The sequence below is a fragment of the Hirundo rustica genome, chromosome 2 (assembly GCF_015227805.2).
Source record: "Hirundo rustica isolate bHirRus1 chromosome 2, bHirRus1.pri.v3, whole genome shotgun sequence".
Lineage (NCBI taxonomy): Eukaryota > Metazoa > Chordata > Aves > Passeriformes > Hirundinidae > Hirundo > Hirundo rustica.
In genome coordinates this window covers 88,918,299-89,058,400 of record NC_053451.1, presented here as the reverse complement: position 1 = coordinate 89,058,400, position 140,102 = coordinate 88,918,299, and the positions used below count along the sequence as shown (strand labels likewise).

General features: G+C 39.5%; 4 protein-coding genes across 9 annotated transcripts; all 4 read right to left on the bottom strand.

The window, feature by feature from the left end:
• Window positions 1-9,589: 9,589 nt before the first annotated feature.
• IL18R1 (interleukin 18 receptor 1) lies at window positions 9,590-28,008 on the bottom strand. Its single transcript, XM_040055747.2, has 10 exons — window positions 27,949-28,008; window positions 26,701-26,935; window positions 20,852-21,029; window positions 19,783-19,936; window positions 19,208-19,270; window positions 16,896-17,052; window positions 16,582-16,715; window positions 15,637-15,798; window positions 13,913-14,071; window positions 9,590-12,309 (listed from the first exon to the last, which is right to left on the bottom strand). Exons 1-10 carry the CDS (start codon window positions 27,995-27,997, stop codon window positions 11,909-11,911), a joined length of 1,692 nt encoding a protein of 563 aa, XP_039911681.1. The 5' UTR covers window positions 27,998-28,008; the 3' UTR covers window positions 9,590-11,908.
• A 10,969-nt stretch (window positions 28,009-38,977) lies between these two features.
• On the bottom strand, window positions 38,978-82,233 carry IL1RL1 (interleukin 1 receptor like 1). Of its 5 annotated transcripts, none has more exons than XM_040057052.2 (12): window positions 82,139-82,233; window positions 56,066-56,172; window positions 55,142-55,212; window positions 52,726-52,927; window positions 52,288-52,456; window positions 52,045-52,207; window positions 49,160-49,228; window positions 47,175-47,307; window positions 46,925-47,082; window positions 43,888-44,031; window positions 41,788-41,946; window positions 38,978-39,943 (listed from the first exon to the last, which is right to left on the bottom strand). In XM_040057052.2, exons 3-12 carry the CDS (start codon window positions 55,206-55,208, stop codon window positions 39,597-39,599), a joined length of 1,611 nt encoding a protein of 536 aa, XP_039912986.1. In that variant the 5' UTR covers window positions 55,209-55,212; window positions 56,066-56,172; window positions 82,139-82,233; the 3' UTR covers window positions 38,978-39,596. The 5 variants fall into 5 exon arrangements, 4 of the variants coding, with proteins under 4 accessions (XP_039912986.1, XP_039912985.1, XP_039912987.1 ...); XM_040057051.2 differs by lacking the exon at window positions 82,139-82,233 and adding an exon at window positions 58,997-59,113; XM_040057053.2 differs by lacking the exons at window positions 52,726-52,927; window positions 82,139-82,233 and adding an exon at window positions 58,997-59,113.
• Window positions 82,234-85,497: 3,264 nt separating this feature from the next.
• Window positions 85,498-100,286, bottom strand: LOC120749668 (interleukin-1 receptor-like 2). Its single transcript, XM_040057330.2, has 13 exons — window positions 100,268-100,286; window positions 99,292-99,457; window positions 98,905-99,092; window positions 96,750-96,822; window positions 93,942-94,185; window positions 93,444-93,630; window positions 92,515-92,677; window positions 92,142-92,207; window positions 91,481-91,601; window positions 89,814-89,962; window positions 89,377-89,520; window positions 87,832-87,993; window positions 85,498-87,343 (listed from the first exon to the last, which is right to left on the bottom strand). The coding sequence occupies exons 3-13, from the start codon at window positions 98,950-98,952 to the stop codon at window positions 86,952-86,954; spliced, it is 1,749 nt and encodes a 582-aa protein (XP_039913264.1). The 5' UTR covers window positions 98,953-99,092; window positions 99,292-99,457; window positions 100,268-100,286; the 3' UTR covers window positions 85,498-86,951.
• An 8,056-nt stretch (window positions 100,287-108,342) lies between these two features.
• LOC120749291 (interleukin-1 receptor type 1) lies at window positions 108,343-129,375 on the bottom strand. Of its 2 annotated transcripts, none has more exons than XM_040056558.2 (14): window positions 129,306-129,375; window positions 127,869-127,950; window positions 126,767-127,036; window positions 125,582-125,724; window positions 123,597-123,831; window positions 121,858-122,047; window positions 120,707-120,881; window positions 119,437-119,502; window positions 115,413-115,533; window positions 113,962-114,107; window positions 113,015-113,158; window positions 111,768-111,932; window positions 110,141-111,052; window positions 108,343-108,623 (listed from the first exon to the last, which is right to left on the bottom strand). In XM_040056558.2, the coding sequence occupies exons 4-13, from the start codon at window positions 125,670-125,672 to the stop codon at window positions 110,676-110,678; spliced, it is 1,710 nt and encodes a 569-aa protein (XP_039912492.1). In that variant the 5' UTR covers window positions 125,673-125,724; window positions 126,767-127,036; window positions 127,869-127,950; window positions 129,306-129,375; the 3' UTR covers window positions 108,343-108,623; window positions 110,141-110,675. The 2 variants fall into 2 exon arrangements, with proteins under 2 accessions (XP_039912492.1, XP_039912493.1); XM_040056559.2 differs by having other exon boundaries at window positions 129,033-129,320.
• Between the last annotated feature and the right edge of the window lie 10,727 nt (window positions 129,376-140,102).

Sequence of the window (140,102 nt, the reverse complement as noted above, 5' to 3'; positions counted from 1 at the left end):
TAAGCTGTTAAGCTACCAGCAGCTCTTTGAAGAGTGCCTGATCTGGTACAAGATAAGCAGTGGAAATATTTATTTCCCAGTTTCCCATTTGTGTGTAACTGGGGACATACAGGCCACATGTAGTGAAACTACATGAAGTGACTGCTCACAAAGTATTTAATAATGCCAGTGATGTATAATCTCTTTGTTCTTCAACTTGCTGCCGTACTAATGATTCCTTCTTTAAGCTCCAAGAGGTCACCACAAATGGGAAAAAAGTGTCAAAGGGAAGGTTGACTAGTGAATGTTACAGCTTTGTTCAGCAATCTTTTTAATTTTTCTGTTGTCTTTAGCTGGGCATAGGAAAATATACCACCGCTGTTTGGGGGATTTTTTGTTGGGTTTTGATGGTTTATTTGTTTTTGTGGGGTTTTGGGGGTTTTTTTTGGTTTTGTTTGTTTGTTTTTGGTTTTGATCTTTTGTTTTTGTTTTTGCTAACTGATAACATTTTTATTAGAGAATCTTGTAATTTTGCATTTTTATAGTGTTTAAAAAGTACGGTAGGATGTGAAACAAACAATTGTCATCTTGCAAGTGTGCTTGACAGCAACAGAGAAATCCACAGCAGAAGCAGACAACAATCACTATTCAGGTGTATTTGCACTTCAGGTGGACTCAGGTGATTTGGTGATGGTTTACTCAAGGACTCATTTCTCTTTATCAGTATCTACCAGAGAAAGAAAGGATTCTACTCCAGGCGACTAATTATCCAAAGTCTCTCTACCTTCTCCTGCCATGTACACAGCCATATTATCATATCCTTAGTCTGGGGATTTAGAGTGCCACTTCATTGGAAATATATACAAAGAAATTGATGTGGTCTTCACATAATTTCCTGTGTTAAAAAAATGCAAGTGAAAAATAGGATTTGTATTATATTGCCTATGTTTCAACTCCTAAAGGACAGTTGGAAGGGAAGAGTAAATTTCTATTTCATAGAGTTTTCACAGTATCACAAAATAAAGTGAGTTGGAAGGGACGCATAAGGATCATCAAGTCCAACTGCCAGCCCTTTTTTGAACTCTGTCATGTTTGGTGCTGTGACCACTTCCCTGGGGAGCCCATTTCAGTGCCCAGCCACCCTCTGGGTGAAAATGAAAAACCTTTTTTTTTAAGATCCAGCCCAAAACTCCGCTGACACAACTTCATTCCCCTGGGTCCTGTCACTGGTCAACACAGTGAAGAGATCAATTGTACATTGTGATAAGGTCTCCTTTCAGCCTCTTCTTCTTCAGATTTTAACATAAAATATAAGCAAAAAAAATGAAAATCAGTTTCTTGAGAGCTGTGCCAAGTTTCATGATATCTCTAGTAAAGTCTAGTAAAGAGTGGGATACCGCAATCGTATTATCATACAATTCTGATTCTGATGAAAATCACCATCAAAGCTATCAATTCCTGTGTCTTGTATTCAACTTATATCATTGAAAAGGCAAGCATAATCTGATTCTAGGACTAAGATTAGTAATAGCCACACAGGAGATGAAAAAAGCTTTGCCATGTCTACAAAATGGAAAAAGATATTTAATGAAGCTACTTACTAAGACACCACTGTTTGTCTGACCAAGCAGTTAAAGTCAATTTACTTTAAAATGCACATTCAAAGGCAATAAAATGAACTCACCTTCAAGCAGACAGGGTAGGGAGGGCTAAAATTTGAAGCTAAAACATATAATTAAAATAATTATCTCAAAATCTTACTTGCACATCCTACACCACTTGATAAGAATTGTGGTTAGTTCTAGCTGTGCACTGTGTTGAGTATGTTTCCTTTACAGGAATTTCCTCTACCTCACTGCCACCATCCCTTCCTTTCTCAGTTTAGCTGCATTAAGTTGAAAATTGCCAGGTTACTTTCTTGTAAAAAGGACAGGGGAAACACCTCTTAGTAAGAGATCAAAGCCTCTTGGGTTCTAAAATCTTCTATTTGCATTGTGTGCAAAAATGTGTTGGATTATTTAGTGTGTTTCATTTAAGAAGGGTAATGTTTCCTTTATTTTCTTTTTCCATATGCTGCTTTTAGACAGTTCACAAAAATCTGTAATATCTGAAATCGACAAGATTATTCCAATAGAGAATAATATTCACAGTAAAAATTGAGTTCTTACCATAAACGACCCAGCTACCTTCCACACCCACTGTAAGTGGGTGCTATAAAGGGGCACTGTTACCTCCTATCTGTCTCCTCCTAGCTCAGCGTCACTAGTTACCCAAACACAGCCCTGGCAGAGAGTGAAGAGAAGTCCTGATGAATCTGAGCTGTCTGTGACTTGTCTCCCTTGGACCTGCTAGGAAGGCAGAGCACTTCAGCATACACAGTCCAGCCCCTCTTTCAGGCTTCCTGCTTGGATGCAAAACCCATAAAAGACAGACTGCACAGTGACCCAAACTACATAAAAGCACATGCCATCAATTCAGATCACAGTGATCCCTATTCCAATAGAGGATATGTAAATATTTGTCCATCAGTTTGCACCAGACTTATTTCAAGAACAGTGGGACTTATTTTTCATTTCTAGTGTGAAGTTCTCTATCTTCACTGCATATTACTCTACTTCCACAAGAAGGTAAAAAGGGCTGTTTGTTGCATAACAGGGAGTTTCAGTGTTGCCTCTGTTTATGTACACATTCCTTTATGCAATGATCAGTGATAATGCTTGATTCTTTTGGGTTCTGAGCATTTGGAGATAAAGGATTTGTATTCTCAGCTTCTGCCACGTTTTTAGCTCTCTGCTTATTCCAGACCTGAGCCTGCTGGTGATCAATCTTGGTGATTGTCTCCTAAACTATAGTCAATGTTTTTCCCCATTGTAAAATACATATTTGACTTATAAATTACAAAAGGCTCCAATTTATCTCTAGAAATTTCAGCATAAAGAATTAAGCTTTTGAAGGTGTCCTGTCTGACTAGAAAAAACAAAACAAAGCAAAACAAAAAACAAAACAAAACAAAACAAACAAACAAACAAAACCAAAAAACAAAAACAAACAAAAAAAAAAAACCACAAAAAAAAAACAAAAAAAAAACCAAAAAAAAACCCACACCACTTTTGTTCTCTCTTCACTTAAAGGAATTACAGACTGCAACACAGTTGAAGCCAAAACCTTTCTTATTTCAAACTCAGATTATCAGGAGAAAATGGTTCTTTCACAGAGATGCATCTTAAAGACATAAAATATACTTCATTCATTTTAACTATAAATTGTCATAGTGTTCCAAGTAATAAGGCTTACCACAATCAAAAAATCAAGCAAAATAGTCCAACTATTTTATCAGAAATACATTTTAGAAATATAACAGAAGCACCAGTCACACAGAGTTTTGAAAGCCATGCTACCAGAAGTCTGAGTGGTATATCAATACTGGTTACCACACTGGATGAAAATCTTGTATATAATACGAAATATTTGGCTACGCCTCTGCTCCAATTCACCCTTTTTCTTCTGTAAAGGTAATATAAACACTAAAAAAGCAGCCTCAGACACTTGCACTTCCAAGATTCATATTTATCTTTGACTGCTAGGCAAAGTGCATAAAGAGGGTAAAGACCGCTCCAGAATATCCTCTCTGCTTCCTCTCTCCCCCCATCCTCTCCTCCCCTTTTCTCACTTACCCTCCCACATTGCTAAAATTGAACACATTTTATGCTATATCTCCAGAAAATTGTGTCTCCCCACCCCTGTGGAAAGTCAGGTTTGGGGGCTTTATCTTACCTTGTCCATGACACTTATGTTCAAATGGGAAAAATGTACCATCTCAGTGTGTATGTAGTGTAGTCTTATAGTCCTGAGAGGATTAAGTTTTTTTACTATTCTGGTACTATTCTGGCTCAACACATTTACACATCACCTCCTCCACTGCCCAGCTGTGGTTAACACCTAGTGGGTAAGAAATTTTCCACTCCAGTTATCTTCTACACTGAGTCAGCGCTGTTGCAGGAGGTGTCTGAACAATATCTAAACATGAACCTCTGTCCATTTTGTACTCATTTATGCACTCAGTGAAATAACACACAGTCACAGGTGGCTTCTGGAGCTTGTGGGTGATTCTCTGTGAAATAAAGGAAGGTGGTGTTACTCACCATCAATTTGCTGCACTACAGTGTATTCTGCCTTGGGCATCAGGGACACATGCCTAGAGCAACAGAGGTACTTTGAATATACTAATAACTGAATTGTCACAAACATGCCAACAGAGAAAAAGCAGAGCAAATTCTCACCATGCAAGCCTTTCAAACCTTTTAACTCTCATGATTCTTAGCAGTTAATTAGAAAAGACTGTCTAGCACCTCAAATTCCATGACAATTCCTTCTTGCCTTCCTTGATAGTCCAGCTTCTTACTGCAAGCCAAGAAACGTAAACCTGACAGGGGCGACCACTGCTGAATTTTTTGTTTTCTTTCAGAAACTTACTGTACTTCAGCTTAAAATAGGTCAGAGTAGTCTCTCCTTTACTCTCACAGGAGACCTTACTCTTATAATGGCTTTGATGCCCATTATATATTTATTCAAGGACACATCCTTATATGCATATCATTCCTTAGCTTGAACAGCTCTTCATTCTCGTGCTTTTCTTTTCATGTATGCATTTGGTGACAATGCTCCTATTCCTGTCCCTGGTCATTTTACCAGCCTAGCAATTAAACTCTTCTAGGATCCCTTTTCATGGCTCCTCTGCTGATCCTCATGGCTCCTCCTCACAGGAATCAAGGTCTTGTTTCACTGCAAGCAACTCCTTGGTATTTGCCTTTCCTTCATCATGCTGGAAGCTGGAGACACTCCTGAGATTGTCACAAGTTTTCATTTCCAGAGTATGAGTTCCTTCCTTGTAGATGAATTTTTGTTGCTAGTCCATAAAGGCAGTATCTTCCTGTAATGGTTTTAATTTAATAAAACCGGGCAAAAACACCAATAATGTAAGGGGTTTAGTATTTATTCTTTTTGTGGGAGGGAGAGATTAGGAGAAAAAAACCAAATCAGGCTTAAGTTTAAAAATTAACAAAAATAGTTTTATTATCACACACTAAAAAAAATGAAAGGAAAAAAAGTTAAGAAAAAGAAAACTTAAACTAAAACAGAATGACACGATAAAACACGTTTCTCTCCTCTTACAAACGATAAACTTTCTTGTTGAACAACACAGAAAGACACAACTTGAGATTTTCAGTCAGTTTCACTATTTAGACATAATTTCTCATTACTTTTAGGAGAAGAGTCTCTTTTAAGATTTTTTATTAAGATGTTTGCCACAAGACAAAATAGTCCAGTGGTCCCAATATCACACATCTGCCGTCGCCCAGAGTTTTCGCAGACTGTGATGTTCTACCAGCAAAGCTTCTCAGTGTATCTGGGGTACTATTTACAAATACTTCTCCTGAACTAAAATCATCTTTGTCTGAAAGGCTGAGACCTCCTTTTAACCCAGGAGTGGGGGCTTTAAAGTTCCTAAATAAATCTCAATTACATCAGTCCTCAATTTTGATGAGAATAGCATTATACCCAACAACACTTAAGATGCTGCAAAGAACAGTTCATTTCTTCATAATTTATCTTAGAGAAGTCCAGTTAAAAAATGTCCACTTCTTCAATCCTATTCCAATATTATTAGTTCTTTCACTTCTAATCTGACTGACTTCATTCAGTGTCTGTTCCACGTATCCTCTGTTTTCTTTCTTCTTTCTCTTAAGGAAGGGTTGTGCTTTAAAAGTTCCATATTGCTAGAAAAGGGTTAAATCCGCCTGGGCCTGCAAGGGCCACGTGCAAGCACCAAGGCTGCAGGGCTGAAGAAAATGCAAAGTTGTGCTGACAGAGGAAGCTGGTAGATGTCCTTTTTTCCACCCTCGGTCTCATCCAGGGTGGCTCAGCTCAGAGTTGTTATGAAGCTGCAGGCTTTCTTTCTCTCCTGCCAGCAGTGATTAAGCTGGGCCATGGCCTTGCCCCTTCTGCTGCCATCTGAGCACACGGCCCTGCCATGGCAGCAGGGGAAAGGGGCTCAGCCGGCCCAGGCTCTCCCTGTGCGGGCAGCGGCCCTCAGAGGCCCGGCTGAGCCCGGCCCGGCCGCACAGAGGGCCAGCAGGGCCTGACCCGGGCCAGCCGCCCACGATGTTACCTCATGGCTGATTCCAAAGCAAGAGAGGGCTGATCAGCAGCAGATCAGTTTTAAATGTCCCCTCCAAAGTCACATCGACATTTCCCATTGGTCAACTTAGCTGCCAATATCCCAGCCTGCTTTTTGATAGGTCCCTTCCTCCCCCCCCAAACCACTCCACGGTCATGGCAGGGAAAAAACATCTCACATTTCTCTATAACTAGAAAACAAAATTGTGCCAACCCATGATACTTCCTTATGAATTATAAAAATAAATATGCTTCATGTACTGCTTATCAAGCCAATGTGCACAAACAGATATATTGCTATCACAGCTGAAAGCCAAATATTTACTTTTAAGTCTCCAGAAAAGCCTGAATCCATAAATGAGGTCTCATAATGAAGTCCTCGAGAGATCTTTTTTGTTAGCGATATTCAGATAATTCCTAGTATATGCTGCCAGCTCTTCAAGACTAGACACAGTCACTTCTGAGTTGGCCCAGCTATTTCTAAAAATTGGATTTGGACAGCATTGCCATAGTTTTGGAACCTCTTATGGAACAGCGTTCCTTTACCATTGTCAAAACCCCTAGAAGAGCTAAATTTTTCCTGCAATTAATAGAAAACAGTTTGGTAGCCATATAGAATATATGAGACCTCATAGAATGAGGTCTCCAGCACACCACTGAAATTGGCTTAGTTCTGGTAGTGCTTGAAAGCAATAGAGCAGTAACCCATAAATCTATTTGATTATCTTTCAGAAGTACCTTAAGGCATTTTTGTATTTGATAGGTTACAAGCAACAAGTATATTACACTGGACTTTCTTGCTGATGTACACACTATTTCTCACCCATAGAGGCCAGATGAGAGATCAAACAATACCCTATGATGGCTTTTTAATCTATTTAGCTCACAAAACAAACAAAAAAATTACTATTGTGGCATATTTGCAGCTGCTTTCACTGAAATTCAGAAAATTTGGATTGCTGAACTACAGGAAGCTTTAAGTTGTGGACACTGCAGAAAACTTGGTAACTGCTGCTTCACCCAGACACCCCATCTATTCTTGTTCAGAAGATTATTTCCCAAAAACGCAATCAGATTTTCTTTTTCAAAATACTGAATGCCTTTCAAGTACATCACAAGAATCTCATTAGGAAAGGCAATGTTTCAAATGTTTCTTAAAGTCTGAAAGCCAGACCACAGTTATCTCTAAAAAGAAAACAACTTTTGATTTACTTTCTCTGAGAAATCAAGATCAAAAAAGACAACTTCAACATATAACTAGACTTCTAGAGTGACCTTCCAGGCCAGACACACACATCTATCTTCATAACTGTTAATCTCTATTTTCTAACCATTTTTAATTCCCTGAGGAATCAATCTACTGAATTCTGGATGAGACACAAAATTCTGTACCATTTTACATAAACCAGCTATGTACTCCCTTGAGGTCTGAGATGTCCAGTGAACACTAACCTTGCCCTGCACACACAGAAGTTGTGTACCCAGAATCTGTTGGAGCATCCTAATTGGTGCTCTCCTTTTTTTGTGGTTGCTGACTTTGTTGCTGAATGCAACTGCTATGTTTAACTTCCAGTTAAGTAACCACACTGGTAACAACTTGCTTCTGCAGGCATCATCAGTTGCTCTGCAACAGAACCAGCAAATCTTAAGGTTCCCTCTGTTCAGCCCTTCTGCAATTCTCCTGCTTTCATTACATTCTGGAGAGTGTTGGAATTGATAGGATTTGTCCTTATGCTTAGATTTGGAGTGACACAGCTGCTTAGGAGGGGGAATTTACTTCTGTTTCACAAGTCCTACCTCTCCAATGTCTCTAAAGAATGCAGATGGTCACGAAGGAACAGAAGTACTTATAGTAGGAAAAAAACCTCTAACTGACAAACTTTATGTAGTTATCAGCCCTCATACAGTACTAACCTACAGCAATGATACTATAGACAATAGTCCTAATCCTTCCTACATTTATGTTACAATTATCAATAGACAAGAAGAGCTCTTTGATGCTGTTTTGCTTCCAGCCTGTATTGTGTCTGGTAGAAAGCCGTCAACCAGCAACACTAGAAACATGCAGACACAGAACATGTTCTCACAACCAGTTACTGTGTTATAGTACATAGCAAGAGAGATCAAGACTGGTGGCTTGCAACAGCTGTCTCCTTACTGATTCCATCTGTGTCCTCCACAGGGAAATTACATATTTCAATAGCTTTTTTGGATTTGGCTTTGTTTTAATCTTCCTAAATTACAAATGAGACATTCATTGCTTGTGGTCTAACCACACTTGCTTTTCTTGCATTTTTTCTTCATACCCTAAGGTTGATTTTTGACACTTCCTTTGATGGTGCATCTCTCCCCCCGACCCCTCAGGTCTCACTATGAGCTGAGAAAAGTTCAGTAGGCCTCGGCCTTGAACAGCACTTGGGTTGAGCTCTCTTGAAGAAAGTTTCTAACCCAAATTGTGGCTAGAGTGGAAAATTACTATGACTAAAGCCCACTCTCTTGCAACCCTATAAACAGCAGTCCTAAGTAGGACCCTTCGAGCTCTCCAGGACCACAGTGAGCTGCAATCAGCAACCTCCCTCTCAAAGGCAGTGAACTCTCAAATTTGCCATACTTGGAGGATCACCGTATGACAACAGATCCTGTGCTGACACCTCCACTGCTCAAGGCTCAACCCTTTCTTCATTGAGAAGATGCAAAATCATCTGATGGGAGCACTTCCCTGAATTCGAGGGGCGTTTTACACAGGTATACCCGATATATACTCTAGGTCTGCATGCATGCGAGCGTAAATATGCTATATCAAATGTACTATGAATGTTGCTCTCCTAAAATACTTAAATTTGTAAGCTAGGTCTGGAAATGAGTTACTGTTGTGCTGTAGTAAATTCTATATTAATCCTTTGTTAAATTGTTTCACTTCAGCTATCAATTAAGTGCTGTTAAGTGCAGGTAAATCTTTACACCTAAACTGTTGGTCAAGACTGGCTCAGTTTAGCTGTGGCTCTGAACCTTGAGCCTAAATGGGAGGGTCTTCCTTATTCTGTTTTATCTTTATGTTTTCCTACCCTAATGCTTTTCTTCCCCCACTCCCCCTCCAGCCTCCTCATCAATAATTTTCGAGTTGATTTTGTGGTTAGATTGATTGACTTTAGGTTTAGTCTGATTTTTGTTTGTGTGCTTTAGCCATCTAGTAAGTAGTAGAGTGAGCCTTACCAATGAATTTTTTCTCCCTTTCACTTTTATATTAAATCTGCTTTTGTCAATATATATGTCAGTGATTTGATAAGCGACCTTAAAACATTCATTCATGATATTACTTCTGTCTAGCTGCAGCAAAAAGGGAAGACACAGATGTGGAAAAGGAGAAATATAGTTTTATTAAGTGCAAAAGTGAACAAAACTCACAGTATAAATCACTGAAATGACCCATTACCTCAAACCAACTATCATGTGAATTCACTTATGCATCAACATATACATGATCAGGAAAATCATCACAACTACAGTCTATAAATGCAATATTAGCAGTTCCTTTTCTATATGGACTGGCAAACAAAAAGCAGGCATTTCCAATGTCTGGTAAATGTCAGTAATTCAAGATACAAGAGCAATAAGAACAACATCTGGCATTAGCATGGGTACGCATATCCTTAATTTCCCTTGTCCCCCTTTGTATCACGGGCAGCGTGGATCATCTATAAAGTGACTGTGTCATAACACCTTTCTGTGCAAAAATACTTCCCCTTTTACAGATGTTGAGTCATTCAATGTGCATCTGCTTTGCTGGCATTCAAACAACTTGGGAGCTGATGCCATTTACCTTTCTACTTTCCTTATGTATAATCCTCTGTTATTCTGTAAAATCTCAGGGCAGTCAAATTCTGTATGGTGTCAAAGGCTTTAGAGTACACCTTCATGAGGTGTAGCCAGTAAAATCAGCCACTTTCAAGCTGAGATGAGGGGGCATCCATGTCAAATTCAATTTCAATTTATAGTAGCTGATTCTCATAGAGGGTTGGCTTCGTCCAAAACTATTAACAAATCACGTGCACTATCCATAGTCATATGTGTAGTAAAACACATTTGACCTTTAATTTGTTAGGCAGTACATTGATGATAGTATATGAAAAACTACATGGCTAAGGAGAAAATTTAATACTTCCAGTTAAGTATTAGGGAAGGCATTAACATTTCTGTAAGATGTTTGGCCAGAAAGTGGATGTGCCATGTCTGATGGCATTTCTGTGCTAACAGAGAATGTTAAAAATTATCTGTGATAGAAAACATGGGAAACACTGGTAGAAAAGAAATGAACATTGTGTAAGATTTGAGATTTGGGAATGTGAAGGCACACATCTGCAGAAGAGAAATCCTCTTCAGTAAAAGCTTCACCAGAGAATGGCTTTTGCCTATGAACCACATTTACATAGCTCTTAAGTTGTCCAAAAGAAAGGAGACCTCCTAGAGCTGCTCTGAAGGTCACTAGAGATGTTTGCCTTATTCCTGTGCTCCTTTCCATCTACCCATTAAACTGGAAACAGTGTTGTCTCCATTTTGGAAATCTATACTTAGCCTTTTCTTTTACCCAAACATCCTCCAGAAACTATGCATGATTAAAGGATATTTGACAAACAATGTTTCATTCTCATGAATCCTGAGACACCGTCATGACACCCAACACTCCCAACTATATTTTCAAGTGCACTGAGATGGTAATGGAGCACCTCCACCTGTGTGAATTAAGTGTCAGTGTGAAAGAGATGCCTCCTCAAAACCAGCAGTAATGGCATGCAAGACAATAGGAGTGGACAGAGCCTTGATGATCTCCTAGCAACCTGACAAAAGATCTTCCAAAATAATTCTACCTTGACTTCTCCCCACTGATGTTAGGAGGAAATACAGTTCCATTTTAACTAGAAATTTATGTCAGACTGGTATGTTCTATCAGGCAGCTAATAATAAGGGAGGATTAGCATAGTTTTGAATAGCACTACTGACTTTGTTTTAAAAAATAGTATTAAGACAAGAGTTCCAAAGGAACTGTATATACACACCAAAGATCTCATTTTCAACTAAATCTCCTACATGCAACAGCTGAAGACAGCTCAAGGTACAACAGAATCACAGAATGGGTCAGGTTGGAAAGGACCACAGCAGGACATCTTGTCCATCCTCCTGCTCAAGCAGGATTACCCCAGAGCACATGGCATAGGATTGTTCCTGAATATCTCCAGTGAGGCAGACTCCATAGCCTCTCAGGGCAATTGGTTCCAGTGTGTTATCAGCATCCATGAACAAAATACCATTACTTCTATCCCAACCCCCTCTTCTCCCTGTCAAAATGAACATTTACAATCTTCTTGGTGAAATGAGATGTAAACAGTCTTTACCATTCCTTCAGATGATTCCTAGTTGTAGACCATTTAGAACTTAGTAGTAAATACTGTTAAACCATCCAAAACTGCCTTACTCTTTCTAACCTCCCTTTTCTCTATTGGTTTTGGGTTTTTCCGTGTAGTAAATCCTAAGCAGAATTAATCTTCTGCTCCTTGTGCAGATTGCTGAAGAAGCCTTCTCTGGAATAGAGTTTAGCAATTGGGGTTAACAGCATCCTGCCCACTGCAGAAACTTCTGCATTCTTCTCTGATCTCAGAGTTGCCCTCTTAATCAAAGCTATTTCCCAAAACAGTAGTTTATTTAGTTCTATTAGTTAGCAAAACAGAAAGTTTTCTGTTATATCTGTCCAGAATTGTTAAAAGATTGCATTAAAGTTGCAGCCCTCAGTCCAGGGTCGAGCAGCTTCTGAGCCTAAGTCAAGATTATTATAGTGCCCTTTGGTCTTTATCTTGATAGGCTTTGCTGGCATCAGGTACCGAAGGTTCTTCCAAAATCTGGAATTCACAGGAAGAGATTTATCCTTTTTCCACTTCACCACCCTCTTTGCTGGTAAAAGTGACAATGATTCTGGCAAGAAGTTGTAGTCACTTATAGGCATATATTCAATTAATATGATCTTAGTTTTTCTTTCAACTAGAGCTTTATGCAATCCACTCTCAAGTTCATATATGGCTCTGTCAGAAACGTAGTTCTGGCTCAATATAATGATTAATCTTCTGCTTTTATCAATGAATGAATGGATATCATCAACAACCGCTGCAAATTAAAGATATATTTATTGTTATATTAAATTGAAAGGATAGGCGCCGAATCAACTTACCTTTTAAATTCACATATATACCAAAAATGTCCAGCTTATTAAGTGACAGCATGTAAGCATCCTGTCCTTATGAACAGATTATTATGTATTAAAGATTAAGAGTCTCTGAAAATTCACTCAGGTATGGTCAAAGTTCGTTCTTGAGCAGACATAAACCTACTTATAATCTCCATATATCCCAGACTGTTGTCTGGCAGTAGTCACATGGACAAAAGGTGACAACAAAATTAATTTTCCCCCTACCAGACATCTCTTTTCTCTTTCCTAATAGATACCACTGGAGTGATTCCACATAAAGGCACAAACAGCAACCTCTCTCCAAGTATTCTGTAAGCCTGGTGTTAGACCTTCCTTTATGACACCAAACACTCAAATCTATTTCTAGTACTCCAGGGCTGAGAAGACCAGTATATGATAGAAGGCGTTTCAACTGTATTTTAGATTGATGTCTTTTGGCATGAAAAATGATATATAAAAGTGAATGGTGATAGCCTTTAAATATAAAATTGAATTTTCATGCAAAGCTTCTAGTGCTTGTTTTAACACCATGGGACAAAGTTTACATAAACCAGAGATCTAGAAAACATGAGCTGTAGAGAAAGGCAAAACAAACTACAGAACTAACCTAATGAAGAGAAAACTGAGGATAAAAGGAGGCTGACAAGGGTATTACAACACCAAAGGTTCCTGTACGATGTTCGCAATGGATCAGACCAGAGACAGGGAAATAAGCTAAAACTACTGAAAGGATCAGACTGCACACTTCAGTAAACATTTTTTTTTTAATATTTAAAGAAGGAGAACAGGTAAGAAAAAAGGGCTTGGAAGAGCAGTGGCTCCTCTCAGGTTAGAAAAATTTGTCAGGAATGGATATAAAGAGACAAGATACTGCTTAATGAAGGAGGCTGACTGATTTTACTTCTCTGTGGTTTGAACATTGAAATTCTATTCCTCAGCTGGATGTTTGGACTAAATGGAAACTTACAGTACCTTTTATCCAAGCAAAAGGCAGATGCCAAATACATCCATAGGCCAAACAAAATTCCATTTCTTATTTGTATTTAGTTATGGCATCCATTTCATTCAGAAAATGGTTTCAATCACCACAAAGAAGATACAGCAAACATACAAGTTAACTAAGAATAACTAGTACCAGAGTCACCATGTGCAGTAAATGTGAATTCATTCACTGGCCCTCAGCAAAAGCAGAGCAAAAGCACTATTACTGTGAAATATCTGACAACTTCTGTGTCCTCACCTTAACCTTCTCTATGCTTGTCCTTCGACCTTTTCATCTTGGTTCTTCGTAATCAGTGATATATGTATGCATGCGTGTGCAAGTGTATATGAATTCATAAATGTAACTATAAAACATGTAAAATGTTTGCAACCAAACTTTGCATGCACAAAGTCCAGATTAAATGAAAAATGTATCTTTTCTATGCACAACATGTGACAGAATTCCTTCTAATTATAGACTTCTACCTTTGTGTGAAGACGATGAGCCTATTTAATGACAAGAATATTCACTACACTTACCTCCTCCGGGGAATACATCTCTCTCAAATATACATAACTTGTACCCAAATTTCTCTTCTAATATCATGGGCAGTATCTTCAAAGCAAATTCTCTCTCTTCTTCAATAGGAGAAACACAGTCTTTCAAGTAAGACACAAATGCATCATATTCTTTTCCATCTGAAAATAAATCAAGAGTTGTCTTGCTATCAACCATTTAGAAATCCAGTATCTGATTCACCATACTCTCTCAATAGTAAAGTATCTAGAAATCCCTGATCTTTTTTCTGAAGACTCTGAACAGTCTCCAAACGCTCTTCATCAGATTCAAAAAATGTCCTGAAGAAATTTAAGGTTGATACAAAAAATTCTGATTGCATTTGGAAAATACTTGAAAATATTTCCTTTTTACATTAAAGTGCTTTTTAAATAAAATTAGATTAATTTGACCAATTAATGTCACATCTGTGAAGACCAAGATATGAAGGGAAGAAAAATTGTGTCTGTAACCTGAAAAAATTGTTGTTTAAGTGATATTGCAGATTTCAACATTAATTGTACACTATGTCTAAGAGTATCAAGTGGACTGAATACTGGCAAAAAAGAGAACAAACCAGTTAATTATTTTTGTTATGAGAGTATGCTATGTCTGTTAATGGTTTGGGCACTAATTTACAAATGTAAAGACCAATCCAGAGGCCAGGTCCACAACACTGCCACAGCAACTATCAGGATTGATACACCAGCACACATGGCTTTGCTTCTTAAGCTGGACTTCTTTGCTTCCCTTTCTGAATACTTTACTGTATTTAGTTCATAGGAGAGAGCACAAAGTAAACTCTACTAAACCCTACACTTTCAAGAGCTCTAGGAGTGGGAAATCCATTGCCTAGTATCCAACATGCAGCTCCTCCAGGGCACCATAGTCCAGGTCCTCAGAGATCCTCCCTGAGTCAGTGTACACTGTGGTAGCTGATATCAACAAGTACATAATAACTCTGGCAGGCTAAATTACATCCACCCATTAATGAAAAATCTGCAGCCATTGTAGTTCATTCAAGCTATATTCAAACTGATTTAGAGACCAAGGAAGACCAAGAAGAGCAGACCCATATATACAGCAAGTTTTGTCACCACAATTCTCAGAAAGATAATTCCTAAAACTGAGTAATTGTCAGGTTTGTTGTGAAAGCCACAGAGCTGCTGCCCAGTAAGAAATGTAAGTAATGTGCACCCCTGCCCTCCTTAAGTGCACTTAGTGACAAACCTATGGACACGCAATGGTCTCTACAGTCAAGGAAACCTTTCAAGCTCCACCTTACCGAAGGACATCAGTGAGATGGAAACAAGTTTGTGTCAGTCTGCCCATCTGACAACTCCAGAGTGTTCATCCTCTTTGTGAATAGACAACTGCAAACCTCTCTCCACCCCTATCAAATTTTCTGGTGAAGAATATGGCACAGCAAAGCTCATCTGAACAGCGTCCAACCACATCCCTTCCATTGCTTGCTCCAGAGGCAGATTCTTCACAGTGTTTATCCACTGTCATTGCCACACATATGTAACAAACACGTTACCACCTAACCATCAAGTTCTCTTTTATATATTCTTTCTTTCTTCTCACACCACTCCTGGATTTAAGATAAATGTTTTACATTCCTCAAAGATTATTATTTCATAGAACCTGCCAGAAAATATTTTTCATCAATAAGCTTATTTCAATGTCAGCATTAGCAAAGTCATACCTCCAGCAGTATCATCTTTTCTGCATATATTTCTGTAAAATAGAACAAAGTCGACCCTAAATATCACCGACACAAATACCACAGCTACAGCTACAAATGGAAATAGCACAGCAAGGACCATTCCAGTGGTAAATATGTGCACATGCAGGTCTTGAGTCTTCCCTGTAAAAGAGAAACAATGCAAATTAGAGCCATAACAAAGTGTATTATATGACAATATTACTGTATCAAATACTGATGGCACCTAAAAACACCTCAAAAACATCACAGTGTTGATGGGAATCCTTTCCTGATAATGCTTCAAGCACATATGCATGCCACGGGTCCTGAGATAAACTACAAAACATGTTTTACTGTAAAAACAGGAGAAACAATCTTGTATGCAATCACATACAGTTCATTTACGTGTGTGCAGGGTATGTGGGATCAAGACTGACACTACAGATCCTCATAGATGTACAGCATCCCAAAATTATGGTCACTCACTTTTGTGATGAGTTTCCTTCAGGTTTTTTATAATTCTTCTTACTTTTTACCCCTCTCTCTGTCCTATCTTTAAGTCCTTAGTGTCCCCTTTAATCTCTTTGGCTGAGATATTTTTATATTTTTTGCTCTAGTCTCTTTCAGATTTTCTTCATTATTCTTAGTGTTACTATTATTATCTTTGGTTGGTTTTTAGTTCCAAATACAGATTTTGAACACTTTAAACTTTACAAAGTTCATATGAAGGCACTCTCAAGACACGCTCACTGTAGGCTGTATTTCTTTTGCTTTGCACCCCTTTTGCCACTGTCTGAGAGGAGGAGGAGTCACCCAGGGGTTGTTAGGTCCAGCACAGATGTCTGAGGGCATTCATAAGCAGACAGATGTATTTGGAGCAGTGTTTCGAAATGCCCTCAGGATTGAGAAGGCTGATTAATAAATTCTTTCTAAATTATGCCATACCTTTCTTCAGTTTTACTATTTTTATCTGCGTGCTTTCATCAGCTTGCAACATGCAGGTGAAATTATGAAGCATGTCCTCATCTCTTACTTTTTTTATCCACAGAAGCCTTGTGATATAGAACTTGTTTCCCAACCTGCAACAAGGAATGGTGTTAGCAATACTATCTGTACAGAGACCTACAACCACCTGAGAGGCAGATTATGAGGAAAAGGTTCTAGAAAAACACCTCAGACTGTGGGTTTTGCTGCATTTGCAGTTCCACAATGTGTAGGACATTATCACATATTAAATACAGCATTTTTAGGAAACCTACTGTAGTTTTTTGAGTTCTTCTTCACATATTGAAGGTTCATTCTCAGGAATACCTGTGCATTGTTCTGGAAATGTTTGGTTAATTAACCAGTAGAGGCTGGCATCTTCTTGCATATAATAACCCAAGAAACCTGTGCAATTGAGTATCTCTTCTTTACCTAAAAAAAGGCATAACATGGGAAGATTTAGTGAGAAGTAGTAGTATTCATGTACAGTGTGCAGTAAAGTGTCAGCTTTCCTATAAGTTGTGCTCCTTTCCGAATTTTGTAGTCTCTGCTCAATGTTTTATAGGTGTTACACCTGCACTGGTGGTGGCCTCAGCAATCACGCGCTGCTGCAGAGTGACAGTCATCCATTGCTTTCTTTCAGATAAATCATCACAGCCAGGTGGGTTTAAATAGACCTGAGAATTTCAGGCTTTAGAGAACTAAAGGGAATTGGACTTGATGATCCTTATGGATCCCTTCTACTTGAGATATTTTATGATTCTGTAAACTAGACGGTGTTCTACAGGCTGAGAACAGAAGGCTGAGAACTATCACCAGTGCTCCAGGGCCAGGTAAAAGTAAGCAACTGGTAAGGGGAATTACAACCAACAAATTATGATAGGGAAACTATATATAATTACTCAACAAAACCAAAGCCCCTGCTGAACATACACAGAATAATTTCTTATCTCAATATCACAACTGGAAATTCCTGAATACATGAACAAGTCATTTACTCAGTCAGCTACTTGTCCAGTTTCAAAGCACTAACTGTAACTGACAGGAACCACTCCCTAAAGTTCCAATAATTTTAAGAAATTGCAAAACTAAAAGGACAACTGTACACTTGGAAAAAATGAGGGCAGAAGATTGCAGCTCTGGAGTGTGAGATTTTTTTAACTCTGCCATGCAAAGCTTGACCTGAAGTTAGCTGCAACCATAGTTTCTAGGCTACTGCAGCATCATTCCCAGGGAACATGTCCAGAGTGTTCTTTATTAAGACAGGAAAAGCACATGCTAGTCCTTGTTCAGACAATCATGCACAAATACTTTCCAGTAAGCAAGGCCTACCCAGCAATTCTCTAAGAGCACACAAAGCTGACTTCTCAAGATTTATCAGATACTTCTAGAACCTTCAAAGCAAGATCCAACTGAAAAACTGGTCATCATAGATTCAGAACTTAGAAACCCAAATTACAGTTGCACAAACCTAACCTAGTATCACTGACCTTGCAACTCTAGCATTTTCACCATACACAACAGCTATTTTGAGGCAAATATCACAGAACACCATCCTAAGCAATGATTGATTTTAAAATCATAGACCTGGCTCATCCGAAATTCACTTCACTCTCCACCGTGCCATCTGTCTCATCACTCAACAGATAGTTCAACAATCTTTTCAAATTATTCTTCCAAGGCAGGTAAGGGATGGAAGACAGGTAGTTCATAAGCATTTGATGCCAAACCCTGCTAACTAAGGGCTGGGACAAGCACAGTACAGAGGAGGAAATGTCTATGAAGGGTGTATTGGGGGGTTGGAAGGCATGAGGCATCATAGGATTGGGGTACTACCACTGGAAAAAGGACTTACGAAGCCATATTGGTAGGTAGGAAGGAAAATTAGCATCTGAGATCCTAGATGAGTAAATGAGTTACAGGTATGAGCCACAGAGGAGGGTAAGACTTGGAAAGTAAGGATTAGGTAACCAGAAGATAGAAGCCCTCAGGGAGTGGCAAGGTGAAAGAAAGACAGGTAAATTTCTGGTTTTAAAAATTAATTACAGCCTCAGTCACAAAATCCTGGATCCTGTCCTAGACCATGTGAAGCCTGCAGATCATTTTAACTAACCTGCTTCCAGCAAGAAGCACAGGTAAGGTCTCTTGACAATACAGATGTTCATGCACACAGGACTGTAACACCTCACACTCCTCATTTCCCTGAAGAATAACATTCTCAACCACATCAGGAATCAGCGGGATTATTCATCACTGCTGTTCACTGAGTAAACCATACATCTTTTACACACTGCTTCATGAGGTTTGCTATCTACAAAAGAAAGCCATGGAGAGATGCTTTACCACCACCACCACTTTCTCTTGCAGATTGTAGCAGCAACCTCAGCTTCTGCCTCCGTGAAAGGGTACATTTAGTGTACTTGTGCATCAATCATGTAATACACTAGGCAAAACATTACCAGATGCGAGTACCAGATTACAGGATGATGCACAGAGAATTCTTAGTTTGATTGTATTTATCTAGACCATCAACCATAAAGAAATCAGAACAAAAGCATGTAGGCAGATTTTTGTATTAATTTCATACCTATTTCTGTTTCAATTTCTTCATGATGTCCAACTATCTCCAAAGTGACAGCCTCTGGTGCATCTAAAATAGAAGTATTGCTATTGAAGTAATTACCTTACATTCTTCCACAGCAAAAGTTACATATTTTCTCTATATAAAAAATTAATCACAAACATTCCATTTAATTAACAGAACAATATCTGCAATCTACCATTACTGAGTAGCTTAAAATCCAGTATGTCTTGTTGAATTTTTTCCACATATACATATATATATATACAGAGTACAATTTGCAGTGGTTGGAAAGGCTCTTCGGAAAAATTCTTAGTAAGTTTGTAGGACTTACTTAGAGCAGCTATTCTGAAAAAAAGGGAAAAAAAACCTGCAGGGAAAACATACTAAATACATTTTCCAAAATTGGTAATATTTCATCTTAACTTCTGCTTTTTTACTTCTCAAATTATTTTGAAGTAGTTCAGATTACCAGATTTGTTTCCTCTGGTATATATTTATCAAATGAGAACTGCAATTACAAATCCCCATAGTAAAGTCAATGAAAAAGTATGCTTCAAAATTTTAGAAAGCTTTCTTACCTTCTTCTACTACAAGTTTAATTGTATTTGTGCTGTAGTATACCATTCCTTCATGACTGATTGAAATTTTACAGGTATATATCCCAGAGTTCTGTACTGTTAAGGTTCTAAAACTTAGTTCCCTCTCCGTTTCATGTTCATAATTCTTACAGTCCTGCATCAATAAAATCAGAAAATACTATTCTGTAGCAAACATGCATTCAAAATATTAAAGAAATTATGATTTTTTTTTTTTTAAGCAAAGTGTCACCATCACCTTTTCATTCAGTCAGTGACATGTCTGACCCAAAAGAGGTGCAGGCCCAAATTTCACTCATGGTCACTTAAATGCAACATTTGAACATTTAACCCATTAGAAGCTGAGAACGCTGCAATTGAGGAAAACATAACAATCTATGGCCCTATCCATCAATGGTTTCCATCCTCCCAGGCCCCAAAAGAAAAGAGAACAGGGCTGTAGCTCATTCTTGCCAGGCTATTCCAGATGCCTGTACTAAACCAGAAAAAATCCCTTCCTGAAACTGGTTGATCTTGGAGTGAACAGGGTCTGTTACTCCAACCAGGAGACCTGAGAGGAATAAGGAGCACACCTCAAAGAGATGACTTGCCAAAAGTCTGGAAGTGGATCTGTTACACACTTAAAAAATGTTCAGAAACAGCAAAATTGAAAAGTTTGCAATTACTTTACAAGTACGTGCCAACTGTAAAATAAAAATCTTGGCATCGCATTTAGCATCAGTACAATATCTGTATCAGCTAAGTAGCAGCTGGCTAAAACAGCTGCTGCCTAAATCAGCAAATAGATCTTTTGTCACAGCAGATCTTTTATCATTCCAAACTGCTATTTTAATAACTTCTGAAACAGGTATATTTTTTAACAAATCTGAGAGCAGACAAAAGCTGTGTTTTGTGCATCTGTCTAAAGTCTTTTCCCCCTAATCTCATGAGAAATTAAAGCTTTACAATGCTTGTAGATGCCTCTAAAAATTTGTTTACAATTAATATTTCCTGCAATCAGATATTTTGTTTCTACAGCAAATTATTTGAGTGACACTGTTTCAGTAATTACCTTGTACCATGTTATGCTGTCATTTTCATAGACAGACAAATCACTGCATTTCAGTGAATGACCAGTTCCAGCACTTTTAATTTCTGTAATTAAATGATTTTCATTGAAACAGCTGCTTTTATTTCTTTCAAGTACATTCAAGGTCCACTTTTGAATTGTGAAATTTTGTTTTCCATTGCTAAGAAAAAAAAAATATAGCAAAATCAGTTTTAAGAGCTTTTTAAAATAATGCAGCTTGGTGAGTTACAAAACACAAATAAACTCTCAAATATATCTGTTAGGTAAAAAGTACATCTACAGTGACCCCATTATTTTTATTCCCCTTTATCACTTTCCCCCTCCCAAATAAGTAATTTCCTTTAACCAAACAGGTTACCTAAACTAAATGCATTATCACAAAACATTTGACAATACAATTATATCTATGGAACATGACAATATATGCTACATTGACCTGAACAAGGATGCAAAAATCTGTGATATCATCCATAGTTACATGAGAGCATTAAAGAATTTTAGACCTTGAATCAGCTAAAGATATTGCAGGTTTAATTTTCTATGTGTTGCTAAGGTTAAAAGCCATGACAGAAAAATATATTTGTAAAATTAGAAATAAGATAGGCAAGTCTGGCATTGTTCACAAATCAACCCTATCAATTATTAATTGTTTGATGCTCTGCAGGTATTTTGGAATATTTTGGAATATTCTGGAATACTTTTGAATTCAGTGGTATTTTCGAAATATTTCTAAACTCCATAAGTCTCATGAATTAGAGCATCATTTATGGATTATAGCATGTCTGCAAAAAAAGGGACTTTGGAAAGGATGCATCTCTTTGTCTTTGAGTCTGCACTGATCAGAGATTTATAGCAATTGAGCACCCCAGGCTGACTGAAAGAGTCAGGAATTATCACTTCTGCACCAGTCATCACATCCCATGCAGTGTCTATATCACACAAATATGCTCCAAAAATACCTCTTTTGAATATCTCGGAGCTGATTATTTTCATTTAGATATCTACTAGGTTCTATCCATATATTCTTTGAAAGAATCAGATTATAGCTGTTATTTCACTTTTTGATATATCCAAATACAAGACTACCAAGGGAAAGGAACCTGGAGGACTTTTATCTGTCTAAGTTAGAGCTTAGGAGAAAGCCATATGTTGCTGTCAGTTAGTGGGTGGGATTTTGCAATTAGTGCATAAAGCTCTCATTTGTTTTCTGAACAAGCAGGGCCTGACAAAGGAAAAGCAGCAATCACAGAGCACTTCCCTCCAATGTCAGTCATATCTTCCTAAATGTGTTTGAACCTTTCTGCCCCCAAGAAAAAAAAAAAAAAATTCTTCCAGAACTGCAACTCGTCAAGAATTGTTTCAATAAGAAAGGCCAAGAGGACAAAGCAGATCGAATGAAGAAGCATCCCTGACGAGTACTTCAGCTTAAACACCATTCTTGACATGCCTTTTGAGTGTACATGATTCAGAAGAACTATTAGGGCATCATTTTGTGATGAATTTAGACCAAGTCTTGGGTTGTTTCTTTTCTGCTTTTTAAGCTCCTCAAACAAATGTTTTTATGTATTCTGGTCACCCTCTTTGCATTGTAGCTCTTTCTCAAGCTACACAGGTTCTCCTTACTCACTTGAGATGTTCATTATTCCTAATTGTAATTGATTCTTTAAACCAAAACAGAGTGGGTTTGGTAAACCAGCTAACTATGCTGTTACAAACAGGAAAAGCCTTGCCAAAATTTTTCCATCAGAGACAAGCTCACGTGGATATTCACTGTGGGTGGAGCTCTTCTCACCTGTTCTTCAACATCTTATTTTAACATTTAAATCAGCGCTACTAACTGTCCCACTGCAGCACAGTCAGCAGTGGGACCACAGTCAGAAACCACCCTATTACAGTGCAGTTTATATGATTTATTTTATATGTTTGCTTAGGACAAGATAATCTATGACCCAGAAAGGCCTCTCTCTCTTCCTGACCAAAAATAAGTTCAGTGTAGATATAAACATTAATTCCAATTAATTCCACTGACTCTGTGTGTTTCTGTAGGCATCACTCTACTAATGTAAATACTGTCAGAGAATTAATTACAGAACTAGCCATGAAATGCAAATGGTTTTACTCTCTAGATTCAGCAGATGAAAGAAAAGGGTCCATAAAGCCACGTGTTCTCCCCAGCACTGTTACTCCACAGAGGCTTTCTTCTGTGATCCTATCTGGGGGAACCACTCAAAGTGGATCAAGATACTCTACTTAATGAGCCAAAATATGGCAAGGAGAATGTCCCTGGATGGTATTAAAGCCATACCTGTGCAAACAAAGTTGAATTTTTTGTACATAATTTCTAGTTGTCTGCCATATATCATGGTTTTCAACACACACACACACACACACACACACACACACACAAAATCATTTAGTTCTATTTTTTTAAACCGCTAATGTCTGAATTGTTATATGTTTTTATTCTGGTTTTCACTTGTTGAGAGTCTTCTGTGCTATTTCGTCAGGAACAAAATAATTTCTGGTTTAACAGCTTTTCAATCTTCCCCCAACAAGCCCACCAAGAAGGAACAACAAAATCTAGCTTGACTCAGAAGATGATATAGGGAAGTGAAAGCCCTTAGAGAATACAAACCAAACTTACTGGATACATAGCCAGTTCTAAGTAATCCTTTAGCTATTTTACTGCAACACGCCAGTGTTATCTCAATATTGCAATCTTCTACCGAAACTGTCATTCTGCTTTCTAAATTGCAGTATTAACTCTATATGTATGTTCCCACCACTTTCAATTGTTCTAAATATATTGTAAAATGGAGCAATATCAGGATCTTAAAATTTATCATGTGTTTATCATGGTTATCTGTAGTTTTTGGTTTTTTTCAGGAACATCTAAGTTCTCTCAGTTTCAAGGTCACCAAAATAGAGCAACCTGATGACCTGCTTTTTTGTATTCTGTTTTTCTCTGACAACCACAGGATGAAGACTATTTAAAAAAAAAAAAAAAAAAAAAAAAAAAAAAAAATTACAAGTTACAAATCTTTCCAAAGACCCGTGACCCAGTTTTTGCTGCTTACCACACCTACTACAAGTACACATGAAATTTTTATTTTCAAGAATGTTGCTGAAGTTGGACACATTCAGGCCTATAGGTGATGTCCATTGATTGCTAAATTCATATCCTAAGTCTGGTGTACTAACAAACACGTGAACACATCAACACACATAAGTGCACACTTCAGCTATGTCCAGCTATCCCAGCAGGACACTTCTGGTTTAACTGTAGAATTGACTCCTTTTTAAGCAAAAACAAGTGGTTAAAACACCATAAAAACATTGTTACATCGCTTTCACCTCTTGCTTCTTGTATATTGTCAGATGTAACACATCAGAAGAAAAAATCATACGTTTAATTAGTTTGCAAAATCAGTCAACATGTTGCCTTCTTTTCTTGAAAATCTACAGTATATGTGATTGTTACACTGTTCCCTAAAACTGCCTAAACAGTTTCAAGTATTCTGAAAATTATTTCCCATATAGCTTACAAATACCTATCCCTAAATTAAATAGTTGAAAATTAAAAAAATAAATAAAAATATACTTAGCATATATTCTTTTGAAAGTTAAACTTTTAACTTACTATAAATACTCTATAAAATTTAAGAATGACCAATTTCTTATTAAAACTTAAGTTCAGTAGTCCACAATAACCCACAATTTTTCCCTACAGAAACTTCTAAAAGTCCTGTGTCTGCAGAAAACAGTTTTTGCAATAATCTTCTGTACTTGCTGAAATGTAACTGATTTAATATGCCTGGCAATAGTGAGAACCGTCATATAAACTAAGCCAAGATCCCATTAAAATCCTATTTTAAAAATCCTCTTATGCCTATTGTTCCAGCAGTGAGACCTGTGAAGAGTTCCCACAGGAAAGATTCTGGCATCATTTTGATCCTAACAAAAAAATGGGTATTCATATGAGCCTAACAGAAAGAAAGAAAGAAAGAAAGAAAGAAAAAAAAAAAAAAAAAAAAACCACACCTTCAGAGTAAGAAAATTTTTCCTCAAAAATACTTTCTTTCAAAACTGATCTTTTGATTTTTAAAATGTAGCAGGTAACATAGTTCTAGAAGACAAGACAAAAAAGGAGAAAAATCAAAACTCTTAATTCCAAATGAATGCATTGATGTAATCAAAACTTTTTACTGAGTTTCTCTCTTAAGCGAATGAGTAAATCAAGAAATTTCAGAAAGGTTTCTGACATTTTTGTGTTTTCCAACAATTACTCATCTCAACAAACTTCATTGTAATAGTTTTACTTCTTTTCCTGACATCTCCTTCTGTATGTAAGGCTGTTTCCTTCAGTTTTGAGGGTTACACTTTTTCAAAATAATTTTACAGAATTCTTGTGATTTACTGTGTATTTACTGTCATTATCCCAAGTCCTTAAAGTAATCATAAAGCCACAATGATCATGAATTAAGGCTGGTGTTGGTTATCAAAGCTCTTTTCTCTTTTGTCCTGTATTTAGACCCCTTATGTCAGTCTCCTTCAGTGGCTTGGCAATTCAGGTATGATCTCCACCCATCTTTCCCCATGCCAAAATTAGTCGGTGTGCATTTTGTGCCACTCATTAGGTGGCTTTAGAGAGAGTTTTTATATTTTATAGCTTTTTTTGTGAAGTGACCACACAGAAAACTGATCAACATACCAAAAATGCACAACAAACAAGACAAACTACCATATTCATCCTCCCTAAAGAAAATCCTCTTGAATTTAACATGGAGGAATCATTTTTTCCTCAATATTTACCCTACAATAAAAAATATATTGTATTTTATATACTGTGAATCAGTACTTTTAAAAATAATATCAGTAAGGAGATAGCAGTAATGATACATGGAAAAATAATAATAAAAAAAGATGCTTTCAGCTTCCAAGTTGACTTGGAAGTTAACAATTGAAGTCTAGCTTAGAACTGTAAACTATCAAACTCGAGTCTGCAATATTTCTGGAAAACATAGAGAGTATTTTTCAGTCCCATATTCTTTACAAACCTGGCTAGAACCTTAAAAGTATTACTTGGAGAACAGCACAAATCATTACACACAAGGTAATCTGCTTCAAATGAATCATAGTTTCAGCTACAAATGCTGAATTATGGGTTTAGTGCAAGATAGTCATAAGAACTCTGAGCAGCAAACCTTTGATTTAGTCCCTTAGTCTTTCATGGTGATCCAATGAGGTCTGCAAACAAATAATGGAGGCCCATCCTTGTTTCTCCTTTTAACTAATGATGTTCTACAGCAGTAAAAAATCAAATGCAATTCTTTCCTTTGTTCTTTGAATGGCTCCACGGAGGCCAAAGTTTGCACAGAAAACAGAGTTCAGCTCTGCTATGTTTAATCTTTACTATACAGTTAGATGATTTGGCAAGCCTCATAGAATGAGATCCACTCAACACAGCAAGCAAGAACAAGTCTGGGGGAGAAGACAAGCAATTTTTTCATTTTTCTTGGCAGTGGACAGAAGGGTTGCCTGACACTCATTTTGCTTAGGTAATTAATCACAAGCCAGAAAAAATGCTACCTGCCTTATCAAAAGGTTTACAGAACATTTAAAAGGCTGAAACTCTTTATGGATATTTGTAAATATTATAGGTTCACCTTGATAGTTATTGTGAACTGAAGCAGGAAATGACACTGCAGTTAATGGAGTTCCTTAAGCCCTTTATATGGTTGCCACTAGCTATAGAAAACTAGACAAAGAAATTATCTTCATCATAGACATGTGTACAAGCAAGACATTTACCCATTGTGTTGTGTACCCACCTGTGAATCACAGAGTAATTCCCAGAGTCACTGAGTTCAGTTGGCCAAAACTCCAGAAAATTCATTTGTAAAACAATTCTGTGTGTTTCCTTTATCAGCTGCAGATTTCCAGCACTTTCTTTGTACCAGTTTATTGTGTCTTCCTGAAAATGTTCTTGCCTTGACTCAAGATAACAAAGGAAAAAATATTCCCCTTCTAGAACATCAATGGAGGCACGAAGGGGGCACAGTTTCTCTTCAGAGAAAGGGGAAAAAGGATATATTAGCAAGCTAAGTACTTACTTCAGAAAATTGCATTAGTCTGACCTTAAAGTGATTTCCTGTGCTGTTGGTATTTTATAAAAAGCTTTCAGCAAAAATTTTCTGGCAGTATTTATTTATTTATTCTTTCAATATTAACTAAAAAACTCAGTATTCCACGCCTTTAATCTATCTTACCAAAGCAACACCAGAGGGAAAAGGGGACTGAAAATAAAAGGACGTTTCCCTGTCTCTATGATTCTTTCACGTGAGTTCCATAGTATCAGAATCAAATTTGCTGAAAGGGTAGAATCTGGCCTCGCCCTACAGTAAAGCAGCTGCCTCAAATGGAAGAGAAAAGGAGAAATTCTTCACATAGACTAATATGCCTGAGACAAAAGTGCAGATCCTATAAATTAACATTTGCGTTTCCTTCTTAATTAAAACTGGATCATTATGTAGATATATTTCTGAAAAACTTCAGATATTTTTGGAAAGTTGCCTTGGAATGAGATTATGTGTGTAAAATTCAGTCTTTAAGTCTGCCTTTCCAAACGAATTTCCCAAATTTACTTTTGCATACAGAAGTTAATAAAAGTACAGAAAAGCATCCATGATCCAGGATTAAGATTCAAAAATAGAATCAGCCTTCAGTCTCTCTTTCTACTGAGGTTCTCAGGGATTATTGTTGTTTAGCAACTATTGTGACCACACTTCTGAATGGCACGAAAAGAAGCAGACTCTTTCTCTTGCTTGTTATGGCTCTTCATACGGTCATGGTCACATACAACATCATCAAGTTTCTCCAGGTAACATCCTTGCTTTTTCGTTTCATAATTTTAGTGTTTGGGACAAAATTTCCCAAGTCTGGAGCTGGGCTGAAATTGCCAAACCTTTAAGTTTCTGTTCTTGGCTGCAAAACACAAAACTTGTCCTACTCCAAGGAACTGTGAAGAAGCTGGCACATATTTTGAAGGTTCTATTACTGAATTGAAGACTTTTACTTACCAGTGGCAGATTCCATAATCAGTATTACAAAAAAAACCATCAGAGTCATTTTCTTGAAGTATTTCTCACTTCTTCTCCAAAGAAATGAAACTGAATTGTTCCTGCTTGTTCTGAAAGCCTAAGGTAAAAAACAGATTTGCAGCTCACTACAAGTGCAGTGAAATGGATTCTTTTGAACATGTGAGCAGTGTAACTATTGCCTGCTTCTGAAGAGGGCTTTCCAAATGGGAAGTTACATATTTTTATCATAACAGCTATTTTCATACATCAGGTAATGTATCTAGAATTTTCTTTGCAATTTAATTTCAAATTCAGAAAGTACTGCAGGATTTCCTTCTTCCATTTTCTTATTTAATAGATGCATTTTGTAATGTTACAAGAGCACTCAAATCCCAAGCCAGCAGATACCTACCACAGGACAGCGCTTTTTTTTCCTCCACAAAGAGAATAAAATTTGCAAGACTGGACCTTGTAGAAACAGCTAGTGGGAACTTCCTTGGCCTTCAATGAGAAGAGCACAATGTTGTAAATTGGATGTTGATGGCTAACTCTGAGCCTGTTGGAAAACAATGAGACATTTCACCATTTGGTCTGAGTGAATTTGGTCACACATTCTCCAGCTGAGAGTGCTAACATTTCCACTGAGAGGGAGGATTTGAAGCAGCCTATATTCAGCTGCTTCATGTGTAGTCAACTGATTTCAAAGGCAAGTAAAAAACACCACTAAGACCAGCTTGGAGCATCTTCTGAGGCTCCTCAGAACAGCAGGTTAACTGACAATCAAAGACAGAGCTACTCCTGACACTCTGCCTCGGTTTTGCGTACAAAACAGACAGGTGAGATACACAATCAACTCAGTTCAACCCCTGAATCCAAAACAGATAACCTTGCTCAGTATGACCCAAACATGGATGAACAAATGAGACACACACACGAGATGTATTTCAGAGGTCTGAGAGATCTGCCAAAAGAAATCTGATTAGTAGTCCATTTCATTTTTATTAAGTAAACCTGTGGCAATTTGAGAAAGTTCAAACTTTAAGAGAGTTCCCAAAGATTTAGTCAGAAAGTTCCTGTGACCAGAAGAGTCTGGAGGCAGGAGGATACTGCATTTCCAGCAGTATTCCAGGACACCAAACTGCATAGCTACTATCCCTCTCTTACCTTTCTTCTCCGTTCTTTACAAGTGTGCCATCATCCCTTAAGCACTGTAAGGAGATGAAGGAAGTGTTTCACATCCCTTTTTAAAGACAGCCTGGTAGGCAGATCCAGATATAGAAAGCTAGAAGAATCTGGATGCTGAGTACTGTAACAAGCAATTTCAGTTCCTTATTACGCATGGAGATTCAAACTCCTATACTTCATAAGGAAGCAAGGGCCCCTCTCTTTAATTTCTTGAATTTTGTTTTCCTTTTCTATCCTGTCACATTCAGAAGAAATACAGCTTTTAGAGACTACAAGACTATGATCCACTACATAAAGACAGAACCATTTAACACCAGATTTTTAATTATAAATCCGCTTCTTTTTTGGTATATCACATTAGCACATATTAGAAGGTTGGTTGAATGCACACAATATAATGGAAGCAACTTAGTAATGACCAGGTTTGAGATTCATGGCTACTAAAAATCAAGACACAGGACCTTAATCTTACTCTCTCACTGCTGTTGAACCTGATCAATTTTTCTGAAATTTCTTTACATTTGAGCCATACAGTTTGAGTACTCTTCAATGAAAAGTTAGGAAGGGGGAAAAAGGTGAAAACAAAAATTAAATTGCTTTTAGTGAAAGAGAATCTTTGAGAAACAGAATAAGATTTTTAATTTTCAGGAAAAAAAATGGAGAGTTATTTTAAAGTGAAAGCAGAGATTCTCTGCCTAGTAGAGAAGTAGAGAAATACTAATGGGCAAAATGCTAAGGCAATATAAGATAATGAAAGTTACTATGAAAATTGATTAAATTACAAGTTCTCTGTAAGGCTCAAAGTGACAATAGCTTTAAGCATTGTTCTAAATTTTATACATGTTTCAAACAACGGACGGAGTTTTAATAAAATATGGTTCTTAAAAATGCTTGTGCCACTGTGAAACCAACAAAAAACTTTAATCAAACCAAAAGTTTAAATTCTGTAAAGTGCATTACCAATGTCTCATTAATTAGAAAATTGTGCATTAAAATTATTTACAACTTTTCTAGAATCAACAGAAGATTTTGGAATTAAATGGGACTGATACATAGAAGTGATTGATCCTCAATTTTGGACAAGTAACTAATTTTGATCAATGCTTTTGGAAAACTCAATTTGGTCCTGAAGGATTGTGACTTCTTTTTTAAAAAAAAAAAAAAAAAAACAAAAACAAACAAACAAAAAAACCCACAACAGGTTCTTATGAACACGAGACTGTTCTAACAATCAACTTGGGGTCGAGGAAAGAAAGCACTAATCTTTCCTCTTTAAGAATGGCTTCTTGTAGAATTTAAGTATTTTTTAAAATATTACCACATAATGCCATATTTTGCACAGCACTGACGAAGAAAACAAAAATATTTAACAAACAGTTGTCTTAACCATACTTGATCCAAGTACCTTTCTGCCAGGATTGCAATTTCTTGGTAAAAATTAAAATCTGTCTTAATTTCAAAGAACATAAGTAAAGCTGTTTACTTACTATGCAAGTCTTGCCAGGTGGAAAGTGGATGGAGGGGGAGTCTTCCAAACTCCAGAGAGCTACAACTTGAACTTACAACTTTTCTGAATCTCATTCATCACTGTAGTGGTTTCACGTTCATTAAATTCTGGTCTTAGTACTCACTCTTATTTTGTGCGAGAGACTAGGAGAAAAGCAAAGCAGGCTCAACCTTAAAAATGAACAAATAGTTTTATTAACACACACTAAAAGAATAGAAAAAGAAAGCTGGGGAAAAACTAAAACAAAACAGAATAAAACTCCAAAAACCCTCTTCCTTCCCCTTACAAACTGTTCACTTTCCTACAAAACAACATAAAGAGACAAAGCTTGCAAATTTCAGTCAGTTTCACCATTTGAAAATAGTCTTTCACCAATCTTTAAGAAAAGAGTCTCTCTTAGAGTCATGGATCCCACTGACAACTTAGAACAGTTCTCTTGTGGGTTTTAAACTGTCACAAAAACAACTGCCCGGGGAAACCTGCCTTTGTGACCCTCCCAGGAGCAGTTTCCCAAGCTGCTTATGGGTCATGGGTCTTAGACTTTTGCATACTGGGGTGTCACCTTTTAAAGATTAATAACTCCAAAGCAAAGGATTCTTCATCTCAAGGTACAGAGATATCTTCTCACTTCTTCACTGGCGCAGGGGGCTTCTCATCTTTATCTTTGGTCAAGCATCTTATAGGATTAATATTACTTAGTCCATCACAAACACCTTTGCTCAAATCCACACACAAATCTAAATAATCGTCTCCCCAAATGCATATCTTTCCCATGATTTAAAGAGTTAATCTAAATATAAAGTTCATTTCCATGGCTCAATAAGAATGGAACAACCAACTCTTCAACCCTCTGTCCCAATAGTCTTTTCACTCTTGCTCTACTGACTTCATGCTGTTTTTCTTTATGTTCACTCTGTCTTTTCTTACTCTCTCAGAGAAGGGCCAAGCCCTGGAAGCTTCATGTTGCCAGGAAAAGATTAGTCTGCCCAGAGTTTCTTCTCTCCCTCGGTAGCTTGTGGTATTAGATGTTCAAGGCCACACCACACTGGTGAGGAGAGGAAGAACTCAGGCAGAAACATTAGAGATTGGAGCACTCAGGCAGTCCAGAATTACAAAAAAAAACAGGTAAGATCATAAATGCCTTCTCAGCCCACCCCTCAGTGTAAATCACGGTGGCCCCAGCCCAAATGGTGCCCATAGCTCTTATCAGGGGCCCAGCAGAGATCTCTCCCTGCTCCAGGGAAGTTTAAAGAAAGTAGCTGTTGTAAAGCAGCAGCCTCTCCTTCCCCCCCTTCACCCGGGAGCCGATGGAATCCGGCCAGGCCTCAGGCCAGATCCCTCCAAAGGGGGAGCAGCAGGCCCAGCTCGATGTTACCTGTCTCTCTCTGGATAAAGGAAAGAAGGAAAAGTCCGACCTGCAGGAAATTACGGGGTTTTACATGGTACTTCCCAAAGTCGTAGCGGACAATTTTCAGTGGTCAAAACAGATACCAATATTACAACTAACCCTCTGATAAGTCCCTGTCCTTTCTAAAGCAATTCCCAGGTCCTGATCTGGAAAATCATTCCACATTCCTCTATGACTAAAAAACTAAACTGTACTAACCCATGACAATCACTGAAACAGAGAGTTGTCTCTCTCAGCAAGTGAGCCAATACATAGATATTTTAGTCTGAAAAAAGGGAAAGAGAGCTGTTGATTGCAGGAAAGAAAACAGAAAAGGGAGATGTGAGAAATTAATTTCTGCTGGCATTAATGGAAAGCTAATAGCAAGTCTTTAATTCCCCCCACCCCCCAAATGAGGCATTTGAGAGCGTAATCTTTTGGTCCTGCTATTCACAACAGCGCTGCAGGAGCCCAACCTCCAAAGCCACACAGGCGTGAGGGAAAGAGCTGCGGACAGCGCAGAGACGGCGACAGGGACTGTATATTGAAATAAGCCTTTTTCAGGGCTAAACTGTTTATGACAGCGAGGTAATAGGGGAAAAGTACAGCACGGGCCCCGGACAGAGGTGTCCGAGCCGAGTGGCGCTGGGGACAGGCGAGCAGCGCCACGGCCGGGGAAGCGCGGCAGGGTGGGACAGAGACAGGGCTGGGGACGGGCAGGGTCGGGGACGGGCAGGGTGCCCCGGAGAGGTCCCCGGCCAGCGAGGGCGAACCCCCGCGCTCCCGCAGGGATACCCTGGCCGGAGCAGGCGCTCGGCTCCTCCGAGCGAGGGGGAAGGAGGTGTCCGGGCCCAGCTTTGCCTCCCCCGCCCCGCCCCGCCCTACCTGGCCCCGGCGTGGCGCGGAGACAGCGCTGCCCGGCGCAGAGCGGAGCCGTGGCGGTGCTGCCCGGCTCGGCCCGGGGGCTGCGCTGCCCCTCGGCCCCCGAAACCCAGAGGCGGCCCCCGCGAGCGCAGCGAGCGCAGATCGACTTTTTCAGGAGGCGGAGGGGGGTGGAGTGTGTGTGTCTCTTCCCTCTCACCACCTTTCAGGGGAAGAAAAGGCGTAAGGAGGTGATGTATTCCGTCTTTAGCCGAAACGCCTCTTCCTCTGCTTTTCCGCTGAACGTACACTGTAGGAGTCTTCTAGGGAGTGCGGTGGAGGTGGGACGGAGTGCTAGGAACGAATGTATTGGGCTGAGTATACCAGGTTTTATCTCTGTTACATCTTCCTCCCCACCTCGCTGCCCGGTTTAAGAATGAGGACGTGCATAGAGCTGGCGCTGAAAGGCTGATATCCTGCAAAGACCTCAAAAGACACACACACACACGTACACACATACACACACACACACACAAAAAAAATATTCCACCAAAAAGGATTACAAACAATAGTGTGAAGGAAAAGAGACAAGGCAAAACATAAGATCCTACACTGCTTTTATGAGAAATGTTCCCATTTCAGTGCAATTTTTCTCTGTGCTGCCATCTCCTTCAAGGGGAGAATAATGGAAACTTTCAAGACATGAAATGTTTTGTAGCTCCATTGCTGTAAAATGAGTGTATATATTCACTTCTAAACAAGCCATCATGCCATTAGTTGAGTTTGCTTGTTAGCCAAATGTTGGTATATTGGAACTGTGGTTCCACTAGGGATTTTTTGAATCTTGTTCCTAAGTAAATGAATGTATGCCATTGTTGATTCCGTGAATGTTTTAGCTGCTCATTACTGTGCAATGATTCACTAAATTCTAAATAAAGTTAGTTTGTTAACAGCAGGAAAAAATCATTCCCTAAGGAATCCTTTTATTTGGTAATCACACTTTTCATCTTCAGAAATTTTCTTGGTGACAGATACCTTTTGGGTTTTTTACCCAGGACAGCTGCTAATGCAAAAGTTCCCAATTGCAACAGGAGGGGACAGTCAAGAGGTAAAACAAGCGGGTTACACTTAAAAGGAGGTAGGGATTACACAGAGCTGGCTTTCTTGCATATTTTCATTGCAGAGGTGAAGCAAAGAAACGTTGGTGTGTTTTACTGTCTCACCTAATTTGTTTTCCTCATTAAAGAATGGAGCAATATGTCTATAACAGCAATTAGACCTTTGGATAATGTAAATCAGCACAGTTCCAGGAAAGTAAGCTAAGGATGTAACTAACTATAACTGCTTTAAAAATGTGGAGAAGATACTTTGCAGTGCTTTTGGTTTTATGACTTCGTACCTGATTTTAAAACCTAAAAGAAAGCAGATATAATAAAAATGGTAATGATTTTATATGACAGGCTGGAAACTATTTAGAAGCCAACAAATAAAATGGTAAAGTAAAATGTCATCAGCTTTTTACTTTCACAGACTGTCTTTGTAGTGACTGTTTGGAAAATTCTTTTTTTGACTCAGTCTTTTACAGCAATATTTTCCATGAGCTGTTCTCATATTTATTTGCTTTCATTTTCTTTTTAAATACTCTCAAGTTTTTGAATTTTAATCTTCATTGCAGAAAATGCTGTGTTCAATTGGTCCTTTCAGCTATTGTCATAGCTAGCTCTGTGATACATGAACATATGTGAAAGGAGAATAAATTTTACACTTTTTAGTTCTCAGACTAATACAATTTTCATGGACAATAGCCTGTTAATAGATAGGTAACTTGACTAAAAATAGCTACAGCTTAGATTTTAATTTTGAAAATTTCAGGATGAACATGAAATTTTGCACTAATACTGGAAAACAGATTTTTGAATAAAACTCTGAAAACCTGACCAGTTGAGAATCACTTAGAGAAGACCAGGTATTTCACAGTTTTTCACATCTTCCTTTCCATCCAACATAAACTCTAACGAGGTGCTAACTGAAAATCTGAAATTATTTCCGTCATAAATTGCGACACATCCAACTCCTACAATGACTGTTTAAACCTGTTTGCTGTTAGGTGGCAATAGTCCTTCTTAAGTTACATCTGTTATCTCTATATACAAGTTACATTAATTCTTAGCACATGTTAAGTCACATTCAATAGTTTTTCAGCATTATGTTCCTCTGATGTCAAAAAAGCAGGTTACAAACTGATAATGTGTCTGTTAAAGACTCATATGTTTCTCAGAAATTTTAAAATACAAAAGTTGGACACTTTCAGATTTTCTTCTGCATCACAGGATCACAGGATAATCCCAGAGGTTTGAAGGGACCTCTGGGAGTCCTCAGGTCCAGCCCCTCCTCAGGGTGCACACAAATGAGACCTGAACACTTACAAGGATGGGAATTCTAAAGCTTCTCTGGGCACATGCTCCAGCTTTGGATCATGCATATGGTGAAATTTTTTTCCAGACATGTAACATAAATTTCCTGTGTTCCCATTACTGGCAGTTACTTTTTTGTCCCATCTCTGGGCTCATTTGAGAAGAGTCTGGTTCCATCCATTCTCTCTGCCTTTTCATTACAGTATTGTAGGTAGAAACAGGGCCTCTTTTCCTCACCCTGTATGATCTGTGCTCTTGGTGGTCTTCCTTGGACTTCAATATATCAGTACCTTACTTGTACTGGGGAGCCCAAAACTTGACATAGTGCCCCTGAGATGATCTCACAACTGCTGCACTCGGGGGAATAATCACTTTCAAAGACTACATTCTCATTAGTAAGGTGCAGAGTGCCATTACTCACCTTAGTCACAAGGACATACTGCTGAATTGTGTCCACTTTAGTGTCAACCAGGACATCCAGTCTATTTCTGCAAAGCTATTTTGCATTAGGTTGACCTCCAGGCTGCATTGCTGAATGAGTTTATTCCATCTCAGACAGAGCACTTTGCACATGCCTTGACTTGAACTTTGTGAGTTTCCCATCAGTCCGTTTCTTCAGCCTGTTGCTGTCCAAAGCAGCAGCCCTGTGCTCCAGTGAGTCAACCATCCCTCCCCAGTTTGATTTTCTGTCTGAAAATTCATTGGTTGTGCAGCCTGTCCCATTGTCAAGGTCATCCATAAGGACGCTAAACATTCCTGGTACTGGTATCACTCTCTGAGGGATGCCTCTAGTGATCAGCTGTGAGCTGAGGTTGGTATGCTGGTCACAACGTGTTGGTCCCACTGGGACTTTGCTCCTGTTGTATTTCTGATCATTTTGGTGGATTTGTCTGTCTAGCAGAGATTGTGTCAAGGATCTTGCTCAATACAAGATATGCAGCATTCAGTGTCCTCCCAATGTCCAAAACACAGCTGAATATGCATGACTTGTGTCTAAAACAACAGCTGTAGTTTCAACCCTTGAAGAGTCAGGAACATACAGTTGTACATTCAATTTAATGTACTATCCGTTTTACACATCGTCTTCCAAACAGGCTTTGTCCAATGCTTTAAGATTTTAATGTTGAATACACTACAAATAATTGCTTGCTACGAAAACTCCCCAAAACCTATAAAAACTTCCTTTCAGTGGTCAGGTTCTCGGGCTTCACAACCATGTGAGCTGTAGGAACATCAAATCTCAACCCTACAGGATTTCTAGCTGGTCGGAATCTCTGAGTGCACGTTCACCCACGAGGGGGCGGGATGACTCTGCTCTACTAAGTGAAAGCAAATCTGCTTTCCAGAGTCCCTTGAGGTGACAAAACCACGGAAGCACAGGGCAGAAACTAAAGAACGTTAAAACTCTTTGTGGACAATGTAATTCGGCAATAAAATTGCCTTGGTGCTGTTTAGTTTAAGCTTAAATCATCCAATTTTCTATATTTTTAATGTTTATTCCTGTTATTTCTATGTTTATTTATTTCTATGTTGAAAGAATACCTCTTTTTTTTTTTTTCTTTTTTTTTTTTTTTTTTTTTTGGGGGGGGGGCGGTGGGGAAGGGGCCGGGGGGGGAGGCAAGGCAGACTGTCACTCTGTTATTCCATGAAGGTAGACTTTTTAGTGTAAAAAAAAAAAAATTTAATTTTAAAAAAAATGGTTTTGGAAATGAGGCTGTTTGTAAGTTGCATATCATAGAATGATTGAGGATGGAAGACACCTCTGGAAATTATCTAGTCAAACCCCTGCTCAAGACTGGCCAGAATCAAGTCCTAGAGGTTTTTTAGCATCTCCAAGGCTGAAGACTCACAGCTCCCCTGGGCAACCTGTGCCAGTGCTGGGTCACCCTCACCACAAAAAAAAGGCTTTCTGATGTTCAGAGGAAACCTCCTGTTTTCAAGTTTTCACCCACTGCCTCTGGTCCTGTCACTGGGCATAATTGAGATGAGCCTGACTGCCTCTTCTTTGTCCCCTCCCTTCAGATGAGGGACTTCACCAGGCTAAACAGTCCCAGCTCTTTCTGCTTCTCTTCATATGAAAGATGCTCCAACGCTTCCACCAACCTCGTGGCCCTTTGCTGTACTCACTCCAGAATGTCCACGTCTTTCTCCTACTGAGGAGCCCAGAGCTGAATGCAGGACTCCTGACGTGGCCTCAGTGCTGCTGATAACTTAATGATGCTGTAAAAGTATTCCACAGTTGTTTTTGTGCTTTGTCTCTAAAATTACAAATATGATAACATCTGTAGAAGGTATCCGTTTTAATGCATCTCTTATATTTCTTTATTAAACACTAAGGAATATCAAAAAACCTGTGACAACTGCAGCATTTTTTAGTCATTATTATAATCACGTACTCACCCTCTGGTACTGTAAGTGTTGTAGTGAGTTTGTTTTTCACCGTAACTACATGCCTGGCTAACAGAAGTCAGTGACACATCAGTATATTTCAGAGTAACTTGCATCATTGCTGAACCTGTGAGCTCCTTCATCGTACCTTCTGCTCATCGCTTTCCAGCTTCAAAAGTCATCCTAGACTTTTCATTTCCAAGATACTTGCTTATCATCCTTTCTTATTCATTGCAAGCCCAGGACTCAAACTGTACTAAAAACTTATCCTGTGATTATCTTGGAAGTGAATATTCTGTCTTTCTCAGTAGCTTATGTGAAAAATCTTTATACTTTATAGCAACAGGCTTTCTTTCTTTTACATATGCCTTAGAGTTAGCATGCTTTCTCTGGGAAGAAATGGTACTGTAGCACTGCATACAATCTAATGAGGTAATAACAAAATGCAATATTTGATGCTTTATAGTTGTGCTGAAATGAGCAATGAGTGACTGAACACTTGAAAATACAACTCATTAGTGAAAAACTGTCTAGTTTGCCATAGATCTTTTAACTGAATGCTGAAAAATATCTATACATATATTTTATGCACAGTTTTTCTACTCCAAATAGCTATCTATAAGTCTGAAGGTCCATATTCAATAAAAACTTACAGTAAAAGGAAAGAATGTGCCTGTTTGTAATCCTGGACTTAGTAACAATGAGTGTTCTGCATCTAATTTTCATTTTTAAAGTCCATTCTGTAGCAAGCCTAAAGTTGAAAACTAAGCCTTCTCTGAAAGTAAGAATTTCCTGGGTTTGAAAATCTAAGAAGATTAAAGTTTGCAGGGATACCTGTACTAGAATGCATCTTGTTCCTGTTCCCCTTAACTAGAAGGAGATTTAGCTCTGACCTTTGCATCTAAAATTATTTCCTGTCAGAAAGTATAACTACACATGAGGACAAAGCATGGAAAAAGGTGGATAATTCCTGTTATAAAAAAGCAGTCTATTTTTTCAGTAGCTTAAAGGAATCAGTGTATCAAAAAAAAAAAAAAAATCTAAATTTTAAAAATGATATTTCTATCTGGAGATAATAATTACAGTAAAAGCATGACTAATAGTATTTCCAAGGCTGCACCTGAAAGATTTTAAATTTCCCCTTTGTGTGAGATTCATTTTAATAGATATTAAAAAAAAATTTAAGTGCATGTAAAATTCCTTTTTATATATATATATATATATATCAGTGCATTTATTTCCTGTAACAATGCATATTATATTTATAATTACAGATATAGACATGTAGATATATAGATATATCAGTGCATTTATTTCCCTTAACACTGCTTTTATTTTTTTACTGCAGTATTCACATCAGTCTCAAAAGACCCTTTAGTAAGGCATCCAAGGAAGGAAAAAATAAAATGTCTTTTGGGTATCATTATTGAATCAAAAAGTAATAAGCGTCAGGGAAAAAACAAAAGCATGACATTATACTTTCTAGTTGCAAAATACACATTATACTTTCTAGTCAAACAATACAGTGTGCATTTATATTTTATCAACTGCATTAGAAAGATGAAGAAATCCTGCAAGTCATTCAGTTATTCACAATCATAACTTTCTGTTATATATACAGCTATGTATAGAAAGAGTATAGGTACATTTCGGCTTCTGCGACATGTAAAATTCTCCACACAATCTAGAATTATTTCTTTACAAAATTCTCATACCTATAAAATGTTCCCTCAGCTTCCTGGACCTCTCCCATCAATTTACCCCATCATAAGTCAACTGAAAGACTGAAAAAGTTCAAAAAACACAGCCAGATTTCCAGACTGCAGAGTCATGTACCTTCTGAAATGAAAAACAGCTATGGTCTTGTAGTCCATCCTGATAGTGCAGCACTGTTTTCCAGGACTGTTCACTTGGTGTTGGCCGAGTGTGAGGGCCAGCGTGTCAGTGGCATATGGTACCTCACCTGTTTCCAGAACTTAGAGTTGGGTGACTGTGGGTGCACTGTGTGCTCCTCTTTCCATTTGATGGTACCTTGCTGCTTAATAATAAACCTAAGAGATTCCTGAAGCTTCTCATAAGCCCCAATTGTCTCCATTTCCAGAAGGATCACCTTTGTGTCATTTTGAATGAGGGCATTGTATAAAGCAATGTGTTGATCATAAGCATCTTCTTTAGAATTAATCAGCTGGTGTGTTAGCAGGATGATCAACCGTCTGCTCTTCTGCATCCTCTTCTCAATTGCACTGGCGGCATCTAGCAGTGTACAAGAAAATGATGAGACATTGATATTTCTTCTAAAATTTTTTGAGGTTGGAAACTCCATTTTCATTGCTTTGAAACCAGACATAATTTCGATCTCACTTCAGTCTGATACAGGTTGTTTATTTATTAGAAAAAGCTTTATACCTTAAACTCCTCAAAAAGACAAAAAAACAACAACCAGCCAAAGGGGATGGGGCAGGGGTAGAGTAAAGCAAAAAGCCCAAAACACAAAGCTTTCATTTCAAATGGGGGGTTTTTTTGGTTGAAATATTAATATTTTCACTGCTTTTAAGTATTGTCAGGAATTTCTAGTCCAGTGACTTAGGGTCAAGTTCAGTAGATCTGACTGTATTAAAATTGTGTTTGATCAACAGTCCCCATATAAAGAATTATGTTGTACCAAGTTTAATTCCTTAGAGATGATCTTGCAATACTTACCAATGAAAACTAGTCATTAGGAGACTTTTGGGTGACTTGCTTCTAGGAGACTTATTTCCAGGTTGGGCTAGAGTTAATTACAGTTAATTTTCCTGAGTTACCATGTGCTAATTTATACGCTGATCTGTGCATTGTGTTGGCCTTCACTCTTGTGGGGTAGATCCAGACTCTCAGGGCATCTGTGTGTCAGCACAACTGAAAGTGTTTGAATTTCCCACTGCCATGTTAGGGAGAGCTGATCAATGCTACTGTCACTGTGATGCTGGGCCAAAAGAAAGGAAATGGGAGCCCAGCTGAGGAAATTCAACCCTATTATTTAACAACCAGCTGATCTGCAGATGCATCAGCCAGCTCCATATGTACCCTCTCTTCCTGTGCTGGGGGCTGCCGGACCACTGCAAGTGGTGTAAGTTTGTGCCATTGACAGTTTTGTGAGCTTCTGTAGCTCCTTGTGCTGGATCTGGATATGGTCTGGTTCAACAATTTGTGCAGCTTTTCTTTACCTTTGTTTTTCCCAAGGCCAGGCAGCCCTTTCACAACTTTCCAGAAGAGAAGGACATCAAAGATCTGAGCCTCAACTCAGGGCAGATGAATGACACCTGGCCCAATGCAGATGATTTCAGAAATGTGAAACAGAAAATGCATCAGCTTAGGCTTCATTCCTGCTCACTGACAGAGAGAGATCCAGTCTACAGGAAGAACCAGAGCACAAGACAGACAAGTCAGCTCTGGAGGAGAGCAGATAGCACCTAGGTGACAGCAATCATACATGATAGTATGGAGGGTGTCTATATTGAATTTAGCACAGATTAATTAACAGAATTTCATCCTGAAAGACAAGAAAGCAAGAATAAAGCATACCAATTCTCTCCTGAACTAAGGCTAGGAATTGTGTGAAGGGAAAATAGATCATGTCAGTGAAAAGAAGTTGAACTTCTTGTGACTCTAACACCCTGATAAAAGGCTGAAAACTCCTGAGTGATAACAGCAAAGGTGTTTCCTCAGCTGAGTTTGTGGGTTTCTCCTCTTCCTCTTCCTGTGCATCTCTCCTCTCCAATGGTTTGGTTGTGGCTTTGCCCAGATAACGGCTCCGCAGAGTTAGACTTTCCAAAGAGCAAGTGTATGATTAAAAGAGTCGCACTCAGGGTTATGTTTCCTGTGCATCTCAAGATGATAAGAAGTCTGTGCTTCTTCCTTGTAGCTTGCTTTTCCTAGCACACTGAAAAGCACAGAGTGCCCTTGTGACGCCTGGCCTGAAAGAGCAGGCAGATGGCTGCTGACGGGATGAGCCTCGAGGTCAGGAAAAAAGTGACTTCCTATAAACCTAAAAGGACCTAGAATCACAATTTTCTCAAGCTTGACAAGGAATTCAGTGCATTATCAGATCTGAAACTTACCTTCCCCAGGATATATATCTCTCCCATAAATACACAATTTATATCCACATTTATTTTCTAGAATATCTGGCATGATCTGGTAAACAAAATATTCCACAAAATTAGCTTCACTGGTGTGGTTTTTGGGGTAGATAACGTATGCATCGTATATCTTCCCATCTATAAGGCAAAACAAGAGGAAGGAGTATTGTGTTAGCATGAATTAGAGCTGTCTATTGCAAAAAAGTAAGAGAGAAATAAAAATATCAGTCACTGAAATAGATCTAAGAAAAAATTCTGGCCAATCTGAATAATGTATATCATCTGGTGCATGTTTGGAAACTAAAGACTGTGCATATTTGGTGTTTTCCATGCTCAATTGTTTTGTCTTGTGTGTTTGTATCGTTGGAGAGCCTGGCCTTTGTATTGTGAAAGCTGTAATTCAAAGTATATGTAGTAAGATTTCAACTGATCGATGCATATTGCATGATATAACAAGGAAGCTCAGCATTTGTTATTTCAGTGATACAATTTGTTATTAACAGGCTTTGTCTCTCAGCACAAGATATTCCATTTAAATTTTTTCATCTTGAAGATTTTATTCATCATTCCCACAACATATCATACTCCTGAGTGAAAATCCCATCTCTTAGGAAACAGTCTTACAATCAGAACCAAGTACAAAGTCAAGTATTTATTTAATTCTTTGCTTCATGTCTCTAAATTAAGTTTTCTATTACAGCATTTTTATTCTAATCCCAAAGGTTTCTTTCTTTCTGGTGGAAATGACCATATCCTTTCTTTTGTTGCTGAGGTTCATGCTCAAACCATTCCAACAATAGTTCCTGTGAGGAGCAGCGGAGAGAGCTGGGGTTACCTAGTCTGGAGAAGAAAAGGCTCATGTTTGACCCTACTGCTCTCCATAATGACCCAAAAGGAGGTTGTAGCCAGGTCGGGGTCAGCCTCTTCTCCCAGGCAACCAGTGACATGACAAGAGGACGCAGTGCTAGACTGGTAGGTTTAGGTTGGACACTAGGAAGAATTTCTTTGTAGAAAAGATGATTAGGCATTGGAATGGGCTGCCCAGGGTAGTGTTGGAGTCACCATCCCTGGAGGTGTTGAGGAAAGGCTGGACTATGGCACTGAATGCCATAGTCTAGCTGACATGGTGGTGTTTGCTCATAGCCTGGACTCGATGATTGCAGAGGTCCTCATCAATTCTGTGAATCTCTGATTTTGTGATGATAATGAAATGTCCATTACCAGAATCTGATTAATTTCATTATAAGATATACTTACATGGAAACTGTCCTAAAAAAGCATACTCCTTTCCTCTTAAATGAGAAGATAAGTAACTAGATCAGCTGTAGAGCTCTATCAAGAGTCACCTTCAGATTGAAAAATTGTCCATTTAGCTGGATTTGGTCTCTTAAAAACATGTACCTCATCACGTCATTAGCCACCGCCTGCTCTTCAGCTGCGCCCTGCAGAGGGGTTCGGGTCTCATTTAAGCCCCAAGGCAGCCCCGATAGCACCAACTGGTTAGACAGCTGGACCCAGCCACAGATCTCCAAGTTTCATGTCTAAGACAGAAACTTGCATGTGTGCACTTTCATTTCATACAATTAAGTGCAGATGTCTGAATCTTGAGCTGAAAGCAACCAATAAAGTTAGATGGGATGTATTCCTCCAGATATGTCCTCCACATTGATATCGGTATCTTTAGTTTTGGCCTACAAATCTGTGTTGCTCTAACATATGCTTTTAACACGTTGCCCATCAGGTTTGTTCCTTTGCATTAGAGAGCACATAACAAGTACAGTTAATAGCACTGTAAATCAGATTTTCAACATCATTCAGTATTTTATGGCAAATACTTTCATTAAAAATCTACAAAACCAGGACTGAATCTCTCTTTTATGTAATTCAGTGCTACAAAACCAAGGAAACAAGGGAATGTAAAGCACTTGGAGAGCTCTGTATGAATTTTTTTTACTAAAGGTGTAAGAAAGAGAAAAATCAGGCTCAGGTGTCATGAGTTAGCAACTATGAAATAAATTACTTTTTCTATGATTTGTCTTTTTTTTCTTTTTTTAACTTACTTTCTCAAATCTTACTTACCATCCTTGTCTGAGTAGGGCTGGAATATTTCCCGATAGAACAGGACGATATCAACTTGGAAAGACTGGTAAAGGATAACTGAGATTGCTATTGCACCTAGCAGAACTAGAGATCCTGTGATCAGGAGGGCTTTAGGAAGAACCTCTGCAAAGTAGAGGAATATATTGTTAGCCACACTGTGTGCTTTAGCCTCATATCCTTACTTCTCTTACAGCTTTCAGGAGCTCAAAACAGAGATGACAAAGCTTTTTCATTCCCCAGCTGGCAGAGCCAACACAAAGACCCCTGAACTAGAAGCATATGATGCAGTATATAATTAATAGTCACTTTGTTGAATCCAGACCTATTTATGCTAAAACCCACAATGATGTTTAAGTCTTTTGTGACTTTTAAAAACTGGTAATAACACAACTGTTTTGTGAGACATCTAAGCCTACGCATGAAAATCCACAACAGGACAAGCAGAGGCTTCTGGCATGATTGCACAAATAGGGTAAAATGTGCAAGTAATGAAATCTGCAAGATAAGAGCTAAGATAGCACTAGACAAGCAGGAAAACAAAACATGTCCCGGTCACAAAAATAAAATGAACTTTGCTAAAGTCAGATGATGTTCTCTCTTGCCTTTTCCTTTCAAGAAAATCAAGGAGCATGTAATAGCAACGACGAGTCAGAAAAATTGGGATAGAAAGGAGCCACCCTCTTTAGTTCTGGTTTCCCTCATGAAAGAGCTCTAGAATCTGTCTGCCTTTACCTCAGAGATGAAGACTTATCAAGGATAGATTAAGTCTAGATATGTGGAAGACATTTTTTTACATTGAGGATGATAAAACACTGGACCAGACTGCCCAGAAAAATTGTGGATGCCCCATCCCTGGAAGTGTTCCCAGAATAGCTTGGATGGGGTGCTGAGAGATTTGGTCTAGTGGAGGGTGTGCCTGAGGAATTCTGAAAAGGTATATAAATGAAGAGTTTACAAATACATTTTCCTTTTCCTCTGGTAGGATGTGAGGTAAATTTAACAAGATTTTGACACGCTTCACATTTCTTTCTTTGGCATTTAAAAGGAAAAAGAAACGTTAGGCTCGTCACGAAGCTTACCTCACCACAACTAGATCAAGAGGAAACACCTTCCAATAAGACTGGGCAAGAAAACAACCAGTTCCTCCTAAAGTAAGTTTGGCCATACTTTTAACCGTGTCACATGATACGTATAAAGGAACTTCATCTTTGTTGACCCCTTCAAGTTTTAGTATTTGATCCATTCTCCTGGTCAACACACACACTCACACAAAGTCAGGAAACCCCTTTCACTACCCAGAGGGGCTGACCCAAGCATCAGAGGGTAATGTTGTTTCTTACTGATGCATTTGCTGACAGTGTGCTCATCAAAACATTACGATTACTGGTGTATTGCATTAAGTCTCTACAAACATCTAGAGAAGAAACAGGTTCTGACATCAACTTTTGCACTTATGATCCTGAAAAAACCTTTTTATATTTGGGTGTGCACTGATTAGACCAAGGCTGGAAAAGAAGCAATGTGCCCATGCAGTTTGTAATGTGTCAGACAAGAACTCCACAGAGGTGTCGTCCTGGATGAACAGGTTCAGTTCCCAGGAATGCTGGCTTAGCCTCTCATTTCTTTGGAGTAAACTAATGAATGTTCACTAATTTAATTCACTCGCGAACATTCAACACAACTGGGGGCAAGTGTCACAAGCCCCTGAATAAGGCTGAATAGATCCTGTTGTTCCGTTTGACTTCGCTGCATCATTTAGCAGCTGAGTTCATGAGTAAGCCATCATCTATTTATATTCAAGAGCAATGGGAATAGAGGACTATCACAAGGACTAATATCGGAAAGGCCAGAGAAAACATGTCAGAAAGTAACTTTTGAAGGAGTTCCAGACAAACTCCAGAAGAGCAGCAGTTTTTTCTATCTTCTCTGGCTTCTAAGGTGGATGCACTTCCAGACAGTGAAGGCAGAGATCTGGGTCTAGAGTTCCTATCCACATCAAGTCTACAAAATATGAGCCAAAAGCTTAGCTTTAGCTTTAAACATCTTTGAGGCAGAACAGAGCTGATGCTTTGGGCTGAACTTTATCTCTGGTTTGAATGACTGTGTAAAGAAAACATGAACAGGATAGTAGCTACCAGACACAAGTTGTGCTGTGGAAAAAACTAAGGAGAAATCACATATTTGGATTTTTTTTCCCCCTATTAAATACAAGTACACAAACCAAACACAAAAAAAGAAGGAGTGTGCACTTCTTTCTTGCACATTTACAAGATGAGAGGCACAAGCAAATCCCAGCCTTTTTATTATTCTGAGAAACAAGTGGCATTGTTTTAGCATAAATATTGCTGAGCTGTGTGGGGACTGAGTGAAGAAAACTAAAGGAGAGCACAGCCACTTCTGGACATAGCATTGCTGACACCAACAGCGCTGAGGAGCAGAAGCAGTCAGGTTGTCAACAGCAGCAACAAAGACAAGGGCACAGATCTCAATACAAAAAAAGCAGCAGTGAAAGCAGGGTCACAGTCAAGAGCTTTCATGAACATTTACTGAAGACCTATGAATAAAAAATAAAATAACAGAAATTATCTATAACAGAAGTTAGATTCAATTATTCATGGGATGGATATAGAATATGCTATATGCTCTCCTTCATCTAGTCTGTAATATGGGGCCAACAAGGGACTTGTATTGAAAAACCAGTGAGCAGAAACTGTTTGACTCAGTTTCCTTCCCTCTCATTGCAAGCACACTCAGGTACTTCAGTGCAGAGCTGGTGCGCTTCCAGCTTCCTGAGTGATGCTGCACTCAAACTCCCCTATCCAACTAAAACATCCTCCCCAAACCCAAGGACACAGCCACAAGAATTTTCCAACAGGCTTGAACATGTAGGGAAGAAGCAAGATGGTTTTGCTTCTTATTAACTGAAACTTTTTTACTACCTGAAACAAATAATAAATTAAACAACATATTGCAAACTCAGTGCAAAATATGAAGAATCAAAATGAAAAAATCTTACCCTCAGATTGCACTTTCAGTTGTAATGTCACCGTCACTCTTGTGTTGTGCATTGTGTTCAATGCTATACACGTGAAATTTGACTGTAGATCCTCCTTTTTTACTTCAGTAATATTCAAAGAGGTCTCTTCATAGTATACTTGCTCATGTCCATCAAAACTAATAGAAAGAGAAAGAGCTGGTGCCATTGGTTTCAATGGCTAGGCACAGTTTGCATAGAAGAAAGATTATTCTGTGTTATATGTACTTACAAATGAGTTTCTTCACGAAATCTTGATAAAACAAGGTTTTTCACTGGGAGGTTATCCACATCCCATCTGACAGCAGCCACTGGCTGTTTCTTAATCCCCAGGCGGGCCCGACATTTCAGAGACAAAGCAGCACCTAATCAAGATACAGAGAGAAAAACATTCCATGATGAAAAACATCATTTCTTTTTCCTCATAACATCACTTTCTACAAATCTTCATACAACTTGTGAGTTTTGTCATAACAATTTTGACATATTTTTCTGAACTACTGCTGAAAAAAATCGTACATAGAAGAGACAAAAAGAAATAGTAAAATTAATTTTTCAACAAATGAGCTAATAACACTCCAAGAGTTACAAAAGGAATTATTTATATTTATCGTGATGAAGGCAATATACCCTTTACTCGTGATGCTTGACACATGTAATCAGCTAGTGAGGAACGTAGAAAAGATATGGTGGTTGACACACAAATGTACACAGAAATAACCTTATTAAATTTCAGTATATACTATTTTGCATAATAATTGTGTGCAGGATTATCTTGGATTTTATTCAAGCTGAACAAAAGTAAAGTAAACTAGCCCAAGTAAAACTAAAACAGAAAATTACTTATTAAATATTTCCCATTAGGAAATACTTATTCCAAAGTAAGGGTCACCATTGCACCTAAATAAAATATAATTACAGCATGTTAAATTGTTTCCAAGCAGGTCTTAGATAAGATTATCAAATCTTATGGTTAGATCATGAATTGGTATTAGGGAGCATGGAGAAATCCCTCCATTTTTGCAAACAGGAGACAATAGAACCAGTACAGCAACTGGGTTTTAAATGTAAACTGAATTTGCTCTGTGTAAGCAGTGCCAGAGCGATAGGCAGAGCCCACAGAGCACTAGGCACTGACCACCTTACTAGAGAAAGCTTGTCCTTGAGCAGAGGCCACCTAATTTCTGAGCAACAGAAAAACTGGGGGAAGGAGGAAAAAAAGAATGGGAATCTGAGTCAACTGACAAGTCTCTGAGCCCCAGCGCATGGCACGGAGGGCTGTGGACCCCTGCAGGGTCTGCTACCAGAGCAGTCTTGCTGTAGGACCCAAAAAGGAGTGGTAGTTACAATCCCTTCTCCCACTGGCCCAGCTTCACCCCACTTGCCCTGGGAGACAGGCATCCTGGATTACCTATTTAGATTTCAGATGGGTTTAGTCTCAGGCTGGAGAGCTCCACCCTTCTCCACTGACTACAGAAAAACTCCAGACAACTCTCCCTCTTACCAGAAACAACTTGTCCTGATGGTGCAAGTTACCCAGAATGAATCTGTATCCCTGAGAACATCTATAGCCTTGAACAGAAGGGAGCCAGGAGCAAGCTCTACATCATGGGCTATCCAGCCACTATGCCTAAATTCTCTGCTTGGTCCTGTTCTTCAGTCCTCCCAGTATCTTCCAAGCAGACTGGTCTGATCACTGCTAGCCGACATGGGCATGAGACAGACAGTGCTCCTCAGCCTCAGGGCCAGCAACCAGTTCCTTGCTCTCCTTTATTCCTCAACAGAAACGCAGGCACTGTCTCCACATGGGGAATGAAAATAGCAAGGAGTAGCTCTAGCCACAAGAATAGTCCATCCTTTCCTCTTAGAGGTACCATCAAGCAGCTTCAAAGGATTTTGCCATAGCCCTCTTCGAAGTGGATGGAAGCTGTCACCTTTTAGCTGAGATGTAATGATTGACTCTGTGAATAAACCTAGTCTATCCCAGTGAGAGTAGGAAAAGTTATTTAAATCTTCTTAAACTTCATTTAATGCCTAAATAACCCATCAGTTATGCCTAACTTTGCATCCCCGCAGCTGGAGGGAGTTAAATCTGGTAAATATTATGGCGCAAAACTGTGATGAAAAATTCCATCATTACATCTTCTTGAAGATACCTGTGTTTGCTAAACCAGTACAAAATTCAAAATTCAAAAACAAATTAAAGTTTTTACTCACCAAGCTCTGCTTCTACTACATCTTTATTCTTTGGAAATATGATTTGAGGTGGTAGAGGTGAGTATTTCACTTTAGAAATTAAAGAAGAAAAGAGAGCATGCATTAGCAAGTTGTGAAAATGCATTTCGTAAGATAAGGTTTGTAATCTGTACAATTAATATTTTATGATCACAAAACAGAATTGCAGAGTTGTGTTTCACATACCTGTTATGACCATCTGATTTTATTCCTACAACCAAATATTTGTGGGGAGTATGTACATGTTAATATTTTCACTGTTTTCTCCAGATCTCTTTAATTTTTACCTTTGTACATAGAAAGTAAGGGAAAAAAATAGGTTTTGAAGTATTGTTTTAGCTGCTGAGTGAGGGGAAAAAGCAAATGCTGTTATAGGTTTGTGTGTTTTCTCAACTGTTTGGGGTTTTTTGTAAGAGACATTTGAGAAATTGCTCATATCCATTATACAAAATAGCTAATATGTACTTTTATGCAGTATCTGAACTCCAAACATACACTTTCTAACCCTTTTCTCATTAAGCTTTTCCATCTCAAAGCACCTCTGTGAAACCCATATTTCCAAAAAAAATCTGTAGGAACCCATTTCAGTCCCTGCTTCCCAGACTGACTGGATATAAAATAGAAGTCAGGTGAGAGCCACTAACTTCCCAGCTATCAGACAATACTAAGTTCTTAGCTTCCAGCATCAGAGGCAGAAAGTCCTCTGGATCAGCCCAGATCAGCAAGCCAAGAGGAACATATATCATAATTCTCTAATAGTAACAAAAACAGAGCAGCTCCACTCATCAGCATACTAATCTTAAGGTCTGATAAAACTTCAAAGAAGTTGTTATTAAGTGCTTTGAATTTAGCAAAACCTGGAGCAGACATGCCAGATGCAGCCCAGATTTCACATGTTATCTTGCAATCTCTTCTTTCTGCAAGGATTTGAAAAGAAAGTTAGAGGAACTTCAAGATCTGCCTGGATGTAACATAGGCTTTTGTAAATTTGAATGCCTTTGGGCCAAATAAAACCCAGAATTTTTTTGTTGTAATCCAGGAATAACAGTATTCCAGAACAGTTTGAGAAGTTTTGATGGAAATTCATTCAAACAAAAATTGTCAGGCAGAGAAGCATCATGTAAAGCATGATCATGTAGAGCGACAGGTAGAAAAGGAGGAAAGGTACTGAACTAGGTCTCTGTTTGAACCTGTCTTTTGTCCAGCTCAGAATTATCAGACTGAACTCTGCTACTGAGATCTGGGCACAGCAACAAAAACTGCATCCAAGGCCCCCGTGCTCCAAGTCTGTGTTGTGCCCACGAGCTGTGTGCCTCCCCAGAGCAAAAATGCCTGATGTTCCGTCTGCAAATGGACATTACTTTTTTTTAAAAATCAACCAAACAACAAAATGAAACAGCAACAAAACATGAGCCAAGCCCAAGCCCTCCACCACCCACCAAGGAAAGGGCTTTCTGACTGACTATTTTTCTACTGATCTGATTGCAGAACTGAAGATGCATTTTGAAGTTTTGCAAGCTGATGCAATCTGAAACTGCAAGTTGCTGTGCACCCTTTCCTGACCACCATCCAGATACAAAGCCTCCCCGAAGAGACTGCATCCAAGAGGCAACCTAAACTCCACACACCTCAGTCATATTGGCTATATTCAAAATCACAAAGACATAGTAATCACTGATATCCATACATTTTCTATTTCTATATAGATCTTGCTCATTTTGTCCCATTCAAGACAAATTTAAATTTTTTTTCAGTCCGACTATCAAATAAATGTTAGATGGTTGGGATGAACCAAGAGGCATTAAGCTGTAGGCCATCAACACATGACTGATCGAGTGATCACCAGATAATCCTCACTTGTTGGAGTCCAGGGCATTCCTTTGGTTGCCCTGGAGGGTCAGGGACCTGGGCAGGGGGGTCTGGGACCCCAGCCCAGAGCTCAGAGAGACACTGGCTTTGATTTCTGTCCATGGGAAAAACTTCCTACACTGAGAGAAGGTTTACATGCCACAAGAATGTGAGAAATAGTAGTTTAGCTTATCACAGAATGAGAAAATAATAGTTTTAAGTTTCTAGCATTGAAGTGAATGGGGACAAGATGGAGAATCTGGGGCGTTGTCTCCTTCTCCTTCTCCTTCTTCTTCCCTCACTCCATTGCTGCATTGACGTGGCACAAAGTAGTTAGTGAGGATTGAGTCAAAGTAAAGATGACCTTTTTAGTAATAGTGATAGACAGTGGTAAGAAATAGTAAATAAGAAATACGTAGTAATTAGTATAAAAGATAAGGACAGCCCAGCTCGGGGGGAGACGTGAGGAATCCATGCAGCTGCAAACATCTTGTCGGACTCCGAGAAAATTGTAAGATAAGAAACAATAAACGAAGTATGCAACCTTGAGAAATCTAAACCTGAGAACTCCGTCTCTTCCTTCGGCTCGGCTCGGAGCTGTGCAGGGGAGCAAAGGACCCTGAAACCACCTCAATGTTGGGGTAAGCCCCCGACACTCACTAGCCACAAATTCTGCTGCCCTCAAAAAATAGAAAGCAGAGCATTGTGGCATCCCACTGAGGAGATCCTTCATTTCAGAAAAGTGCTACCAGAGAACTCCACTAACAATAGCACCTAACCAGAGTCATCAGAATCTTTTAAACAAAAACCTGAATGGGACCAGGTCTGACTTTACCCCATCTTGTTCTATGTGGATGGCCATCCACAAAATTCATCTAATACAGCTGATCTAAATCTTAAATAAGATGATAAAACAAACCAACCAAAATTCTTTTTCTTTTTAATGTACAAAATAAGTTTCCTTTGCACTAAGTTGACATTAGTCTTTATCTTAGCAAGCTGCAGAATTACTGTCTTACCCTCACTTATGAAAATTCTTGTTGCTGATACATTAAACACATTTCCTTTATGGGTATAAATAAATTGACATGTATAATAACCATCATCCTCCCTTCCTGGATTCTCAATATAAATATATTTTTCTTTCTTGAAGTATCTCTGTCCTTGAAGAGGTTTGCAGTCCTGGAAAAGAAAAATGTATTTGGTTACAAAGAGCTTTTCAGTATTCCGACTTACACTGGCACTATCAGGGTTTTATTTACCTTATACCACTGAACAATAGTAGCATCCTTATAGTTATCAATGGTAGGACAAGCAATTTTTCCTCTTCCAGTCTCATTTGGGTAATGAATCCGACTTGGGAAACATTCTCCTGGCTTGTATGAATGAACTTGCACGCTCATGTTGTGTGACTTTGTGCGATTACTTGAGCTTTAAAAATGGAATAAGGTATGTCAGTGATTGCATTTTTATATGGAATATATTCATGTTTATAACAAAGGTGTGTCATTCTATAAACATGGATGATTACTGTATTTCAGTCACAGCTTGATTTTAATAATCTGTCATAAAAATAGTAGTTGCAGGGTAAAAACTTATGAAAAAAGTAATTATTTCCACAAATTATAATTAGAAGGATATATTATCAAAATATATATTCTTGCCAGTCTTACACCTTCCACTTTCAATGTGGCACTTACAAATGTGTTACACAAGTGTAGTTTCCAGAATCCTCTCTAGAAGTTGGCAGAAACCAAAGAAATCGTTCTATGGAAAATACTCGTGATCCCTCCTCTTCTGCAGGAATCATTTCATGAGTATCCATGCGATACCAGGTGATTTTCACAGATGGACTCCATTTGGGACATTTTATCACTAAAGCCTCACCTTCCATATGATCAACTGCAAATGAGCAAAAGTTTAAAATCTCACATAAATTAAACCTTTGTCCACTGAGACAGAGAACTTGGCATTCCTGGATCCGTAGGCCAGTCATCTCCCTCTACCTTCCCGCATCTTTCAGAGATGATACATAGCAAGCTTATTTTCACTAGACTGTTTTTCAATAAAAATTTTGTTTACCTTGAATTATGGAGCCATTTGTTTACAAAAGTGGTAACATGGGGGGGGGGGGGGGGGGGGGGTGGGCAGCAGATGGATGGACACAAATAAACAAACAAACAAATCCCTAGATTCTAAGCAGACACACAGTAAAAAACAAGAGGACTTAATTCAAAAAAGTAGTGATTTCTTACATTGAGCTTATTATATAAATCTTTGTCCAAAATGGTTTTTTTTTTATTCAAAACACAATCTAAAACACAAAGAAAAATATTTGCTTTAATGTAGTTATCTTTCCTTACTTCAGTATAATGAATATTCATTTATGCAATAGATTAGTGGTTTTTTCTGCCTTTTTAATACGGAGAAATGAAATTGATTTCTTTTTCCTGGAAGAAAAAAAATCACAGAAGAAGGAAGTCTGTAGAATAGATCCTTAGGAAAACTAAAATAAAATAAAACTACAAAAAAACAGCTTCTCTCTGGAGTTCATGAAAAAGGGATAGGAAAAAATGAAAGCAATGTGATAATGTGAGAGGAAGAACCTGACGAGAAGGTGGGAATGTGAAAAGATACCAGAAATAATTGAGACAAATAAGAAGCTTAGAAAAATAAACTGCATGTGGTCACACATTAGAAAATTTAGGAGTAAGACACTACTTTTTTTTTTTTTTTAACTTAATATACTTCTACTTTTGAATACTGAAAATGTTCCAGAGAAACTAGAATCAAGCAATTTTGACAAATACTTAAGTGATCAGGTACCTGAACAGAGTACTGTACTGAAAACAAACATTAATTGGAAAGTTAAACTGCATTCTGATAACAGAAAGATGGGAATATGAGCAAGGATGTTGACAGGACAAAGATTGAGATTGGCAAAGGAACTGCAGTAGATAAGGTAGCATGAAAATGAGAGTAGACAAACAAACAGCTAACCAAAACAGTGTTTATCAAAAATGACATTTTGCAGCGATGGCTTTAGACATGTATGTGCACAAATCAGGAGGTGAGAGTCTCTGCATGATGAACACTTCTGCTCTGGTTCTTTCTAAAGAAGTGGTCCATCTCCAGTGATATTGTCATCTCTCTTGTTAATTTGGGGCTCATAAATTAACCAGGTATGAGTAACCCCAACCCCATCATTTTAACAGGTTTCCCATTCACAAGCCTTGCAAAGACACTGGGATGTATCAAGGGGGTCAGGAAAGGCAGCATTGCCCTGCCAAAGGTGGAACACATTGGAAATACAGATTTCTTTGAGGAAAAATTGTGTGAGAGGGAAGACATTGAAAAAGGAAGGCCTCATCTAAACTCGATGACATCTCTGAAAATCATTTTTGCAAATTCTTCAACAGAATTTGGCACCTTGATAAATCTAATTTGCTTGAATCTTAGCATTCTCATTGCAAAATTGACAATATAGAGAAATATTTAGATATCATATCTTACAGAATTTTTCAGACAAATGGGCATCTCAGCTAGAGAATAGAAGTACATGAGTGCTGTGCAACACTGTGCCACTGGTCAGCATTATATAGCTGAGTCAGGAGAGCTGGCCCATCAGAAATAGTTTACTGTCCTGGACATCTCCCCAGTACAGGGAAACATTATTGTCACATTGCATTTTCCAATTAACAGCCCCAAATTCAGGACATTAAAGAGAATTTCTATGAAGGACAGCACCCATTTACACCCATGATTCAGCAGGGTGCAAATGCATATGCACTGCTCAGTGCAATTAAAGCATGCTCTTGGAGTTTGTGCCCAGCTGGGACCTGGAGCACCAGCTACTCTCAGATTCTTTCAAGAAGACCTTTTCTTTCTGTTTGCAAGAGGTGCCAAGTGGCAGTTGAACCTAGACTTGCGGTCATACAAATGGACGGTGTTTGGTGTGTTTTAAAATATATCAAAATCTAGATTTTAAGTTGTTATTTCTGGCTTGAGGTGAAGGCACTAACATTAGGCTTAAAAATAAAACCACCAATCTGGAAACCGCCTACGCATTTCTACAGAACAAACCTTATCAGAAAGTATTTTTAAAATGTGACTTACATATTTCAGATGCCATGGAAACCAAGAGGAAGGTAGATAGGAGGACCAAATCTATGTGCCCCATCATATTTCTAAAGAAGAAAAACATTGATATCTTAGAATATACTCTGACTGCATTAGTAACACTGTCTTGATGTACATCAGAAAATTGAACAGAAAATCATATCACACAGTGATAAACTGCTTCGTGTGAGCTTCTCTGTACAGTGTGTGTGTGTGTGTGTGTGCGTGTACATAGCGGCAGTTTTGCAGCTTTAAGGTGACATTATTTGTTCTGTCATCATTGAAACTACAGTTATGACTTAGTTTAGTGTGAGTCAGGGAATTACTTTGTCATGGTCGTCCTCGGGCAGAAGCCTCTTTTAACTTGCTTACTTTTTTTTTAAAGGAAGATAAATGTACATTGGCATTCTCTTCACAGACAACTGCAGAGAAACTGGACCTCAGCTTAGAAAAGGACAGATTCTGGGTTTGAAAATGTACACCCTGGTTTTGAATTAAGGTTACATCCAATCAATTGGTTAGGTGCACTACTTGTCTTTTTATGAAAGGGGACTTACCTTCAGTGAGAGCTTCTCTTGGTAAGTGTTTAGCAGTAAGATCAAAACCAGGTGAGTATCATAAACAGCACTAAGGTGAAGGGGAACTGAAGAAATGGACTGGAAAGGTAGGTAAAGGAGCATAATACTGTATTTAGCTAACAGCAGCAGGGCAGATCCTGCTCTCACTGATGTTTTCATTTGTGTCTCACTGATAGGTAATTCACGACTCAAGGTGTTGCTCAAGAACTCTCAAGCAAGTCACTTTATTTAAGAAACCTGAGCATTGGATCATGGGCATTAAATTGACCGAATCCAGGAATATCTCAAGAGACAGCATGCATGCAATCCAGCTATACTACGTAGCTGTAAGCATTCTACTTACCATCAAAAAGCCTTGAATGCAGTTCTTCACTGCAGATCAAGAGCAGTGGGTTCTATTGCAATGTATGAATAAGGAGCAGTCACAGGGTCCTACAGACAGTAGACAAGCTGTTTTCAAGAGAAATCAAGTTAGAAAGGAAATACAATTTATCTTGCAGATAGTGAACACAAGGGGAGTAGTGAAAAACAGTCAAGAGATGTAAGTACTGTCGTCAAACTTACTGCAAGGAATTTTTTTTTCAGTGCCAAAAACTTCCAGACTAAATAAACATTGACAAGTCTTATCAAGTCCTATGTTTTTGCCAAGTCTGAAATTCAGAACAAACTAAGTTTTGAGTTTTCAGAAATATCATCAGCTTTGTATTGATATGGGAAGTTTCTTCTTTTAGAAGATTCAATAATATCCAGAGGATTATTCCTAAACTCCAAAGAATCAATAACAAAACTTAGTGTTTGAAAAGTGTGAGAATTTCACTGTAGGTATTGTGCAGGGATATTCACAAACCACAGGAAAGATGAGGTTTAGACCAAAAAAAAGCAGCATCTCAGCATTAATGTCATAGCAAAGCCAATGCCATGCCTTTTATAGGAAGTGAGTGACCAGTCAGGAGAGACATGATGTGTGAAGATCTACTTGCTTTCATTATTGCTGGAGAAAATCACCTCATACAAGTGCAAATGTATCGACTTTCTTAATTTTAAGGAAACTTTAGGCCAGTAGAATAGATTTTTCAAGGGTACTTTTCAACAATAACATCAAGAGTTTTGCCCTGGAAGGAATGAACAAGGTGGCCATACCCGGGACCAGACAGACCCTTAGGAGAAAAAGATATGCCACAAATCAACAAAATGAAATTCACAGCACCAGCACAGCAAAGCATTCATCTTTGTTCATCATTTAGAGCATGAGGCTTGTTTCTAAAAGTTATTTCTAACACTAGCAGGGAGCAAAAATATCTGGAATATTCCTTCTCTACTGGGAGCTTTTTCCACCAAATGTTTGGTTTTGTTCCAACAACTTATTTGTCCCCAACAAGATATGCCAGCAGTTATATTAACTGCCCTTCTATTTTTTAGAGCTATTTTGTTTAAGTGAGTGATATCCCAACAAGATGACAAAACCTAAGCTGATTGATTTTTAAAGAAAAATCATTTCAGAGACTAAGTTTGGAGTCTTTCTGAAATGTTGGGGGGGGGGGGGGGGGGGGGGGGGGTGTTTTTTGGGGTTTTTTTCTCATTTGATATTTTATTTTTAAGTGTTTATTAGGAATTTAGCCACAAGTAATACCACTGATGGAGACAATGGCAAGACCCTTCTTGCCAGTACTATTGCAGCCCTAGGAAAGAAAGGCTGGTGATTACCAGAAAGTTGCAAGGAGATGTGCTTTTGAGATACAGATTTGTCCAGGAAGGGAGACAGTCAATTACTTGCTCTCACCAACTTTTCTAACAAGTGCCAGAATGATTCAGGAGTAAAAAATTCAGAATTTCCTATCTTCATATTTGCCAGTTGTTGCAATTTACCTTCTGTTTACTGAAAAAAAAGTGTCTTTGAGAGACCTTACACATACTGGGCTACCAGCCTGCACTAAAAGAATGCAAAATATTTGAGCTGAGATGCTCCCCACCAAATTTGATGGTTGCTTTATTGGCTTTCCCTCCATTTTTAAGTTGCTGTGTACCAGCAGCCATTCAAGTAGGGTTTGGGAGTTGTGTGCATGAAAATGTACAATACAGAGTGCTCTAACAAAAGAGGAATGTTCCCTGAAAATTCAAAGAGCTCATGCAATTAAAAAAGCAATGTGATTCCTTTTACATTTTCCAAAGTCAGCAGTAAACACCAAATTGCCTCAATATGAACTGAAACAGAGGTTCCAGGTCTAGACAGAAAACACGGGAGAAAAGCTGGTTCTACAGTGCCTTACAGCTTCTTCCTATAGTTTAGAATGACTGCATGGTATGAGTGTAAGCCTAAGCTCTGTAAACAAAAAATTCACTGTGGTGCTGAAAAACCACTAGATTCAAAATTTGGGATAACTACCTGAGTCAAAACCTAGTTCCTAGCGATCCACTTCTAAAGGAAGGTGAGAGAGGGGGGAACCCACTGTGTACATTGCAGAAGCAGTGGTCTCTGGCACTTAATTCATTGCTTCTCTGAAGGCAACTGTGTTAGTAACATATTTCTGATTTTCTTTCCAAAATTCTATTTTCAAAAAACATGTTTATAATACTGTTTATATAAGTGACAAACCTTACCTTGCATACAAAAAAAAAAAAAACAACCTGGAAAAAGTATTGCAATTTCTATTCAAAAAAATGTAACGGATTTTACAATGTAAACATACCATGAAAAGAGCAGTTTTGTGGGATCGTTTTCACTGATACATACAACCCATACACTTTTTTGAAGTGATTTTCATTCTTCTATCAAACCAGAAAATCCATTCTGACTGAAAACATCCTATTAAAATTGCAACAGTAAAACTGAACTTTTTCCAGAACTAGCATTCACAGGGGTTAGCAATTACACTAGTCACCGGTGTAGGTGTAAAATTTAGGAATTTCAGTAAGAAAGCATGGAATTTCTAGAATTGATATACACATTATTCTTGAAAAATATTTTTAAACAAAAGAATATATAAATATGTTAACTCTGAAAAATCAATTGCAGAGTAAAGATTTTCTGTGTCTTTGACTAATTAGTAAAAATATATGCCTGGAAACTGACAGCAAAATCCATTTCTAAATACACTTCACTACAAGGTAAAGTTTTATGTTAGTTCCAGCACTATTTGCCTACTATGGAAGCATACCCACTATTTTAATCTAATATTTCTCAAGATAAAGAAGTACATAAGTAAACTGAAATAAACTTTCTTATCAAATGCTTCTATTATTTCTGGTTAAATGACAATATAAAAATTTAACCTACCATTTGAAAAATACAGAAAGCAGAGAAGTGGCTTGTTCTCTCTGGATGGGTTTTTTGCAGAGATTTCTCTGCTTAGCTTGTACCAGATATTATTGTGAGCTCTTTTTATCTGGCTTGGGCAGCTCAAATCTGTAGCAGCAAGACACACAGCCTCATTCTGAGACACCTCCCACTGAATAGAGCAGAACATGCAAATTATTGTAGCAATTTACTTTAAGTATCTATAAGAGATAACATCTCACAGTTCCAATTAATCAGATATCTTTCACCACTAGCATAGGCTTCCCTTTATTGCAAATTATTTCTTTTTAGTGCAATTATAGTGCAATAAATCTGCCGGCTGGGGAGCAGAGAGAGAGGACACTCAGAAGGCAGAAGACACTTTGAAACAGATTTTCCTTCAAAACAAGTAACAGCTTTGAATGGTCTAGTCAAGCAGCAGCTCCCTGAGAACAGCTTGAAAAGTCTCTGGAGAATCAGGAACAGTTTTTAATGAAGGAAACTGCTTCACTGAAGCTAAGTTGATCAAAGAAGGTACTGAAAAACCAGTTATCTGCACCAACAGCTAAAGTGTCTGAGGGAAAGAAGATTTTATCCTCTGGTAATTCAAACTTTTGCTTCCCTTCCCTGACAGAGTTGTGGATTCCATTTGTCCCTTCCAGTGTTCCTGGGACTGTACTGTCAGCATGCAACAACTCCACACTAACACACAAAGATGTATATGTCAGTCTGCAAAAATCTTACCTGTTACATCCATGGTCTCCCCAGTTCTTGGTATACTATTTCCTTTGTAGTGGTTAGGGGATTGCACTTCCCGTATGACAAAAGAAAAATGCAAAAGAGCTAAAAAAAGAAGCCAACCAACCCACCACAATGAAATCCCACAATGTTTTGGTCAAACAGTTCAGACTCCTACCTTCAAAAGCTCACAAATTACTCCCTGCTTGTGACGTTTCATCAGAATCAAGGTCTTCCTAATTTCCTGATGTGAGAGACTGGCAAAAATTCTGGAGTAACCACCTGGATTCAGTGGTGGGTTCAATATCCTCTAATCAAAACATGTCAGTTTCATCTAGGGAAAGGTTAAATATATTCAGGTAAAGCTAACTTCAATTTTCTGGACATATAAAAGGTTCTGTTATAAAGTCCACTGAAACTTAGATCAGAGATGCTTCCAGTGTTGCTCCATACCTCAGAAGAGCCCTTAATCCTGTAGTCTGTTCCCATGCTTAGGTTGCTCCCAGAACATGGTGCAGGTGGGATACTGAGCTCCTGGCTAAAGAGGGTAGTTGCCAGCTGAGCAAAAGCCATTCTGTAGCTTTCATAAGAAACTAAAATCAATGCTGAATGCCTCATAACTTTTGGCCCATCTTCTAAAACAAAATCCTACTGATAATTTTATGGAAAAAAAGAGTTTACAGAAATACCTCAAGAGATTTCTTTGAGGGGTTAATTGCTCCCTTGACAGTCTGTAAGCATAGCACTACAGCAAGCGAGGGAATCATCTGCTCTCGAAGCAAAGAGATAAGTAAGGGGTTTGAACTAAAGCACGGGATAATTAAGCAAGACAGAAAATTCTTTTAAAAGGTAAGGTAGTGAAACACTAGAAATTTGCTGGGAACCTAGTAGAGCCGCCAACTCAGTTTAAACAGCAATTTAGTATCCACTTGAATGCAGATGGCTCCAGTGGTCCTTACCAGCACTAGGAGTGTCAGTGTTCCAGAGATTCGACCATCAGTAATTCAATGACTGTTTTGGCACAGCACGAGTGTACGAACTTAATTCAAATGTGTTGGCAAAATTACTCCTAGGCTGTGAAATGTATGCAAGCTAAAACCACAAAAGATACAAAAAGTGAAAACCTAAATTGAATGGAAGTTACTGACATCTTAAGAGTTAGGAGTTCAAGCATGCAATGTTGTAGTGCACAGAATAGTTCATTTTTGTTATTATATGGCACTGGGTGGTTGCGAGGAAACCCGATAATGCAAGAAGAAAAACAATGTGATTGAAAAAGATTAAGTCCTGAGATAAAAAGCAGAGATAGGGAAACAGAAATTCAGCATCATCAGAGTTCACTTTGCCCCGAGAAACAGTGCTTAGCCTAGCAGCACATTAGCCCTGCTTGCCAAATACCTAATTCTGTTAGCCAGGAAACATTTGCTGCGTTCAATTTTTGCACCCTGTTTGCAGACTGTCAGTGGCCACAGCAGGGAAACATTCAGACACAAGCAACCCTACCAGGAAAGGTTTCACTATCTCTGTTTCTTAAGGCCAACCCTGAGAACTCTGGTGGAATGGCAAATGGTAGGATGGCAGGAGAAGCTGTTGTTGGGTGTGCCCACACCTGTGTCACGTCTAATGTTTTTTGGGTGGTGGGAATCCACACTGCTGAGGAGTGTTCTTCCTGTTCCTCTGTGTCATGGTGTCCTTCTTGTGACTAGAAAAGGCATCTCATGCTTTGTGTAAAAGGGAAATTAGAAGGACTTTTCGGGATTTATAGTATTCTAATAGAGACAGACTTTTTCCAAGGAGAAAGGTTTCCCCTGGCCTTTCTCATTGATCATGCAGCCCTAGTACCACCCACGTTGTGGGTGATGAAGGGACTGGTCCCCAAATAGTTCTGTTGCTTCCTCTAATTGTGAATTTTGAAACAGTTACAAGCAGACACGGCTGATGGATACATTCCTAACCAGCGTGTATTAGGGTTTGGCCAAACTTGGGATGTTAAGAGAGATGACTTCTTGGAGAAGACACCAGGAGCTGTCCCCATGTTGAACAGAGCCAGTTCCAGCCAGCTCCAAAAGAAACCCACACTGGCCACAGCTGAGCTTGCCTGCAACACTGGTAAATACTCCAAGGGAACATATTTAAGAAAAGGTAAAAACTTTGCTCCACAGCAACCGTGAGTGAGGGCTGAGACAACCCTGCAGTGAACAAGGAGAGGGAGGAGGTGCTCCAGGCGCTGGAGTAAAGATTCTCTTTCAGACCACGGGGAAAATCATGATGACACAATTTGTCCTCCTGCAGCCCATGGAGGATGCCACACAGGAGGATGTGACCTGAAGGAATCTGTAGTCCATGGAGAGTCCATGCTGGAGAAGGTTCCTTTTCTCACTATGTTACTCTGTTAATAACTGGCAAAATAATTTCCCGAGTCTGATTTGCCTTTGATGGTAATTGGCAAGTCATCCACCTGTCCTTTTCTCAACCCTTCTCAACTTTTCATAGTTTCCTCCCCTTGTCCTATTGAGAGGGTAATAGAGCAGCTTGGTGAAGCCATGATGGCCAGGCAGGGTCACCTGACATGGCAGGCTCCCACACGCAGTAAGTGAGGGCATGCATGTAAACAGCAAAGGATTAATAAGAATTTAAGTTTTACAAATACATCGCTATTTTTACCCTACTCATCTTCAGCCCACCAAGACAGAAATATTAAGCATAAGTTTTTCAAACCCACTGTAATTGCCAGATAGTATATTAAAGTTCAGAGAATGTAAAATAGAAGTGACTGTCTTGAAGGAAGTAATTGCCTAGAGTAACCAGAATGATATCTGTGCTTTTTGTTTATGTGAATGGCAAGTATTTCCTTTGGCTTGCACATTGATACATTATTTGGTATGCTATTTGATCACCAGCAGTTTATAAAAGATCTAACAATGATATTTGTGCTTAGATAGTTATAGCCAGGCCAAGGACAATATTCAAACAAAAAACGTAACATCATTAACAAAGCCTTTGTATCTTAAAACTAGTTTCCCTTTCTAAAGAAATTCTAAATTTCTCTGTTCCATGCCTTCCCCCAAAAGGAAATCAGCTGCACTGCCATTTCACAGGGTCTGGATACAGCCAGCCAGAATGAAAATAACAGCAGCTGTTCTGAATGTCACCAGGCCACCAGCAGGATCCCCATGGGGAGACCACAAAGACCACCAGAGAGAGGATCTGTGCAGCACATCTGTTGCTCTTATGGAAATTAAAACACTTTGCCGATTCTCCAGAATCTTCCATTCCCACAGGTGGTCCTGTCCTTAGATGCCAGAATGTCTTACACTACAGAGGTGAAGATGAGTCTGAACAGCCAATTATCTTTGGGCAAGAAGCCTATCCTAGGTTTATACACAAAAGAAACACTGAAGTAACTATCACTCTTGTGTCCAAATAACTTCAGGACAGAAACAAGATGCCCGTAAGTGAAGTCTTCCAGATTTTAAGTTAAAGAGGCCACTTCTTGGTGCAGCATCAGACTCATTCCAGACGTCCCAAGTGCCTACAACCAAAGCTCCCCGCACAGTGCATGGGAAGCTAACTTCTATCCATGCAGCACCCACTCTATTTTTCTTTACTGTGGAAACAATTATTTAGCACATCATTGTTGTTCCTATCTGACATCTTCCCTGAGAACAGAGAGGGTTTTTTTATACACCATTTCTTAGGAAGACACATCTACAAATACGTGACATTCTGGAAATCATTACTTGGATGCATAAGATGCAATTCTTATTAATTTACCCAACTAAAATAAATTTCAATTCTCTGGAAAGTCACTGAAGATAAATTGTTGACAAATTATATTGTTTATAAAGACTTCTTACTGAATAGTCTTGTTTGTTCCTTAATATATACAAATTAGTGGAAGTTAATGTCTTAGTGTTAAAGAGGGTCATGAAATACTGCCAGCATGCAAAAGCAGAGCTTTAGTTATTAAATATATATATACACACACACACACACACACACACACACACACACATATATATATATATGATACCACTACTTAGGAAAATGTTTTTGGGTTTGGGGTGTTTGTTTGTTTGGTTTGGGGGGGGGGGGAGGGGTTGGGGGGTTGGTGGGTTTTTTTTGTTGTTGTTATTTTGTTTTTCTTTTCTTTCTTTTCTTTTCTTTTCTTTTCTTTTCTTTTCTTTTCTTTTCTTTTCTTTTCTTTTCTTTTCTTTTCTTTTCTTTTCTTTTCTTTTCTTTTCTTTTCTTTTCTTTTCTTTTCTTCTCTCTAGGTCATGGACTGGGGTTTTGAAAGAACTTTTTTTCTCTTTAATATTATCTAATTGCATTTACTATGTCCTAGGTTACAATGTAAAATGTGCCCAAAGTATGTATTCTATCACCATCTACATGAAATGTTGAAACTAAGTTGTGCACCACTGTTTCCCGTGCCCCCTCCCTCCAGATTATCTTCTGTTAATGGCCCATCAATGCCGTCCTGCATGACTCATAGATAACTCCCTCCAGGAGCTATCTCTGTTTAATGGGCAATCAAGGACCCATTGCAAGACTGATAAAATGATATCAGCCCATTGTGAGATGCTCCGCCCAGGGGGAGGAGCCAAGCATTCCCACCTGGATATAATCTGGGATTTGGGACAGCACAGGCAGCCTTACCCACTGGATTCCCAGAGGACAAGAGCTACCAGACCTTTCTGCAAGAACACTGCTTCAACAAGACCACTTCATCTGGACTGCCACCACCACGGTTTCAGGTTGTATTCTGACTCTGTCAGTGATCTTTTGTACCATTGCATGTGTTTTATTTTATTTTACTTTTTTTTTTTCCTCTCCTATTAAATTGTTTTTTTCTGACTTGGAGTCTCTCACTGGTTTTGCCTTCAAGCCAGCACATATATTTTGTCGCCCAACGTGGGGCAGGAGGTACTGAGAAAAGTCAGAATTACAATTTTGTAGTGAGGAAAAAAGAAACAGCTGTCCGCTATGATGCTCAACATGCTTTCATATATCTTATACCTAGCTCTCTACATTTTCCCACACATGGGGCAGTATTTGCCGGTCTTAATGCTCATGTGTAGACCAGGGTATGGTACCAGAAATGCTGTATTGGTCTATTATGTTTATTGTATGATAACCTCTGAGGCAATGAGCATCATTCAGAATATATACTCTATTTTGTGTTCTTGTCCTGGTCCAGAATGCTACATCTGGGCTCTCAATAATCGCACCCAGCCCCTGTGGGGAGGGGTAAAGAATTATTTTTTCCAGTGTTTTAGGTATGGCACAGCAGTTTTCGAAAGTATTGAGTTCTCTCTAGGTGCCAAGGACAGCATAATATTGTTGTTAGTTCTGCTTTGCCTTCTCTGCATGGCCTGCACCATGTTTAGAAATCAAACACTACATGGGGTGGTGCAGCGTCTCCTTGAGGAGGAGGGAAAAAGAAACAAATGCAAAACAACAGCATCCGTGTCTACACAAACTGTCGTAGAGGAAACAGGAACCGCATCTATGCAGACTGTCGCAGAAGAGAAAAGAACCAAAAACAAAGCAACAGTTTCTGCATCTACTCAGACCATCACAGAGGAGAAAGGAACCAAAAACAAAGCAACAGTGTCAGTGTCTACACAAGCTGTCACAGAGGAGAAAGAAACCAAAGGTGCCATCAGCATCTCCACACAAACTGTCACCGAAGCAGAACAACCTAAACCAGTGGCAGTTGCCCCTGTTCAGAAGAAGAAATCAAAGAGCAAATCAGTCCGCATAATGACTGATGAGGATGTGGCAGGACCTTCACACTCAGCAGAAGAGACAGAGCCAGAGATCATCACCCGCTCTCTATCCCTGGGTGAACTGCGTGACCTGCGGAGGGAATTCACCCGCCAGACAAACGAGTCCATCCTGACCTGGCTGCTCCGCATCTGGGACGCTGCAGCCAATGACACCATTCTGGATGGAAGTGAGGCCAGGCAACTGGGATCGCTGTCTCGGGATGTGGTCATTGACCAGGGATCGGGAGAACCCAACAAACTCTCAGCCTCTGGTGGCGACTGCTAACAAGTGTGAGGGACAGATACCTTTGTAAAGAAGACCTCCAGGTGCACCAAGGAAAATGGAGCACAATGGAACAAGGTACCCGATGCCTGAGGGAATTGGCTGTGCTGGAGATCATTTTCTCAGAAGACGAGAGATTTCCTAAAAGCCCAGATGATGTCCAGTGCACATCGCAGATGTGGTTGAGATTTGCACGGCTTGGACCAGAGATGTACTCCCGTTACCTGGCAACGCTGCAATGGAGGGAAGGTGAGGACAAGGTGGGCGTCTTGGTCAATAAACTAAGAATTTACGAGGATACTGTCACCGCCCCATTTCGTACCCATGTCTCATCCGTGGAAACAAGGCTGGCTGAGCAAGTCCGGAGCTTGATTGAAGAGGGCCATCAGAAACTGAAAAAGGAACTTAAGGAAGAAATTTACCACATCTCGCCAGAACCAACAAGAGTCTCTGCCATTAGGAGCAGGTACCCACCAGCCAGGGAGAGAGGATACACTCCACGGGGTAACCTCTGGTCTTTTCTTCGGGAGCATGGAGAAGACATGAGGAATTGGGATGGAAAACCCACCTCCTCCTTAGCAGCCCGGGTACGTGAACTGAAGAGAGAGACACCTACCACAAAGAGCTCATCTAGAGCCAACACTGCTCCAGTCTCAAAGGCACAGAACTCCAGACAGTATAAGAAGAATGATATGACTGATCCACTTGAAGGGACCTCAGGAATATATGTACAGGAAGAAAGCAACGTGTACCATGACCAGGAATAGGGGGGCCCTGCCTCTAGCCAGGTAGAGGAAAGGGACAATCGGATCTATTGGACTGTGTGGATCCGATGGCCTGGCACATCTGACCCACAAAAATATACGGCTTTGGTTGACACTGGTGCCCAATGTACCCTGATGCCATCAAGGTATGTAGGAACAGAATCCATTTCTATTTCTGGAGTGACAGGAGGGTCCCAGCAGCTGACTGTATTGGAGGCCGAAGTGAGTTTAACAGGGAATGGGTGGCAAAAACACCCCATCGTGACTGGCCCAGAGGCCCCATGCATCCTTGGCATAGACTACCTCAGAAATGGATGCTTCAGAGATCCAAAAGGATATCGCTGGGCTTTTGGGATAGCTGCTGTAGAGACAGAAGACATCAGACAACTGAGTACCTTGCCTGGTCTCTCAGATGACTCCTGTGCTGTGGGACTACTAAGAGTTGAAGAACAACAGGTACCAATCGCCACAACAACAGTACACCGACGGCAATACCGCACCGACAGAGACTCTGTGACTCCTATCCATGAGATGATTCGGAAACTGGAGAGCCAAGGGGTGGTCAGCAAGGCTCGTTCACCTTTCAACAGCCCTATATGGCCAGTGCGTAAGTCCAGTGGAGAATGGAGACTGACTGTGGATTACCGTGCTCTGAATGAAGTCACCCCACCACTAAGTGCTGCTGTGCCAGACATGTTGGAGCTTCAGTACGAGCTAGAGTCCAAGGCAGCAAATTGGTATGCGACCATTGATATTGCCAATGCCTTCTTCTCCATTCCTTTGGCAGCAGAGTGCAGGGCCCAGTTTGCCTTCACCTGGAAGGGCGTACAGTACACCTGGAACCGACTGCCCCAGGGGTGGAAACACAGCCCCACCATCTGCCATGGACTGATCCAGACTACACTGGAAAAAGGTGAGGCTCCTGAACATTTACAGTACATTGATGACATCATTGTATGGGGGAACACAGCAGGGGAAGTCTTTGAGAAAGGAGAAAAGATCATCCAGATTCTGCTGAAAGCTGGTTTTGCCATTAAGCGAAGTAAAGTGAAGGGACCGGCCCAAGAGATCCAGTTCCTGGGAGTAAAGTGGCAAGATGGACGGCGGCAGATTCCCACTGAGGTCATCAATAAGATCACCGCCATGTCCCCACCGACCAGCAAGAAGGAGACACAAGCTTTCCTAGGCGCTATAGGTTTCTGGAGGATGCACATTCCTGAGTACAGCCAGATTGTGAGCCCTCTCTACCTGGTCACCCGCAAGAAGAACGATTTCCACTGGGGCCCTGAACAGCAGCAAGCCTTTGCCCAGATCAAGCAGGAGATCGCTCATGCAGTAGCCCTTGGCCCATTGAGGACGAGACCAGATGTGAAGAACGTGCTCTACTCAGCAGCCAGGAACAATGGCCTGTCTTGGAGTCTTTGGCAGAAGGTGCCTGGGGAGACTCGGGGCCGACCACTGGGATTCTGGAGCCGAAGCTACAGAGGATCTGAAGCCAACTACACTCCCACAGAGAAGGAAATCTTAGCCGCCTGTGAAGGACTTCAAGCTGCCTCAGAAGTAATTGGCACTGAAACGCAGCTGCTTTTGGCACCCCGACTACCAGTGCTGGGACGGATGTTCAAGGGAAAGGTTCCTTCCACGCATCATGCCACTGACACCACATGGAGCAAATGGATTGCCCTCATCACACAGCGTGCCCGTATTGGAAACCCGAATCGCCCTGGGATTCTGGAAATTATAACTAACTGGCCTGAAGGTGAGACTTTTGGATTATCTTCTGAAGAAGAAGAAGAACAAGTGACACATGCCGAAGAAGCCCCACCATATAACGAGCTACCGGAGACTGAAAGACAATATGCCCTTTTCACTGACGGTTCCTGTCGAATTGTAGGCGCTAACCGGAAATGGAAGGCTGCAGTATGGAGCCCCATACGACGAGTTGCACAAGCTACTGAAGGACAAGGTGGATCAAGTCAGGTTGCAGAACTTAAAGCCATCCAGCTAGCTTTAGATATTGCCGAACGAGAGAAGTGGCCAAGACTCTATCTCTACACCGACTCGTGGATGGTAGCTAATGCTCTGTGGGGATGGCTGAACCGCTGGAAAAAGGCCAATTGGCAGCGCAGAGGGAAACCCATCTGGGCTGCTGAGATTTGGCAAGACATCGCCGCCCGAGTAGAGAAGCTGACCGTGAAGGTTCGACACGTGGACGCACATGTGTCCAAGAGTCGGGCTAATGAAGAGCATCACAACAACGAGCAGGTGGACAAAGCTGCCAAGGTGAAAGTATCACAGGTGGATCTAGACTGGCAACACAAGGGAGAAGTATTCTTAGCCCGTTGGGCCCATGATGCGTCTGGTCATCAGGGGAGAGATGCAACATACCGATGGGCCCGTGACCGAGGCGTGGACCTTACTATGGACAACATCTCACAGGTCATCCACAACTGTGAGACCTGCGCTGCAATCAAACAGGCCAAGTGGGTAAAGCCTCTGTGGTACGGTGGACGATGGTTGAAGTACAGGTATGGGGAGGCCTGGCAGATTGACTACATCACCCTTCCCCAAACCCGCCAAGGCAAGCGCTATGTGCTAACTATGGTGGAAGCCACCACTGGATGGTTGGAGACCTACCCTGTGCCTCATGCTACTGCTCGGAATACTATCTTAGGCCTTGAAAAGCAGGTCTTGTGGAGACATGGCACTCCTGAGAGAATCGAGTCAGACAATGGGACCCATTTCAAGAATGGCCTTATAAACACCTGGGCTAGAGAACATGGCATTGAATGGATATATCACATCCCTTATCATGCACCAGCTGCCGGGAAAGTTGAACGGTGCAATGGGTTACTTAAGACTACCCTGAAGGCGCTTGGTGGGGGGACTTTCAAAAATTGGGAACTGAACTTAGCAAAGGCCACCTGGATGGTCAACACTCGAGGGTCAATCAATCGAGCTGGTCCTGCCCAGTCTGAACCCTTGCACACAGTGGATGGAGATAAAGTCCCTGTGGTACACATGAAAGGCATCTTAGGAAAAACTGTTTGGATTAATCCCACATCAAGCAAAGGCAGACCCATCCGTGGGATTGTTTTTGCTCAAGGATCTGGTTCCACTTGGTGGGTAATGCAGAAAGATGGGGAAACCCGTTGTGTACCACAGGGAGACCTAATTTTAAGTGAGAACTGGGTGTAGGGTTTCATTCTGTATATGTGTATATTTATCTATCTAGCTGTAAGAATGTATTAATTTAGGTATGATGTAGATGGTCATAGAAAAAGGGGTGGATTATGTCCTAGGTTACAATGTAAAATGTGCCCAAAGTATGTATTCTATCACCATCTACATGAAATGTTGAAACTAAGTTGTGCACCACTGTTTCCCGTGCCCCCTCCCTCCAGATTATCTTCTGTTAATGGCCCATCAATGCCGTCCTGCATGACTCATAGATAACTCTCCCCAGGAGCTATCTCTGTTTAATGGGCAATCAAGGACCCATTGCAAAACTGATAAAATGATATCAGTCCATTGTGAGATGCTCCGCCCAGGGGGAGGAGCCAAGCATTCCCACCTGGATATAATCTGGGCCTTGGGACAGCACAGGCAGCCTTACCCACTGGATTCCCAGAGGACAAGAGCTACCAGACCTTTCTGCAAGAACACTGCTTCAACAAGACCACTTCATCTGGACTGCTACCACCACGGTTTCAGGTTGTATTCTGACTCTGTCAGTGATCTTTTGTACCATTGCATGTGTTTTATTTTATTTTACTTTTTTTTTCCTCTCCTATTAAATTGTTTTTTTCTGACTTGGAGTCTCTCGCTGGTTTTGCCTTCAAGCCAGCACACTATCAGATCTGTCTTCAACTTGGAACTTGCATTTCCTGAAAGTTTAAAGTATTTTGGAAAGAAAAACAAGGCTTCGCATAAAAATGAAATATCATCCAAGTTATTTTTTTCTGTAATAAAAATATCAATGTATTCGTTCATTTTTCTACACTTGAAGCACCAGGCATCCAAACTCCAAGAGGTCCCCTACCAGAGTTCAGAATTTCTTAGACCTTAGACTTAATTCTTAGACCTTAGAGCACCTTTCAAAAAAAAGAGGGTTATGAACTTGAAAACTTTCTTTGGACCTGGCTCTTGAAAGGTATTCACAAGGAAATTAGGATATGACTGTGTCAGAAAATAGGCTGTTAATTGTACTCTATGTTCCCAGTTTGGCCAGCTTCAAGAAATTCTGACAATATAGACTGTTACCTACCTCTGTAGAGATCCCAAATGGCATGCAGAATGCCTTTTAGCACGTATTACCCCAGATTTCAGGCTTGTTTCTCCAAAATAGAAACTCAGTATAATCTGTTTTGCCTTCCCTCACTAACCAAGAATCCTTTCTTTATCAAAAGCCTTCTTACAGTTTTCCACAGGATTTCCTGCAAGTCTTCTTGGGAGATGAGCTGTTCCAGGAGAAAATCTTCTTTTCCCATCAGTATAAAATCAGCTATTTATTCTTATCCATAGCCACCATAGCTACTACCCCCACCTAACATGGTCTTGGTGTATGAATTACTGACTTTACCATTGTCAACCAGGCCAAAATCCTAATTTCTGTAGGTTTCTACATGGAAAAGAATCTATATGTAACTGGCCTTTTACAAACACAGGCAGTCCTTCACCAGAACTACTTCAGAGATCTGTGAGTCTTTGCTCACAAATCTGTCCTGTGAGGTGCCAGTAAGAAGCAGACATTGCAGGAAAGACACAGTAGAAACTCTACCCCATGTGCTTACCCCAGAGGATGTAGGCATTATAATACAGGCAATCCACAGTTGCACAGGAAAACAATGCTGAATGGTAGAGTCACTTAACATAAGACAAACATTGTTTGAAGTAATTTATTCTTCAGATTTTGGGTCCATGACTTCTGTGAGGCAGTTCTCTGAGGCAATGGAGCCCAAGCTCCTGCCTCCTCCGTGAGGTTAACCCACAGCTAATCAATGCCTACCCCAGAAATACAAGTCCTCAGTGTGCATTCAGCCAGATGTGGAGGTTAGTTCTTGTCTGTTTCATATCCAAAAATGTCAGTTGTAAGCACCTCTGTTCCACCTCATCTCCATAAGCCAGCAGCAGAGCCTGCAGGCTGCTAGCAGCTTCTGAGGACCTCAGTGCCTTCAAAGAGCTGAAGTTTCAAGCACTCCTGCCCCGTTGCTCTCAGGGTCCATGACCATAGGCCAAACTTCGTGAAGTTATCCTCTGCGGCTGACAGCCTGCAGAAACAAGCTTGTCTGAGACCTCCCACATCAGCAGTGAGGAGTGTGCTCTGCAGTGTGAGGCACGAGCAGGTGCACCTCTCTGTCCTCCTGCACCACATCTCAGCCTCACACGCCAGAACGCGACAGCTGTACCCTCTGCCTGTTTCTTCCAAACACACTGGTCCAGGAATGAGGCTCCAGGATGAGGTCCAAATATTGGAAATTTCCTAGATCCTGTGAAACTAACTGAAATGCCAGTCAGTTCTGTAGCAGAATAATTGCTTTGGGACAGCAATCCCAAAAAAAAATTCATGGGGAATGCCATGAGATCAGGTGCCCTCTAGCTTTATTTGGTTTCTTTCAGCTGTTGAACTACACAAAGCACTATTCTCAGAGAAATAATCCTACAAACACATACAAAGTGGTCATCTTTCGCTACATGGAAAGGACATCTTGAGGTCAATTTGGATTTTCTCTGAAAAAAGCCTGATGTTCAGAAGCTACCAAGAGGGCAAAGAGATTGTGAAGAGTTACTAGCAAAAGAACAGAGAACAAAACAGGAAATATTATCATACTGATGCAACACATCCTTATCTTGAGCACTGGGTGTGATTTTGGTCTCCACTGACAAAAGAGATATTGTAGCATGAAAAGAAGTTATTAAAAAGTGCAGTAAGAATATCATAGGCAAAGAGGGCTTTTGCTACAAGTATAAACCAAATTGTCTGTCACTCTGTGGCTGAGAAAGGAGAGGACTTTCAGCACCAGGAAAAATTACAATGGAAACTATTTTTCAGTACCTCTCATGAGAAAGGAAACAGAAAAATGATCAGACAAACAGAAAACCCTATTCTTTCACATAAGTAAAACCCAAAACTAATTACTGTGTGAAGTTGTTAGTAAACTAAATGCACAAGTGGTTTTAAGAGGCATGACTCAAGGAGGCACACTGATCACCATTTAAGGTGCTGTTGAAAAAGCTGCTTTAAACTGAGGGTGTCCATCCCCCATGGCTGACACTGGAAGAGTTTATCATTGTCTTCTTCACCCATTGTGAAGGCTTGTGCTTTTGGTTAGCAATAGGATAAAGACCTGGGGACGGTGAGTGGGGGAAGCTGTGCAAGCTGGTATGATAATTCTTATTTTCTTACACAAACAGGGAAACTGAAGAAATGCAAAAATGTAGGTAACTCTCACTTGAATTTAAATTCCTTTTTTGGTTGTGTCAGTTATTTAATTTCATCCCACAAGAAATGTGATTGCTAATTCTGCTAAGAGTCAAAAGATTTTTTTTTTTTTTTTTTTTTCCATGAAACCTGGAATTTCTGCAGAGTCTGGAGATTTGTTCCTGTAAGGTCTCAAGTTGTCCTTTTGGGAAAGTTTTGCTCCTTTCTGCCCCTTTGTTCTTACTTTGGAGCAGAAAAATCTTCTAGGGAAAAAAACAAAATATTCACAACAACAAATTCCCATTCTTTGTGACTCAGAAATATAGAGTAATGCAGTTGTATGCAAAAATGCTTCTCCAGAGAGGAGACAATTAAAGTGATGGATTTTGAGCACTAAGAATAAATGTAAAGTGGCAAGATTTTGCATTTCTAAACAAAGAAACCATATTTTATGCCAACAGTTTCCCATTCCAAATCCCAGTTTTAGTGCTGTGCCAAAGCTCTCTTGGGAAACAGGCTTTCTGGCAGTCTCTTCCTTGGTGTTTCTTACTACCTGCTTAAGTCCCACAGCACCACACAGCTCTGTTGAAACCTCAGCTCAGGTTTCAACTCCCCAAGGCTGGACTTTAGGGCCCGTGGGCATCCTGCTCAGCAGCACTTCTCTAGAGCCGTGGTCTTCTATCGCAGGCATTGCCTCACTGGTCACCGCTTCACTCTCTGGGGTTCGCTAACTGGTCGCTCTGCCCCCTGCAAGGGCAAAAGGAAATGAAGCCTGCCTTGTGCTCAAGTTGCCAGTGAGAAATGGAGGAGGGATTGTTCCACAGAGGCAATGTCTAGCAGATTCGGGCACTTCTGGGTCCCTCCACTGCTGTAGAAACTACACCTCAGCGTGAAGGAGAAACCATATTTCACCTCTTTTCTATTTACAAAAGAGCAGCTGAAACAAGTTTAAAAGAAAGAAAATTCAAGTATACTTTGTTTTATCACCTAATGTGGACATGTTGGTATCTCTCAGGGTACATAAACATCCCTAACGTAGAAGTAGAAGTAATTAATAGAAATTATTAAAGAAATACAAAACAACCTATGAGTTCAGTGAATATTCATTCTGCAAAGACTGACAAATCATGGCAGGTATGCCCTCACACACTCTTGATTCTGGATAAGAGTGCACTGTGTACAGGACTCCCAAGCAAGTGCAGGCAACCCTGCCTGTTTTGTTCAGGTAATTGCCCAAGTGAGGGCCACACCCTCTGTCTAAAGCACTGATTGGTCCAGGGAGGATCTTTAGGCTCTTGTATCGTAAACAAATTGCCTGACATCCTCGGGTGACATTAGAGTTGCACACTAGGAAACACATAGGCTAGGCCAAGCCGAAGGTGCTCCCTATTGCCTCGGCAACCTCAGTGCAGACACCCCCACACTGCTGCAGATGAGACAGGACAGGCGGGTGACACGGAGTTAATTGGGTCAGACACTGCACACCCTGAGAGTAACAAGATTCACAAGAGTAAAGTGACTTACAACTCAGATTGAGAACAATCCACAATACCCAGACAAGGCTTTCAGTCAGAAAACTAACCAGAAACCAGATGACCCAACTTCTAAGGTCTGTAAGGGCTTCTACATCTGAGGAAAAACAATCCATCCTGGATCCTGAAACTGGGATGCTACCTGTTTGGAACTTAGAAGTCATGAGGAAAACAGAACAGCCAAGAGTGAATTTGGCTCTAGCTATTTAGGGGATGGGCATTAAAAGAAGTTTATATTACGAGGCTCTGAATCCTTTTGAGTGGGTTGGGTTCTCACACATTTGCTTTCAACACGCAAAACTGCGCTTCCAGCTACAAGTTCACCCAGGTACCTCAGAAGAAGCAGAAAGTGCCCTAGGAGAAGCTGGGGGAGCATATCCTTCTTCAGGGCAAGAGAGGTCACCAGTTTCCTAGTGACTGCTCTAACCACAAGGCCAGGATGAGAACAAAAACTGAGCGGGGGCGCAGCATGCATTCAGATTTATTGTATCATCAGAGCTGTTTCTGCTCTGTTAACATCTATTCTCAGAAGACAGATGGCCAGCTTAGATCATGACTGGGGGTGGAAATAAGCATTTCCCATTAGTTACCTCTAAATTCAACGGTCAGAATTAATCAAGAACAGCCAAATAAGAAAGTAGAACTCTTTCTGAATTTCTTAAAGGTCCTCACCTTCTGCCACTCACCAGACTGGAACACCTTCGGGACTTGTGAGTGTGCCTAAATTCATGCAAAGAAATTGTCCACAGGCACTGACTTTTTTTACCTCTACAAGATATCAAAGAAGCAATACTGTATTCAAGCAAATTAAATTATACTAGTTTTTTCAGACAACCAGAAATTTTCTGAATCAGAGTGTTTTGTGGAGAATCTTTCCACAGACTCTCCTCCTGCTGTTATCACAAAGCTTATCAATACTGGTAAGTCAGCATAACATTTCTGTCAAGCTGGTTCTCTGCCCCAGCAAAACCTCAGGTATCAGATCTGACCTTTGGATAGCCACAGTTTGAATATTAAGAGCTCAGCAGAAATGGCAGTCTCTCATAAAAATATAACCAGAAAAATTATTTAATCTCTCTATATCACTAGCACCCTTTTTCTATGAATTCTTATGCTAAAGGCTGGAAAGACACAGGTTAAAAGTAGTCATAAGTAGAACAGCAACCCTCTGGCTGACAAACCAATGAAGAAAACATATCTGTAAAGCAATTGTATAATCAATAAAGCATTATATAATCTTAAAAAAATAGGTGGGAGATACTGAAGTCCTTGAGTTAGTCTTCTTATCAAAAATATTCTACCTATTTCTTCTGGTCGGATTATTTGAGTTGAACAATGTCTGGAAAGAAGGAGTTTACTTCTAGTGACTGAAATTCTGGGTAAATTAATGTGAAGGATGAAGAATCCAGAAGTTTAAGTCAAAATTTAAAGTCCAACAGGAAGGAGTAAAAGTATCATCTGCATCAAAATAAAATAAATATTTATGTTCCAAAGACTAAGACAATAGAATAGTGATGACAAAAATAAAACCAGTGTTTGCAAAATATTTCAAGGTGATTTTCACTGAGTCCCTTCAGATGGTCCATTAAATCTTGAAAAGACAAATAAATTTAGTGCAGTAAACAATGGAAATACAAGATATTGAAACAACAAACACCTAGCTGGAATTACTGAAATCATGACAAAATGTCAGATTTATAGAAGGATAAAAAGCTGTGGAGTTTCTTGAGGCAACATAATGGACAACGACAACAAATGTTGTAGACACAAAGAAATAGGCAGTGATAGACAAAAGTAGACATCACTGAATTTTGATGAGTCTAAAATTCAGACAATTATAAGATTATTCCTTCCAATACTTGCCATTTATAAATTAAGTTATCAATAAATGACACAAAAAAAAAAAAAAAAAAAGAATACTTGCCAACAGTGGCAGCAAATTTTGATGGAGTAGCTCCATCCTTGTATTGCTTTTCATAGTTCAAGTCATAGAAACATGACAACAGTTGTGCTGCTTCAGACCATCTAACTCAGTACTTCTTCTGAGGTACGGACTATTAAGAAAAACAAAGAGTAAGATCATATTCAACATGCACTGTAACCCTACCTCAGTACTGCCCTACTGCCTTCAAAGGCTCTCACCACCAGGAATATCCTGAGACTGTTAATGTTTTGTCTCTTTATTCCCATTCAAAGCCTGGTCTCTGCAGGAACCCATGTGGACTTCCTATGGTGCAGTGTCCTCTGTCAAGGAGTTACACAGTGCTGCTATCTCTTTTCTGAAGATAAAGAAAAGGCATAGTTTTCCCTCTAATGTCCTGGATGGCCACAACTGAGATAGGAATGGGCAAAAAAGCATGAGAAAAGTTGTGTTGATTGCATAAAATACCCCTCATCAGAAGCTGGTCTGTCAGACTATGCTGCTAAATGTGGGATACAACATTTTATTTGCCCCTTGACCAGGGGAACTCAAAGTCCATCAGATGCAATGCATAGAGAAAAATCCTTAAAACCCAAACTTGTGGCCACAGAAGAGAGATATTATCTCAACGCATTCCTGGCACGGCACTGCAATCTACAGAAGGGTCTCCAAAGGATGACACTTGAGTGCTGGGAATGTGTAGCCACAAGAGCACAGACCATCAAACAGCTGCTCAGCCCTGCCAAGTCTGTGCTTTAGGAGCAGTGCATCTCACACCATCCTAAACATCCACCCTTGCCTTCCCTGACTCTCCAGTCCTGGAAAAAAATATTGTGTGCTTTTAAATGGCAGAGAGTTCAGAAAACAAATCTGCTGAAGAACTAACTGGCCAAGAGGAGAAACAAAAGTACAGTAATTTTTCATCTGTTTTGGTTCTTGGGCAAGTTTCTTGGACAGGCAGCTCTGCTGGCACAATAGAAGGGACAGTCTTGAGTGGAAGTGGCAGACAGAGGGAGAAAGACAGTCCAAACTAGGGAGGACAGGGAATAAGCACCTGTCAAACCATATCAGAAGAACAGCAAAAAAGCATCACAAATGTCCTGATATCTGGCTGCACTGGATGGCTGTCCCAGCATGATGTCTAGTAAGTCCTATTGCATGAGTGTTTGCTAACTGAGAACCAACAAAGAATGATGTTTTCTTCAAAGGAAAGTTGCCTGTTTTAATAATCCCCAGGGTTGCAAGTAACCTTAATAAGGAAAGAGAGCTATGCTGTTTTTCTGTTGGGGATGTAGTTAGTTGTGTTATGCAATAACAACAAACCAATTAATTATTATATCTGGATGGAAATAAACTCTGCTCTGTGTTTACAGAACAGTGTTTGGGTTCTGATACTTCACCCCTGGGACTTTCTTTCCCACTAATAGCAATAGACTTTGCAGAAAGCACCAAAACCTCTTTTTCACCCTCCAGACAGAAAGTTAACAGCATGCCCAAGTCTAAATATTTGCTGGGTAAGCAGATAAAAGCACCTCATGTAAATACATCATTTCATTCAAGGCCTATAGCTACAGGCAGTGGCAAAAGGCCATGAAAGGCTGGAGCAACACAGGCCAAACAAGCTATGCAAAATCCAGCAGCCTTCACATGGGGCTCTGTTTGCTGCTACAGAGGGGTAGAGTAAGCAAAATAATAAAGAAACTTCAGGGTCCAGACACCAGAATGCTATCCTGTCCTGATCCCTGAGTTTCAGTGAAGCTTCAAATGTGAGAGCCAGCCCAGAAGCTTGGGGCAGCTGTTGATGTATCAGTCTGATTTTCAGCAACTCCTTTCATCACAGCTGGAGACAGAATGCCTGCTGGCCTGACTCTGCAGAACATTTCTCATGCTTTTCTCCAGTGTTTGTTGTTCCTCTGTTTTTCCCATCAGCCCTTGGAAGTAAACTGCATCCTTTGGCTGTGAGACAGCTCTTGGCCCGCGGGATAGGTCAGCTGGAGCTATTGCAGCTGGCACATCTCCCTCCAGCCCTTACATTGCCCTAGCTGGAGGAACATGGGGACTCGCAGCATCTGTAACCAAACTTCATTACACAGCAAAAGCCTTGGTTTCCTCACTTAGGGATTTATGATCACCTGCAGGTGGATATGTCCTGCACTCCTTTATGAAATACAGGCACAGCTCTTCAATGTAGGTCAAAAATAACTCCTGCCACAGCTCACCTCAAAAGACTCACCTCTGTACTCACTGCTGAAAAATACTTTGCTGACACCAAACCGGGAGCTTTTAGTGGAAGAAAAAAATCTGCTCCACATCTAAGGCAAGGGAATTTCCTCTACACTAGGGCTTGTAAAAGGAACATGGTGATCCAGGAGGTGGCCTTGTTCAGGAAATCTAAAGATCATCAGGCTGATTGATCTTCAAAGAAAAAAGCTAAGAGCAATGAATATGTCCATATTCAGTACATTTGTGGTTAGAGAGGGGTAGGTACAAAGATAAAATGGCACTTTCCTGCTTCATGTGTCCCACAAGTAGCTCAAAATGCAACATACGATCATAATCAGTAGTTATGTATGGTGCTGCTGTCTTGATTCCTCCTCACCTCCTCCCTTCTTCACCAGACCAGGCCACAAAGACTTCATAATGCTGCCAGGTCCAGGTCAAAATTTTGCAAAGCCATTACAAGACTTTTTTTTTTTTTTTTTTTTTTTCCCCCAATTAGCATCTTACTCAGTTGAGATGGTATTTAGCTACCAAAGAAGTGACATGGCTATTTTTCAAAATGACATATTTTCTTTTGCAAAATGCATATTTTGATTTAACTCCTGTTATGATGTGGCCAAGAATTCTCATTTCGTTTCCTATGGAAGACCATCTCATACTATCCACCTACTCTAGAAATGGAAATAGCCACCACCCTGTATTATTCACATCCTTGTGGGAAATGTCTCAAGTGTTCAAGCCCAATTCCAGCTAGGAGCTGTTGTAATTTACAAGTGCAGACATATGAGTAAGGTGGTTGTTTTTTTGAGAGACACAGACGTGCTGCAGAGCATGAGGACAGCTAGAGGCCTGCTTTTTTGGTGGGTTTCAAGGGAGAGAAATAAAATGAAGAAGGGAAACAAATGCATGGCCTCATTCAGATTCCTGAAGCCTCACCAAACCCATTAAGCCCTTCTCTTCCACAACTCTTAGCCTACCCCAACATACCAGTGACTGCTCACAGCCTCCCATAGCTGGGACAGAAAATTTTGGTCTTTGCAGCCCTGCATTTCTGAGGGTCTACACAAGGAGCACATGTGGGGCTGTTCTGGGACCCTTCAGTCATCAGGGAACCTTAATGCATATACTACTACAAAGCTTTAAGAATTACCATCTGAGTGCTCACTACAAAATCAACTACTTCTAAGAACTACTGAATTGATGCCTTAAGTCTTAGCTTTCATGTTTTTCAGATTCTGTGCTTCCTAGGAATGTAGTTCTGAACCTCATATTAAGTGTTGATGAGTTCTCTTCACAGAGTAGGTAGACAAAACAAATCCCTTTTCTGATGAAGACCAAGGACAAGGAGTCCAACTTTCAGGACCAAAAGGATAAACAACGGTGGACTGAAGAAGGAAAACAAGGATGATATGAACCACAGTGCCCCAGCCTTCTTGTGCTAATTGCTTCAGTCACTTTCCGCAGTGTCATCTTCACCATTAGTTCTGGAACTCAGAATCATTTTGCCTGAGCCATAACCTAGGCAGGATTTTTGATTTGGCTGCACTTATTATTGATATCAATATTAACAATAACAACAACCATAATAATAATATTTTAATAGACAAAGGTCCTAGATAGTCTTTGAAACATCCCGATGACTTCTGTTTTGCAAATTCTCTTCAATTTACAAACCCCGTGGCTGTAGATTATTAACTAGGGGGTAAAAAAAGAAAAGCACTACATACCATTAGGAAAAAAAGAGTTTGCAAGGTCCCTTGGGATCTGAGCACACTATCCAAGGCAAGAATTGGGGACTGAGGATTGGTCATTTCAGGCAGCCAGTGCTTTCTGCTCCTGAAAAGGGGACTCCAGGGGCCTACTGTCCATTTGCTGTCTGGTTTCCTATAAACAATTCAGCATCCAAGACTCCAAGATTTCCTCACCATGTAACAATTGGATCCATTTGTTCCCAGCTTAGGGGACTAGATCATTAAATTAGGCACAAATTCCTCATCTATCACTACGTCAAGTAAATTCTAGGACTTTCTGTTGCCTGGGTAGCACATGGTCAGTAATGATCCTCCAACCATCATGCACAGCAGATCTGCTGGAATGCAGATGCCAGATGAAGTGGTCTCCAATCATAGTTTTCTTGGAATAATCAATGGTAAGAGTTGCTCAATTAGATCTAATTGACATATGCTGAAGGCTGATTAAGAAATACAGCTCTACAGAGCTCTACTACTCCCTATTTCCCAATCAGCTCTGAGGCTCTGGATTAACAGTTCCACAGACTCAGAGGCCAAAACTCTCATTTTCTAATAAATTCCCTGCTAGTTCTCACAAAATACAGGAAAAGCACTAAAAATAATAATTATAGTATAATTCAGATCAGCAGTTGTCAAAGTATCTTCTTTTTTTTTACTCCCTCTTGGCCTGCTTTTTTTTTTTAATGCTATGGCTTGGCATTATTAGCAGTAGAACTTCATCGTGATCTCACGTAAACAGTGTGGCTTTTATTGGAAGGGGAGAGCTTCAGTCTCAGGCATCACTGGGTGGAGGCATTGCACGGCACAAGCCTGGTGTGCCTCAAGGCGCCAGGGGTTTCAGGATCCACACAGCCAGCTTCTATGGCTCACGAACCCTCACCCTGGAAAACCCAATCTCTTCCTATCATCAGCTGTCAGCTCTCTTGGACATGATCCTTTCCTTAATAATAAGCCAATTCATCTTCTAATTTAGGTACCCAAGTAACTTTATGGCCCAAGCCCCCAAAAATGTCAAAGATGCCAAAGTTAGCAGCTTTTTAAAAGTGACAGCAGACGGTGCTGGCACATCTTTAGCTCATTTAAATGCATACGTGTACCAAGCCATTCAGATCTAGGATGAGGAGACATATTTTTATGAAAAACTTGGCTTTTCTTTTAAAAGTCAGCATGTGGTCTATTCTCTTCAGTCTCCAAGGAGAATTAAGTCCCGTTTACTTTAAAAATACAGCAATCAGAGCCAGATATCAAGCAGAACCAGATGTCACGACCCAGAAGAGAGCATACACAGATGGAAGGGGGACATATGGCACACAAGTTTTTTTCCAACTGTGAGTGTCCCTCTCCAGACAGCTCTTCAGCTTTTCCCCTGTTTGTTCCTGGAGGCAATATGTAGGGGAGTTAACTGCCAAGGGTTTTTTTCTGTTTTAAAGGGACAGATGAAAGTTATTTTTTGTAACTCCCAAACACTCTGCTTATTTGCCATTTCAGGAAAATTTATAAACTCCTTTATCTCTCAGTAGGGTCTTTAAACAGAATCACAGAAAATTCTGAGTTGGAAGAGACCCCACAAGCATTATCAAGTACAACTCTAAAGTGAATGGCCCATATGGGGATAAGACAGGCAACCTTGGCTTTATCAGTGCCATGCTCTGATCAACTGAGCTGATCTCAGGGTCCTAAAGATGCATTTGTCCTGCCATTTCTGCTATGCTCCACTTGAAATTATGTAGTTGTTTCTCACCTTATCTAGAAAGTACAGATCTAGTTGATACAATCTGAGTGTGCTTCCCTAGGACTGAGAGGTCAGAAAAGAGTAGATTGCTTGAATTTCTTTCCAAGTCCAATGCTTGTCCAAGTCCCCCAGTTCCATGGCACAGAAGAAATAGTTATGCATATTTGGAAAGAAAAGAAAACACTAGAAAACAAACAAACAAAGTGGATATTATAAACAATGTGTTCAAAGAGAGAAAAAAAGCCTTCTTAAGGACTTGTTCCCTTCACATCTTCCAGGGGACATTAGATAAACAGAGAAAGAAAGTGCAAAATACCAACTCTCAAGGGGAGAAGAAGCAGCACTGGGGTGTGTTACCACAGACAATGCAGGAAAAAGCAGCACTCCACTGATACATACAGCCAGTGAGATAAGGGAGAGAGAGAATATGGGTTTTAATAATTGCCCAGAGAAATAAAGCCCATCAGGGAAAGTACTTAATCAAAAAGAAAGAAAAAGCTGAAGAGACTAAAGAGACAGTGTTCAAAATTCCCCTCCTCTTACAGCCATGGCTATGTTCAAGAAAAAAACATCAAACGAGGGCAAGATCAAATGAGTGGGTGGCAGCAGCAATGATCCAGAAATATTTACACATCTAAGTCACCTGATCTGGAGCAGCAATTCAAAATCAACTTTTTGGAGGAAAAAAATTCATCTTAATGACTTGGTGACCTTTCTACCTTTCTTCAGAGTGAGACACTAACCCCTGATAAACACTGCCAAGCAGGGCTCTAACTCCAGCTGCAGTGCCACAATGTCCCAGGTTCTCTCTCAGAGGAGTCACACAAGCTGTACATTTTAACTGTGCTCCTTGATGCCCAGCAGACATCAGACTCACTTTTTTCAATGAATTTTAACACGGGAAACAATCTTAGAGTGGGCTGAGGAAGCAAATGTTTCTACTGCTACTATTTCTAACTCCCTTTTAGTGACTAAGGTTCAGCTGGTCTCAAACACATCGAATACCAGTTAATATTATCCTAAATTAAAAGAGAATAAACATGCACATCAAGTGGCATGCTTTGCCTTTAACTCTTGACAATGAGTATAAAGATGAGAGGAGGAAATGCTATTGCTCCTGTGTTCATGAGTTGTAGCATCTCTGACTAAACCTGACACTTGGAAATACCCTGAAGGAAAGCTGCTAGCCACTGATTTTATTTACATGTATTCCAAAGCTCTACAACATAATACTTCCTTGGCACTTCTAGGAAAAAGTCTCTCCTTAGCACAGATGTCATAAATATTAACTCTATTCTTCCTGTTTCATCTTCAAGCTAATTGCAGCTATGAAAGGAAGTAGTCACTGAGCTACCACAGTGTCTGAACAGAAGGCAGGATGGGCTTACGTCTCAAGCAGAAGCTCAAGGCACCAAGGGAAAATGTAAAATTGCTTTTGCACTATTCTACTTTCTAGGATGCAAAACAGAGGTAATTTTTTTTTAAAAAAAAGCACCACCACCACTCCGAAGTCAGTCAGGGCTGTCCTGTCTGGGGCTACTGCATTAACTCTACCAGGTCCTAACAACTCATTCTGAGATCAGAGTACATTCCTCCCAATCACATGAACCTTATCCATGAATTAATAGAGTGATAGATGGTGTGCTGGTTTTGCATGGGAGGTTGGGAGGGGACACAGCTAGGACCAACCATTCTAGATCAGATGACATTGTGTTCAGTATATAAAGTCGGGGAAAGAAGGAAGAATAAGGGGACATTTGGAGTGATGGTGTTTGTCCTTCCAAGTAACCATTGCACATGATGAGACCCTGCTCTCCTGGAAAGGGCTGAACACCTGCCTGCCCATGGGAAGCAATTAATTAATTCCTTGGTTTTCTTTGCTCATGTGTGTGGCTTTTGCTTTACCTATTAAACTGTCTTCATTTGAACCCACAATTTTTCTGTCTTTTACCCTTCTGAGTCTCTTCCCGATCCCACTGGTGGAGAAATGAGTAGCTGTGTGGGATTTGGCTGCTGACTGGGGTTAAAGCACAGCAGATGTGTACATTAGAACATGAAACGGGCCACATCTCAGCAGTATTTACCACAGACGTAAGAATGCAGGGTATGATCATTAAAAAATCATGAAAGTAGTCTCACAGAAAGCACCAGTGTCACAGTATGGATGGAAAGATATAATGAAATTAGCCAATTCAGACAAGTTAAACACAAGGCAGGGAAAGGACAGTGAAATCTGGAGTACCAAATAAATAGACAAGAGCAAGCCAACAGAATAAATATGTAGTTGTGGTTAAAAAGCTAAAAATGGTGCAGAGAATGTTTTCAATGGTATCTTCTGCCACATACCATTTAGACTTCACCCTCTGTCAGTATAAACAATAAACTGGAATATATCTACTACAAAGTGGTGGACAAATACTCTTCCACTGATTACACTGTGTTTGCCTTTTCCTTCTGAATCTGCCAAGTTTTCAGGGGCAAACCTCTTGCCAACTAATCATTTGTGGAGTTGTTGGGATTTGATTTTTTTCTTTAAATAAAGACCAACCAGCACATCTGTCTCTATGGGACTTCTTTTATTGTACCACAAAAAAAAACCAAAATAGTGTGTTTTCCTAAGTAACTTGCGAAAAAAGAGTTTCCAAGGAGAGAAAATACAGACAAAAGGTTCAAAATTAAGCCCCCTGATAAAAGGATAAACCATCTCATGTCGTGCTGCATTGAAGCAGCTAGCTAACAATCAACCATGATAACCAAAACCTATCTCTCACACTCCCTTTTACACAGGGACACAAAAAAATCATACTAAACATGGTTGTTTGAAAGAAAGTATCAGGTAAATCAATGCTGACTCACAATCAACCATCTTCAGTGAAGAGTCATTAGCAGTCTCATTTAGTGAACAAATGGCAAAATTCTTATCTTGAATACTGTGGCAAACCTCCGAAGAGAACTATGAAAAAAAGCAGCCAGAAATCACAACAGCACATTCACAGGAGAAAAAAAATACCAGCACAAATTGTAAATCAATTTACTTTTATGTAGTACTGCAAGTCCTAGTCATTAGTTTGTTTGGGTTTTTTTTATTTCAAAGTATATGAAATAAGGACACTGAAAAAATCTACCACAGTTTCAACATCTTTTCCTTATTATTTTTCTCTTTCTATATGGAAAATAAGAAGGTTCTGTTTTTAAACGCAAGTTTAAAAAAGGAAAGAAGGAAACTAATTTTAAATACTTTTTTGAGCAAGCTAAGTCTAAACACAATGTAAAAATTTGACAATTATGATTATCTGAATATCTAAGTCCCAACATTTATGTATTAAAGGTTCCAGCCTAAATATTATGCATTTCCAAAGAACATGGATTCAACATCTACTAGGACAATAGTACCTCATCTGATGGATCTATAATGTTCCCAGTTTTCTTGATGACACCTCAGAACATGTCTCTAGCTAGTGAAGGCTGTGGAAAATTACACAGTTATGAACCCCACAGCCAGGAGAATGAGACACTGCTCCTAAGGAGTACCTACTACACCTTTACAAAGAAAGAAGTACCATGAAATGCTATTGGAAATCTTCCCCTTTGATTATGTATTTCTACTCCTAGATTTTGCTTTCTCTCCCATCAATACAGCCCAGTGAAGAATATATTCGAAATATACATACCTCTGAGAACCAACTGAAAGGAATTCCATGGCAGATGTTATTCTGGGAATAAACATGATGTTAGAACCTACGTAACTTCAGAAAATAATTTTTAAAAAGCAAGCAAAACTGTTATTTGTATTCAGATTATGTTCTTCAAGCCTGGAGAGTGAAAACTCCTGCTGCTTCAGACCACCTTGAAAAGGAAGCAGCATGTCATTTTCTCACAGTGATGCAGACAGAAAGTGGATTGGGGTCCAGAAATACCAAGCTACTCTCAAGCAGTTTGACATAGCCTCTAACTTTTTCTTCCACAAGTAGGTGAGACACCGTTTCTTGCCATTAGAATTTGGTCATGTTTCAGAACCGGCCACTTTCCACTCTCCTGGATACCCAGCCCAAGCACAGTTCTTCATTAGATTCTCAGTGAATGTCTGTGCACAGCTGAGACACATCATGAGAACATCTGGTTTCCAGAGTAGTAGCACAACCCGGAAAGCGTCCTGTGCTCAAGAAATATGAACTATTTTAAGTTTTCTAAGCATTACAAGAGACTAAGTTTAAAACATATACCAGATATCACAGAATTGTTCAACAGTCTAAAAATCCACCTATTTCATTCCCTTCCATTTGCTGAACACATTAGTGTTGTGATGAGTTTTAAATATACCTGCTATGTCATGTATTTCCCCAACCCTTTCAAGAAGCCAGAGTAAGGTTTGTTGCTCAGGAGACAAAGCTTGCACAGAGCAGATTCTTGCAGCAATAAGGAAATCAGACAATCATGATGATTTGGAACAGAATGACTGGGAAAATCCTGATGATAGAAATAGAATTTTAATTTATCAATTGCAATTTTGATTTTTAGAAAATGGACTTCACAGCTGTTTCTTCATACAACATTTATGTGGACCATGGCTACTTAAAAGCCTATCACCATCACCATGTTAACTTATAATATTTGATGGAGACTAACACAACAAACTGCGCCACCATCCAAAACCCGCAACAGAAATAAAGTTGCACAGAGTTTTTTCTTTCAGGGTGTAATTTATGGACGGGTTGAGCAGTTTCTACTCCTCGAAGAAAACATCTACTTTGTAGTATAAAGACTATGCAAGAAACATCCCAGTTCAGAATTATCTTCTTAGTATTATTTAAATAAGTGATTCTTAACTTTCCTTTGCTGCAGAACTGTTCAAAGTTAGGGGCAACAAATGCACTTCAGAATAAGGTACCTTCTTCCTGGATGGCATTTGATAGCGCACATTTTTCCAGAATCTTGTGTTTGCTGAACAAGATTTCTCTGAGAAGTCCCCTTTCCATTGAATAACTCCGTGTTTTTGCTTAATGTATCTGATTGATTCTGGCATGCTTGTGTAGTCCTGTATTTCACCCACTTCTATAAGAATCACTTGAATCCCATCACGGATGAGAGCATTATACATAGCTAGTTGTTGCTCAGAGGTGTCTTCTAACAGGCAGCACCTAGATGTTTCTGATCCCAAAATAATCATCAGTCTTCTGCTTTGCTTAAGGGCTTCGTCAGCAACACTGACCACAGCTGTAGGTGATGAATAAACAATCAAAGTCAGCAAAGAAACTTTACAACCTGTGTAAAACAGCTCTTTGTTTTAAAATTGCCAACGTGAAGCTGTGGCTAGCTCGGAGCAATTGTTGCTTTAAGATCCTCACACTGCCAGTCATGATTCATGATCCAGTGCATGACATAACTTATTAAAAAACTGTTTTCTTCAGCCCTTGGGAGAAGATACCATTCAAAAAAAGCATCTCAACAGTATTATTAATGCTATTAAGTCCTCATTTGTTCATTGCTAAGAAAGTGCAAACCCTCATAACATCAGAACATAATTTTCAGTTTAAAAAAAAAAAAAAAAAGAAAAAAAATTGCATTGGGCAAATTATCCATTAAAATTAAATAAATACAGTTTTCTTTTCAAAAAATGTGGGTTTTAATTGCATAGATGAACTTATATGTGTCAAAATAATGTGTCAAAAGGCAACCTGTTAACTCTGCTAATTAAATCATACCTTCTCCTGGTAAATCATCCCTTCCTAATATGAAAAGGTTATATCCACACTGTTTTTCTAAAACTTCTGGGAGTATCTTACGAACAAAGGTTTCCAGACAACAGATCCTTCTGCCTTCACTGCTTTTTGTGTACAGAACATATGCATCGTAGATTTTCCCATCTAAAACAAACACAAACATTTCTATTAAAAAACTAAAACTCAGAAAAAACCCTTTAATGCAAAGTTTCATTTTTGGACGGTTTGGAAATAGTTGTGGGGCTGATTTCCCCCATCTCACAGAAGTGAAACGCTCTATGAATCAAAACAAGGATGATCAGCCACAGGATCTGACTTCCTTTCCCATCCTGGGGATGGAGGAGTCACCAAATGAGCTGGATGCAGGACCTGGGACCTGCAGGAAGGAGCTGCCCATCGCAGAGGTGCCAGGACATTGAGGAAGTGCCCTCTCATAGGACTTTCTTCACCACCTCTCCTGAAAGAAACTCCATAGCTGTCATCTCCACTTCTGACTAACCACAAGAGAAGGTGGGAAAATGGCAATTCTTTCTTGTAATAATCCTGGGAGGGCTTTTCACAAGTAGAAGAAAAGGCCAGAAGGCTTCTGAGGTTTTGAGAGTTAAGGCTGCATAGCAAGCAGGACTGAAAGAACTAAGCCAAAATCAGATCTAACTCAACAAGTTAAAAACTTTGATTTCCCCCCGCCCCGCTTTTAATTAGAACTCTATTACAGAATTATAGTAAAACTGAATTTTTTACCAGGAGTTGAAATTACTTCTATGTTTCCATGAAAACCTTTAGGACAGACATGAGTAAACATTAACTATCTTAATGTACATAATTCACTCACTTTCAAGCCATTGGGAACTTCAGACAGTCTAATTCTGAGAACTGACTTGAAATATATCTATGATGTTGTGTTTATTTCAAATTTTTCACAACTGTCCAATATATTTGCCTACAGCGCATTAAATTAAAACACATTAGAAGAACCCCAGAATAGAGAACTAGCAGCAAACTTTCTCTTTGATATGTCAACATCATAACTGACAGGATTTAGAAGGAAAGCAAGGGTAACAGATAAATTCCAAAATGGGGGAAAAAAAAAAAAAAATTAATCTCTGACAAGTGAGTCTGATTTTTAAAATAAATATTTAATGCATGGCTTTAAACATCCAGTTTACAGGATGTAGCTCTGCTGACACCTATTGTTCATCATCAGAGTGACCATAAATCTACATGTACAGAAACTACAGGAAAGCAAAAAACAACATGCTCATTTTGGAATAACCTATAGTTTTTTTGGCCTGTTTCACTAAGATTGCCTTCAATATTACACAGGTTTTATTACTTCAAGCATATTTATATATTTTACCCATATGACTGAAAAAATCCTGCACAAAATGTCTTTCTGCCTATCTGAAAATTCCGTATGGAAGTTCTACGTACATTATACTAAGTAATCCCATTATTTCTCAGAAGTAATAGCAAGTGAAAAAAATCGGTAGGCTAATTACACTTACATACCTGGTCATGCTCACATACCTTTCTTACTTGTAAGGGCACAGACAGAATTACGGTACCAAAGCACCAAATCAATCTTGAAAATCTTGTAGATTATTAAGGAAATAAATGTTAAAATTAACAAAGAGACAAGCCCTGTAGTCAGCCATCTTCGTATGTCAGGAACTGCACAAAAATATAAGAATTTATTTTTCAAATGTCGAATTTGTCCAAATCTGATCTTTTACATAAATTCAATACAAATTTGAATAGTACTTTTTTCATTCCTATTTACCTTGTTTCTTAAATAATGATAAATACAATGCTACAATGATTTCTTCCCTATGTACAGGTACATGCATTCTGCAGACTGTAATACATCTGTTTTCTTTCAACATGATACATGAGAATTTGGTATCAAAACACCTTCTGGGGAAGTATAGATAATCATAGGCCTCAAAAATAATAGCATTTCTTACCTCTGTGTTTTAATATAATATAGGATGCAACTTGCCCAAAGGCATTAGAAGCTTGACAGACAAAAGGCTGTTCGTAATCTTCACTGCTCACTTCTGAAATTATTAGCTTCACAGAATGCATAGGGCGCCCATCATAAGAAGTTTCTCCCCTGTCCAAAAGGTGACAAATAGAGCCATAAAACTACAGCCCTTTCAGGAATGGCTTCGTCTCTAACATCTGCAGCACAACAGTGGTTATTTCCTTCTGCAAATGTCAACCACATTTTACAACAGATGAACAATTACACAATATGAAAGAAACCCAAACGGTCTCATCTCTCCTCGTACTGACATCTAGTGTATGCATTGGAAAGCATCAAGACATCAAGAGATCATCTTATCCAAAGGAATGTAAGGTTTCTATAGCTGGAAGTTCAAAATAACTTATGAACCTAAATAAACTCTCACTATGGGCTTCCCAATCCCTGCGAGAGTAGACAGACATAGATATTTTACAATAGGATATGGCATTCAGGGAATGAATGAACCAACATCACTAATGCAAGTGACCAAAGATGACCATGTAAGTGCTAGGAAGTACAAAAACTAACACTGCTTTTCCAATAACAATTTAGTGACCGTATGTTGCTGCGTTAGGGCTGAATTGTTTATGGCACTGCAATTCTTTATGACAGCATGATATATTACTTTTGCATAGGGTTTTCTCGTGGTAAGCACACAAATAAGTTAGCATTTTATTTCTTCCTTTGTTTTATGATGAAAACTTATTTCTTGCAACTATATTCTTACTTTGCAGACACCATTCTCTTTTCTTCACTGTTTTTTTGGTCCTAGATAGTGTTCCAGAACTTACAAAAATCATCACAGTGCCACCATAAGGGCTGACAATAAAACCTGAAAGTTTTAGTTCAAAACCTGAAATGCCTAAGAAAATTTCAGATTGCCTCTTGCTCCAATTTGAGTTGGCTTTTCCAGTCAGGTATAATTTCTCTTCTTCTAATTCCATTTAACCTGCTTTTCACCATCACCTTATCTCCCATTTGCTCTTCGCATGCTTTACTCAGTCCAAGTCCTCCCAAAATGGAGGTCATCACTGGAAATATGTCTCCCTTTTCTCTTCTAACCCCCAAGCTTCAGTGAAAATGCCCTGAATAAAGTCTTCCATTAGCTCCTCGGTTGATCAGTTAAATTTCTCTAACTTAACACTCTTAAACCTAGAGATCTCAATTTTTCCAGTATAGCACAGATTTGCCCTCTCACAACCTTTCAGAGGCAGATGTAGAACAGAGAAGAAAAAGACAGACTGAAGATCATGCACCTGAACATGCCTGATCCGACCAAAAGAGGTCTCTGCCAGGCCAGAGCTTGCTCAAAAGAAACTGTATTGCAATTATGGGACTGTAACAAAACACCTTTTCCCAACACTGGGAATTCAGACTGATCTTTAAAATGAGCAAGAAACACACAATCACATGTGAAGTCCATTTGCCTACTACATTAAAGTTTCCATTTCAAAGCAGGAAGTGAGTTGGAGAAGGCAAGCATTAGAGTTTTTAAGAATACTATTTAAAGCAAGGTGAAAATGTAGCTAAATATTTTCACGTCAAAGGGGAAAAGCTCCACTTTGGTTGCCAACACAGCATTTTCTATTCTGAAAATATACTTACTCATAGGGACTTGTAAAAATTCTGCTCATATAAAATATATCAATATCCACACCGTTGCCTGTCCAGTACACCTCATACCCATCAGCACCTGTTGTATTGCAATCCACAGTAACCTCTGAGCCTATAAAATTGTGTTACAAAAAGTTAATTTCATAACCTAATTAAAGTCTACACCATCCTGTTCACAGATTCACACACGCACGCCAGCTAAGGATGATACTACACACTTTCAGAAAAGTTACTCTGACAGAGGGTCTATATTGTCAGTGATCTGCAGGTCCAGAAAGAGAATGGGAGGACAAAAGAAGCTGAATCCAGGAAGATGCCCCCCATGGGGTATCACTTTGCCTGCAGGTTTGATATGAACCTGTTCCTAGAATCAGTTCCAGAGTGATGGAAAGCAAAAGGTGTGACAGATAATCACTTGAGTTCCTACAATTTTCCTTGCATCTGAGAGAGTTCTTTAGGATTTTGTAAACAAGCCTCTTTTCTTTCCTTCTCACCCCTCATTGCTCCTTTAAGAGATCAACAGAGAGAAACTGATATGGTCAATGAACGAGTTCTTTTTGAAAAATAAAAACAAGAACAGAATAGGACACTCCCTGAGAATACATTTTAACTAGGATAGAAGTTCATATCTTCTCTAGAGAAAGCTACTTACCAAGTTCCACTTCAATGGAGTTGTTTCTTGGATAAGTTATTTCTGGAGGCTTCTTTGGTGGGGTCACTAAGCAAAAGAAAGTGCTTTTCAGAAAACCAGGGGCAATTCCAGTCTGCTTTATGCTCTATAATGCAAGTACAACCTAAAAACACCCCTCCTGCTAAAGACAAGGTTGTTATCCACTTTATAACAAAATATCACTCAATATTGAAAACACCATATCTCAGGTAGTAATTACTGCATGTTTAGGTGAAAAACAGCAGTCCTAAGCATGTCCATCCACAAATTAGGTCTTCCCACTCTAGTCTTTAGAAATTTGCAACAAAAATTTGGAGTTGGTATGAACACAAACAGAGTGAAATTATTTACTTACCTTCTACAATCAGACTGACATCTCGTGAAATGTTATATTGTTTCCCATTGTAGGTATATATTGTTTCACACGTATAGTTTCCTCGATCATCTACAGTCACATTGAAAATTATAAGGTCACTGTTTGAAAGGGCAAACCTTTTTCCTTCCAGCAGCTGGCAGTCCTAAAAGTGTGTAAAGAATTCCATTAATTCATGTCTCTATATTTCCATGGTTTGTCTCTCTTACATACAATCTGAAGTTTCAATGGACCACAGGGTAAGGATGGACACCCTGCAGAGGCTGAGGAAGAGTGGGAGCAGCAGTGAGATATAAAGAAATGCATGCTTCACTTCAGCTGAGATTTTAATTTAAAGATACCCCAGTTAATTCCCTTTGGAAAATAACTTCCAGTATTAAAGGAATAAGAAAGTAAAATGTGGGTTGTCAGTATTTTCAAAAGTATTCATCAATGAAGCATCACCCAGTAATGAGACTTTATTTTTTAAGGAGCCTCAATAGTACTGGTACCATACGGACTGCATGAGCCTGAGGCAGCAATCTGGCAGAAAGCACTACATTCTTGTAACAGAAAAGCCTTTAAGGGACCGTGAACAACATGAAATAGAATAATGGAATAGAACAGTACTGACACGCCTAATGGATAGGCCATAGTAAATCTGTTTCCACACAAAGCCATGTTTCCCTGGCAGGTGAACAGATGCCACCTGGTGGGTACGAGGGTCAGCATCACTCCCACACCTCAGCTGAAATTGTGCCCCGATAATCAAGAACACCTTTAAGACAGAAATCCTCTTCAAATTTGTTTTAGAAGCAGTCTTCTCCAGTTTACAGTTCTTAGTTTCTCCAGTCTTTAGCTCTTCTGCTCCAATTCTCAAAAATCATTTATAATGGACAGCTATAAAACAGAACAAAACATTATGCTCTCACCTTATACCAACGAACAGGCTGAATACTCTCCTCTTTCCTGAAATAATCCAAGTGGGGACACACGATCTTTGCAGAAGATGATGTGAATATCACCTCTTCTACAGCAAATTTTTCATTTAAGCATAAACCATCAATCCTCTCAAAAACTGTTACTTTTGTACACATTTTTTTGCAGCTTGTCAAATTCCTGCAATTAACAGAACACAAATAAATTAACCTATTTAGCATATTTTGCAGGTCAGAAATGTATGGCATTCTTTTTGGAGAAGAAAGAGAAGAAAAAAAATGTTCACAGTTTCTTCAATAGATTTACTTTTGCCTACAAGGAAAAAAACCCCAAAACTAGACTTAATTTCCCCAAACCAAAGTTAGATTTTGTAGCTACACTCCCTCTTCCTCATTAGTTTTTCTCTTACCCTTAAAATTTTACTTGCTTTCTAAAGGGTACTCACTTTGCAACTCATTTCTGTAAAAATATAAATTTTCTTTAACTTTCACCTTATGACACATTCATAATCTCCAGAATCTTCTAATATTGCAGGAAGAAACCAAATTAAATTCTTCTGCTGATGAACTCTAGACAGTTTGTCTCTTGGCACAGCTGTCTGGTTGCCAACTTTATACCATGTTAAGTTGTAGTCTCCAATTTTCAAGCTCTTTTCCAGTGAACATTTAATAGCGAGAGGCTGCCCATCAGGCACAAGACTTTGCCTCAACATCACATCATAGGCTTCACATTTCTCTAAAGGAAAGAGATAAACATTACAGAAAAACTCAAACACTCTACAAGAATATACTGAACTCATCTCCTGATTATATTTACAAAGTTGATTGGAGTTTTCACCTCCATTCTCAACTACTAAAAATATAATTTTAATCCCTTATCTTTACAGTTGAGAGTACCACTTAGTAGTTTACAGATAGAGTTATGCCACTAAAATGAAATGCAATTTTGAATGCAATCTTCACACTCAGTAGACTGTCTTTGTTTGCAGTGACTTGTCATTTGAATGCTTTATTTCAGATGCAAATTACTGAAGTACTTGTGTTTCTCCAGTCTGTTTCAAGGGCATGTACATAGACATACTCATGCTCACAATTTTCACATTTAATGTCTTTATTTTTAACTTTTTAACTTCTCTTAACTGTAGTCAAAGTAAACCTTCAAGACAGACTATGCTTTTGATACCTAAATGTCGTAAGAGGACACTGAAGTTAAAGATTGTGTTGTACAAATACTAAGTTTGCTACTTCAACTCACCCTTCATTTTATGAACATTTAGAGAGGAACCACTGCAATCACCAATGAGCTCATTTTCTTTACTTCTGACACAGACTCATGCAGGAAAAGAGAAACACCAAGCGTTTGGGTTGGGTTGGGGTTTTTTTGTTTGTTTGTTTGGTGGTGTTTTTGTGTGATTGTTTGTTTGTTTGTTTTCTCTTTTTTTGCTTTTTTCTTTTTTCCATATGACAAAAAAGGCAACATGGTCACATTCCCAAGTCAGTAATATATTTATTGAAACTTCCTTGCTTTGTTATTATATAATCATTGTCACAGAGAATCATGCAAGTGTCTGTTTAGCCCTAAATCCTGTCTCTGATAACTATCAGTGCCAAATGTGCAGAAGAGAGGAGGACACAACAAATAAAATACTACTCTGATTTCAGTCCCTTTCTTTCCTCTTACATTCTGAATGAAAAAACATTCACTAGCTTTTATAAATTCTCTGAGTATCATGCATTTCTTGTTATGAGAAATTATAAACCTCCTCTCATCTGCCTATTCTATGGTATTTACATTTTTATGGACCTTCATCTCATCTTGCTTCTGTTGCTTTACCTCAGAGTTCTCCTTCATTTAGAGACTTCTCATGTGGAAGCCATCCCATATCGGACAACACTGTCACTCAACTCTCCACCTCTTCTGATACCATATTTCTGAGATGGAATGACCAGAACCGCAGAGTTCAACTGGCACACACTCACTGCGGGGTTAAAGAGTAGCAAAATGGGGCTTTCTGTTTTCTGCTCTGCCGCTTTCCAAAAATTCTGGTTTTCTGCTCACCACTAATGACAGAGTTAATGATTCCAGAGAGCATCCAGAGATATCAAAGCAGCATTTTCTCAAGTGGCTATTAATTAATGCACACATCACACATACTCAAGTGGCTAATTATTAGTTAACTTAATGCTCACCTACAGCATATTTGCTTCTGCTATATCTGCATGACCCTTTCATGCTCCTTCACATCCACCTGATTTTACTGACATTCTGTCACTAAACTACTTGATATCCAGACACCCTCTGCATAGCAAGCATCAGTTTTAAATTATTCGCCAAAGAATAATTTTGTGTCATCCACAGTTCTCATCGCCTCACCACAGATCTTTTCCAAATTACTTATCCAAACATTGAATTACTCAGGTATATGTGTGCCCCATAATAACTATGATGATTATGAAGTACTGTGGCCACAGGAACTGATAACCTTTTTTTGCCACTTAATGCTAATATTCTGAAACAGTGTAAGAGACACCAGCACATGCTAAAGACCACTCAGCTGAAAGGAGATCTGCAGAGAACACTGGGGTCCTGGTAGACCACAAACTGATCATGAGCCACCAATGCTGCCTCACGGCAGAAGAAGGCTAACAGCATTCTGGGATGCATTAGGACATGCCAGATTTGAATTTACTGGAGAGAGTCCAGCACATAGCCACAAACATGATTAAGGGAGTGGAGCACCTCTCACTTGAGTAGAGGATGAAAGAGCAGGAGCTGCTCAGCCTAGAGAAGAGAAGATCTGAAGAGTGTGTGGGTGGATCTTATCAATGTGTGTAAATACCTAATGGGAGGGAAAGAAGAAGAAAGAGACAGACTTCTGCCAGCATTGCCCCCTGACAGGACAAGAGGCAATGAGCATAAATTGAAACATAAAACATTCCATCTGAACACAAAAAAAAAAAGACTTTTTTGTATTGTAAGGGTGATCAAACAGTGGAACAAGACGCCCAAAGATGTTGTGGAGTTTTCATTTGCAGAGGTTTTCAAAATTGTGACTCTGTAAGGTTAGATGTCAAGAGCTCCTTTCCAGCCTAAATGATTCTGTTATAAGTTAGAACATAAAATACCACATGTTATGTTTTATGGTTCTTTCTCTTGTGACTATTTAAAATAACTCATTGGCAAGCATGTAAATTCCACTATTCATGTCATTTTTCATGGAAAGTTAGTATTACTTGTGTGAAAGAAAAGTTCCATTAAAAGTTCAGAATAAAACCTTCCATAGCCACCAACAGACTTACTTGCAATAATTAAAGACAGAAATGCTGTTGCAATGTTACATGAAAACAGTGTTTTTGCTGTCATGTTTCCCTGCTGAAATGGAAAGAAAAGTTTCAATTAGTGCTTTCCAATATAAACTTCCATAATTTAAAGTAAACATTTGCATTACACAATTAATACAAGAATTACACAGTTTAAGGAGGACACATGAAGTACAGGGGATTGTCTTTGACTTGTTTTGAGCCTGTTACCTACTCCTTATTATTATACTAGAAGAAAGAAACAAAATGAGTGAACATCTCCTACTTCAGCTTGTCAAGGACTTGATTTTTTTACATGTCTAGCACACTCCTTCCCACTTCTTGCTTTCTTAAGCTAAAGTCACAGATTCTCTCACTCTCCCTTAGATGGAATCTGATTTCATCATTCTGACTTTTTTTGCCACCCACTTCTGTACTGCATCCAGTTATGCTATAACCTGTCTGAGATGGGGAAGACAGGACAGAACTTGCATATTGTCTTCAAAACATAAGTGCACTATGGATTTATAACCGAAGACAATTTTTTTTCTGTATTTTTTCCCTAATTATTTCTAACTATATCTTTGCTCTTAGAGTACTACTGATACTCATCTGCTACTTCCATGTTCCTATGTGGTAAAATTTCAAGATTTCATCACTGGGTGCTAAGAATCAGGCAAACTCAGTCAGCTGTTGAGCACATGGTGTTAGGATTTTGGCCATATGTTTTCATTTTAGATTTTCTTTATATTTCTCTACAACAATTTTTTTCTGCTATTATTACCCAGGCATTTATTATTGTGACATCTTTGCGCTATTCTTTGCAATTTACATCTCCATGTTCTAGCCTGAATAGCTTTGTACAGTTCGCAAATTCTGCCACTGAAGCAGATTTCCTCTGTCTAGATCATCAAAATACATGCTGAGCAGAAAAGTTGTTTGGTGCTCCAGTAGTGATGTTTCTACACCGAAAATCTATGCAATTGTCTTTTACATGCTTATTTATATATTTGAGAATGTTTTTGAGGACTCTTTAGTGGTCCTCTGATCCCTAATATGTTTGGAGAAGGATCTCTTAGCCGAGTGCCTCTGGCAAGCTATTCCTTAATTTGATCCACTTTACTGTTTGGGTTGGGTTTTTTTTTCCTATTCAGCCTACCACATTGTTTTACAGCACAGTGAGAGTACAAATGCAACTAATCCAGCTGAAGTGTGAGCAGGAGAACCCCATCCTGTTGTGACAAACATCAAGCTGATGACCATTTTCTACAAGAGTCGAAGATGACATTTCCGGCTGCTGTGCCTTATTTCACCAGACTGACTCAGAAGTGTGCCATGTATTGAGTCATCCACACTGCTTCTTGCAGTGCCTGCTTCCCTTCTTCCCTTTCTCTTTCCTCCTCCCTCCTTGCAAATTTCCACTCAAATTACCAGGCAGGTCTTTTCTTGCCTAGCCCTAAGATGGGATGAGTCCCTGAAAGAATCCTGATAATAGAAATACAGAAAACATTAAAATCTCGGGAGGGAGGTTATATGTGCTTGTAGAAAAGCTACAACTTTTTCCATTATTCATGATGCACAATAACTCTTCAAAATCTATAATTTTTAATTTTAAAAAAGAGAAAAATATTGTAACAGATATAATTTAAGGATAAAATAGGATTGAATAGACTCCACTTATGAGCAGGTATTTTCTTTATGACTTCTCTGAATCACTGCTTTTTCACAAACTCATTTCTCTTACAACATTACCTTGCTCTAGTGTTCTCTCTCACAAGAGCCCTCTCAAGAAATTTTTTGCCCTGCCAGTAGATTCAGCAGATGCAGAAGTAGTATTTTACCACATCCTGAAAGAAAGTCTTCCAGGATCCTGCTTTTCTGTAATTTCAATATTCTTTCTATCTATTGAAATTTATAATTTGCCCTTTTGTCAACACAGAAGACTTGCAAACATATATACAGCCTTGTGTAAAACCATGCAGACTACTTTGAGGAGACCCCCTCATCTCTCAATTTCCACAATGAAAAATTTCTATTTCTACAGAAGGTAGATACAATAGCAAAATTAGGCTCTTCTCTGTGTGTGCATTCACATAAATAAGGATTAAAATAACATACATACAACTGCAGAACTAGTTGCAAATGGTTTTCCTACCACATTTTGCCATGATACACAGCTAAATTTGTCCCTTTTCCCAGCCATTCTGTCCGCATCTTGAGCACTCAATTGACCTGCGGAGCTTTATCATTCACAACAGACTTCAGCTTTAGTTATCTTTGCCCAGATTTTCCAAAGGGGAAAAAAATTTCAGGTATGCGAAGCCATGTCCATAAAGTTTCACCCTGAAAGGAAATATTTTTATCAATTTCAGTTTACAAAAAATTATTAAAACCAACCTCCCCCCCCCAAAAAAAAAAACCCCACATCAACTGTCTGAAAGAGGTCTTCAATTATACATGCACCTGAATTACAATTACAGCATTGATAACACCATGGAGGTATAATTTTCATTAAAATTTCTCATTAAATTGGCATAATCACCTTTTCATCTGCTTTTTAGTTCTTTCAAAGTTGATCTACTCAAATAAAAAGGAAGTCTCCTCAAAACTTCAAAGGATGACAGGTTTCACCGATTTTGGCAAACTCGTGGCAGGTTTATTTGAATCTCTTATTCAAAGGCACACACCAACTCAAACACGCAACAGTCCTCAGAACAGAGAGAACCAACAGAAAGTCAGAGTATCACACAATTTCTGGTATATAAGCCTAGCAACATCATAAAAAAATGCACGTATCATAAAAAAAATGCACGTATGTACGTATATATTACTTAAATGCTCCTATTAACTGCAAGGTACACCACGCCTCTTCTAGAGAGATTAATCAAGTGTTTCACTTTTGATCACGAAAAAAACGATGACAGCAAACACATGTATTCCTTCACTGGACATACCCAGTCGGCGTGGAAGAGCTGAGTTAGCCCTGTCAGGATGTAGTGACAGCACTGCGACTACGGCGATAGCCGTGTCTCGGTGAAACGCTGGCATCGCCCAGCGGGCACGGCAGGAAAACATTTTCCAATGCCCTTCGCTGAAATTGCGACGTATTCCTGGAAGCATTTCCTCGGAAGGGGCTGTGGCTCCCGGGCGGTGCAGGGCGACCCTCCCGTCAGGAAGCGAGTCACGGTCAGGGCTGACCCTTTACGAGCTCTCACCCCTGCTCCCGACCTGTCCGCAGCCCCAGTGTCCCCAGCAGACACTGCCTCGGTCCGAGCCCAAAAAGCGAGGCGTCGGAGCAAAGCGCGACCATGGGCGCAGCAGCTCTGGGGATCTCCTGCCCGGGTTATCCCGGCCCGCCTGCGGCCGGCCGCCCTGTCACAGGAGCCGCGCAGAGCAGCGCCGCCGGCCGCACCTGCCCGGCCCCGCTGCCGCCCCGGCTCCCCGGGCCGCCGGGACCCCGAGCCCCCGTCCCGCCGAGGGCTCTCTGGGGCCGGGCCAGGGCCCGGGGAATCCCCTACCTGCTCCTCGGGGGCGGGGGAGCCCCGCTGCCGCCTCCCAGACAGCCCCGGCAGCCGAGGGACCGCGGCGCCGCCGGCCCGGCACGGGCGGCTCCGCCCCGCGACGCCTCACCTTCCCCGCCCGCAAAGCTGCGAGTCCCCGGGACGGTGACGGGGTGACGGGGCCCCAGGGCAGGGCAGGGCAGGTAAGAGGTGCTGGTTAAACTCAAGCTCCGAAAACCAACCAACCCCTCGCTACTGCGGGCTGGGCTCAGCCTCCGCCCCAGGAAATCCTTCAAGTAAATATTGCGAGATCTGAGGTGGCTGACGTACATTTGTTTGTTTATTTGTTTGCTTGCTCGCTTGCTTGTTTTCAGAGTAGTGCGAACAGCTGCAAACCTCCCTAGTTGAAGAGACCGTGTTACTGGAAGAGAAGGAGCCCTTCAAGACTCCGTGCAGGCTTTTGGCAGGAGCATCTCGGGGACATCAGCTGATTAATTTGCTGATTCTGTGGGTTGTTTTGGCTGCTTGGTGTGACTTGCCCAGACTATCACTGAGATATCTGGAAACTTGAACATACAGTTTAGTCTCATTTAGTCCCTAGGTTTTTATCTACAAACTCAGCAGCTACTAAGTAGTCCTGATACTTTACAGAGATTACTGAACTTGTGGCTGTTTTGGGAACAGTATATTCTCTAGGTCCTGGTGATTCTTAGTTCTCAGTTTCACTGTCACACCACAGCTAGAGCAAAAGTTTTTCAAAGCAGAAGTTCTTCAATCTATTTTGTTAAACACCAAATCAAATGTGGGCAATTTTAATGCTGCGCTGCCACTTACTTGTTGACTAACTACTAAACTAGATATTAAGGCAGAGGAAAGCCCTTTCTTATGCTCCTTACAAAGCAGGCAGCAATGATAGGCTACAGAACTATCAAGGTAGATATTCTCATTATGGTTAAAAACTCATCGTAACATTTGCTAAGAAAATTACACGTATTCTGCAAAAACTGTGGAGAATAATCCACACGTCCTGTCCCTTCCACCCCTTTTCATCTGCTTCTGGTACTTCTTTTATTGCATGTTCTGGTGCTATTATATTTACCAAATGGAAACATCCTTCCCATTAGCTGCAGATAAGTTAAGATGAAAGATTATGCCCTGCTGTGCCTGCATAAACTCTATTCCATCAATACAAGGTATGTAGTGCTAGCTGGAGGCACATTGCAACACTTCCAGACCCAAAGCTGTTGGGAGGTAAACAAAAAATTAATTCATTCCTGACTTGGCAATACAGCAGGATTTTTGTAGTCAGCTTGTCTCTCTTTGGTCACCACTTTTATCCAGACTTAATTTTGGAAATGTTTCTCATTAACTCCTTATATTAGGTCATACAATGAAAGATTATGCAAGATTTTTAGTTTCTGTATTATTTTGCACCACCAAAAATCATCTGTGACTGGAATCTGATTGAGGTCTCTATTGCTCTAGAAGCACTGATTTAAAAAAAAAAAAATTACTTAATAAGAATTTTTTTTGAGGTACAGATGTTAGGGATTCTGTTATATGCAGTTGTGATGTGGCCTTTTCTCCTATATTCATTGTAATACTACTAATATTGAAAAAATATTTCCAGTAAAAAAAGTTTCTGGTGTAAAACACTTTGTTAAAATATTACCAAAACTAACAGGTAAACTCAGAACTATTCAATCATTTAACTATTCATTGAAAGTGAACCAGAATTCAAAAAGAGTGGGGAAAAAAAGGGGGGGAAAGGGGGGAAAAAAAGGGGGGGAAAGGGGGGAAAAAAAGGGGGGGGGAGTGTAGTAAAGTTGAAATGGCTGGATTTCATGAAATAGCAAACATACACAGACCATGGCAGTCATAAGACAAAAATTGCAGGGAAGAGCAGAGGAGTGGGTTGTCTGAGGAAGGTGGAGGTTAGTCTGCATGAACATTTGGTATGGTCACCAGTCACACTCCAAAGCTAACCAAGAATCAGCAGATCCACCAATGAAGTTGATGCTAAGCAAAATGTTACCCAAACATCCTCCAGATCAGATCTATGCAGAGGAATTTACTTTTTCTTTTTCTTTTTTTTTAAATCTATGCAAATATTCAGATGTATTTTGCCTCATAAAGCTCTAAGATAGAATAAGCAGTCATAATTACCATAAGGAGGGGTCCATCCGTTCACAAGTGCCATCTTTGAAAATTGATTGCAGCAGAGTGATCGTCTTTGAAAATGGATTGCAGCACAGTGATGACCATGGTATACCTTTCTGCAGCTGAGGAAAAGTTCAGATAATACTACTTCTTTGCAAATTAAGAGACTGGACTAGAGGATAGCATTTGGCGTATAGCATTTCTCCAAAGCGTGTGTGCTAAATAAGGTACCACTGAGAAGTCCTTTTTCCATCAGGTGGTGGCATCTACTTTCTTTATTTGCTAAACATTATATAGCCAATGAAGGGAGTACAGTGCCTGTGATAAATAATTCAATTCTTTTGAGTTAGAAGAAAATTGAAGTGGGAACATTCTCTTAGAGAGGGATGGGATGGGATGGGATGGGATGGGATGGGATGGGATGGGATGGGATGGGATGGGATGGGATGGGATGGGATGGGATGGGATGAAAGTTGCCTGAGACGTCATCCAGTAGTAGTTTTGTTCCAGCTTTCAAGATCACTTGTCTTTCTCAATTTACAGTATTGACAACTTTCTGTTTTCACATATATCATTTCCTTGTGCCGCTGCATTTGCATTTTTGTTTGGAACAAGAGAGCACTTGTGTCACAAAACAATCCTGGAGCCCATCAAACAGGTTCCTTTCAGATGAGGTAAAACTTGAAGATAAACTCCAACTAGCTGGGCAACCTATCAACAGTGCCTGACAACAGTTAGTCTGAAGTTATATCTTTTCAAACATGCCTTGTGTGATCACCAGGTCCTCCACACCAATGACTTGAACTGCAAAAATCAGGGCAAGTATTGCCCTGATTTTTTTAGGACAAGTGCCAATGACAAGCAAGTACTAGTTAGTTTTGGGTTTTTTAAGGCAGTTATAGAATCCAGTAAGTTCACGTTTTACCTGCGTTTGGTAAATCATCCCTTCTACATGAGAAGAGATTATAGTCATACCATGTCTCTTAGACAACCACAAGTATATTTAGGGCAAAACTGTGGTTTATAGCAACCATTATATTTTTTGGGTTTGGCTGCCATATGCATTTATCATATATCTTTCTCATCTGAAACTGAGCAGGACAAATCAAAACAACATAGTTTTAAAGCACTTTATGTAATTTTTTTACAACATTTCTATTTTAAGCTTTGCTTTACAAGGTAACTTTGATGATGACATTATCATTGTATATACAAATCTTTTAAAGCTACAAGAATAAAAAATATCAAGAAATATAATTGCAAGTAATTATTTAGATACAGTTAAAGCTGCATAATACATTACTTGGGAATAGAAAAATCTTTTATTGTGGAAGAAATATTCAAGGACACTATAATCTGCCGGGCATGCCAAAAATTTGTTTTAGAGAGGCTAAGCTAGGGCAGGAAAATTGGAAATTTAAAACATGAAAGTAATGTTGCAGTGTTTGGTTGCATCACATTAGTCTGTTGTTTTGTTTCAATATCCTTATTGACTTCATTGTGGTAACTAATTATCATGGTGAGCAGAGAAAGTTGAGCTCCATTACAAAGACAGAGTTGCACGGCTGACTGCCCAGGAAGCCACCTAGCAAAAGAGGGCAGCAGATGCTTGAAAAGCGAGAAGCCAAGGTGTGACAGTAGTTACTGCCATGGAGGGAGCTTGCCAGGGGTTAACCGTGGCCTTCATATCAATGTTTTCATTAGTCCTAGCAGTACATATCATTTACTAGTGGCACCATAGTTAGAAAAGAAGTATGTGACCCTACAGCTTGGCTCATACTGATTTTTACACATTTACTCCTCCTGCACTCAGAAATTACACCACTGTTTTATTCTCTTTGATTTTAAGCACAAAAATAACCATTTGCCAGTCAGAATCACAGACTAAGGAGAATTGTGGTCAAGATTCCTATGATTTACCAGGATAATATATCTTTTAACTTATATATATATATATACACACACACACACACATACACATACATACACACACACTTTTATATATATACATAATGTTGCCTTAAATCAGGTGAACTGTTTCCAGTAGAGTTAGAGAAGTAACAAAGACACCTGCAATGCACTGATGCAAGTGTTCATTATAGAGTCCAGTGAGAAAGGTGCTCAGAATCCATGGGATATTGATTAAAATTGGGGTTATTGGAGATGATCTGAGAAGGTAAAAGAAGATAGCACAGATAATCTTGTGTCTCTTCCAATGCTGGGAACCCAGAGCAGTGCAGCCTCAGCCAGACCTCTTGTCTGCACATGCCACATCACGCAAATCCCATCTGTGGGGACATTTGCCAACACTGAAGGTTTTAGGGTGTCCTCAGAAGTAGAAAACTCTGTTCATCATCTTAACTGTCATGAAAAAGGTTGGTGTGTGAAAACAGGCTGTTTCACTTCAAGTTAAGCCAAGACATCAGGTGGAGCCTTCGCCAGGTGCCAAGTGGGAGCTGCCTAAAGCTCTCGCACACAGGTACCTGCAGCACAGGGTACATCCAGCACAGCTCAGGCCTGCACCCACTTGCATCAGCTCTCCTATGGATCAGTAACTTCTGCATGCCCAGAACATGCCTGACAACACTCTGCAGGGTACTGGCCCACCTTCTTCCCTGTTAATATGTTCACAAATTCCAAGAGACTTCACTGAACTATGGGTATACTAGGGGAAGTAAGCTTACATTTCAGGAAAGTTTTAAGTTAATTTGGCTTGTCTAGGCCAAATTGAAGAGAGCTTACAACTTCTGCCTATAAACAATACATCCAGTATATACCAATGAACAACTCCTTTGTTAGGACAAAGCATGGTAACTCACAGAGAGAACAACATAACTGGGTATCTGAGAGAGGAATGAGCTAGCCGAAGGGCAGAGGCAGCCCCTCCCTTATCCTGTGTTTCCCAAGCTCAAGCCTTCTAGGTGCCATATATACACATTGCACAGGTATCTACAGCCAATTTTTTGGCCACATACAAGGGAAAAAAATGCATTTATAATCAAATACATGTGGCACTCACTGTCATAAAATTGTACCTAGGAGGTTTGAGATTGAATCCACTAAAAACTGGAAGGCAGCATTTGGGCTTACAGTTTAGGTGGTAAAAAGATTACATGGACATTACAAAAAAAATTCTCCATCAGGTTGTCTCCTGCAAGTCTCCACAATTACTTTGTTAAAATGTTCTTAGCAGCCCTAGCATGGCATACTGCACTCTTTCTGTGCAATTTCACAAGAGTAGCCCCTTTCTGCAGGCAGAGGACAGGGTTCAGTACCATCTCGTAACAGTTAAAAATGCTGGCGCAAGGAGTCCTACAACCAACTAACCACAAGAAGTCTGAGCTAAATGAGAAATGGGAAAGAAAGACATAATGAAAGTATTGCATCAATCACTGCAACTTTCAAGAAAATGCAAAACAAAGAAAGCAGAGTAGGTGGCCCAGGACTGCCCTCTAGAGACTCACAATCAGTCAGAACAAGATCCCTTCTCAATCTAAGAAAACCTTTGTCTTTAGGCAGATTAAATTTCTAAATGCAATAGCAAGTAATTATTAAAAGACAGACACCACAAATAATTCAAAATCTGTAACACTCCTTCAGGAATGCAGAAAATAATTATGCTGGTAACAATAGCAATCCTTTTCATGTTAAAACATCTCTGAAAACCTTTTTATTTTTCCACTTTGGATATCATAGGTAACTGCAGGTTTTGCCCACAATGTGCTGAGAAGCCTGCTACAAGTGCTGCAGAGCTGGAGCAGTCCATCAAGACAAGGTGTGTGGGAAAGTTACTGGGGCTCAGTGATGTTTTTCAGATGCACTGAGCCACCTTCGCTTCTAAAGCCATTCTAGCCAAGAGAACTACCACTTTGTCACCTACATTTGTGTGTTTATATGAACAAAAAATTAAGGTGTCCTTTTTAAATGCAATTTAGAAAGTGAAGAAGGGCAGAGAAAATAACCTAGCATATTTAAACAACCAAGAAATACAAGAGCTTGATATAAAAAGTCACTCTTACTTAAACTTAAGCAACACCTTTGCTTTTTTACAATAGGATGCATTTACTATTTAAGTAGAAGCTGAAAAGAAAATTGATATACTTTTAATTTAACCATAATGCATTTAGATGATTAAAATATTTTAGTTGCACTGTTTATTAAAAAGATCATATGAGTATTCATTTCCCCTTTTGCCTAAACATAATAAAATAAATCCCATAATTAAAAAGTAGGTAGAGTCAGTCAGATTAATGTCTTACACCCTGTATCAGTGAATGATCAATGCATTCTTTCTCATCCCTGAAACACTACTGATAAGGACACACAGTATTCAGGCTTGTCAGTCATAATTTAAAAAAAAAAAAAAAAAGTATATAATAAAAGCTAGCAGCATTTTTAAGTGCTAAGAGAGTTAAACATATTTTGTTACAGCTTGTCACATAATGAAGACAAAACCACTGAGTAAGCATTTTGGTGTGTCACATTTATATTATTTCATCCTTATTTCCTAAATACTATTTCATCATTAACTTCTAGTGAAATCAGTGCACAAGTTTAGGGAAGTGCATTCATTGCATTTAAAATCAAATTCCCTGCTGTCTGTACTAATACAAAACAAGCAACATTCTAAAAGGGAATAATTACCATTGCCTCCATCTTCCCCTCCCTCTCACACCTTCATTTTTCTGGTTTCACTACCTTTTTTTTTCTATCATGTAAGAAACTTCAGACGAAAAGAAAAATAAAAGATGAAGTATAACTTGGGACAAACCACTCATGCCTGCTGAAAACCTGAATCCTGCAGTGAAACCACTCTGCAGAGGAGGCAGGTGCATCACTCCCCTCTTCACTGCCCCACATCTATGCACTGGAGCCACTGTGCAATCAGCATGAGCCTGTGTGAGTCTTAAGCTGGTGGGAGGCAAGAACAAGTCAGCCAGGTTACTCAGACTCACAGAATCAGAGATGGTTTGGGTTGCAAGGGTATCTTGAAGACTGTCTAGTTTCAAACCCACCTTCAACTACACCAGGTTGCTCAAAGCTCCATCTAACCTGGCCTTGAACATCTCCAGGGATGGAATGCCACATCTTCCCCAGGAAATCTATTTCAGTGCCTCACCACCCTCAGAGTAAAGAATTTTTTCCTGATATCTGATCTAAACCTACAATCTTTCACTTTGAAGCCATTCCCCTTGACCTGTCACTACATGCTCTTGTAAAGTCTTGCCCCATCTTTTGTGTAAGTTCCCTTCAAGGCCCTGGAAGGCCACAATTTGGTCACCTCACAGCTTTCTCTTTTCCAGCCTGAACAATCCCAACTCTCTCAACCTTTCTTCACAGAAGTGCTTCATCTCTCTGACCAACTTGGTGGCCTCGTCTGGACTCGCTCCAGGTCAATGTTGGAGACCCCGGAGCTGGATGCAGCACTCCAGGTGAGGCGTCACCAGAGCAGAGGAGACTCGCCTCCCTCACCCTGCTGGCTGTGCTGATTTTGATGCAGCCTGGGATACAGGTCATTTCTGGGCTACACCAACCCCTACAGCACATGGCTCTGGCTTTCCTTGAGGAGAGAGTAAGCATTTGCCCCAGGGGCTGAGCAGAGAAGACTGCCTCTCCAGTACTGCTGCTCAGTATGGTACTGCTGAAGACCATGCTGGTCCCAGTGAGCAGTGCAGCAGCCTTGGGGCTGCTCTAGCTTCACCTTGCTGCAAGGAGGGTACCAGAGAGAGCAGAGCCAAGATCACGGCCTCTGTTTGCCCAGGCAGGGTGAGGTGATTCGTGCTAGTGTTGTACCGCAGCCAGACTGACTGGCAGCAGCCTGAATGAAGATCTATCATAGCAGTCTTGTTAAGCCACTGAGTCACAACTGCTGCTTGCCATTGTCCATTCTCAGCATGCTTTAGTGGAGAAATGAGAGCAAAAGAAACAGCAGTGCCGTATGAGAAAAATATGTAGTGCATTTATTAAATTTTAAAATGGACTCTTCTCAAAGTGCCTTGACATAACACACATGAAAACTTTAGTGTCATTTGTATAAATACATCAAAAGGAACAAATATTTCTTTAAAAACACTATTTTGGCTCAGTAAAATAACCTTCCACTCCTAAAGTTAGGGATAGCAAGTAGCAGTTCTTTCATTCTGTTCCAGTCAGCAGAAATAATGGGGAGGATTGAGGTCGCTGGTACACTGTTGGCTGGCCTGCATACTGTGAGCTGTCAAGGTGAAAGGACAAAGTCAGTGCTACATCCTAGTTCACAGAGTACAAATACCATAATCCCACTGTCTGGTCTCCACATTTGTTACAGGGATCTTCTTAGAGAGTTTTGTAACCAAACCTCCAAACCAAATGTGACATGACATGCATCAACAAAACACTTCAGTACCATAACAGGTTGAATTAGTCTGATATTTCAAATGCACTTTTCCCCCTTCCTCTTGAAATGAAGACATTTTTAGTCTATTCTGGCCAAACGCACACATAACTCACAAAGCTCAGAAGGCACTGTCTCTCAAAAACACTGTTTCAAGTACACACCGAGGAAATCAAAGTAATTTAGGTGGGAGAAGAACTTACTTCCACTGTTTTTGCCACTTATCAGCCAGAACAGTTTTGTTTCATTGAGTATGGGGACATAAGAAAACTGCTTGAGCCATGAAAGAAGAAAAGCCAACACTTTTTAAAATAAATAGATGAATTCTGAAGGTTGTAGAACTTATTTTTTCAGACAAACAAGTGGAGATACCAGAGGAAAAAATTCTGCCTAATACTGTCTTAGCAACAGCCTTCAAGCAGAGCTTGGGAAGCGATGGAGTTTGACACAAAAACAAGTTACTTGTTTCAAGATAAAGGAGCTGCAAGAGAAAATATATGTTGGAGTTTGAATGGGAGGAGAGCAAAAGGTGCTGCGAGAAAGAAACTGACAGGACACAGAAATTCAGAGTTGCAAGCAGCAGTAACAGTCAGTTCCTGAGGCTTCCCTATCCAACAAGATCTCACTACCTAAAAGCATCAGTATCAAGGACAGACTGAAATTACATGGGCAATTTGACTCTCAGCTCCTGTTTCTATAAAATTGATAGCTATAAACATAGCATTAAAGAGATCTGATGGATTTTTTTAATCAATCAAATCAATTCCCTGGCCCAAAAAAACAATTGATCCTTGCAAATTACATCACTGCCTACAAGTCAAACATAACTGTAGAGTTAACACTTGGGGCACACAAAACACTATTAAAAATATTTTTAAATTAAAGGATTCAACATTTTACACAACTTCCTTTCCCTTTCATTTGGAAAGCTGTGACTGCAGCCTTCACCACACAGTCATCTCAGATTGCTTACATATCAGAGCAGAGGGAAAGGAGAAAAGCAAGCAGCTGCAGGGGGTAACACAGGGCATATCTCTCTCTCTCTCTCTCTCTGTCCCTTGACATGGTCCTTAAGGTAAGGTGGATGAAGTTACTCATCCTGTACTCCCCATGACAGACTCTGTGTCATTAGCCAATTGTTCCACTTGGGTAAACAAATATAGTAAGCCATTTAACTGGAAAGAAAAAGATCTCTGGAGATTAATTTTTTGACTCGATACAGATTACAATGGTGTTTTTACATCTGCATGTGAAAAGTGACTAAAAATGGCATTGATCTTCCAAATATAAAAAAGATCAGGGAAGAGTATTTAAGCTTTGTTCAACAGCACTTTTGGAGGGCTGGGATTGTCTCTTACCTTTTCTCCTGGATGATAACACACTGATGCAGTAACACAAGGGGATTTATCTTTCTGCAGACTTCACAAGGCAGATAACAAACTTGTAACAAAGAAAAGGTTTGTGTCATTCCATTAAAAAAAAAAAAAAAGAAACATTTACGGGCACCAGCTATGCACCTTACGTAGTATCACAACCGTAATTAGTGTTAATTCCCTTCATATTGAAACTTGCAGGAAAAAAAAAGTCAAATTTTCTTCATTGGTTTCAATTTTTTGACAGTTTTTTGTCCTTTCATTTTTAATACAGGGGAATTCCACAGAATCGTTCTTGGAAAAGTACTTGGGTACCTCCTACATGTGCTGATGATGATATTTCAAGGTGTTCTGTTGATCCAGAAGTAAAAAAGATTCACATCTGTAGACAAAGCTGTAGTACCTTCACTCCAGTAAATCTGGATGAGATTGCACAAAACAGGTACATGTGACCTTTAGTCAATCCCTCACCAACTGTGTGAACTGAATCAGTTGTTAGGTGTCATTTCTCATTTGTTATTTAAGGCAAATTCAAGTCTTTTGGTAACAAATGCAATCCTGATAAAGAGCCACTTTTTCTGGATGGCATCTGGTAGCGCACTTTCTTCCAGAATCTGGTACTTGCTGAGTAGGACCTTTCTGAGAAGTCCCCTTTCCATCGGATAGCCCCATGCTTTTGCTTAATATATTGGATGGATTCTGGCATGGTTGCATAATCTTGTATTTTTTCAAGTTCAATGAGGATTACTTTAATACCATCTTGGATAAGAGCACTATGCATGGCTAGCTGCTTTTCAGATTCATCTTCCAGAATGCTGTAACAGGAGGGCTCTGGTACTAAAACAATTATCACTCTCCTACTTTGACGGATTTTTTCATCAGCAACGCTGATCACAGCTGTAGAGAAAAAGGTTGTGCAAAATTAAGGTTGTACATTTCTATTTTCTATTACCAGTATTCTGCAGCTAGTCCATTAGCTATTTGATATTTAAGCCAATACATTTTACATCAAAATAGGGAGAGGATGTGAGCATGCAAGCAGTTACCTTGGTTAGCCAGCCATAGAGATCTGGCCAATGCAACACAATCTGACTCCATCAGATTCTACGTCTATATCCTTGTTTTGCAGAAACAGAGAAGAGCTACCAATTATCTACTACTTATCTTGCTAATGCCATTTTATTACTGTCATAGGTACAAATGCAAAAAAACCCAAGTTTCAGAATCACAGGACCTTTTTACCTTAAACAGTCTGTTCTGATATGCTCAACTGGTTTTGTTACATGTAAGTGGAAGAGAAAAAATAGATTCCCCTCATCAATGGCATTCCAGTCAGTTAAGTCGCAAACAGTGAAATATGGTAAATACCATACAAAAACCCCATGGTTAAACCCTGAGAACAGACTACTGCGTTTTTTCAAGCTGGAAAATAAGCATTCTACTTCTCAGGGAGGCCTTGCTTCTCAAACCACTACCAAAATCCTTCAACTGGAAAAAAAGAAAGTTCATTTGATGATGAGAGATATTTAGAATCCCATCAGACTAACTTCCCATTTCTCAGTTATATTTGCAGGTCAACAAGAAAAGTAAAATTTGTCTTCAGCTTAATTACCTTCTCCTGGTAAATCATCTCTCCCAAGTATGAAGAGGTTATATCCACACTGTCTTTCTAAGACCTCTGGCAGTATCTTCAGAGCAAAAATATCTGATGAATACAAGCAGCTTTCTCTGTTCTTTGGATACAGAACATAAGCATCATAGATCTTCTCATCTGAAACTAAGGAATGAGCAATAGAACTTCCATGAAAATGAATTCTAAACATACAAGAGCAAGCAAGCAAGGAAACAAAATCTCTAAACTCTTTGGAAGGGGGTGAGGTGGTTTCCCTTAGCTGAATCATTTTTTTAGGCCCTAATCCTGCTATATTAGCTAAGCATGTATGACTATACAAAGCCTGAAATATTTGAAGGATCAGGCCTTCTAGAATTCAGGATGCTGAAGCTGAATAGGCAAAAGAGACCTGCAAAATGAAGTTGTAACTTCCTCTTTTGAACACAAAATAAAATATGTCATCACTGAATTATTTGAAAAACAGTGGACCCAGTGGTACAATTGATACTTAAAATTCCAGCTGCCATATAACTCAGAGGTGGTGTTGCAACCTGGAGTTTCGAACCACAGCAACTTAGACATGACATGACAACAAACACAGAGTGTCAAATTTCAAGATCCAAATTGTTTTGAATATTTTGGATCAAACTTTTCAGAAAGACCTAATTTAAAAGACTTCCAAGAAAATCTAAGAGAATATCAATATCAATACATGGCTAGAGAAACAGAAAGTATGTCCTCTCAGACGTTTGGAAATCACCCATACTTCAGCATACTCTCATAGACAACACCCCTATCTACATTTTTTTTGAATGCCAGGAAAGCAAAATTTCCAGAAAGTAAAATAATTAAAAGTGCCTTTAAATAGAAAACAAAAGAAAGTTATGTTTTTCCTGTTCCATCTATGGGAAAAAAGAAAAACAAAAAACATACTTAACAATTCTAATATATTACTGCTTTCTGTAACAACAGTAATTAAAAGTAATCTGAAAAACTGCTGTCAGAGCAGTAGTCAAAGCAATGGGGTGGGTCTTCAGGAAAAGCAATGGTAGTTCTGGATTCCTAGAAAGTTGCTGATTTTTTCCCCTGTAGATGCTTTTGTCATCTGAACTAATTCTAAACACCCTAAAAACAATATTATCCTTTCAAAAACTCCAAGGAAAACCAATCATGATCCATGAGAGTAACTCATTGCTTTGCAAGTGAGGTGGAAGCTCAGAACATTTGGCACTATTACATAAACATACCTTTTTTCCCCAGGAAAGGATGGCAGGAGTCCCGATAAAACAGCACAACATCAATTTTGAAAATCTTGTAGATAAAGACAGTAAAAAATACTAAAAATACCAAGGAAACTCCTCCTCCAATTAAGTATCCCTGGATGTTTCGAGCTGCAGTACCAGAGAATAAAAAAGAAAACAAATAAAGTACAACTATAAACTAGAACCAGGGAAAAACAAGGATTGTCCAAAATTGTTTAATCATTAAAATATTTTTGTTTTAAAAGGAGTGAAAGAATACGAAAAACTGTTAAATATATGCTTGCTATATAACTTGCTGTTATCTGATAAGCCTACTTTTATCTTTCAGAGAAAAAAATACCTCAACAATATGATAAATGCGGCTCTTCTTCAGCTGAAACACAAAAATAAAATATTGACATATAACCCAGCACTGCAGTAGACTGAGAATTCTTGTACAAAATTCTATCAGTCAGAAAGCAAGGAAGTCAAAGGTGGGGAGGTGATTTCCCAGCCTGCTAATCTCCACAGACCAACTGGCTTTCCATTGTCTCTGCCCCTTCAATGACCTGTCAGTGAATCTACTCATTTCGTGTCCTTTAAACAAACACCCTCCACAAACTACACTTTTTAGTCAATGCAATAAAGAATTTCTGAGGTTAAATCCTACCCTGATAATCTTTATGAAGAAATTATAGTCATGTAACAAGCTAGAGCTCATATCCACTTTCAGTCCTAAAATACTGAATGAGAGAAGACAAAGCAAATCAAAAGCACTATTTTCTTTTATTTTGCTAAGAATGAGACAAAAAAAATCACAAAGAAAGGTACTGAGATGCACTGCCCATTTTGCATAAAAGTACATCATGCAGCTTTAACTCTAAGTAGGGCATTGTCAGACTAACTGAGAAGTAAGTCAATGATCACCATTTTAGCAAGAAGAGATCTCTTACCTGGGTATTCCAATTTGATGTAGGCTGTAAATTGTTGAGAACCATATATGAAGTGGCAGAAGAATTTATAAGCATAGTCTTTTACTTTCACTTTTGAAATGTTAAATTTTGTTCCAGATACAGCAAGTCCATGAGGCAACCCCTCTCTGTCATTAAAAAAGGTAAAATGGAAACATCTGTACATTATCTGAATATCTGTGCTGACTATGAGACAGATTCATCTATCCACAAAACCACTAATTTTTTTATCTCTGTAAATGCAAGAACTTAGTGAAGCACAGTAAACAAACCCCTGTAACTATTTCATGAACTAAAACCATACTGGGTTTAGTTGTTTTAGGGGGGGTTTTGCTTAAATTTGTTGGATTTTTTTTCCCCAAGCTGGACAGAGTGCACCATTAGTTTTGCAGGTGACACAAAACTCAAAGGGATGTCTGATACAACAGCCAGCATCCAGAGGAACCTTGACAGGATGGACAAATGAAAAAAACACCTCATGAAGTTGAAAGCAAAATGCAAATCCTGCATATGAGGCGGAATAACCAGATCCCAGGCACCCCAGATTGCATTAGGAAATACACTGCCAGCAGGTTAAGGGAAATGATCCTTCACCTCTGTTCAGCACTGGAGCAGTGGGGCCAGTTTTGGGCTGCCTAATACAAGAGATGGATGGCTTTGCTGGAGCAAGTCGTGTGCAGTGCTGTGACTGGTAAGGAATTGGAGCATCCGTTATACACGAGAGCAGGGACTGCCCAGCCTGGAGAAGAGAAGGCTCGGGGCCAGTGGATGGAACTTTTCAATGCCTGTAAATACCTGATGGGAGGAAGGAGTGGAAAAGAGGGAGCCAGGCTCCTTTCAGTAGTGCCCACTGACTGGACAAGAGCCTATGAACACAGATTGAATTACCTTCCCATCTGAAATTCCACCTGAACACTTTTATTCTTCAGGGTAGTCAAAACACTGAAACCTAAATGTCCTGCAACAAGGGTTTCTGCCTTGTGTTCTTGAGGATTAGCAGCTGTATCTGTACTTAAAAATGGGCCATTTTCACAACTAAAAATAAGTTGGGTGACTTTTTATTTTGGAACAATCTATCCTTCCCATATTAATAAAAGAGGACTGGCTTTAACGTACTAGTAAAAAAAAAAAAAAAAAAAAAATCACGTAAGAACAAATGCATAAGCAAGCATTACAAAATTGTATTTCACAATAGCATAAAAATCTACATGATTGCTTCATCCTTTTGTATCATACACAGTATTTAAAATAAAATGCTATTCTTTTAAAACCAAGCAATAAGAATATACTGTGTTTGATACAGACTTCTAATCAGCCTTTCATTGACTAGTGGCATTTGACTAGTAGTCTACTTTATAATGAATTCACTGTAAATTACTGCAGATTACTTCACCTATGTATGCACTACAAATTCAATATATAAGGATACTTACTCATAAAACTGCTCCCTGTAGGTTTTATCAAAGATATCAACATCCTCATCATTAACTTGCCAGAATGGAATCAAGCCATTTATGCCACTTGATATGTTACATTCCATAACTACATGAGAGCCTACAAAAAAAAAAAAAAAAAGTAAGCATGGCAACTGAAGGTCTTGCAATAGGAGCAGAATTAAGTGATGAAGAAACAGCTGGGACAAGGAAGGATATAAAAGAAACCTACTTACCTTATGAAAAGCAGAATCCTTAAAACTCATCCATTTGTAATCCAAATTTGGGTGTCTGATTTGGGTATAAATTCCACCCTAAATGTAGATGTCTAAATGTTCACATCTACATACAAGCTGGGTGTCTAAACTTGTAACAGTTCATCTCTGCTAAAGTCCACACACATTAAAGTAAATACCTTAACTGATTGACTCTCCAGACTCCACTGTAAGATCTCCAGGGCTCAAATCAGTTGCATGTACACCCATGGTGACATGTGAGATGCTCTCCAGCATCCAAGCTATCCATACGGAGTTGTTAGACAGGACACCAGATGTTCAAGAAAACTGCACTGCTAGAGTAGCCAGACCACCCCAAACAGCACTCTTTGTGTAGACAACTGAATTGAGCCCCTGTTGATACTGGCCTGAGTTAAGGACCTCGGATCACATGCACATATCCATGTGTAGACAACTACATTTGGCAGCTGAATCCAATTCTTAATGACCATGCATATTTTTACTCCAAAACAGTGTCTTTTGGCCAACACTGTCAACTGAGGTGGTTTCTGAATACTATCACACTTGACTTCTAGAGCAAGCTCATCTGTCACTCAGCTCCTCAGCCAAGAGAACAGATCTTAGAGAACACGTCACTATTAAGCAAGCCAATTTGCAAAATATATTTACTGCCAATGTACCTCAGCAAACTCCATGTGGAGGAAGGTAAGCAGCTTTCTTGGATTCCTTTCCTTCTGTAATTTACCCACGGAAGTTATGATTTGATAGGAGAAGGTGGGCTCTCTCAGCTGGCCTATGTAAAGATCTTAGTCTTTCATTTCCTAGAACCATATCAGATCTAGATGCTTCCACCAAGAGATGGTCTCTAACAAAAGTATGGAATAAACCTTAGCTCACATGGAAAGCAGTTACTTGAACAAGAGTTCTCACAGAAATCAGAGATGCTCCCCGATCTCTTCCCTCACATCCTTCCACCACAACAATCAATTTTTAAAGATGTGCTTTAGTGCATTGCACAGTTATTAAAAACAAAACAAAACACACCTTAATTGTTCCATGCCTTCCCTGTCCACACATTCATGAAGGTACTGTTAAGTTTCCACACCACCTTCTCCTGCCACTTCTCATTCAAAAATCATATACGTGTTTCCATACAGGTGTTCATGCAGCTGCTTAGAGATTCTGCCCCACAGCCAGATATGTAGTAGAAGGACTTATATTTTCCCCAGTACCCGCTGAAGGTACTGGACAGAGAATACTGAATATTTGAATGGCAATGTTACTTTTAAACAAAAACAACTCTCACCAAATTCCTTTAAAAAGTGTCCCATGTGTCCCGTACCCTCCTCCCCCACCCCCAATTAATAGGGAATTATTTGTCGATCTCAGTAGTCACAATAAACCCACTTTGTGGCTGGAGTCTCCTTTTAGAGTTACCCGTGGCTATTACCCTATTATCTGTAAGTCAATCAAGGTTTGCTCATCCTAGGTGGTCCAAAGCATCCAACAATACACCAGCACAACTTTTAATTAAATGATGTGTTCAAGCTGTAACAAATATGGACCAAATTCTACAATAAAGAATCTAAACAAGCTGTCCCACAACCCAGTCTTAATGACTTAGGCTGAGAGTCACAGGCAGCCCCCGGACTAATAAATTGCTCAGAAAATACTACCAAGGACTGAAAAAACCCAAACACTGCCTTCAGTAAATTTAAGAGCCTGCAGATCAGACTCCTTCTGATTAGAGGCTGCATCAGTAAGAACTTTTCTGAATTAAATAAGAAGTCATAACTACCAGTCAAAACTGGGGATGAGACTTACATGTTACTTTAATGGGTGGGAGATACAGCACTAGGAAGCCCAACTGTAACATTACTTCATTTCTTCCACAGTTACAATTACAAAGAAAAAGGTGAGTTTTCACACAAAGATTACGGTTATGTGAGGGGAAATAATTACTATGGAAAGTCTCCCCGTTTTAATCCAAGATCTAATGAACAAATTTCCTTAACAGTGGAAGAATTGAAAGTTTTTCAGGCATGTATTGTTTGTAATGAAGACAGAGAAGATGTAATTACCAGAAAAGAAGGGGCTGCTGAGCGATTCTAGGCTATTTCAATGGATTTAAATAATCACCTGAAGACCACAGGACTATAAGCCTTTAAAATAATACTTTTTGTACCAGATCCTGAATATTCTCACTGTTTAAAACAAAGCCTTCTGGACTTTGGAGAAACATAATTTCTGTTAAAGCTCATTCACAATTCTGGTCAAAAATCTACCAATCCTCACCAGAACCTGGCAACATCAAAGTAAGTTATTTTTCACAAGTTATTGAGGCCAAAAAGAAAAGAACAAAACAAAACAAAAAAACCAGCAAAACCCCAAAACACTCCCAAACACACACACACAAAACTCACCAGGTGTTTCAGTGCTGTCCAGTTTAATGCCATATATTCAGAGTGATAATTTGGGACAGACAAAAATGTTTCACATGATACAAAAAGAAACATGAAGCTTTAACAGGAGAAAACAACACCTGTTACACAATATTTACAAGCTCAATATCAGAAAAAGCATCAGCAAAAGTAGCTGTGTTATGTGAGATTCCATCAGGATGACACACATAAAAATAATCCACAATGGTCTGGCCTGACCTCCCATGTGGTGTCAGAGTCCAAATGCAACCTTTGCTCAGAGCTTCTCTAATGATCTAATTCCTCAAAAGATTACAAAACTGTTTCCTGTACTAGGAAATTCTAGTGAACAGCCAATCACACTTCTCCAAAATCAGTTAATGCCCTTTTATATCAAATATTTTGTTTGAAACTTTCCCCTTTGGTACAAAATGATTAAAAAAAATTACAGACCAAGCAGCTCCAATCTCATTCTTCTGAACTTTGTCAGTAGAACACAACTCTGTCCCATATGTGGTGCACTCAAAACACATGTAACTTTGCTTAGGAAAAGACTGCAATACCATATACTTGTTCCAGAGAATTACAGAATAAGTGAGGTTGAAAGAGAGGTCTTAGATCCAATTTCCTGCTTTAAGTATGGCCTGATTCTGAGGCTGAGAATTCTGAGAGAATTCTCTGAGAATTATGATTCTCCAGGCTGCTCAGAGATTTGTTCAGTCAGGTTTTAAAGCCTCTAAAGACAGACAGAACAACTTGTCTGGGCAGCCTGCTGCACTGCCCAGGTGTCCTCCCTGTGAAGAAGTTATTTTTTATACCCAGAATCTCATATTTAGGAAGTTTCCAAGATAAACAGTACCTGGGATAAGCATCAACTAGCAGCTCACTGTTAAAGATCAGTATCCAAAATTTGCACTATTCTAAAACAATGAATAAAATCCAGGTTGTGGAGTGGGAAGGGAGACAGGAAACATGCAAGAAGAGAAAGAGCTACTGAACTGGTCAACTGTTAACTATCCTAATGTGCTACATGCACATAAACCATATTTCCACAGATACTGAGGATGTGTCATGACACAAACACGGAGAAGCGGTAAAAAGGACAGATGGTAATAACAGAAAATAAATAACTGCATCCTGCATGATACTGCTGGTCAAGAGACTCCAATCTCAGGCCCAGATACTTCCCCCTACAACTTGAGGGAATCACATTCTATTATCTATCCTCTGTCTTCCAGATATTCTCAATCCACATGCTGATCTCCCAGTCTTGCTGAATTCTGTGGAACTTTCAGATATCATTTCACAAAGACCAGGAGCTACCTATTTCACTTAAAGTTAATGATCTCTTAGACAGTCACTACTTACCCAGTTCTACTTCAATTGTATTGTTCCTTGGATAAATAAACTCCGGTTGCATCTGCAGTGGTTTTTCTAACCAAAACAAAGAAAAACAAAACCTTCAGGTGGGAAAAGATCCACAACTGATGATAGTTTTGGTTTTACAGTGGGTTTGGTTTTATCATTTGGTATTATTGTAGTGCCAGACTTACTAGAAGTTTCAAATTTACAACAGAAATATCTCATAAGATATTTGCTCCATTCTCTTCAAGTTATTCTACTTTAGCTCCCAAGTTAACAAAACAAAACAAAACAAAACAAAAAAAAAAAAAAAAAAAAAAATTAAAACCCTTTAAAAAAAAAATCTCCAAATTACTGGCAGCAGATATGAAAGTAACACAAAACCAGAAAACAAAAACAAAACCAAAAAATGCAGTTAACTTTTTCAGAGACATAAGGAAGAGAAAAAGAATTGTATCAACAGCCTCCTAGATAAGGTGAATACGTTTTTAAGTAAAAGTTTAAACAAACACGTACTTAAACTGGGCTGGAATAGTATCATTCTGCACGATGTATAGACTGGTTACCAACAACCCACTGTTCTTATATCACCTATATAAAGTCAGAATTTTGGTTTAACCTAAAAAAATGGACCTGCTGTCTCCAGACAACTATTCTGATAGGACTATTATCATGTTACTAGTCAGGTCACCAGCAACATTGCTCACAAAGACATAATCACAATGGTAAGTGCAATAAATGACATTACTGGCAGAGTGAGACAGCAGAAAAGCATAACCAAGTGCCAACAGTAAGCCAATTCTTTCCAGAGGAAGACTTATTAACTTTCTATTGTTTGTACAGCTTGTCACATCTCCTTTCTCAGCAATGGAGATGCAAGTTCATCAACAGGGCTTCAAGCAGGTCATTTGCTGTGATACTCTCAGAAAAAAAAAAAAAAAAAAAAAAAAAAAAGCTTCTATTTTCAAGTTTATTTACTTTAATGGTGCACTGTTTGTTTTGGCAAAAGCAATACCTCCACCCCAGGAACCACTGCCTTCTTGCAATTCTCATTCCTAACCCTGCATTACTCATTTCCCCATGACAATTCTTCCTCAAAAGCAATGATCAAGGGTAGCAACATGCCTCATTGCCTTTCAATTTTATGTTCAGGAATAAATTAAAGGAGACTTACAACTCTAATTTCACAGAGCTGAAAAGTAACATGACAAGTATCTTATGCTTCCATACAAATGTTTCCAGCAGAGCCAAAAAGATAGTAACTTCATGTACTCACCTTTAACCTCCAGACTTATGGTTCTTGAAACGTTATATTGTTTTCCCATATAAGTGTATACCATATGGCACGTGTAGTTTCCTCTGTCCTGCACAGTTGCATTACGAATCAAGACAGCATTTTCACCCTCTGCCAAAAGAAGTCGCTTGTCTTCAAGAAATCCAGGTTTACACTCCTAAACACACCAGAAGTACCTGTGACTTAAGGGAACTAAGAACCTGACAATTAAATTAGTTACTGAACTCTACTGATGATTAAAATAATTGGCAACGTATTTTGAAATACTTCAAAATTACTTGAAATGACTTCTCTGAAAGCCATGATGTGGATTCTTTTTCAAGCACCACTGCAATCTAACATCTTGCTCCATTTGCACATTAAAAAAAGAATCACTGCAGCCAATCCTTTAAGTTTTCAAATGCTGTGCTTTAGTTCACTGCCTTCATTAACAGCTGGACAGTTTTCTATCTCAGGTGTAGTAGAAGTCATTACACATTCAGCAGAGTTTATGAGACTACATGCCTGCACCTCTACTTCTCTACAATGAAAGAGCTGCTGTAGCAGTGCCTCGTGCTGTTTGGGTGTATCACCATTTCTGTGGCAGTGCAAATTCAGGGAGGAAAAAAGCTTCCTTCTCTTCCTTGACCTACAAGCAGTGGAGAATCTCTTCACCTCAAAAGATGTACAGCTGAAGCACCAAGGTTATTTAAAATGTATAGGCCTAGGTAGCTGCTTTAATATCAGCATCAGAATTAGGAGTTGAACTGTTTCAGAATTGTACCTTAACACAGATAAAATTCATGTCTCCAAGCTTGCACAGTCTATAGAATATTTTCGTAGAACCAAAGCAAGCAGCAAAAGAATACCACTGCATGGTCAACAAATAGAACATGCCTAATATTCTGAGAAACTGAAATAATTATTCAAAGCCTTCTATTTACAGAAACATACAAGTTTTAGAACTTATTACCTACATAAAATAATCAAAGGATAAACTAGAATTTCAAAAATCTTATTCACACTCATGCCTTACTCAAACTGAAGAGAAAAGAAACCTTCCCTTCCAAAAGCTGCTTTTCACAATTACTTCATAAGACATTTTAAACAATATACTTTGTGTCTTGTATATATGAAATAGACATGCTCAGTACCTTATACCAATGTACTTCAGGCTGATTATTGTCTTCATCTTTAAATTGTTCTAGATCAGGACACATAATCTTTCCAGTATTCATGCTCATCACTTTTTGTTCAAACTTCATTTTTCCATTAAAACACAAACCATTATCGTTCTTAAAAACTGTCAAGTTTATAGTTTTTTTGTTAGAGTGGTTAAGGCTCCTGTAATTAAAACAGCAGACAAGTCAGGTCATTATCAGTAAGGCTCATTATTTCCAGCAAGTCAGGGAGAGGGACTTCAGCATCTCCACCAGCCTTGCCTCTGTAACACCCCTGCTATATTCCTTTAGTTTGTAAACACCATCCTCAGCGTCTCAGCCCCTGGTCCAGATGAAGAGATGGGAATAAGCCCTGAAGTTGCACTGTGAGCAGAAATGGAGTTTGCTCTGGACACATGAGAGGGGATGTCAGGATTTCTCACAGCTGCAGTTAAGGCTTAAGGCACAAAATCTTGCTTACAGTTAATATGACTGAACCTTAGCAAGTTTTTTCTTCGGCTGATATTATGTAACCCAAGGATGTGCGGTGCCCACAGGGACACATCTCATACCTCAGGTAACTAAAACCATAGCAGGAAAGGCTAAATTAAAATTATGCAGCTGGGTAGCTTTGAAAGGATTACATGTCTTCTGACTTCCAGTTTTGGTTTCATGGTAAACGCCAGTGGAGGAATGTGCCTGAGACACTGGAAATTTTTGCTGATCATTGTTACTGCATTCACAACCTAAATCCCTCCAGTATAACTGCAGTACTCTGCACACACCAGTATACGTAACTACACACTACTAAAACAAATTTAGGGCCAGCTGAAAAGCCCATACTGGCTGTTCTCAGTGTGTTGTGGCAACACCATGAGGAAAGGAACATTTTATGTATGTCTTTCCAAAATTAATTTCCTGTTCAGCACGCAGTGAATTTCAACCACTGTAAAAAAGATTTGACGACTTAAGTAGTGACATCCAGTGCACTAATCTTAGCTATTGATCTAGCAAGGGCTTTAAAGTACTAAAAAAAGCTAGATATAGATTCTTTTCAAAGAATCTATTCCTTTTTGGTTCTCTGTGAACTCAGATCATTTAAGTAGTACTAGAGACACATTATTTTCAGTCTCTAAAGCTGTCTAACACACTGCTTTGCTCTCTAAATGCATTCTCATTTTTGATCAGTAACATATGGTAATATTTTAAAATAAACCATAAATACTGTCACAGTTTTTTAACTTGTAGATTTCTAGTAAGACTTCCAAAAAATTTCTCAGCTCTCCAGAAAGTGTGTGGTGATAAAATGTACAGTTTGCTCCTCTTAGAACCTTCTAACATTTAGCATTGTCCTACAAAGAAACCAGTGTTCCTCTGATCTGCCAGTATCAAACAGCAGTTTGAACACAGGAAAGGCCAAAGAAGCTAAGGCATTTTCCTGTGACCATGCACTTCATCCAAAACAAACAAAGCAAGCAACCACCCCCACAGACCATTTTTAGTATCATCATGCTTTAAGAGAGTCTCCTGTATGAATCACTTTTGCAGTGCTAAATATGTGGAATAGCAGAGAAACACAGATATCACGCAGAAACAAAAAGCATGCTCAAAACAGTGCTTTCAACTGATGTAAGCATTCTGCCTGAAACAAGAAGTTTTGTACACTCAAGTTCCACAAATTAATTACCACAATTGCAAGCACTAGCAATCCACTTGCTCCCTTTCTTCCTTACCTTATATTGCATTCATAAAGTCCAGAATCTTCCAGCACTGCAGGAATAAACCAAAGCAAACCCTCTCGCTGGTGGATCCTGGCATCTCTCTCTGTGGTCACCGGTGTAGCACTACCATTTTTATACCATGTCAAATTGTATTCAGAGTGAAGCGCTGGCAATGTAATTATTGGGCAAGTAATAGCTGTAGGCTCTCCAACAAGCACAAAGTAATCACAAATAACACATCCTTCTGCTAAAAAAAATGGAAAAAAAAATTAAAAAAATTTAAAAATTAAAAAAATTTTAAAATTCTCAATGCTTTTAATTTAAACTTTTATGTTTAAGAAGTATTAATACCTGTTCAAAGTTACACAGAATTAGAAAAAAATTCTGTAACAATTTGCCATTAAAACATCACAAGGCCACTATTTTTTTGGTTTTTACCACCTTCTGGTTGAGAATATGAACACATAATTTACAAGTTTAAGGAACAACTTCCTCTGTTAAGGTATCCAGCTACAAGCACATGCAAGTCAAACAGCCTCATCGTAAAGCAGAGGATAAGAAGATCCATGGGATTCATCAGGCAATTCCAAGCTTCCCAACTTCCCTGTCATGTCCTTGTCATTTAACCATGCTAGTACTTTTGCAGAATTGCCAGATTCTTAAAGTAAATATTATCTATGTGAAGTACAGTGCAAATAGTAGCAACGCAGAGCTCCTGACAGAATTCTGCCATTATGATGGTAGAGCCAAAAACAAATCAGGAAAAAAAAAAAAAAATGGAGAGAAAAAGAATTCCGATTAAAGCATCTTGACTATAATGTATTATTTCCTTCCTACATTTGCATCTTTAACCAGGAGGCCCATTATTCAGAACATCACAGAAAAGGCCAATGTAAACATAGTTTTTTATAATTATGCCTGTGCAACAAGTTGACAGGACACAATCATACAGCCTAGCAAGCATTTCTTTCAACATCAGCCAAAAAAAAAATCAGAGAAAAAGGACAGATATTGCAAAAAGTTATCAACTGCCCAAATATGCAAACAAAAACTTACTGGAGAATACTACTGTAGCACAAACAGAGCTGATCATTTATCTATAAAGCTTTTGCATACATGTGTCCAGAGAAGCTGTGGATGCCCCATCCCTGGAAGGGTTCAAGGCCAGGTTGAATGGGACTTTGAGCAACCTGCTCTAGTGAAAGGTCACCCTGCTCAATGGCAGGGGCGTTGGACTGGTGACTGATGATCTTTAAGGACCCTTCCAATCCAAACCATTCTGTGATTTTATGTCCAACACCGAATTTTTATGAAACTGCAAAACATCTGGTTGAACTGATTCTACAAACCTTGCTGAATGGCTGTACAAATAAAAATTAACATATTAAATTTCAAAATAAATAAAATCTTCACTAATCTTTCTAATATCACTGCCTTCCCATTTAAAGACTTCCAAGTAGGTCTCCATACGGCTCAGTCTAATTCAGAGACATTAGTATTAGACTGCTTATGCCAAGAGTAGCAAGACAAGCATAATTAACTTACGTAGTTCCAAACTTTACTCAAATACTAGATCTATCATTAAAAACATTACTAATTTAATTGTAAAGAAAAGTCAGCCCTACTCCTTTCAGGACTAGACATACAGGGTGTCTCACAAAGAAGGCCCTCTATAGCTAATCTTAAGTCTAAGAAGAAAATCACCTTGGGATTTCTTCGTAAGAAGCATGGAGAGGCTAATCAAAGCCTCAGAGCCCTAAATTTATGTGCCTAGATTTAAAAAAAAAAAATATATATATATATATATCTCCATTTGTCCATGATATCCCTTGAGCAATTTGAATCCAGCAGAGGCATTCAGCTATCATAAATATGCTAAAGCAATAACAAATTCCAAAATCACTACTTGATCTCAGTAACTCTTTCCTACTAAATACATACAACTCTTGCAGATTTTCTTTTTTTAAATGGTAATTTCAACAAAGTATTTAACCTACCAGCACTGAAAAGAGGTATCAGTACAATGAGATGACCACTGAGCAAAAATATAGATGCCATATTTTGCTGCAAACCAGAAGTTTTTTCCATTGATGTGGTAAGACTGTTCAAGCTGCACAGCCCTCTGCAAACTGCATTATTCCTTAAGGGAAAAAAAAAAAAAAAATCAGAAGAAGCATTAGTCATCTTGGGGAGGGAAAACATGGATTTGGTAATTTACCCCCAGACACTGAAGTTTTCAACTACAGCAACTCTTGGCTTTCACAAACAGCTGCTCAGTTTTCAGCTTTGTACTAAAACTTTTCCTGGAACTAGCACTATCCTAGTGGAATATAACTTGCATAAGTGTAATTCTCTTTTACCAGCATAGTTAAATAAAATTAAAAAAAAACCAAAAAACCACAACCCTCAAGAACAGATGAATTATGCTAGCATGGTGATTTAAGCTATACTGCATAATTTAAAAACCAAGCTTGATTAAGCTACTCTTCTTTCCAAATGCTTACAAGAGACACAGTCACAGATATGTACTGGGTTTCCTTCTTTGAACTGTTCTTATATAGCTGAGGCAGCTTTTAAGAGCAGCTGCAGAAGGACAAGCACACTGAAACTCCAGTGTTATCTACCACTTACAACTGTTATCTAAAGTCAAATGTCTGTGGAAACCACAGCTAATATGAATTGCTGTGGTCAAACACATACACACACACACAAAAAAAAAGTGTCCAAGAACTGTAGTTTCAATTCACACCTCAGGTCTTTTTTTTCAGCTTTCTCCAACAAAGACATGACTGAACACACATCCACTGCCCTCACAGCCCACAAGTGGCTTCTATGAAACTCTAAACTTTAACCAAGCCCTGCTTCCCTCTCAGATGCACCAGCATTTTTTTGGTAAGGTGTCACCCCAAACTTCTACTGTCAACCAGCTGGCAAATAATTAAATCCTTCCCCTTCTGACAGCTCATTGTAGGCTAAGAACCGTATTCAGTGGTCTTGCCTCTACTCAGCTTTTGACTATTTTGCATGCTGATGCCTCTCACTCTAAAGCAAGCTGGTTTCACACACAGCAGTCCATTGCAAAACATTTCTTGCACAGGTCCTAGTTAACATTTGCCTTCTACCCAGCTACGAATGGCAAGAAGAAGATAAGGTATTCCATGAAAAAGTAAGCTGTGACTTACTTTTATATCCAATGTAATTCACTTCGGTCGCAAATAAGGCACAGCAGCTCCTTCTTTTGAAGCATTTCACATGCAGAAGTGCTGAGGTACTAGGGAGGGTCACACAGTGCAGAGTTCAATAATTTAATATAACAGCCTCCAGGTAAGCAGTTCTTTTGGACAGTTTATCTGATGAAACCCTCATACCACAGTCCTTATTTGGTTGCCTTGTATGTGCCTTTCCTGCAACTTGCCAATGAGCAGGTCATCATTTTTGGAGTTTCAGTTTACCTTCAAAAAGCAGAGAAAAAGAAGAAAAGATTTTACAAAATGTATCATTTGTACACTGGCATACACATATAAAACTAAATTTTCTACAGACACCCTAAATGTAAAAGCAAGAGCATCCCCCTGCACATTAGAGAGATGCCTTAAAAGAGCAACAAAACTTGCAGTAGAGATTGACCAAGAATTCTGGCAAATATCTATGGGGAAAAGAAGTTTCTGTCAAAAACAACACAATGTTACACATGTGTCAAGCAACTTTGTAAGACACATTCAAAGACTAAAATAAAACAAATACTTAAATTTAGGGCAAGATAAAAATTACCATTATAATAAGGGTATTCTGACATTGACACAATGACCACAAACTTCAGTCCTTATGTCTCCTTTCCAGACAATCTTGCAAGCTGCAGAATTTCAGAAAAGTTGTATCTTTAAGACAAACCCATTATCCAGGGCATTCTGGTGAAGCTACACGAAAATGCAGTTAAAGAGTATTAAGAAAGAAGCCTGCAACATTTAGGTCTTTGCAAGCTAAATTCCAGTTCAACTTTGAGACAATATTAACAGTTCTAAATCTGAACTTGAAGAAAGTGTACTTCTTCAAGTTTGGGCAACTGCCCCAACTTTTACCAAAGAACAGCAGGAAGGAAACAAAAACAGTATCTGAAACTGTAAATAACTGGCCACCACTGGTTGACTCTACAACAGCGAAGTGGTACCTATTCATTCTGTTCCACATTATACTGGAGACAATAACAAACCAAACCAATGACAATATCCAGACCACAGAGAAAAGAGCAGCCTTACCAATATTCCAATAAATTGAAAACAGTACCTTCTTTCAGTATCATGTGGAAGGAGGTCATTTCACAGTCCATGCTTTGAATAGTTTTCTAGGTCATTTTAACTCCTGACACCTGTCAATATGAAGCGATAAGAATTTTAATGGGGCACATTTTTTATTAAAATCCAAATTAATATATTATTTTTCCAGTATCATTCTAAATGCACTGTTAGGAGGCATTTAAAAGAATAGCTCATGCAGACAAAACTTTAGTTATCAAAAACAGTGATGCAAAGTGTTAAAAAAAATTAATGTCTTAATCTCAGGAGGAGAGAGGAAACCAGTAATACAAAAAAAAAAAAAAAAAAAAGGTAATAGTTGTTTCTCATTTCTCATAAAACATGTGAATTAAAATATCAGAATTAATGATTCTTCAATCTAAAATAACTTTCGTGTAAGACTTTTTAGCCAATTTTTTAAGGATCTAAACACATACAAATGGTCCAATAAAGTCAAATAAATGCACGGTGCTGAATTTCTGAAGAAGAAAAACACAACACATCCAGCAGTTTGCTCGAGTCCCTGAAGAAAATGCTACAAACCTAAGAGCTGCTGCTGGAAGGACACCAGAGCCCGATGCAGCTCGGTAGCTTTTAATGGATCTCTCCTACCAAGCTGTGGCTCCCCAGGCTGCTGCCAAGCACCGTCAAGGCTGTGATCAGCACAGGTCTGGGTCTGTCAGAGCAGCAGCTCCTTCCTGGGTTTGACACAGATGTCTCTTTCACCCAAAAACTTGCTCTTGTCACACAAGTAGTTAATAAAGAGCCCCTGTCAGATCATCGTTATGCAATACATAAATACAGAAATAGTTTTTGTAGTGTTTTACCAGGTCAAGAAGATTTACGCCAAGCATTATCCCGCTTCCTGTTACAAGTACTTTAAAAAATGTGGCAGAGTTAGCACTCCTACAGCCTTAATTTGTCCATCGTACTTCCTACCTGAGCTTGTACGATGCGATACACAACGAGGAAGCAGACACAAACGCAAAATAAAAAATTACTTCCACGGAAGCTATTTGGGGCCATAAAAGCTGAGAAACCAGCAGCTACAAAGATTGGGAGACTGCTCCAACACAGCCGGCAGAAACATACACGGCCTCAAAACACTGAAAGTAACAAACCCAGGGCTTCGGTGCTGGTTTTTTGGAAGCCTCACCTGGCCAGGGCACCCCGACCGCCCCGGGGTATCCGCCAGCGCCGCTCCCCACGCAGCCAAGGAAGGCAACAGGGCTCCGGGGCGGCAGGAGACACGGGGGAAGGAAAAGCCCAGCCGCCCCCAACCTGCACCTCTCAGCCCACCCTCCCTCCGCTCTCCTCCCCGCCACGCAGGCGGCACTGGAAGCCGATCAGAGCCGAGCCCGGCCCGGCCCAGCGCCGCCCAGGGACTGAGCGAAGCGCTGTTCCCACAGCACCCACCGCCCTTCCTCACCTCTCTCCGCTCCCCGCCGGCTGCCCCGGCCCGCTCCACGTACGGGGTGGGCAGGCAGCCTCGCCGGGGAGCCACGCCCGGGAGCCATGGCCACCGCCCCGGACCGCCCCCGGACCGGCCCCGGACCGCCCCCGGACTGGCCCCGGACCGCCCCCGGACTGGCCCCGGACCGCCCCCGGACCGGCCCCGGACCGCCCCCGGACCGGCCCTGCACCGCCCCCGGACTGGCCCTGCCCCGCCCCCGGACCGGCCCCGGACTGGCCCTGCACCGCCCCCGGACCGGCCCCGGACCGCCCCCGGACTGGCCCCGGACCGGCCCCGGACTGGCCCCGGACTGGCCCCGGACCGGCCCGGCCAGGCGGAAAGGGCCAGGGGCGGTGAATGGCACCTAGGGACCGGCCGGCCCTGCCGAGCTCCGCCGAGTCCCGAGAGCATGCAGCACCTGGGACAAGGCGAGCTGGTCCTCACGGTGGCCTCCTGCATGACCTCCTGCGAGGCATCTCCCCTCTGTTTGGCCAGGCCGGTTTTCTCGGGCATCAGCCCACGTGGCCGTCGCGCCTGGGTTTAGCTCCCCTTCAGGCTGCGATCCCCTGCGCTGGCGAGTTGATTTCAGAGCAGTTTTCCTCGGGGCTCACGGCAAACCGCGGCTGGGCTGACCTTCGAAAGAAAGCGTGAGCGCCCTGTGGCCAGGCTTTGGTGCAGAACAGAACTGATGCCCATTTGGCAGCCTGGTGGAAGCGGAGACGTTTCATGCATTCAAAGAAACACATTGTACCCGTGCACCCCGGTGCATCCAGGGCGTGCCAGGCTTTACCGTGCCTGCTCTGGGAAACTCACACAAGAGAAACCAGCTCTATCACCCCACTCATGAAGTGAGTCCAGGGACTCTCATCTCTGTCTGGTATCCACCGGAACAGGCAATGTGAGTGTCTGCTGCCACCATGCCTGTGTTCCATCACCTGAAGTTGCTCACACTCTCTTTTTAGAGCAGAGCTCTATTTGCTCTCCACCATGTAAGCTGGACTTGGAAGGAGATGATCCTTAAGATTCCTTTCAATCCAAACCATTCTTTGATTCTATGATTCTAAGTGTTTACTTTTTAGTAAACAAGATTTTTTTTGTTTGTTTGATCAGCTATCCCTTGCACTATGCCAGGAAGTCACTTGGTTCAGACAATAGTTTCTTCCTTCAGGTTTGTGTAGAAACTCTATACAGTTCTCACTGTTTAGTCTGGTAGTGAAGCGAAACTTACTGAAACAGAAATTGAACTTTCCAGGGTAAAGTTTCCCTGGAATTGTTTCCTTGTCCATAGCTTTCAGAACCTTTTTCCCCTGTGCTTGCCTTCATCTCCTTCATTTTGATTCCCATAAGCTTACTTTTATTTACTCCTCAAAGACATGACAGTAGGGTATTCAGTGATTGCTCATCCCCCTATCTGCTTTTGTTCAAGATCCACATTAATTAATTTTATTTACATTCTGGTTGAAGTAAACATACATTTTAAAAGGAATAATAAAAATGTAATGTAAGAAAAAGCTTCAACTTGAGCTTTTAACAATTTCCAAAAGAGTGTGAAAAGACTGTCAACTTGATTAATGGTTTGAAAAAATGTGGGAAGGCATGTTTTCACTTCTTAAATGACAGATGAGAGCTCTGATCCAGACTCAGAGGACCATTACTCTTTTCCAAGTGGGAAGCTTGGACTTTTTTTGTAGTAGAAGCGTTAGTTTTCTTCCCTCTTGGTTTCAACACTAAATAGGGGAAATAAGTGATTCTCGTACTGGCTTCTTCCATGTTTTCAGTATCAGGATGAAGAGCTGGCTTGAGCAGTGGAGCTCTCAGGGATGAAGGCTGTGAAATGTTTACCAGCTTATCTGAAAATGTAAACAGGGAGAAAGCCCTTTATGAGCTAAAGGAGTAAACTTCTATTCTTGTTATTGTGTGGTGGTAAGCCTTTGCAAACTCAATTTTAGCTGCACAAAATACTTTTTAATCTGCTTTTGCCTTCACTGGTTTTGAGTCAAGTTTGATGTTAAGGTGCCTGGCTATTCTGGGGAAACTTCATAGGTCACAGAAATTTAAATACAAAGGTTTTTTTGAAGTGTTTATCTGCCCAATATGTCTCTTCACAATATCTAACTAAAGGGTAACAGCAATGCTTCAAACTAAGCTGCATGAGTTTGAAAGTTGGTGAGCGGGGGGAGTCAGAGAAAGAAGAGTCTCCCAGTAGCCAGAAATGATCAGGAAAGCTCTCCACCATGTAGCAAGAGAATAGGGAGCATGCCAGAAACCCATCCGTCTCAAGGAAGTGTAACAATGTATATAGTGGGTGTCTAGAATATTTGATAAACACTAGATAAAATGGTTAACTGTAGAATGTGGCACACATCACTCTATCCATATCCTGATATGTGTCATGCACACTTTTAAAGCAACTCTCCAAAATACTCTCTGACACTCATTTTAGAGAAACTAATCACTGTGAACTGAAAGTACACTTCTGAAAGAACGCACGCAAGAATCAGTACTGCCAAATTGTGATTCAGGAGCAAAGTATGCATTTTTCACAGAGCAGAGGATCTTTCCTAGACTTTTTTAAGAATGATGTGAACGAATCAGTCATGAAATATTAGTAAGATTCCAGTCAGAGAGCAGTAATTTTGCAAATTTCTACTCTTCTTCCACTGTAGAGCTGTTTTCCTGAGTAGTTTTACAACTCAACCTGTTACCTTAATTGCTCCATCAGCTCTCTGAGAGTACTATTATATGTGTACATGCTGACATATAATTGGGAAAAAATGTGTCATTGTGTCCAACTGCAGGCCTCTGAGGTCTCAGGCCTCTGGACCAATGCCTGTGCTTCTATCAAGACTTCATTGCTGAGAAATCAGTCAGCACCAAGAGGCCAGACAGAGGTTTGTATTCTTCAGTATTTAGGAGAAACTGGCCAGGGTGAACTTCAGAACACAGTAAGATATTCCAGTTGGCCCTGAAAGGTGCAGCTCCTCTCCCAACACATCAATCACTGATGTTGTAAGCAGTGACTGTGTCACAGGAGTTAATTCAAAGACTGTCTGGTAATTCCACCCAAGTTCTCTGTGGGGCTCTTTTGACTTGTATAACTTAATAACTTGTAATGTTAATATAGGTTAATGTGGAAAGCAAGCAAGAAACACAAATTTATGTCAGAAAGACTATTTATACTTAGTTAGGTCTTGCTACAACTTGCTGCATCACCAAAAGCTACAAATCATTGAAAACACTAACCAGTTCTGAGGCTCCTACAATGTGAACATGCCTACTTTAGCCCAACAACAGAAGTCGTGGTCACCAAGATCCTCATTCTGGAAAATCTTACATCTGGGGATGATTTGATTTTCTTGTTATCCAAGTTCAAAGTCCAAATCAAAACTGGCTACATTTCCTACTAAATCGCATCCATTCATGCCCTCTTGTACAAAGCTCTCTTCTTAGAGAGGACAAGGTAACAACAGAAACATAAGGAGAGACACTCATAACAATGCTTTTAGTATTACTCCTGCGAAGGCATAACAGAACTATTTTTGGACATGTGGCAGTAACCTAAAACAGATTCTCCTGTATTACGATTTGGTCAATCACGCTGTTTGGCATTTCCACATGAGAGAGAGAGGGAGTTCATATTTGAACTCTCAGGTGCATCCATCTGCTCTTAGAACAAATTTATACTGGATAGAGCAACAGACCTCAAATTGACATTTTAAGTAAGTGAAAAGCATGAACATACCAATTCTCTCAAGAAACAGCTTTTGCAATTAGAATCTGGTTTAAAATTAAAAAAAAAAAAAAAAAAAAAAGGTTTCATTTTTCTTTTTTAAAGAAGCTAGAAAATCTTCCACCAGTTCTACATCATAATCACCTCTTCACATGTTTGCAAGTGCACCTGCTGCTTAAGCAGTTGTAGAGGAGGTCTTGGCAGTTATGTGACTGTCACTGCCACACTTAACCAGGAATGCATGCTAGGATCACCTTTCTCCTGCGCCACACAAGCTCACTGTGATTTCTTCACAGAATGCTTCTCTTCTATCCTTTCTGTGACTATTTTCCATGCCTCCTGAGAACAACTGTGGGGAACTTTTCCTGTTTGTCTTCAGCACACAGAAGCACTATAGCTTTGTTCACTTCCACTGTGACTAAACAGGCCCAAAGCTTTACCACATTACTGATTCAGTAAATCAGCCATCCTTGTATTACTGACATTACCTGAATAGTTCTGGATTGAACCAAAGCAGTTCTCAAGGCAGATCCTGGAATGACTTCAAGATTCTCCTTAAAACTTCCTTGAGGTGGAGACAGTTGGTTGGCACTAACAAAACTCATCAGAGCCAAAGCAAGTAATGCCTTCACTAGCCAGTAGTTGAGTCATTGAAATGAAAATCAAGTTTCACAACTTCGTATCTCTGCCCAACACACATCCACCTCAAGATCTTATCCTGTTTTGTGGGTTAAAGCTCTTGGAGTCAGCAGAAGTGCAACTAAAAAGGCTGTAATTAATTTGCAGTGAGGACTGTAAAATGAATGCAGTGGTTTATCCCTCATATACGTGTGTGTATATATATGTATATGTATAAAATGTCCTCAGCTGTTACAACCAAGTCTGTCTGCTGTCATCTAACTTCTGCTTTTGTAATTTGCTCATTAGTTTGTACAATATGAGCTCAGAAATTTCTCTTAAATGTTGCAGAGTAAGGGCTGATGTGCAGAAAAGAAACCCAGAACTGTGAGCAAAGGACTTCAAGATTTAGCCTTCTCACCTGCCAGAAAGGTACAGCACACAATAAACTCTGGACAAACTGTACAATGGCTGCATGTCTCTCATCAGATTACCCAATGTTCTTGCTAGAATACTACTAAAATTCATAGAATCATGGAGTGGTTTGGATTGGAAGGGATCTTAAAGATCATGTAGTTCCAACATCAATGCCATGGGCATGGACACTTTCCACTACCCCAGATTCCCCACAGCTCCATTCAGCCTGGCCTTGAACACTTCAAGGGATGGGACATCCTCAGCTTCCCTGGGCAACAGTAAAGAATTTTTCCTAGTATATGATCTAAACCTACTTTCTTTCACTTTGAATCCTTTCCCCCTTGTCTTGTCACTACATGAACAAAAGCAACAAGTTAACTGGACTAACAAAATGGCCCAAGGAAAGCCACACAAGACAGTTCATCTTTAAATTGTTAGAAGAACACAAAAACTATATCCACAATTACAACAGACCCTGAAATATGGTAGATTAAACAGAAAGAATCTTTAAAAGCAATAACTTGCAGTGGATTGAGCTTTGAAAAATAAAACTCTTATCTCACACACTAGGGTGTGTTCCTGATTTCACTCTAAATTAGAAGGAAGGATTAGTTGCCTTAGAAGCATGTAAAAATTACTGTACTGCTGCTTTCTTCTACCACTGTAAAAGCTCAGAACTATATGAGACAAAGGAAACCAAATTCAGAGCTACTTTTGCCTGAGTTTTCACATTCCTTTCAGCTAAAAGGCAAGAAAATCAAAGTAGCAGTTATTTGGAAGATAAAATTGTGATAAAATCGTTAATTATCTGTAGGAATTGATTTCCCATGACTGGAGCATGAACCCTTTGCCTCTGGAGAGTAATCTGCTGTCTTTCTAAGGCTGAACATAAATCACTATGCTAAGTGCTGCCTCAAATGTTTCCAGAGACTGGACATAGTACTTTGATTCATATTTTTTAAGTTTTTTTTGTTTTTTGGTGTTTTTTTTTGTTTTTGGTTTTTGGTTTTTTTTTTTTTTTTTTTTTTTTTTTTTTTTTTTTTTTTTGTCAGCTAGATATGCATTTCGTGGTCTTGTGCTGGCATTGCCACTGTGCTCTTGCAGATGCCTTGTTTTAGCTAAAGTATTGCAACAAATAAACAGCATGGCCAGTGTTAGTAATTTTTAATTGATTAGTCATCAGAAGCTTTGTGCACAAGCTAAATAGGGCTCTGGTGCTAAACTAATTGCAAGGAAGTCTTAGGAAAAGCCTCAGTAATTTGGAGAGCTGAACACAGCTGGAACGACAGCATGCTCATTCACTCAATAATGTTATGCTTCCTAGTTTAGAATTTCTCTGTTAATAATACCAATCCACTGTTCTTTAGTATGGGATCTTTAAGATCCCTTCCAACTCAAACTATTCTATGATTCTCTGACTATATGTTGTAAAGTCTGGAATACATTTCTTGGCACAGCAATTTGTCTTTGCAACCACTTTGTACCAAACCTACCATAAACCTAGGTTGCAAAAATAGGAGCCAAGGACAAACAGGAAGGACAATAGAAAGAGTCTGATTATAAATAAGAATTATAAAGTGGTTTGCAGTTATCTAATTAGCAGTACATGTGGAAGAAGATGAGCAAAATCAAATCATGTTAAACAGAAAACTGCATTGCTGTGTCATGAAAGAGTTTTTTGTCAGTGCCACTACATTAGGTCTAACAAGGATTGCTCAGCCTTAAAAAATGGAAATGTTTAAAGCCTATGAGGCATATTTTCATTTCCATTCCTGCATATAATCCAAAAAACCTTACCTGTGGCATCCCTGCAATTCACTGTAAGACACTCATCAGAAACAACTGTTTTCTCAGTAGACTTTTAGTGATCAGTAGCATTCACAACACATAACACTACCCAGATGGTTTTGCTTCTTTCTTTTTCCTTACATGTCCTTCAAACGCTAACATTAGCTCAAACTTCATAAGAGTAATTTGCAATTCTCTCATTTTACCCAAAGGAGACCAATTCCTTTCAGCACAACAGCTTCTCCTAAATCCTATTCTTGTCCTACAGCCTTCAGCTAGAACTAAAACAGACTCCAACTTTCTATCTGTCAAGAGTGCCCCCTGCCACACTCTTCCTTCCTAAGATCTTCCTTCTTCCAATTCCCCAGCTGCACGTGACATTCCTCCTTACAACCTTCATTTCAGGACAAGCTCTTCAGACCTTTCGGCTCCCAGGTCTCTCAGATTTTCACAAAGCCTGACTTAAGCACTTAGAGTTCATCTCATCAGACAATCCATCTGTGACCAGCAAGAACTGTGAGGAGCAGTTCTCTGAACTGCTCATCTGTCTACTTCAAAATTATCTCAGCCATAGAAATGTATCCGTACTCTGGATCTATATGATGGGGAAGATGAACCCAGTCCTCAGACCTTCCTGAACAGCCTACAGCATCTTTAATAAATTCTATTGATTTATTTTAATAATTTGTTTTATGATACTTCCTTTTATTGGGTTATGTTAGAGAAGAGAAGGAAGACAATTACCCTTGCGTGTTGCATTATGTTTTGAGATAGTAATTTCTTGTTGCTTCCAGAATTACTTGTGAGAGCTTTTTTTGTTTTCCTAGGCAACTTTCCATTTTCTGAAGATCTGGCAGTTTCCTCAGAAGGAAAGCAAACAGTATTGTGGAATACAGAAGCAGTTCATGAGCTGGTTTTCTGTGAGCGCAAACTTTAAAAATGAGTCGGCAAATGCTGACAGTGGTGTTAAGCAATCCCAGCTCTCATTAACATTATGTTTTCTCCCTTGGAGACAATCACTATCTGGGTTTTCAATGCTATAAAACACAACTGGACCACAGCTATAAATTGGCTTTTGAAGATAAAGGGAGGGGGGGAAGGGGCGAGGAAAAGAAAAAATTAAAAACAGTCAAACAAACTCCAATACTGTTATTTTCAAGAGCCACATGAGCTTTTCTGCTCACTTTCATTAAAATGTCTTCATTTTTCCTGCTGACAGTCACTCAAGGACTATCTTACTATGGGAGTAAAGAACCTTGTATGTATGCTTTTGTCCAGCTAGTCGTGTTTTTTCCCATGACCCTTAATTGTGTTAGCAATTGACTTATGATATGAAAGCTACAGTAAAATATTTTAATCCTATAGGAAGTTTTACTGCCCCAACCTTTGTCTTTGACCTTCAAAGCTTATCAGATCAGCCAGACTTATATGAAGAAGAGAAAAAGTTGAGCAGGACCTACACAGACAGTCAGAGACAGCCTTCTCTAACATTTGGTATTATCATGCTGAGTGAATGGCAAGAAGAGAGTTTGTATTAGGAGGAAGGAAGGAGGGTGATTTCTGAGGCCACATCTAAAAGCAAGATTAAGAAAAGTGAAGTGAAATGTTATTATGAAGTATGGTAAGGCTGGCTTGCAAGTAGAGAAAGGCTTCTTCATGATTTCCTGCAAAAGAGCAAATCAAGGGTTTTGAGAACATGTTTGTGACAAACATTTGAACTGGAATCCTTATTCAATGTTCATCATGCTGCTGTTGGAGCAGCATGAGCAGCAGCCACAGCTTTGACTCAGAGGTTAACCACTGTTTTACAGATACAGCTGGACAGAGTGTTGCTCTTTTTATTTTTGTTAATTTCAGTGAAACTCTCTGGATTTGGGGGCCAGGGGGCCCACAAATATTGTTCGAGGAGTCCTGACTTTATTTAAAGGATTCAAAGCAATCAAAAGGAGATATTCATTGATGTGGATTTTTGAGGGGCTTCTTGTCTATGCTTTTGCAAAGAAAGCTTGTGAAAGTAACCTCATAACCTCCAGTCAACTAGCTGCTTTCTTTCATGCCATTTAAGTGCTATTTTTACTGGTTTTATGGAATCACTTTTGTTGAGTTTATTAAATCAATAATAAAGTTTTGCTGATTTTGTTTTTTGCAATACTCTGTAATGAATTCAGACCCACCTCATTCACCACTGTTCATAGCAGCCTTGACATTTGTCCCACTCGGAGTAAGCACACTGAAATGGCAAAGGTCAAGACCTGTGAGATTGAGCAATACAATCAGTTTGAGAACATGCTGGTCACATCAAAGATTTCTCCTTTGGGGCATTCCCTAAAACTGGTACTAAATCACTTTCTGAGAGGCTGCTAGCTTGACCAGAGTATGATGTAAAAAGAGACAAAAACCTGTACCAGGGTCTAGTATTTAACTGGAGTCGCACTTGTAGTTTGAGCTGCTGTTAAAGCTATAAGTCTCTCATGAATGCTGAGCATGGAGTTTGAAAGTAAATTAAAATGGACAAAGCAGCTGTGCTTTTTCAATGATTTTTAAAAATGCATTAAAAGTTCAATTTACTGTAATGACCAGTTCCGTTCATGCATCCAGAGTGGCCTATCCTGGTCAAAGAGTGGCCACTCTTTGCAGAACTGGGAAGATGATATCATGCAAGTAAGCATCTCTTCCATTGTTGGAGCAAACAGGAGCAGCAGTTCTGAGCTGTGAATGCTCCCAGCCTCCTTATGGCCTCCCTTATGCCATCAGGTGATGAGTGAACCTCACATCCTCCAGATTTCAGTTTACTGAGCTTTAGCCTGAAGTGGGGGAAGAGTCAGACCACAGCACATGGTTGAGTTTTTTTCACAAGGACACACCAAGGGTGGAATTTCGCATTACACGCAGGCAAACTGGAATCAGTAATTGTTGTTCACATGATTGAACTCTAAGTGCTCTCTTTATTTCCCCAGACTTCATCTGTGCATTGTTGCTGTGTTGCTCAAAAGCATTGCAGGGAACAGTTGCAGGATGATGGCATACTTGGGTGGAGGAGCAAACAAGGCAGAGGATAGAAATGACTGCAAGGGAAAGAAGGGAGCTAAAGGAAAGAAGCCAAGTGTGTACTTTAGATAAGCTGTCTCCAACATAGCTATTATTGTAGAACTTTATCTTCATTTTCAGAAAGTTAAGTGCACAGATTCAACATGTTACAAAACCTGTGTTTTCCCTTGTTCTTTTACTTAGCAGAAGCTTCTCAAAGCTTTTTTTTTTTTTTTTTGCTCTGATCAAGAGGAGTTTATCAAGGACATGTTTCAGTTTGCTGAAAACATCATAAATCTGGCATACTTTTGTGCCAACTAGGGGAAAGACCTTTGCTGTCCATCCCAGCTGTTAACCTCAGAGATCCAATCATTAGGAAAGGCACAGTAAAGAAGTAGAAGAAATAGTGTAAGCAAGACAGAGTTGTATGGTGGAATTCATAGGCTGCTGTGCACGAGCTGCTGTGTAGGGAAGCTTTCAGAGGGTTACACAAAGGCAATCATGTCTGTCACATCAAATACAGGACACAGTAGCATTCAGCACAGCAGTAAGGCTGTTTAGACTGCAACTGGAAAGTTTCTCAAAAGGTGCCAGCACACTGTGCTTGGTCCTCTGTGGTTTGCCAGGCTTCCTGCCTCTCCCTGTAACACCCAATAAAGGAAGAACTGTCATGGTCATAAACAATAAAAGTATCATCAGCACTTGCAGATGTTGCAAATTTGATTTTTGTTGAAGAAGTGCTTTAACTTTATCCCTTTTTTTCAGTTCAACATTTTCAGTATTTATCAATCTGAGTCAAACAGGATGCTAATTTCCTGGTTTTTCTACAATAGAGACAAGTTAGTTCACAACTCTGCACAACTCTGGGCCCACATATGCAATATGAATGTGACCCACGTGTGGACTAACAGCTGGGATCCATGGGCAAAAGCTGCTTTTAATTCCTAAAGTCATATTTCTTGAGCATCCTTCATTCTGAAGAGATGGGAGCCACTTGTGGTGTGGGAATTTCATGTATCTTATCTTTGCTTGGCCTTTCATAATTTTTATTGTTTAGTTGATAATAAGTTTCTTGATGCTAAGATATATGAGATAGGTAAGTTTTACTGGCAGATTTATGTTGTGTTTTCCTTTTCTTTTTTGTCTATGTTATCAGCAGCTATAAAGAGCAAAAGATGCATTCAGCACATTAG

What these genes read in the sequence shown, in the direction of transcription:
- IL18R1 (XM_040055747.2), bottom strand. Translation starts at nt 27,997, where the DNA reads ATGACTCTGATGGTTTTTTTTGTAATACTGATTATGGAATCTGCCACT. An exon ending in ACAGCATAACATGGTACAAG is followed by an intron (nt 19,937 to 20,851) that starts GTAATTACTGAA and finishes TTATTGATGCAG; the next exon opens with GACTGTAAGAATTATGAACA. An exon ending in AGATGTATTCCCCGGAGGAG is followed by an intron (nt 12,310 to 13,912) that starts GTAAGTGTAGTG and finishes TTTAATTTGCAG; the next exon opens with CGGTTGTTGATGATATCCAT.
- IL1RL1 (XM_040057050.2), bottom strand. Translation starts at nt 53,021, where the DNA reads ATGACTGGCCTACGGATCCAGGAATGCCAAGTTCTCTGTCTCAGTGGA. An exon ending in TACACTTGTGTAACACATTT is followed by an intron (nt 52,457 to 52,725) that starts GTAAGTGCCACA and finishes CCATTTTTAAAG; the next exon opens with CTCAAGTAATCGCACAAAGT. An exon ending in AGATATATATCCTGGGGAAG is followed by an intron (nt 39,944 to 41,787) that starts GTAAGTTTCAGA and finishes GTACACTGCTAG; the next exon opens with ATGCCGCCAGTGCAATTGAG.
- LOC120749668 (XM_040057330.2), bottom strand. Translation starts at nt 98,952, where the DNA reads ATGGCTGGGAAAAGGGACAAATTTAGCTGTGTATCATGGCAAAATGTG. An exon ending in TGTCAGTCTGATTGTAGAAG is followed by an intron (nt 92,208 to 92,514) that starts GTAAGTAAATAA and finishes TCTTTTGCTTAG; the next exon opens with TGACCCCACCAAAGAAGCCT. An exon ending in TGCCCTTACAAGTAAGAAAG is followed by an intron (nt 87,994 to 89,376) that starts GTATGTGAGCAT and finishes TGTTTGTTTTAG; the next exon opens with ATGGGAAAATCTACGATGCA.
- LOC120749291 (XM_040056558.2), bottom strand. Translation starts at nt 125,672, where the DNA reads ATGGAAAAAACTTCTGGTTTGCAGCAAAATATGGCATCTATATTTTTG. An exon ending in CTGAAGTACATTGGTATAAG is followed by an intron (nt 120,882 to 121,857) that starts GTACTGAGCATG and finishes TGGTGTGTTTAG; the next exon opens with GAGTGTAAACCTGGATTTCT. An exon ending in CATCAAATTGGAATACCCAG is followed by an intron (nt 113,159 to 113,961) that starts GTAAGAGATCTC and finishes CTGGTACTGCAG; the next exon opens with CTCGAAACATCCAGGGATAC.